The following is a 144,179-nucleotide window of genomic DNA, read 5'->3' on the forward strand; positions in this document are numbered from 1 at the left end:
TAGCTCTTCAAAATAAATATTGAACATGTATTCCCGGAGAATCAAGTCATACAGCCCATCATAGTAATTGACTTTACTGTCCCTTACCCAGCATCTTTGGTGCCTTGCTGGACTAGTCAAAGAAATCCATCCGAGTTTGGTTAGAGAGATGTTGGCTGTCCCTGAACTTCTAGTGATACTTCTCAGCTGTCAGCCCAAATTGAGCTAAAATTATGACTTTCATGGGGTGTACCTGGTTTGGTCCTCTACTTCTAAGGTCAGAAGAATATCTTTCCCCACTGGAGGCATATGCTTCCATACCCGCTCTGCAGTGCTCCACTGTGATCTTGTGTACCTTCAGAGCCACATCGCAAACTGAAAACCCTTTATCAATGTCATCCCCCAACATATAACTGGGTGTCAGATCTTTAGAGGTACAGACCTTCTTGTCTCTTTCTGACACATTTGCTGGAATGTGCCTGTGTTGCTTTCAGTCCCAGCTCCTTAAGGCTCCTGTCATGAGTCAGTTTTTACTCTTCCAGTGCTGACTTCCTTTCCTCCATCCTGAGTTGGGCCATCTGGAGTCTGAACTCCCTATCTGCCTTCCGTACGCCAGGTCCTCTGGGGCCAGGCTATTTGAGCACACACTGTTTTCTGCTCTGGCAGGGAGTGCTAATTCAGGAGTTGTTATCCTCCTCCACTAAAGGCTGCACTCCAGAGCTGATATCTAGCTCCTAATCCACATTATCCTCCTCATCCTGCTCCTCTGTGGCTGTCATCAACTGGTGGGCCTCGGTCCAGGTCTTCAGGACTTTTTGAAGCTCCACATTTTTAGTGCTATTTTGAACAACTAAGCGCTGCGAGTCGCCTATTGATTGTTGCTAATACTTTTTAAACGTTTTAGCTTTATTTTACTTGTTACTCCTTGCCCATGTAATATTGTACACTGTTGTAATTGAAGCGATGGTGAGCTTAAGGGAATGCTGACTCGATTGCTTCTTTAAATTCCGCCTTACCATGTGTTGCTGCTGGGGATTGTGCGGCATTACCTGTGGCCCCCCCCCCCGGTCCACCGCAGTCAAGAGCGGACTGTTTGAGTGGAGGGAGGTCACAGGGAAACCTGGCACTCGATCTTCCAACCCACTTCCGGGTTGTGTCATACGCGGCCGCCATTTTTGGACGAAGGACGCTCTAGTGTTTGCGTTCTCTACCCAAGGCGGGCCCTTTAAAGGGAGGCTTTGTGGCTCGCGCGCTTGAAACTACTTTGAACAACTAAGCGCTGCGAGTCGCCTATTGGTTGCTGCTAATACTTTAAAAACTTTTTAGCTTAATTTTACTTGTTACTCCTTGCCCGTGTAATATTGTACACTGTTGTAATTGAAGCGATGGTGAGCTTAAGGAATGCTGACTCAATTGCTTTTTTAAATTCCACCTTACCTTCTGTTGCTGCTGGGGATTGTGCGGTGTTACCTGTGCCCCCCCCCGGTCCACCGCAGTCAAGAGCGGACTGTTTGAGTGGAGAGAGGTCACAGGGAAACCCGGTACTCGATCTTCGAACCCACTTCCGGGTTGCGCCATACGCGGCCGCCATCTTTGGGCAAGGGATACTCTAATGTTTGCGTTCTCTTCCCACGGCGGGCTCAAAAGCAGCCTATGAGGCTAGAGCGCAGTGGACACGCGCAGCGGGTGCGCCGCCGGCACGCCGAAGGCATGCCAAAGGCAAGCCCATCTGCACCCACCGCGCCAGGCCGGGACCCGGGGCCCAAACCCCTGCCCCCTGCAATAGCGCTAGCTTAAAGTTCTCCTCCACACAGCTGCTCAATCTGCACCCTTACTTTCATCCCACGTGTGCCAGCCTCGAGACGGAAGTTAACTTCATTGCCTGTCGGGCTGTAATTTTACATGTAACGCCTACCTTGATGAACGAGGTAAGGCTATTAAGCCTGACACTACGGTCCACCAGTTTGTGCATCACGCCCTGACACAAAAGCCAAGACTTTCTAATAGTTTTTCCTTTTTTAGCTTCAACTGTTGCTCTCTCCCCAAACATCAGGCAGATATTTTTGATCTCTTATTGGACTCACAACCTGACACCATATTCCTAACGGAGACATGGCTTACCAGCTGTTGAGGGCCTGACCTGGCCAGAGCTCTGCCCCCGACCTACGCCATTGTGAGGAAGGACAGAGAAGTTAGGGTGGGAGGTGGGATCGCCATCATTTTTAAGAAGACGTTTTGTTGTAAATTCGAAGAACTATCGATTCCCGACTGTGAAGCTGCTGCTTTCAAACTCACTTTGACTCCGCACTTTACTTTTTCTGGGATACTGGTGTATCGCCCCCCAGGTTCGGCTGGCTCATGGGCAACAAAGTTTCCTGATTTTATTTCCCCTCTGCTGCTTTATGCGACTAATTTTTCTATTTTAGGTGACCTCAACCTCCATCTTGAGGATCCCAGCTGTAATATTGCCAGCACCCTGGTCTCTGATTTGGCAGCTATGAATATTCTTCTTCTAAATAGTGGGTCCACACACAAAGCAGGTCATCTTCTTGACCCCATTTTCTCCAACCTATCTTTTTTACAATGTATAACAGCCGTCCCTCTTTGCTGGACGGATCACTTCTTATTAGGATTCAGCCTGGAAACCCCCAGTCTTGCACATACTAATTGCAACATTACTGTTAAACCTTCTAGGAATTGGACAAAGCTTGACATTACCAAGTTTAACTCATTGCTGTCCATAAATGCTCCCACCTTCCATAATAATTAACCCTGGGCGAAGAACTACGCTCCGTTCGCGGAGCTTACGGAGTTTCGGCAGCTCCGCGTTCCGCGGAGAACGCGTAGCTGTCGATAACTCCGCGATCCGGTGCGTAGCGTAGTTCTCGCGCGCTGAATAACATTATCGCGTGCGCGGCAATGGCTTACCTTCGTTCTGCGTTCGTTTTTTCCTGGTCGCTTGTGCCACCATGTTTGGAAACACTCTCGCACAGTCCCGTGCGACTGTGCGAACGCGATAACGTCATTTTGATGCGAGATAGCGTCATAAGGATGCGCGAGGATGCTTTTTGGTAAGATCGAGTTGCCGAACACGCAGAAACTGCATTCTTGCACAGAATAACTCGCGAGCATGTTAAAACCATAATAAATTACCATTTTGGTTAGGAAAAAAAAGCAAAAAACCTTAAAGTTGTACCTTTGGCTTTATTTTTAGGGGGGAAGGACCCCTCTTTTTGTTTCTACTCTTGTTTTGCAGAGTAAGGAGGAAGGGCTCTTGAGTTTACAACTTCCTGTTCCTGTCCACCAGGCTCCTCCCAGTGCTTTGTCCATGTGGTGCTCACTTTCCTTTGGATTTTGAGCTGGAAGGATCACTTTCTGTCTGTGTTGGCTGCATTACTGATTTACCTTGGATTTAATGAGGACTTTTTGAATTGGAATTCTCTTTTTCAAGTAAGTTTGTGTAATGTATGAGTGATGTAGACTTGTGCTTGTTTGATTTGATTTTTTTTTTAACTACAGTATTCAATCCTGGAATGAAATTATTGATGGAGGCCTGTACTTTCATGAGGTCCCAAATTGTAATTTTTTTCTAACATTGCATTTTGTGGAATTTAAAATGTTTCTAATTTTTAAGCCAATATCTGACCCTAGTACCCCATGTAGTTAGTGTGTAGGCATGCATGAGTTCATTGTATTAACTTTCTGTGGTTGGCCTGGCCATGTGTTGGCGGCCATTTAATGTTTCCAGCCACTTTGCTCTTGCCATAGGCCTCCAACCTTGTGGCCTACTCTGGCAGTAGGCCATAGGTACTACTCATAGGGTCATGAAAGTTAATCAACTGTTTTTGTGGTGTACCCTTAATGTGAAAATCATGGATGGCTTGGATTGATATAGAAAATCTTATTTTTATGTGTGGGGTATTTCTGGTTTTGGGTGTGTTTAAACTTTAAATACTCTGTCAATTTCTGCCATTAGGTAACCCTAGGAATACAGCTTGGGTAGTTTTGGTAACTTCGCACAGTGTGAGCACGTGAACTTACATTTTTTGTCTTGTTCGCGCACTCAATGTACTTGCTCGGGAACGCGAACACGACTTTTTATTCCGTTCGCGCTGCCGAACATGCCGATTTAGCATTCTCGCGGACAATATGTCCCGAGTTGCATAAAAGTTTCTCAAAAATGTTGCAGGTGTTTCTTGTGCGCCTAAAAAGTCCTCATTTATGTTATGTTGTCATTTTGGTTGTAGTTTTCTCTTTTTGGAGCATGGACCACTTCCATTTTCTGTCCTCTATGTAATTTTTTTTTTTTTTTGGGGTGGGGTGACCAATTTGGGCGGTGGTGTGGTGTGTCCATTTTCTGAAGCAAAGCATTGTCCCTTTGCCATAGGCATTGTTGTCTGTCTTCTCTTTCTTGTCATGTTGTTGTTGGTGGCCAGGCCATGTGGTGGCGGCCATTTTGTGTATGCTTCCTTTGTGATTTATTTTGCCATGTTGTTGTTGGTGGCCAGGCCATGTGGTGGAGGCCATTTTGTAAAGTTGTCCATGTTGTTGTTGGTGGCCAGGCCCTATGGTGGTGATCTTTTTGTGTATGCTTCCTTTGTGATTTATTTTGCCATGTTGTTGTTGGTGGCCAGGCCATGTGGTGGAGGCCATTTTGTGTATACATCCTTTGTGATTTTGCCATGTTGTTGTTGGTGGCCAGGCCATGTGGTGGCGGCCATTTTGTGTATGCTTCCTTTGTGATTTATTTTGCCATGTTGTTGTTGGTGGCCAGGCCATGTGGTGGAGGCCATTTTGTAAAGTTGTCCATGTTGTTGTTGGCGGCCAGGCCCTATGGTGGTGATCTTTTTGTGTATGCTTCCTTTGTGATTTATTTTGCCATGTTGTTGTTGGTGGCCAGGCCATGTGGTGGAGGCCATTTTGTGTATACATCCTTTGTGATTTTGCCATGTTGTTGTTGGTGGCCAGGCCATGTGGTGGCGGCCATTTTGTGTATGCTTCCTTTGTGATTTATTTTGCCATGTTGTTGTTGGTGGCCAGGCCATGTGGTGGAGGCCATTTTGTAAAGTTGTCCATGTTGTTGTTGGTGGCCAGGCCCTATGGTGGTGATCTTTTTGTGTATGCTTCCTTTGTGATTTATTTTGCCATGTTGTTGTTGGTGGCCAGGCCATGTGGTGGAGGCCATTTTGTGTATACATCCTTTGTGATTTTGCCATGTTGTTGTTGGTGGCCAGGCCCTATGTCGGCGGCCATTTTGTGTGTCCTTCCTTTGTGCTTTTGCCATAGGCATAGGCCTCCAACCTTGTGGCCTACTCTGGCAGTAGGCCATAGGTACTACTCATAGTAGGGTCATGAAAGTTAATCAACTGTTTTTGTGGTGTACCCTTAATGTGAAAATCATGGATGTCTTGGATTGATATAGAAAATCTTATTTTTATGTGTGGGGTATTTCTGGTTTTGGGTGTGTTTAAACTTTAAATACTCTGTCAATTTCTGCCATTAGGTAACCCTAGGAATACAGCTTGGGTAGTTTTGGTAACTTCGCACAGTGTGAGCACGTGAACTTACATTTTTTGTCTTGTTCGCGCACTCAATGTACTTGCTCGGGAACGCGAACACGACTTTTTATTCCGTTCGCGCTGCCGAACATGCCGATTTAGCATTCTCGCGGACAATATGTCCCGAGTTGCATAAAAGTTTCTCAAAAATGTTGCAGGTCTTTCTTGTGCACCCAAAAAAACAGAATTTGTCATTTGGTTGTTGTTTTGGGAGCCTGGGCAGGGGTTTCTTTGTATGTGTTTTTGCGGTGTTAGGTTTACAACCTCTGTCTTAGCCATGGGCTATTTATTCCTTGCACATTAACCTGTCATGTGCAGCAGGCATCCTCGTTTTTCTGTCCATATTGGTATCTATAGGCCTGCTTGACTTTATTGGTTCTTTCTGGACTTCATGTGGCCTTTGAGCTGTGGTGCTGCTGGACTGGTATTATTAGTCTTCTGTTTTGTCTTTTATACATTGACCTGTGTGTCTTTCAATTGTTCATGTTGCCTTACTGCTTGTTTGACTGATGTTGTTCTGCCTTCTTTACTTGTAGGCGCACAAAAAAGACTGAGGAGGTGCTGGTTGTTTTTTCATCCATCGCTCGTTCTACTGCCAGACGGACGTCCTTCAGTTGTACGCCACGTGTGGTGTGTGACTCATCTGACCAGACATCTCTGCAATTTGTGCTGCTGTGAGCTGACTGAAGTCAGAAGAAGATGGGCCCTAAGAAAGCTACCAGGTCCTCCACCACAAAGAAAGTTGCTGCGAAGAAGGAACAGCAGAAGGAAGTGTCACTTAAGTCTGGTATGGCCCCCAAAACCTTTTTTGGCACCCCAAAAGGTACGCCTGCAGCAGCGGGGTCTGGGGTGCAAGCTGGGACCAGCACATCTGCATTAGTGGGGGCAAGCCAGCATCCCAGGGCCAAGCACATGATGAGGGTCGAAGAGGTAGCCAGCCTTCTGCTTGCGAGCAGTGATACTGAGCCAGAACTAAACTTATCGCTGTCTCAAAGTAGTACACAATCCACGCAAGATGGAAGTGCTCAACAACCACCGCCAGCAGTAGATGTTCAACAACCACAACCACCGCCCGCAATAGGAGTTGTTCACCCACAACCACAACCACTTCCCGCAACAGTTGTTGAACAACCACAACCACCGCCCGCAACAGTTGTTGTTGAAAAACCCCAGCCCGCAATAGTACTTCCTCAAGAACAACAACCACCATCTCCGCACCAAATAGTAGTAGTTGTTCCTCCCGAAGTCGGGGCAGTTCAGGAAGTAGAGCCTCCTTCCGAGCAAGAAGAAGAGGAAGCCACTTCTGTAGGTGATCTATTTCCTTTGAATTCACCAAGGGAAAGGAGGGTTAGTGCATCGAGTTCTTCGCAAAGCATCCCTTCCGATGACCTTGATACGGATTGGCAGCCACAACTATCTGCGCATTCAAAGGAGAGACATCCCAAGAAGACCATGCTAGGAAAAAGGAAGTTTCCAGGCAGGCTTGAACTTATGGAGGTCGATGTAGGTGAGCAGGATACTGCTGGTGATAAAGACGGGTCTGACACTGTCATCATCACAAGCGTTATTCCTGGTGCAGAGGATGTAGAGACCAACATTTTCACCCTATCCAGAAATGCTGCAATGACTGATGAGCAGGTACCACGCATAACTCCTACACACTCAACACCCACAGTAACACCAGCTCCAATTTTTTCAACAGCGAAGGCCCGGCAGCATCCGACATCCAGCAGAAGCGCCACTTCAACAGAAGGAGGTAGTGGCAGTACTAGGACTGAGCTGTCCCATAGTGAAATTCCACAATCCTCCAGTCCATCCGGCATTGGCAGTGGGTCCTCCTCTTCCTATGGCAGGAGACAAAAGTTTACCTCCCCAGTGTGGGACTTCTTTACGGTTCACCCAGTTCAGGAGAACATTGCTGTATGCACCATTTGTCATGTCAATGTTAGTCGTGGTAAGCTTGGTACAAACTATGGGACTGGAGGCCAAACGACCCATTTGAAAAAAACACACGTGATCAGGTGGGAGAACCACCTTGCAAGCTTAAAAAATGTTAGCACTCGTGTTGGTGGGGATACAGTGGTACAAGGTCCACTCATGGTTGACCAGGAGGTAGAAGAAGAGGGAGACGATGACCTTCTATCTAGGAGTGGTACACAATCGACCCCTGTCGCCAGCACTGGAGTGGTAAAGTCCACATCCTCCGCATCTGCAACTTCTCAGTGGCACCAGAGTCAGCTGGAAACACCAAGGAGTGCAAAGTCTGCGATGCAAGGTGGTCCGTCTAGCACAACTCAAAGACATGCAAAGCAGCTTACCATTCCTAGCATGTTAAGGCAGGAGGGAAAGTACGAGCGGAACCACCCAGTAGCACGTTTATACAATGCCAAACTTGCGAAAATGTTAGCACTGGACCTTCTCCCATTTTCATTTGTTGAGGCTGTTGGATTTCTGGAATTAGTGGCAACCCTCTGCCCAAAATGGAACGTTCCCAGTCGCTACTATTTTGCCCGAGTGGCTGTTCCAGCACTACACCACGATGTGCTGGAATTGATTGGGAAAGCCTTACAACAGAGTGTTGTCCATTGTATCCACCTGACAACAGACATGTGGAGCAGTTGCGATGCTACAGATTTCATGTGCATCACCGCACACTGGATCTCTTTTGCAGGTGTTAAAGACAAGTTAACTTCAGGCCTCCGTGACGTTGCTGGAATTTTTAATGATACGCGCAGACATGCAACTATAGCCATGTTTGGTATGGACAAAAGTCATACTGCTGAAAACATTTTGTCTGACTTTAACGACAAGGTCTTTGAATGGCTGAAACCAAGAGGCCTTAAGATTGGTTTTGTTTCCACCGACAATGGCAGTAATGTAGTGAAGGCAATGAGAGAAGGACATTATTTCAGGGTACCCTGTTTGGCACACTGCATAAACTTAGTCGTGCAAGACTTTCTGAAAAATGAAGCCAAAGTCAGCAACATAATGGCCATCTGCAGAAGAATATGCACGCACTTTAACCATTCTTTCAAAGGACGGAAGCTGCTACGGGTCATTCAGCAAGAGCATAGGTTGCCAGTCAAAGCACTGATCCAGGAGGTCCCAACACGTTGGAACTCAACTTATTTCATGCTTGAGCGTCTCTTTGAGCAGTACATCCCACTGAATGCTTATGTCATGTCAAGAAGATTAGGGGATCCTACTGTTAATCTTAAAGCCCTGACCATTGAGATGTGGCAGTGGGACCTCATTAAATGCATCACAGAGATGCTACAACCCTTTGAGGTCTTCACACGTGCAGTTAGCAGGGAGGACTGTACTATGGGCCAAGCCATCCCATTGTTGTACATGCTTGAGCAACAGGTGAAGGAGGTCTGTCAAACATACGAAGGTGACGAACAAAAAGTTGATGCATATACCTTAGCCAAGGGCTTAGTCAACCGCTTGTGTGAAAATGTAAGGCTCAACAATATTGTGTCAGGTGAACATTACATAACTGCAACAATCTTGGATCCACGGTACAAATTATTTGTCAGCAGTAACGAAGTAATTCCATTTTCAGATGAGGATGTTGACAAGTACAAAACTTCCATAGCTGCGGAAGCTAATGAGTTAGAAACTGAACGGCTGTTACTTAAAGGCCTGCCACTGCCAGCCCAGGCCAGTCCAAGTACTCCGGACGCAAGTTCTTCACAGCGTGAGAGCAGTGCGTCTGCTTTCCAGCAGGCACCAACAGTACCAAAAGCAGCACCTACACGATCTGATTCAGCAGACCCAACCAAAAGCATAACTGCTTTTTTTCTACAGAAAGGGATGGGTAAGTCCGTTGCTGTTGCAAAGGGAAAAGAGGACCAGCAAAGCCGAGCACCAATGAACATTGAGCGGATGGTTCAGGCCTATCTGGATGACACAACAGAGGTGTTCATGGAGCAAAGCCCATTGGTCTATTGGTATGAAAGAAGGAGACAGTGGCCAGTGCTGAGCAGGCTGGCGATAAAGTATCTGGCTTGTCCTGTAGCCAGTGTCTCCTCTGAGCGGGTTTTCAGTGCTGCTGGTGCCATTGTCACATCGAAAAGGACTAGTCTCTCCCCCAAAAGCGTGGAGCGGCTGACAATGATAAAAATGAATCAACGCTTCATACCACCAGACTATCAAGTACGTGAATCACCGCCGGATGAAGAAAGCGAGTGTGAAGAAGACGTCCTCACTACTGGGTTACATGACCTACTTCTGTCTGAACGCACAGAGTTTGAGGACGAGCTCCTCTTCCCTGACAACTAGGACAGGTATATTAAAGGAATGATGCAATGCATTGCATAGGATTGTTTAGCCGACTCTGAGCAAATGTGCATGGAATTAAAGTATACTAGTAGTAACTTCAGACTCACGTGATGGGCAATTTTCCCATGTTATTTAATAATATAAATTATTTATGCACTTGTGACCCTACTACTACAGGTGCAGTCAGTACTTAATTTATCGTTCGTAGTTCATGTTCATGTTGCACAACGTACATTATTTGGTGAAACAGTCCCCCCTCCACCCCCCCAACAAACACAAATGAACTTCAAATGTTTTCTTGTGAAAATATCTTTGTTTTATTTTTATATTTTCATAATGATAATAGAAAAATAAAATATATAACAAATGTAACCCCCTGACCCAGAGCTGTCCCTACCCTCCCCTAACCCCAACCAAATTTCAACCCAAATGTACACCCCAACTCCCACATCCCACCCACCAACAAAAGGATTAAAAAAGGGGCAAAAAACAGGGTCCATTTCAAAGCCGGCGGGCTTTCAGGTGTTTGTCCACCATTATCTTCACACGCTCCTCTAGACCGTCCTCCAGCTTCTTCCGCTCCTCCTCCAACTTCGCTACCCGGCGGAGAATCTTTGCTTTGAAATCACGGCACCTACACTTGCATGCATGTTGTTGTTGTTGTGGGGGGGCCGCCGAAGATGTAACAATGCGGCGGCGGGCGGCTGCCTGACCACGGCGACGTAGTCCTGCAGGCTTGGGGCCCGGGGCATTGGAAGAGGCAGCAGCTGCTGCCGCCGCCTCCTCCTCCTCCTCCTCGGCCTGATCCACCAGCCGGCGGTAGGCCTCTACAATTGCCTGCAGTTTCCGCTGCCGGGCCCGGACTGCCAACTCCTTCCTTGTTGGTTTTTGGGAAGGAGTAACTATAAAGAAAGAAACAGAATTGTTGTAATCCAAACTCCCCGCAAATCAAGAACACAACATTGATTCAACACATAGTGGGCGGCACAGTAGCACTAGCAAGCAAGCTGAGTACCAGAAATTGTGTTGCGTCTATCTTGAACATTCTACAGCCTCTATTAATTTTTTGGACTTTTTGGCACGGCATTATGCCTGCCCTATTAGCATGGGTGTACTTCAACGGTCACACACATTAGAACGAACACCTGTCTTTTTCATATCTCCTTTTGTATTATATACTCTGATTCCGGGAAGGCGGGAACACTCTCAAAGTAACATTAATTAACAGGGGGCAGCTAGTAGCACATGTCTAGTAAAGACTATAATACTTTATACCGCGCAACAAACCTTATTTGGTTTGTGTTTCACCAGCAACGACCCATGCACCCAGTCGTCCCCTCCTTCCCTTGCCTTTGGGTTTGCCCAAAACACCGCTGCTGCTGAGACTAGTATCCACTAACCACCGGTATTGGGTGTGTCTCCCAACCACGCTGGCAGCTGTGTTTTCCCCTTTACATGCTTTAACAACAACCCATGCATCCGACTGCTATCAGCCACTTGCATTACTGTAGTGGTAATGCTTAGCATGCTAATGACAAGTAAAGGTAACATCATATATTTTCCAGTAGAGTACAGTGAGAAAGTTTTCCCCTCCCACCAAGTAATGCAGATCACTATTGAATGTAACTTACCATCGCCCGCCGCTGTTGGCTCCCCCCCCACTGCTGCTGGTGTAGGTGCCTCTGTTCCTCCTGTCCCCGCCGGGATCGCTGAAGCTGCGCCGCTGTCCCCGTCGGCACTGGTCGATGGTAAGGGTTCTGCACCTATAAAAATAAGTACACCTTTTTAGATGGATGCACAGCCCCCTTTGTACTTGTTCACCAAGAATGGAGTTCTTCAAAACAGTTAAGTACAACGTACGTAATCAGTATGAGTCCACATTGCATAGTACAGCAGAGTCACTACACATATTAGCATTCATTGTTATGGTATGGTACCCAAGCTCATCTCATCTGTCCTGCTACTCTAGTCCTTGGAAATTGGAAGTGAACTATGTAACCTTTGTACATCAATGTATCCAGTTTTGCGCATGTTAACTCGCAGCTTGTTGCGCAGTACGAGAAGACGCTCTGGGGCAACACATCATTGTTCAATGCATACACCTGAAGAGGTGGGAAAGTAAAAGGGCCCGTATTTAAGTTTTCTATGTGGATTGTGGAATAGAGTTTGCTTACAGGTTACAACTTCTTTTTAGCATGGCTGCATAAAACTGGCATAAATGTATTTCATACTGTCTAACGTGCACCACTTTTGTCATTATTTTTCGACAGGTGAGAAGATTGCCTTCTACGAAGCGGACATTTCCATAGCTTACAAAAAAAGAGGAATATCTGACCAGTATATGTTGGTGAGAGGTCTCCGATAGTTGCCACATTTCCCTATTGTGCACTAGTAGCTGTACAAATGTTGATTACTTTATTATGCCTGTTTTAACTCTGGATTTTTTCTGGTGGGCCCTTCAACGTATTTGACGGAACAACTTAAAAACATTGATGTTACTTACTTACTTCTAACAAAATAAAGCTTTTGAATGACCACTTTGACTCTGAAGTTTATTTTCAGTGTCTGTTGTCTTAGAGACTCACACGAGTGAGTGAGCAAAAGGGGGTTTCTTAGGTAACGGTTTGTGTCCTAAAAGCATTCGGCATCTTGGTATTGGGGTTCAGGAGTGTGAATTGAATAATTGACCAATGACTCAGGCCATATAGGCTGACGTTCAGTGAATTGTGCGTTCCTCAGAGTTCTGTGACTGAGGTGTAAGTAAGGTCCAACCTGCCTATCAGTACCAACAACATCCAATTTTCGTGTGCATAGTTACATAGTTGTGTAATATGTATATAACTCCATAGGAGATAGAAGAATACCCACAAGACTAGTAGTGGTATACTAACGTTTACAAAAATACTAGACAAACATCATTCTGGATGCATACTTGGTTGCTGTCAATTGCCAAAGCACTGCAGACACATTACAGAGGAAAAAACAAGCACTGTTGGACTTACTGGGGACAGCAGCAGGATCCTCAGTAGAGGAGCTCTGTGTAACTGGTGGTTCACCCGCCGACTCGGTCCCTGTATTCTGCTTGCCCCTGGGTTCTGTGGTTCATGTAAAAATTAAAATAATAAACAAAGAGAAAAACATTGAGTGCTGTGAAACATAGACATCATTGCAAATAACACTGCTACAGTGGAACAGAGCCGGAGGCAACAAATCCATGCCAGGGGCCGCAACGCAAATATGTATCCATCCTTAGAGTATTATTAAATTAAGGATATCTATTGGTGCGGTGGCCCCTGAAGTTTGGTGCCCCTGTGCAGTTGCACAGCTTGCACATGCCCCCTAGAGCCGGCCCTGGCTGAGGTAAGAAGAACAAAGTAACGTTAGCATTCTTTGCAAGAAAAGGATTCGATTCATGCAGAAGAGAAGGCCGTGAAAAAAATGCTACAATATGCAAACAACGTACAATTATCCATCCACCGCTATTTCACTGACGGACAAAGGAAGGACAAGACTCTATTAATAGCATTAACTAACTTCAGTTCTCAACAATAAAGAAAATCTCACATCAATAAACAGCAACAGCTAGCGCCAAGTTGAAACAACACGCAAGAGCCAGTGAAGAAGAAGAACACTGTCATACAATGACAGTAGATATACCGGAATACATCGCAAATGTAACTAGGGGCAACAGTCATCGCGTTACTTATTCAGCCAATATTTACAAAGATACAATAACAATATTTATACAACTATATATATATATATATATATATATATATATATATATATATATATATATATATATATATATATATATATATATATATATATATATATATATATATAACTATATATATATATATATATATATATATATATATATATATATATATACACACTTTATTTTTGGGGTAGCCACTCACCAAGACCCACAACCTCCACACCAAGCAGGTCCAACAGGTCCTGCTCCCGGTCCAAAATGTCGGCCCAGCGGTGGGACAGCTGATGGTGGGTACGCCGGATACCGGAGCAGCGGAAGACTGCACGGCGCACCTTCGCCCACCGCCGGAGACGCTCTTCAATGCGCTGGTAGCCGGAGCCGGGCCTGCCGCCTGCTGCCAAAGTCAAGGGGAGGTGACGTTGGATAAAAAAGACCAGGGCGGCCACCTCCTCCTCCCCAAAAAGTTGGCGGGGCGTCACTCCTGCCGGGCGCATTCTGCCGCAAGGCAGCCGGGTTTTTTTAGGCACAGCCGCCTTGCCCTTTGAGCCGCCGATGCTGCTGGCACCCTTCACCATGGTTCTGGGTGGAGGGGAGAAGGAAAGTTGAAGACAAAAAGGTTAGGGGAAGAAAGAAGAAAGATAAAAGAAGGAAGTAATATAAAACAAGAGAAAAGTTGCAAAAAAAGTGGTAAAAGTAAAAATAAAATGAGAAATATAAACCTAGGCACAGACAGAAATAGGTAAGAAGTAAAGAAAGTTAGAAAAACTGAGGGAAAAGACCAGGATGGAAGAGATAGGAGTGAGATGCTAAAGTAGGCCCAAAACCATAGCCAGAGTGTGAAATCGAAGATGGCTCTGCCCGTCGCGACCGCCGCGGTAAGTTCGCGCGATATTTGACGCGATCACGCACTTTGGCAGTGCGAACGAGAAGATGAGTTCCCGAACATGTCTAACACAACGCGAACACGTTACTTGTGACCCGGAACCGGAAATAAGGGAACGCAAGCGGGCGGGACAAACCTCATTGAGTAACTTAGCGCGCTAGCTATTGCGAGCATGCAGGCAGCGCCCCGAACACGCGCACCGCGCTCCCGAAGACGAAAAACGGCGCGCAAACGGGTCTAGCAAGCTACTACGCATGTCCGCGGAGCTACGTGTAGCTCGCGGAGTGCAAGTGCGTCTTCGCGTAGCGTCGCGGAGTGCGGCTACGCGAACTACGCCCAGGGTTAATAATAATGTTACCTCAGATCTGGTAGCATTTCAAGGATGGATTCAATCGGCACTTGATATCTATCTCCCCACCTCTGTCAGAAAGTTTAACAACCACCGCCCCCCTCCCCTTTGTTTTCCGACGAACTAAAGAAGGAGAAAAACAAATGTAAAAACTTGGAGCGTTGGTGGTGCAAGAACTTTACTGCCGGAGCCAAACTTGCCTATATTACTAGCAAACGGGTCTATCACTCCCTTTGTCGGGCTGCACGTGTCAACTATGTTTCCGCATCTATTCTACAAGCTAACAACTGTCCCAAAACCTTGTTTAATATGATCAAGGATTTATCTGGCTCAACCACCATACAACCCCCTCCCAACCTTAATTCTGCACAATGTGAAGACCCTACACAATTCTTTGTAAATAAAGTGGAAACCATCTATTTCTCATTGGTCAGCACCACCCCTGCTTCCTCTCCTTTACCCACTGTGCCTGCCGATTGTCCTGTCGTGTCACCTGAAAATCACACTGACTTGATAAATGTGCCCACCCTTGAATCTTGGTCACTCTTAGACATGGTAGCACTCACACATCATCTTAGTCATATTAAATCGGGATCTCCCTGTGATCTACTGCCCATTGCAGTCTTGCGACAAATTGACAGACCCTCTCTCAAACACATTCCTTAATTGCTTAATACATCCCTAACGACTTCCATTGTTCCTTTAGGCTGGAAGCATGCAATGGTTGTCCCATTGTTAAAAAAAACTAACGCTGATCCTGCCCTTCTCTCCAACTTTCGTCCACTCTCTCTTCTACCTGCTCTCTCAAAGATCCTTGAGAGACACATTAATGAACATTTGTCCAAATTTATTGAGACAAATGGGCTGTTGCATCCCACCCAATCCGGCTTCAGGACTGGTTATTCTACCGAGTCCACTCTGCTTGGGGTTACAAAAGCGCTCCGACACAACATCGATGAGGGCAAGACTATGGCCTTGGTGCTGCTTGACCTGAGTGCGGCCTTTGATACGGTCTCTCATACCGTACTCATAAAGGCCCTCCAACTCTCTGCTGTTACTGGGACCGCCTTGAGCTGGCTTAGCTCTTTCCTCTCCGATCGCACCTTTCAGGTCTTTTCATCCACCTCTAAATCCAAACCTCATCCCTTGCCCCCAGGGTTCAACTCTCAGTCCCCTACTGTTCAACATTTATATCAGACTGCTGGCAGCTTTGGTGGAGGAATCAGGGCTGTCGCTTTTCTCATTCGCTGATGACACCCAGATCCTCTTCCCTCTTTCAGCTGACAAACCATCCGAGCCTTTCGGCACTTAGATCTGGCCTCAGCAAAGTTATGGCTTGGATGAACACCAACTTTCTAAAACTTAACCGTGATAAAACAGAGGTTCTGATCCTTGGCAAGGACCGAGGTCTCTGGGGCCCTCAACATTGGCCAACAGAAATGGGGACGCTACCATAGCCTTCCACTCAGGTGCGCAACCTTGGTTTCATTATGGATGATTCCCTTTCCTTGCGGCAGCAAGCTACCAAGGTAGCCGCCACCTGCTTCACCATTCTCAAATGGTTGAGGAAGATCGTGTGGATGCTTCCATCTCATGCCCAGCGTACCGTGGTCCAGGCCCTGGTGACTTCTAGACTGGACTATGGGAATATTCTCTATTTGGGTGTCAACAAAGAGATAACACGTAAACTGCAGCGAATACAAAACTCTGCCGCTAGACTGCTTTGCCGAGCACCCAAAACTGCCTCAACGTCCAGGTTGCTGGTCGATCTCCACTGGCTTTCATTGGAGAAACGGGTCAAGTACAAGGCCCTTAGATATATGTTCCGCATTAAGCATGCTAAGTCCCCTGGCTATGTGCAACAGCTGGCCTGCCCCTATATCCCCTCCCGTACTCTCAGATCCTCTACTCAACAGAAATTCCGAGTTCCGATAGTTAGACTTTCTCGTATGGGAGGGAGCTCCTTCTCTTACCTTGGCCCCACTCTGTGGAATGCTCTTCCACTGCCCCTCTGCCTACAACCTGACCTTCTGTCTTTCCGCAGATCCCTCAAAACATTTTCAGCCAATAGGCCTCTCCTCCCTCTGCTGTCCTCTGTCGGCACCGGGAAACCCTTGGGGGTAGCTGTGCGCTGCTATACAGATTTAAATAAATAAATACATTTCAAAAAAATAGTGCTCTTCTTCATCTCTAGTCCCCTTTCCTGGCTATACTGTTTAAGCTCAGTCACTGTGTACATTTCCAGGTTGGCCAGCTCAAACTTCATTGCTGCAGGTACAGATTCAGACAGTCCATCCAGTAGTAGAAATGAGTGTAGATTTGGAAAAACAAAAAGAGCCAATTAGAGATCATTTAAAAAAATCTAATTGTCCGTAGATTATCTGTGTGGGATGGTAGATAACACAACTTACTGTACGGTACTGCACAAACACAGACACCAAACATGACATGGTTACCTGCTCCTATTTGGAAATTACATCTTATTCAATGTAATTAGGTAACTCCAATGACAGTCTAGAAGTGAGGTAGGACTTGCAGTAGTGAAAAATGAATTTAAGATGTTATCACTACAAGGGCAGGTAAAACTTAAAAGTATGTGGCAACTTTTTAAACACACTGCTCTCTGCTATCTGAGCTGTCCAGGATCTACGTCAGGGGTGAACTTAGGTTTGAACCTATCAAAAAGTTTACTTTTGCAGTTTTAAAACTACACACACAGGCTGCAATGGCAGTGCTGAGGCACGTTTAAAAGGCTACTTAAGTGGTGGCACAATCAAAGCTGCAGGCCCATTTATAGCATTTAATTTACAGGCCCTGGACACATGTAGTGCCACTTTACCAGGGCCTTGCAAGAAAATTAAATATGCCAATTGGGTATAAGCCAATGTTACTATGTTTTAAGGAGTGAGCACATGTATTTTAGCACTGGTTTGCAGTGGTGAAGTGTGCAGAATGTAGGAGGAAGGCAAAACATTTGGGGGAAGACCACTCTAGGGCTGACAGGTGTAACAGTATTCCATCTACAAATGTTCAGGATAATCGATCAAATACAAATAGAACAGTGACAAATTGCCCTCCCATTGTTCTTTTCACACAAAGAAGACATTATATTTCAAACTTCTGGTGACTCTTTGCAACTGGTTTCATTTTGCATAACATATACAAATCTGCGCTACATGTACATGTACACTAAGTGTGATTTTCCATTAAGGTTTGCCATATTTAAAGTAGGGCATAGTTTAAATGATTCATGCTAATATGAAAATATGCTTTTGGCGCTGTGTACTTTCTCTCTTGTTAGGAACCAAGCTGCAGTAGTCTGTGTTAATAGAATGTTACAGATGTTTTCGTTTAACTGCTTGCATTTCATAGAGAGTGAATAGTGAATTCATGCACCTATGCCTGGTAAAAGCTTGCCGTTATATACCATCCTGGTACAAGATATCTCTTGAAGGTTGAGCAGCAGAAACCTTCCATTGTGTGATGGCTGGGAAGAAGGGTGAAACCATCTTGCTGTGACATGTTTAATTGCGATTGGTCCCATCTTCCTGGAAACCATGGGGAGTGTTGCATATTGTTGAGTCTTGTATGATTTAGTTGTGCATTGCTGGGCTAGCTAGATTCAGATGCCCCTTTCCACTCTCCTGAGATTTGATGTCTCTACTCCTTCTCAAAGAGATTATCACTGAGCAATCCCTTCTCATTCACCTGCCTGAATTTTTGTTGATTCTGCCTTTTTATAGGCTTTACTTGCTGACTCCTCCGGCTTCATTTCTCTCAAGAATTGTCCCGATTCTTTTATCTTTGCAAGTTTGGAAAATTTCCCTTTGAGGGAAACTGAATTTGCTTATCATAACCTTAAACAATCTGTCTTTGTATTTGCTATTTTAGGTCGCTTTGAATTATGCTGACCAATGCTTGTATATGATGGTCATCGATCTATGACTAATTGAATGATTTGAGTTTGTAATTTTGCTGATCTGCGTGTAAACCTTCATGGTTTGCAAATTTACTGGTCTCTGTCATACTTGTGCTTCCAAATGGGCTTTACTATTATTGATGCATTGTTGATTTGTTAATGTGACAACTCATCCTGGAGCTAAAGGCCCATCTGCTCAATTGAAACATGTACTAGAGTTTGTATCAACAATCTGCATAATAAAATCCCATCCCTGCCACAACACTTCTGGAAAGGTGAGGAGCTTCTTAGTCCTTTCAGGAGGATGGCCCCGATTTCCACTTAAACAGTAGCACAGTTATTTTGGTACCAGACATGCAGTTCATTGTGCAATTGCATTTTGCAACTGATAAACGAAATGAAAAAAGCAATTTTCCATCATATTCCTTTTATATTCCACAATGATTCATGCATGGAAAACAACTGACATGTTATTTTGTGGTTTTTTTTTTATCGGACTTTCTATGGTGCTTTTCCATCATTTATATTTCTTTAAAGTACTTTCACTGCAAGTCTATACAAATGATAATTAAGGAATCTGCCATTCTCTTTACCTTTGAGCTATTTTTCATACTGCAAGTCAACACAACAGTCAAGCATTTAACAAAGGACTTACTTACTTCAGGCAATTCACTCCTCCAAAAAGCCTCCTGTGAGGAGTTAACGACAGCCATGTTTAGCTTAGCATGCAAGGACAGCTATAACATTATTTAGATGACGCAAAACCAGGCAGTTAGAATTCTTTTCAATCTGTGAAAACGTGGCACATAGAAAACTGTCATCAAATCACTCCACTGGCTACTAGTGACCTCAAGAGTGAAGGCCTTTTTTAAGAGTTTGGTGGGTTACTCCATCACAACTGTAACAGATAGCTCATCCCCCTTACTACAAGTAAATTACATACTATGGCTTAGGACATCCCTAAAAAACTATTTTTTAAAACTTATTTTTCACTGGGTACTTCCAGGGTAGAGGGTAGGAGGCATGGCTAAAAAATGTTGATGATGCCCCCAGTCCAAAACTGAACAAAATCTAATCTACCCGCCTCCTTTTTGCAGACTTTTTGCCACACACTTAAAGCAGACCAGCAATGCACAACACTCTCTAAAAGTACAAAATAATAAATCAAATTTAAAAAAAAATCCATAGTGAGGTACATAAATGATAAATAAATAAATACATTGTGCCACATATGTTCAGTGTTCCTCGGCTACAAAAATAACGACACTTTTATGTTTAAGATTGAATCCTACTGAAAACAACTGAAATAACTTTATTAGTTTAAGGTAGACAGTTCAGCATCCATTAGATATGGATGTTAAAATAGAGGATTTCAAATGCAGACATTTGATAACTTCCAAGTAACATGTGAGTATTAAGAATATGCTTTGGGTGGAAGAGATCGCTGGCAGGTTTTCCCGTTTTAGAAATTGTAAACTGGCTGGCTGCTAACATTTAAATACCTTTGGATTTCACTGATATGAGCCTTTAAAGGAAAGTATATAAACGCCTGCGTCGTATCATCTGTAGCTAGGTTACCACTCTAAATAGCAGACACATCTATAGCTAAACATCCTTTGTAATTGTAACCACATGCAGGAGAATAAGCTGCAAGAAATGCTTTTTATGTCATAAAATAATTAGAAACTAGTATATACTTTATGAAATCATACATATAGGATGTATGCCTGCTTATGATATGCCCTTAGACTTAACAAGTTCAAGCAAATTCAAAATAGAATTGTGTGTAATATCTTCATGTTGGAAATGACCATCTTTTGCTTGGTATTCCCCAAGAATGTTTGCCTTGATCATTTTTGCTGGCTGTAGAAGTGTCCGTGCTCCCCCTTTGAATATGATGAAATTGCATACCTCTATTTGGTAAACTTGACTTACCTTTAAGTCCCTTGTATATGGTACCTAAAGTGTACTCAGGGCCTGTAAGTTAAATGTCCATAATGGGCTGCAGCACATATTGTTCCACCCACTGCAGAGACATGACAAACTTGACTGCAGGCCTGACATGCATGGTACAGTAGTGCACCTTTAAACTCAAATTCGGCCTGTCAAAATAATCCCTTAAAACAGGCCCCAATCTTCCTTTTAAATATTAATTAGTCGCCGCTAAGTAGGCCCTACTGCCCAGAAATACAGAGGTCCTAATATTTAAACATAGGACATGTAAAAAGTTAATGTTAAACATCTCCTTACAGTGAAAAGGCCCAGAAAGCTATTTTCACTGTAGCAGGGTATGCTGTTCCTTATGAAAGCATTAGGATACAATATTACATTTAAAATTGCTATTTCCACTTAGGAAATAGGCAGTGTTTAATTTTAGACCTTTAAAAATATGTATTACACTCATTTCAAAAGTAGGATTTGTAATAAATAGTTTTAGGACAGGTATTTTTAGAAGGTTACCTTTTAGCCTCCCTGATGTTTCTAAGGCCTGTCAGTCCCCTCCAGCTGTCACCTGGCAGCTAATGGCTCTCCTTTGGTGAGGTGTATACTGCTCCTAGTACAGAGACAAAGGGCCCTAAGTGTGGGGGAAATGTTGTCCTTCCCTTGACAGCATGGCCTAGGCAGTGGGGTCCCCCTGCAAAGTATATGGTGGGGGCCTCCTACGCTCCAGACCAATTCAAGAACTCTCGGTGCTGCCCGTGCACAATGACGTAGAGGCCCCCTGGAGCGCAATGCGGCGACTGAAGGGGCTATTGCTATGCCACTGGGCCTGGCGGCTGTGCCCAGACCCTGATTATCTTCAAGGAGGTCTTCACTGTCACAGGAAGATGTAGCTAGCACCTCAGCCGGCCCTCTTTCTATGTCCACCTCGCCAGTCAGGTACCAGGAACCTGGAATATAGGGAACAATTCGTCATGCTTTTTCTCCTTTTGAGGGAAATATCGGGACCAAATCCACAAACATTCACCCCCTGGGGGTTATATCATCTTAGCTGCGCTGGTTCAGTGCAGATTCAAGTGCCTATTTTATGCACCTGCAGTGTAGAAAGTGAATTTATTTATCCCAATATTTATTCGACTTTGTGCTTTACTTGAGACAGCACAGCTTAGAAAGAGAAAGGAGCAAATATGGCACACTGTTCTGAGCTCTACTGTCTTGAAATTAAGTTTCAGTTCATAGAAATATTAGGTTCTATGAATTCACTTTACATACTAAGTAACTATTTTGAGGGACCCCCTCTAGAGTTTGCTTTGAGGTCAGGGAGAAAGAGGGGAAAATCAATGAATACAGTAATCAACAGAGTTCCCTCGTGACCTTTAAAATATTGTTTCAGGGTATGACCTCTGATTTGCAGGGCAACAACACGTCACAATATTCTTACTATTTTTGCATTAGTTTTTTATTTAAATTATTTTTTCTTTCATTTAATTTCTTTTTTCTTATTCCAACATATAAAAACATATTATTTTCAATGCAGGTGTAAAACTATGACTGTAAGCATTATTCCAGGTAAAAATTGAGGGGCCTATTTATGAGAGCTTTTCATCACATTTGCACCACATAAAGTGGTAAATGCATTATAGAGGGCTCATAAAGATTTATAAAGCCACACAAAGCTACCCTGTGTGGCTTTGAGTGGCCTCATCAATGTATATAACAATTACACAATATTTACAAGTAAAAATATGTCATTCCAATCAACCATATGACAGATAATTAAAAACACATACCACAAAAATTAAATAGGACTGACATGTAGTCTTTTAAAAAAGCAAACCTCATTATGATTCTTTCCTTAGGATAAGCCATGTAAACCCTATAGAAGAAGTGACTGAGATAGCAATTGAGAATTTATCGGTCCTGTGGCACAATAATAGAGCACCATTGTTCTTAAAAAGAGGGAGAAGACATCTCCTTCTTGGATTATTAGTGTTAGAAAAGAAGAGCATAACATGTTGTATTGTTTCCTCTCAACGTACAATTACAGAACAGTGACAGTTGTGCATACGATTTTGAATGGTAGACTCTAGTTTGGAAATGCTTCTAATCTGAATTTTATACATAAGGAACCTTTAATTTAAGGGTGCAGCTGGTCGAGACTCACACCCTTGTGTTTGATAGGATAAATAATTAGAGTTCAACAAGACTATTTTTGAAGTATCAAAAGTGTGCATACTAAGCCAGTATGCCTCCTTAATAGATGTGATACTTTCATGATTGATTTAACCAGGGTCAGTCCAAAAATAACTTAGATTTAAATCCTTGAGCAAACTGTTTACATGCTTTCCCTACAGCTGGTACCTTTTGTGTCTTTACGAGACAACACTTCTAGAAGTGACCTTATATAGACTAGCAACATGGTTCCTGTTTAGTTGAATCCAGTACAAGGAGGGACGTAGAGCATTTTAATCTAAATACCTGAGACTAAGTGGTGTGCCTAGACCCAATTTTAGTAAGGTGTGCAGGAAGTTATTTTCTATTACTTGGACTTCCTTGGCTTATGTGTCTCCCCAAACCTTGGCTCCATAAAGTGCTGCTGTAACCGCTTTCTGTCCATAGACTTATAAAATAGTGTTTTTAGGGACCTTTAAATGTAAGTATGATCTTTTCCAAATACATGTGTGTGGCATATTAGCATAAGTACATTGTACTGTTTTGGAATGTTATGAGGTGATTGAACTGGAATGCAGGAGCTGTGGAGGTGACAGTAAGAGAGATGTGCTATTAGTTGAAGTGTCTGGAATAAAGGCTCATAATATCTTATCTATTCGTCTGTCATCCTACTGAGAGCACCACGTTTTCTAGTGATGAGGATGGGATGGACAATATTTCCAGGAACCCGCCACCTCAATAAGGCTGCGATGATTCTCAGCTGCTGAGTACCAACACCTGCAGTGAGCTAAAAAGTTTCTGGCACCAGTCTGGTGCATTCTGCCCACATGCAGGTGGCGGAGTGTGAGTTTGGATGAGGAGCAGCACTGTAGGATGGTTTGAGGTGCCAGGCGGCTTTGCAAAAGTCAAATTCCTGTGTCGGGTTGTTAGCGGGATAGAGGACATTGCTGAGATGTTAAATTGTGTTAACCCACTTTTTATTGGTTTTAATTGTTTCTTTCTCCTACTGCTGAGTCTGTAATAGGGTAGGGACGCCTCCTGCTCCTTATTAGGGGATACGCGCCCTGTCAGGAAGCCTTTTCCTTTCTTTCTCCACTCCAGGGTGATCCCAAGGCCAGTCGCCGGTCCGGATCATATGGAAAAGGGATTCAGTCGGGTGTCCACATATGTACAGTGCTCAAGGAAAGGGTGTGAGGAGTCACTCGGTGCAAAACCCAAAGCAGAAAAAGAAACAACTGGGTATTGCGTGCCGGTAGTGCTCAGGAGGGGGAGTGACGGGGTTTCTCGCTGGTAAGGTTACGGGGGCTTAAAAGACTTCCTCCCCGCCCAACCCGAGATACGCGAACGTACCTGTGTGAGCCACGCTTCCCCTGAAGCGTGGCTGGGCGATACGCCGTGTCGTTGGCCTCCTGGCTCCTCTCTTTCAGCTTCTTCCGGTCTCATCCTCTCGGTCGCCTCTGCTTTCTCGCCGTATTTGCTTTCTCCTCCGGGTGTAAGACACATCTTCCTTTCTTCACTTCCTGGTTTTACCGGGTCAGGCTCCACAACATCATCCAAGGGGGCGGGGCTCTCCGCAAACTCGGCCCAGTTAAAGAAGCAAGCTCCACTTTTGTCCGCAGGCAGGAAGAGCAGTGGTTCTGCCCGTTTCCAATTTTCAGGCTGCTGTGGGAAGAGAGGTGAGACAGGTCTATCCCTAATCTTTAGAGTCAGGGTTTTTCCCTCTCGGTTTCTGGCTGGCTCCCCGCGTCACACGGGTGTACATGAGTAACAGCGTGAAACCCATTGTGGCAGTTCTGTGTGCAGCGTGTGTTTGAAGTCAGCGCATGTTCCTTACAGGGCACAGACACACTTGACTCGAACGGCAGACCAGTGTGCAGTGTGAGCCTTCAGACGAAACCCAGCGAGTGTTACTCATTAGGTGCATGAGTGTTTTGTGTTAAGAGCTGCCTGTCCCTTTTGTCAACGGCAGAGAGCATTGGTCTTTTTCAGTTGGGACATCTGCAGACCCCAATTACGGCGCCATTACTTAGTTGATACGGGCTAAAGGGAAAAATAATGAAAAAAGAGAAGGAATAAATTAAATAAAGAAGGTGTAATCTACATTTAACAAATAAACATTACACAGTGGAGTAAGTTAAAACTACAGTTCTTTTCTCATCACATTGGTAGTTGTGAATTGTCCTGCGCAACTGTGTTTCGTTATAGACAATGCAAAATGTCACTACACCACTATTTTTTTACCTTCACCTGGGGAGCCCATAATCAAATTAAGCAATTGGAAAAAGGTTTTTAGTAGTTATGCACATTTGCGGTACAAATGTCAGTGCAGAAAGAATACATCATACATTCTCTTTGATTATATTGTGTGGGCGCAGAAGGGCAGGAAGTCCTTGAGAATTTGCCTGAACTTAGCCCTGATTGAGATGTGTGATCTTAGTGAATATGAAACATTTTTCACCAAGAGGGAAAACGATACTGGAAAGGAATCATTTTGGATAACAGAGTCAATGTTAAAATTAATTCATATAAGAGTTTGTCACAAGTTTGAGGAAGATGGCATCAAGCTGCAAATTTGTGGAGACTGTGGAAGAGAGGATCAGAGATCAGTTTGTGCTACATTGCAACAGAGTTAAAATCTGAGTAAAGTTGTGGATGAAAGATGAACCACCACTAGAAGAAGTACTCTAAATAGCAAAACGAGTGGAACACAAGCTGAAGTGCGTGGGGCAGCTCAGTGAGTAGAAGGGAGGAAACTCCAATGTTAGAGTGCACCAGAAGTGTGAGTAGTGAAAACAAACAACACATTTTGGTGTGGTATGGAAGGCCACATAGCTAATGCAAGTCACGCCCAGCATGGTTTCAGACATGTAATGCCTATGGGGAAAAAGGACCTTTTAGCAAATTATGCGGAAGTAAGAGAAACAAAATTGCCCCGGTAAGAACTGGGGTCGCCAATTCCACTGCGGTAGCTTGGCGCGAGCGGGAAGGCACCCGAAAGCTAGGTGTAAAGTAGAAGTGCAGCACACACTCGCACTGAGACAGGGAACGCATGCAATAAACTGACACCACACCAGCTAGTCGTTTTAAAACAAAATGCTTTTATCTAAATTTGTCTCATTGCAGGTAAGTAGTTCATTAGTATAAACCCAGCGTCAATTCATCAGGCAACATTTCATTGTATAAGCATAGATAAAACCATTCCTTTAAAACTCAGGTAACATTTCATTGCATAGGCATCCACAGCAATACTTGTCCTGTGGTTCCGTGAATTCTGAACCTGTTTTATAAATGGCATGGTTTCGTTACGAATTCGATATTAGCGAACCCTAACTAGTTAATGCGGTAAGTATGAGTGTTTTCGTCATGTTAGACCGATGGATTCACTACGTATTTAGGGATTTCGTTTTGAACCCTTGGGTACCATTTTGTGTGTGGCAGCCATTTTGTGGTTGCCCTCACATAGGCCGATGACTCTGGATGAACTAGTCTTTTTAAGTATACGTATACCTTAGCTCCAGTTCGTGCTGACTTCTGTTTGACCTGAGTGAACTGACCCTGTTGCCTGAAGCTGACCTTGTTGAACCAGTTCCTGCTCTTTAGCTGATCTAGATTAAGGATCAGAGCACAGGACGTCGTAAACTTTTACTGCACACAAACATGCCTTATCTTACTTCTATCTGTTTTCTGTTCCTACTTTATGGTCTATTTATGATATGGGTTGTGGTCCTTTTATTATAGGTTTGTCCGGCTTGTCTAAAGAAGAATGTTGGGTTTGTTCAGTGATTTATCATGGGCCGGACAACTGTAAAATGGGTTTGTCGTTATGCAATACTTATTGCTGTGGAAACACGTGATTGGTTGAACTGTAAACTAGGAATGTTTGCCTGAAGCACAATGTTTGGCATAAAAAGGGATGACTTGCTTTGTAAAATTGAGCAGTCTCCTGAGAATTCATACCGTGATGACTTCTAGGACTTCTGTTACTGGCTGCAGCCAATAAATTTGATCTCTGACGCCACCTAGAAGCATTCCGTGTCTCTGTTTGCCAGGACAGGTGAATCCGAAGACATCGGGCGTGTCCCTGACGCCGCCGGTTCTGATTGACCCGGTTCTTCAGTTGGCGCCCAACGTGGGGCGACTTCAGTGGTACCGGACCAAGCCCGAGGATCGTGAGGAGCTTCGTGAGGAAATTCTGGAGGAAGGCCGCCACTTCATCGACCCCTGTATGTCGACGTGGACCGAAGGTGTTTGCTGCGAGGCTTCCCGCTTTCCGACGGCTACGAAGGACTGCTGCCCTGACTGTCACCCTGTCTTGGACCCTCGATAAATGATTTGTAGAGCGAGACGATAGACGGTCTTCTGGTGGCGTGACAGATATTTTGGTTAAGTATAAGTGGGTCGCTCCCAAGAATTAGTTTGGGTCTTGGTTTGGTTCTTGGATTGGTTCTTGGTTCTTGGTTGATTCGGCTGCTGCAGCAATCGAAGCCGAGGGGCTCGTATATTTGCGAGAGTATCGATAGTCGATAACCCCTTGAAGTTGGAAGCTAGATTAGTGAGCTATAAGATGCTTGGTCTTAGCAAACTTAGAAAATGGTTTAGTTGTGGTTGCAACAAGGATTCCCGACTAGAGAACTCGTGTCCGATATCTCCGGTTGGAACTCCGACTTATGAGCTCTATTCAAAACACAGAGTGGGTCCTATTACTTATAATGAAGTATGGATCCGCTACACTAAAAAGGATGGTGTTTTACGATGGCCCCAACATGGTATTTTTGATACTGAGATTTTAGATAATCTAGAAGTTGCGTTATTCAAGAAGAAAGCCCGGCCGGCAATGTTTGACTCTTTGCGCCTTTGGCGTAAAGAAGCCAAACAGAGAGAAATCAAACAAGCTGAACGAGATAGGAAAGATAGGAATATGTCGGTACTACAAGCTGCTAGGCAGTATAGGGATGATGGAGAGGAGCGAGCGAGTGAAGTTTCAGATAGGCAGCGTTACATGGCCGTAGATAAATGTTATCCAGCCTTGCCGTCTCCTCCTCCAAAAGCGATTGAAGATCTTGAGAAAGATCCTTTGATTTCTCATTTGCTGAGATTGCCACCTCCTTATTTACAGGGTGCTACTGCGCCTCTCTTACCACCGGTTGTTCCACCCTTTGTTGTTCAACCTCCTGCTGTTGTTCAGCCACCCGGTGCTCCACAGATGGTTTTGCCTCCTCCTGTGCAACCCGCTCTAGGGTCGCCAGCTTTGCTACCAGATTTGCCTCAACTTCTTTGCCTTCCGCTTCTGCATCTGAGACTCCTACTGTTCTTGTTCCTACACCTTCTTTGCCTCAAAACACTTATTCTCCTGTTCTTATGTCTGCTTCTTCTCCTTCTGTTCGAAAACGAATGACAGAGACTGTTTCTACTCTGTTGTCTCCATTGTTTGGGTCACTGAATATGACCCCTGTTTCGGAACGTAATCATAGTCGTAGTCAGCTTCCTGGTTCCGAGGAACGGGCTGTGTTGGATTTGTTGGCTCGTAGATGGATTATAAATGCTTCAAGGTATGATTTGTCAGCAGTTATGGATGTTTTCTTTCAGTGGGAACGGCCTAAGCAAAGGTATGTTTTTAATGTGATGTGTATGTTTCTGCGTCAGGAATGGGAAGATAATGATTTGGGTTTGATCCCGCAGGAACTACTTGATGGTCAGTCGGATTTTGCTAAAGGGATGATAGTGGAATCTGATATTACAGACGCCGTAGAGACGATACTGGCTTTTAGGTCTAGACTTCCGCCTCAGACATTGTACGAACCTGATTCCTCTGTTAGGAGAAAAGCGAGACAGTATCCAATGAGAGAAGTTCCTCCTGTATGGAAGGAAGCAGTTAAGGCTGATGTAAATCGGGGTATTGTTGCCGCTCCGGCGCATTTTCAGCGAATATGGGAACATGTTCCTTGGAAGAGATCAGAGGTCTTGGCTCTTAAGCAGACCTTACCTTACCCTCGTAAGAATCCTGCTGGTTATTACAAGGAGTTGTCTCAGACAGTAGAAGCATGTATCATGAATCTAGCTGATATAGATATGTTGATGGGTAATGTAGTTCCGCAACCTTTGTGGGCTAAGATTCGTCATGAGACTCATGCAGCAGAATTAGGAGATACTTGGGTGAATATTATTGCTGCAGATGGTAGACAAGAGGGAGGTGCTAAACCTGAACCTTTGGTTTCAGAATTGCCAGGTAGAATTATTACTTTGATGAAAACGATGATGCCTGCGTTACGAGTGAACTGGGATAAGTTAGCAGTATGTAAGCAGAAGAAAGACGAGAGTGTGTCTGACTTCTTCACTAGGTTTGAAGAGACGTTTATTGATCACAGTGGTCAGGATATGAGTACGGAAGGTGGTCAAAGGTTGTTCGTGGATAAATTTGTCTTTAATTTGCTTCCCGAACTTTCCAATAAGTTGAAAGATTCTGAGAGTTCATGGGCCGTTTCTTTGTCGGCCCAGATATTGGCTACTGCCCAATATTACGAGAATAGGGATAAAGATGAGAAGGATAAAGCGGAGAAGAAAACGAAAGATTTAAAGACGAAAGTTCTTTTGCAGCAAGCTTATCCGCCTCGTCAGAATCAGCCTCAATTTCAGCAACCTCCGCAATTTCAGAGATTGTTACAGAAACCTGAGCCATATGTTCAGCGATTCTTTCCTGGTCCTAATCAGTGTGCTTATTGTAGAGAAGAAGGTCATTTCAAGAATAGTTGCCCGGCTCTGTTACAGCGTGCGAATGGTGCACCTGGTTTGAGTTTGAGTTTTAGAGTTTGAGTTTTAAAATATTTATAGAGCGCTCATACACCTGCGGTTTCTTGGCGCTAGAACTAACAGGGTCCAGGGCTAAAAAGACGGGGAGAGCTGATGAGGATTTAGTCAAAAGACTTAGCGAACAGATGGGTCTTGAGATGTTTACGAAATTGAGAGTAGAGGGTGATGGTGCGGAGTTCTAGGGGGAGGGAATTCCAGAGTGTAGGGGCAAGGGTGGCAAATTTCGAACCTCCCCACTTCTTTGTCCGGTAGCGAGGGATGGTGAGGAGGGACTGAGAGGACGAACGAAGTTCCCTGGTGGGTACATAGTGGGTGATCTCGGAGGAGATGAATGCTGGTGCCAGGCCCAATCGGGCCAAAAAGGTGATGGAGGCGAGCTTGAATTGGATCCGGGCTCGCACAGGGAGCCAGTGTAGGGTTTTCAGGAGGGGGGAGGAACGGTGAAATTTAGGAAGATTGAATACCAGGCGGGCCGCCTGGTTTTGTATCTGCTGCAAACGCCGTAAGCTGTATGCAGGGATACCTGCATAAAGGGCGTTGCCGTAGTCCAGGCGGGACACCACCATGGCTAAGATGATGAGTTTAAGGGCAGAAAAAGTGAAGAAACGGGACACCCTGCGTATAGTGCGCAGTGAAAGAAAAGAGGAAGATACCACAGAGCTAACCTGGGAGTGGAGGGTGAGTTGAGAGTTAAGTTTTATGCCAAGGGTTTTGACCGAGGAAGTGGGTTCAGGAGAGGGACCAAGAGAGGTGGGCCAGAAAAGGGAGGACCAGGGGCTGGATGAACCACCCGTCAACACCAGCTCAGTCTTATCGGGGTTGAGTTTAAGATGGTTGTGGCTCATCCAGTCCCGGATATGGAGCATGACAGTTTGGAAGTTGAGAACAGAAGAGGGAGAAGAGGAGATGTTGAAAACAAGCTGGAGGTCATCCGCATAATTAAATGCGGCGACCTCCATTTGTTGAAGAGAAAAAATAAGAGGGGCGACATAGAGATTAAACAGGAGGGGGGAAAGAGAGGAGCCTTGGGGGACCCCGCACTGAACTTTTCGGACGTCCGCTGTGAAATCACCCAGGCGGACGGCCTGGGTGCGGTCCCTCAGGAAGGAGGATAGCCAGACCAGAGCAGTCCCCCCGATCCCCGCCGCCCTGACACGGGAAAGCAAGATGGAATGATCCACCGTGTCAAAGGCGGCTGAGAGATCGAGGAGCACTAAGGCCTGGCGCTGGTTGGTATCCATACCCTCCCTGAGGTTGTCTAAGACCGAGAGGACAACGGACTCCGTGGAGTGTGCGGGGCGAAAACCGGCCTGGCGAGGAGCGAGAGCTCCATGAGTCTCTACAAAGGAGCTCAGAGCGCCGGTGACATGGCGCTCGAGCACCTTTGCCAGGAATGGTAGGAGCGAAATGGGGCGGAAATTGGCAGGGACAGAGGGGTCTGCCCCAGGTTTTTTCAGAATCGGTACAATAACCGCGGACTTCAACGGAGGTGGAACAACACCTTGAGTGAGTGAACTGTTGAGGAGATGAAGAGGGGGGTCTTGACAGGTAACAAAGATGTGGCGAAGAATGTGAGCGGGACAAGGGTCAAGTGGAGAGCCAGATTTAACCAGGGGTACTAGGGAGGACAGGGCTTCCCTAGATATGGGGGGGAGGGTAGTGAGTTGTCCTTTGGGAGGGGGACATTGGGGGTCTACAAAGGAAGGAGAGGAGGGCGGGATGTTAGCTTTAATGGTCGCAATTTTGTTGATGAAGTAGTTGTTGAGGGAATGGCAAAGTTCCTCGGAGGGGACGGGCTTAAGGGATGTCCTGTCCGAGAATGCCAGGTTATGGACAATCGTAAAGATCTCCTTAGGCTGGTTCTCTGCGGCAAGGATTTTGGAGGAGAAATAGGCGGTTTTGGCCTCCAAGATATCTTTTTTATACTGGGTAAGGATGTTAGTATACTCCAGTCTTAGAGTGGGGCAATAATTTCTCCTCCAAGCCCGCTCCGCGCGACGCACAGTAAGTTTGGTGGCTTTGAGCTCTACGTTAAACCACCGGTTGGCGTCTTTATCACGCTTAGAGGTAATACGTTTGAGCGGGGCAACAGAGTCGCTCCCAGCGGAGAGCCATTGGTCTATGGCCTCAACCTGGGAAAGGGTGGAAAGGCCCTGTAGGGAGGGGAGGGAAGTGTTGAGAAGGGAAGAAAAGTCTTCCGGAATGACCCGGCCCCATGCTCGGACCCAGGTGTTTTTGGGGCGAGGGGGCTTAGCTGGGGGGTGAATAGGGAGGGAGAAAGATATCAGGTGGTGGTCGGACCACGTACAGGGCAAAATAGAGAGGGGTTCCACCGGGCAATTCAGGGACCAGATCTGATCTAGTATGTGACCTTTGATGTGGGTAGGGGAGTGGACATGGGGGGTAAAGTTAAGGGATTGGAGAGTTTCAGAGAATTCCTTTGAGGACGAGCATTCGGCTGGGTCGGAGGGCCAGAAATTAAAGTCGCCGAGGAGTAGGATAGAGGAATTATTGATTGTGATGGTGGCCAGGACTTCCAAGAAGTCTGAGAGAAACTGTAAAGGGGATTGAGGAGGACGGTAAGTGAGAAAACAGGTCAGAGGAGGGGTGACGGAGGTAGTGCGGATGACCAGGTATTCGGAGGTCGCAATGTTAGGCAGGGACAAAGTTTGAAAAGGAAGGTCGGTACGTGCGATGACTGCCACGCCGCCCCCAGCTCTGCCAGAAGGGCGGTCAGCCCGAAGGGCATAGTAAGAGGTCGGTAAGGAGGCTAGCAGGGCGGGGAGGGAGTCTTCGCCAAACCAGGTCTCCGTTAGAAAAAGAAGATCTGGAGCATGGAGATCCAGCAAGACCGATAGTTCGTGCGCGTGAGCGACTGCTGATCGGGTGTTGAGATAGAAAGCAGTGAGGGTTTTAGGGTTAGTAGGAGGGGTAATGCTACAGGGTGAGAGACAGGGGCCAACCGTAGGGGGGGGAATAGGAGGGAAAGCTGCAGGGGAGAGACCTAGGGAGACAATGCGAGAGCAAGTGGAGGCTGAAATGGGCCAGGGTCCCTGGAGGATGCGTAGCTGGTCCGGGGTGTAGGTGATAAGTGGGGCAGAGTGGCGTGCCCCTAGCCCCGGACACCTGGTCAGAGAGGTCGTGGTGGTTTCAGCAAGCGCCTAGAGGAAGAGGTCGTGGTGTGATCCCCCAGAATGAGCATTCCTCTTCCCTACAGAATTCTGCGAATTATTTTGACAGGCAGAATGCTCCGAGTGGACAGTCTGCCCAGTATTATGTTGAGGATTACTGTGTCGAGGGTGAGAGTGTTGGCTATAATGATAGCTAGGACAGCCATGGGCAAAGAGAGGGGGTAGTGTCAGTTCCAGTGGATCAGAGTGGACCTTATGTTGCAGTGATTACATCAGGTGTAGTAGAGCCTTTTCTTTTGGATACTGATGCGACAAAGAGTTCTATTATGCATTCTAAACTCCCTGGCGCACCTTTGTCTGGCTTAACTAATGTTTCCGTAGGATTTTCGGGCGCCCCAGTTCGTAACCCAGTTTCTAGTCCTTTGTCCCTTTCCATTGGCCCTTGTGAATTGGAACCTCCACTTATTCTAACGACTGGTTGTAATGAGAATCTGTTGGGATTGGACTTGCTGAAAAGATTGTATGGGACATTGCATTGTTCTCCTTCGGGAGTACAGCTCACTCTTGGTAAGAAAGTGATTTGTCTAAAGATTGTTTGCCACTGGAATTGCGTTCGCTTCCTGATACGCTTTGGGCTACGGGTCCAAATGATGTTGGTCTTTTGCAGATTCCACCGTATGTTGTTACCCTTAAAACGAATGCTAAGCTACCTCGTATTCCCCAGTATAAAATATCGAGCGATGGTGAGAGAGCTCTTTTGGCGATTGTCTATGATTTGGTTGAGAAGGGTGTAGTTGAAGAAACGAGAGGAAATGTGTGTAACAGTCCTGTTTTGCCTGTTCTTAAGTGTACTGATGCTTCTAAGCCACCTGTGTATCGGTTTGTGATCGACCTTCGAGAGGTCAATAAGATCGTCGTGCCACAGTTTCCCGTGGTACCTGATATTACTGCATTGTTGACGTTGATTCCTGCTTCGGCAGCTTGGTTTTCTGTCATTGACTTGAAGAATGCTTTCTTTAGCATTCCGATCGCTGAGGAGAGTAGGGATATTTTCGGCTTCTCTTTAGGAGGACGAAGCTTCCGGTTTAAGAGAGCTCCCCCAGGTTATTGTGAAAGTCCTTCAATCTATAGTCTGGCGTTGAAAACTCAGCTTGATTGTTTTGTGTTGCCTGCTGGTGCTACTCTTATTCAGTACGTTGATGATTTGTTGATTGCTGCTGATGATGAAAAGATTTGTAAAGAGGCTAATCTTTCGTTGTTACGGTATTTGTCTGACCTTCACCATAAAGTGTCACCTTCAAAGTTGCAATATTGCCGACAAGAAGTAACCTACTTAGGTCATCTCATGTCGAAGGAGGGAAGGCGATTGACCCCAGAAAGAATTCAAGCGATTGCGCAAATGAGTGTGCCATCCACACAGAGAGAAGTTTGTGCTTTTTTGGGCATTACGTCGTATTGTAGGCAATGGATCCCCAACTTTTCACTGCTGGCGAAACCTCTGTTAGCATTGACAACGAAGGATACTCCGTATCCTCTTACCTGGTCTGATGAATGCCAGAAAAGTTTTTCTGAATTACGTGATGCATTGTGTTCGGCTCCTGTGTTGGGGACTCCAGACTATAGCAAGCCCTTTACGTTGTACGTGCACAAGAGAGAAGGATGTGCGTTGTCAGTGTTGACACAATCCTTTGGGGACAAGCAGCGTCCATGCGAGTATTTCTCAGCGACGTTAGACCCAGTTGCTAAAGCATTGCTGAGTTGTTTGAGAGCTACAGCCGCAGCTGCCGTTTCTATCCGACAGTCTGCTGGTCTGGTATTGGATAATACGTTGATTGTGATGGTTCCGCATGCAGTGGATACCTTATTAAACAGGACTAAGACACAGCACCTTACTAGTGCACGTCTTTCAGGTTACGAGTTGACACTGTTGGCTAGCGATGTTCATATTAAGAGATGTAACGTGTTGAATCCAGCTACGTTGTTGCAGATCTCTACAGAGACGGATGCTCAAGAACAGCATGATTGTTTTCTTCGTACAGAGGAAGAAACAAAAGCTAGAGTGGATCTTAGGGACACTCCTTTTGATAATGTTGATGGTACGCTGTGGGTTGATGGTTCGTGTTTTAAGCTTCCGAATGGTGAAACGACCGCAGCGTATGCTATCACAACTTTAAATACAGTTGTTGAGACAGCACGCATACCACAGAATTCTGCGCAAGCAGCAGAGCTGATTGCATTGACTAGTGCATGTGTGTTGTCGGAAGGAAAGCGAGTGAATGTATATACCGATAGTCAGTATGCGTTTGGTGTTGCTCACAGTTTTGGGCGTTTGTGGAGAGAGCGTGGGTTCCTTACTTCCCATTGAACGAAAATTCAGCATGGGCAGTTAGTGAATGAACTTTTGGAATCTCTCACTCTCTCAAAGCAGATTGCAATTGTGAAATGTAGTGCGCATAAGAAAGTTGTGGACGATGTTGGTCGAGGGAATGCATTTGCGGATGAAGTTGCAAAGGAAACAGCAAAGGATGTGATGAGCCGTATGTATGTTGCAGGCCCAGCTAATTGGGTTATGGCTGGTGGAATGTGTGAAGACACGATAGAAAGTGTGAAGATGATTCAGGCTGAAGCTACAGAAAAGGAAATGAATGTTTGGAGAGAGAGTACGGGTATGTTGGATTCTACAGGTTGTTGGATTGAGTTGTCGGAACACCAGCGATGGTTGTTGCCAGATGCGTATGTGCTCCCAGTGGTTACAATGGCTCATGGATTGGCTCATATAAGTTCGAAAGGGATATGCAAGTTGTTGGCTCCAGTTTGGCAGAATGCTGGAATCCCGAAATGTGCAGAGAACGTGGTGAAACATTGTATGATTTGTCTGCAATATAATCCTGGTAAGGGAATTCCAACTACAGCTGGTCATTTTGCTCCTCCGACGTATCCGTTTGAGGTGATACAGTTAGATTATATTCACATGGAGAGATGCAACAACCTAAAATACGTTCTTGTGGTTGTTTGCGCCTTTTCTAGATTGATAGAGGCTTACCCCCTAAAAGATAATACTGCCTTGTCTGCAGCCAAGGTTTTGTTGAGAGAGTATTTCCCTAGGTATGGATTTCCGAGAATTGTATGGTCGGACAATGGGAGTGAATTTGTGGGTCAGATCATGAAGAAAGTATGCTCTGGATTAGGAATTAACCAAAAGTTCCACGCAGCGAATCACCCCCAGTCTGCTGGACTTGTTGAATGTTACAATGGTACGCTTAAGCTAAAATTGGCTAAGGTACAAGCGAGCACTGGTCTTACATGGCCAGATGCCTTGCCGTTGGCTCTTTTGTCAACAAGGACGACTGTACATTCTAGAGTGGGACTTAGTCCGTATGAGGTTGTGTTTGGTCATCCAGCGAATGTTTGGGGAATGCCTCGTCCGAAAGAATACAGCAGTATTGAATACCCTATGTTGGTGGATTACTTACATGACTTGACTGCTAAATTACGTGTTCTCCACCAACAGGTCTAAGACACTCTGCCGACAGCCACTACAGATCCAGGCCACGTACTTGAACCTGGACAGTACGGTCTTGTGAAGAATTGTCAGCGTACTAAGAACGTATAGCCTAGATGGACCGGACCCAAAAAGAACTGGGTGAATGCCACCGAGAAAAAGAACTTGAAAATGAAACTGTGTAAACTAATGAGTAGCAAATGTTTTTTGATAACATGTCTTTTAATGTTACTTAGCATAACGATGTTCTTTGTGGGATATCTTGTTTTTTCTTCCCAATTGACTTCTGCACCCACCTCCCAATCTATGTCTTTTCCTACTACTACTTCTTTGCATTCTTTTCATACTTTACCTGAACACGAGCAGTTCAGACTGGCCTCAAACCAAAGGGTTGGGTTGCATATCCGCTTGGATTCGGGGGTGGGTTGTAAGATTGCTAGAGTATTGTTTTACTATATAGTAAATATGGGAACAGGTATCTTGCCTGCTGACTGTTTTTCAAGACTGGTGTATGCATGTTCTCCATTTGAAGAAGAAGTGGAAGACACAGTTGAAGAGGATGTTATCAGTCTTTGTGAAATTACTCAGGGGTGCATTGTAGAGAGTGAGCAGTTAGATGAATTAGAGAAAGATGAAGAATTACAACACATAATTCAGTTATTATCCACTGAAAGACCGAACGTGAAAGAATTGGGAAAAATCAAAGGCAGTTGGTAGAAACTAAGACATGAGCTTACGGTTGACAAAGAGTTTCTCTGAGAGGGATGAGATTGCTACCACCAAAGAGCATGTGGCAGAGAGTGTTGCAACTCCCACATGAAGGACACATTGGAATAGTAAAAACTATAGGGAAGCTTCAAAGAGATTTCTGGTGGCCAGTGTTGGATCATGATGTGAAATGCATGATTAGGGACTGTGTGGTGTGTGTGACATGTGACAAAGGCCTGACAACTAATAATGTCCCAGTGTGCAGGGAGTTACCAATGTATCCCTGTGAAGAGGTCACAATAGATACCCTAGGACTGGTAAAGGGAGAACATGCCCCCTCCATGTGTTGGTTCTCATGGATCTGTATTCCATATGGGTAGAGGTGTTGTGCTTAAATTACATTTCTGCTGTGATAATATTTTTAGAAAACATATTTAAGAGAGAGAGGTATCCACAGTTCCTATGTACAGTTCTATTCCAGAGAGATGGGAATTTACCTGAAATTATGGGGGATACCACAAAAAACATCAGCTTTGTATCACCCACAGATCAATGGTGCCATTGAGAGGGTAGCAAAAACATTGCAGGAGGGAATACAATTGGCTAGAGCGAATAGACTGGATTTGCAAGTGGAGTTGTCACAAGAATAAATGGATATCGCATGTTTCACACTCTACCACAGGTAAATCCCCATTTGAACTATTCAAAGGTAAAGATCCTTCCACACAGGTGTGTCCAGGTTGGATAAGGTAAAGGCTGTGTAAATAATGCCCAGATGCCTGGAGACAGAAAGAAATGTTGTGACAGAAGAAAAGGAAGGGGAGTTATGGCAAGCAGAAAAATGTGAAAAACATAGAAGTTAGAGTAGGAGACTTTGTTTACATAAGGGCATCCAATGGGTGGGCAGAGTGGTCCAGATTCACAAGAAAGTTGGAAGTAGTTAAAACTTTCAAAAATGCATTTAAAACACAACAGCAGAATCTGGAATAAAAATAGAGTGGCAGTTCTCCATTGTGAACCGGCAGCTCTTCATAATGAGCAAGAACAATAAGAGAAATGTCGTTCAGATGAGGGAAAAAGGGGTCAGGTTCAAACTAAAGAGCCTTCTGTGGAAACGCACAGCAGGAGGAAGAGTGACAGAAAATCAAAAAAACATTTTATCTGAAGGATTTACTAGTGAGGTAGACAAGTTTGTCCTTCTAGCATATTAACATTATTCATTATATGTGCACATTTTTTTGTGTGCAAAGTTTTAGAGTCGCCTTCTTCTTCACAATTTAGTTTGTGAGACTTAAAGATGAGAGAGATGTTGGAGGTCATTTAGGATACTTTATTTTTCGTCTGCATTATTCCCTTGTTGGATGTTTGCTGTGGGAGGGACACAAGTGTGGCGTATTAGCATAAGTACATTGTTCTGTTTTGGAATGTTATGAGGTAATAAAACTGGAGTGCAGCAGCTGTAGAAGTGACAGAGATATGTGCTGTTGGCTTAGGTGTCTAGAATAAAGGCTCGTGTTACCTTGTCTACTCGTCTGTCTTCCTTTTGAGAACACCACAATGTGCTGATGGAGATTACAATTAAAATGCATGCCAGCGTACGCAAAGTGATCTACCCTTGTGATACATCAGTTATTTTAAATGATCTTTTTAGAGGTAATGCGGTTTTCATCATCATGGTCTTGGTTTTATGTATATTAATGGATAGGTCTTTATTCTTGCAATAAGTAGAGAATTGTATTGAGTGTGCATAGATTTTTCTGACAGTGGTAGAAAAACTGCATCATCTGAATATATCAGAATTGTCACTTTGGTACCGAACAGCTTTGGGGCATCTAAACATATTAGCTCTAAGTAAACAGATAAGCTAACTAGATGAGGGGCCAATACACAGCATTGGCATATTTCTGATGGAGCTGAAAAAAGAGGCACTACGGGTCATATTATCAAGAAAGTGCGATACATTATCGCCGCGTTCATCGGCAGGAAACTGCTGCTAAAGCGGCGATAATGGGCTTGATAATATGCCCTTGTGAATTTCCATAGAAGCCCAGGTTCTGGTGTTAACCTGGGCTTCTATGGGAATTCACAAGGGCATATTATCAAGCCCATTATCGCCTCTTTAGTGGCAGTTTCCTGTTGATAAAAGCGGCGATAATCTGTCGCCCTTTCTTGATGATATGGCCCTACATTCCCCTTTACACCTACACTACATCTGCACAGTGTTTGTAGTATGGAGACCTCTTATTGCAGTTAGTAGGCGGACTATTACTTTTACACCATCACTCTAGCAAAACAGGAAGCATTCCAGCATACCGGTAGTTGCCAGTCAGAATTATCCGCAAACATACAGGAACAGGTTACGTGGCATGCACTCCCACTCACTCTGTTTTCCGGCCCATTTTCCACTAACACAGATGTGCTTTTGGGAGTACTAAACAAACAAGCATATGCAACCGTTTGGCTTTGTTGTACGACATTGTTGAAAGTTTAGAAAAAATGTGCCTTGACATGGTTGCCCTATGATAGTGCTATTTTTATGAGCTGGTGGGAGGTCGGGCAGGAGGCTGCTACACCCTCTATGTTGACACCCTCCCTCCCTCAGATATGCCCCCAGCTCTGGACTCGAGCCAGCAATTTTTTTTTTTAAGTGCAATGGTGCAGTCACCATGAAATAGCACTGTTAAAAAAAACTGTCAGCCATGCTGCACAGAAGTTGAACTGCTGTGCAACATAGCTAAAACAATGACAAAACTAATAACTCACATAGCCAAAACCTATTAACTTTGCAAATTATTTTTTTCTTCCCAGCCACTTCCATCCACTTCCATCCACTAGATGACGTCCTCTGGGCACAAATAAAATACATTTTCCTGTAAGTTGAATTAAATAAATACAAGTAACTGCCAGACACACTAAATATATTACAACGTACTACTATTCTCTTGACACCCAACTTTCCATTTCCATTTTCCATTGACTGGACATAGTTGTAATTTGACCGGAAGCACACTATTTGATCAAGTGAGGAAGTTGGGAATGGAATTCGGTTCTGCTCTTGCTCCGCACTACAACTTGGCCACTGTGCAGTAATCAGAGTCTAACCTTGCAACACAGATCAAGATGTTAATGACTGGTCCTCCTACACTGTTGGTCATCATAAGAACCCACTCCTTAAGTTCAGCCATGGTCAAAGCTAGAATAAAAAACACATGTTTTGAAAGAACACCCAGAGGCAAACATTTTCAACACAGGATACAGGGACTATTAAAGGGTACACACCCTTTTGTACAGAGAAATGAATTAATCTAAAAAAACAACAGTAGACTAAAAGAAGACCGATGCGTGCATGTTGTGCCAGCACGATACAACGCTATGTTTTGTGTACGCTGTAACTGAGGTTAACACAACATTGGAGTAAACGTAGGCTTACATTTTAGGTAGATGGACGGGGTGCCAATACAGAGCCTCTCAAAAACAGTGCTGGAGGCGCTCAGGCATCCATAATATTAGTGACTGACAGCTGATGCTTTAAGGAGCATTAATCATCCACTGAGCAACTTACCATCAAAAACAAACAATTGTTCAGTTTTCTCAGGTGCAGCTATCAACAGTGCAGCAGGTGCACTGGTGATGGGGCCTGAGGTGCAAGGGCCCAGTGTTCACCACGTGTCTTTTACTACCCAACAGGGGTCTAGTTTACTTACCTACTTTGCGGTGCATGGCAGACATGCTTCGCTGCTTCGTTAGTTGATTGTGGCACCTTGACACCAGTGATATCTCCTACTTCCACAGTTTCCTCACCTAAGCATGAGAAGTGTAAAACTAACTGCCACAAATGTGGACACAGCTCGCACCCTGTGGCCATCACTATCAAAGGTTCGGATGCCCAATACCAAAAATATGTAGGGGCAGATTTACAAGCCCCTTGCGCCACTTTTGCACCACTTTTCCCATGTTAAAATTGACGCAGAAGTGGCGCAAGGGCCTTGTAAATCTGCCCAGTAGATTTTATTCCACCGTACGACTCTTTCATCCACCACCACACACTCCCTTTACCTTATTGTTGCAGGTTAATTTTCAACCCTGCTTTCACCCTTTGTCCCTGTTTTCCGTCTTTCTCTTCATCATTCCTTCCCTCTTATATGTCTTTCTCTCTCTTCCACTGGATCAATGCCCATTGAGGAAAAAAAGTTCCTGTCCCCAAATATGAGTACCAGTGGGCCCCAACTGCAACTAGTGGTTCAAATTAATCACTGGTAACACCACACAAAGTAAATGCTGCATTGTGCTTAACAGGCCAGTGGAAATACAGGCATTTTAGTTCTTTTGTTGGGACGACCCATTCACATTCTTTGCTCACTAGTCATGCTGTGGATTTATATCTGTCTGCACAGTGATAAAAAAAGTGTTGGAGGGTCTGGCTGCACTACTGCAAATCATTTTAATAGCTTTATACTTTTTTAACATTCGAACCAAACATTTTTCCCGAATCGATCTTTGGCCTTGGATAAGCACCTTAAATTATGTAGTAAGCAGTGCTTTATTGTTCAGTTAATCACAACTTACAATATTAACAAAATAAAAACACAAGTTAAAACATCAACGAATAAATACCATAATTACATATAAAACGTACTGTCTTCATTCATTTATAATACAAGCTTTTGGCTCGGTTAAACACCCAACTTGATATCTAGGTGAGTGGAGAGGTATTACCACATGTTATGAATCGCGTGATAATTTTTTTTTTTAAATATTATAAAATGTTATTCGTTTTAAATCTCACACAATTGCATTGCAAAGATGAATGCCCTAAGAGGCCAAGTTGTACCTTGGCCTAATTTCATAACGTATTCTCAATAAAGTGTCTAGTGATTAGCTTATTTCCAGATCTTGAAACTACCAATTGTGTAATATAAGCATATTAGTTTTACCTGATGCTTTGTGCATTCAAGGTTTTGCAATGCATGAGAAATATAATACATGTAAGATATAGCACAGATACAGTTTCACAAGAAAACAACACAACAAAAACAGCGATGTTACACTAAAGTGACTAATTAGTGCACAATACACAGAAAAATGTGCTATGTGCTTATCCTGAATTTCGAAACTTCATACAAAACAAATCTTTAGACTACCAAACAATACAATATAAAACATGCTAGCTTTACGTGACGCACTTACTATATAGTAGTGCTTTCTACGTCCTTAAATGTAAAAGGAGTCAACCATTATACTTTGTTTGGTCATCAGGACAAACCCTTAAAAAAAAAACAGGATAAACTCTTATGGTCTAGGTTCAAATATCATCACTCTGATTAGACTAGAGACACACCTTTACTAAAACAATTAGTTAGTGCAAATTATTAAATGCTTGTCCTAGATTTCAATTTTACATACTAAAACCGCAACAATATAAAAAAAACTGCAAGAATAGTCTTGCCTGCAATCCTAATACATTTTTTTTAATTTTTTTATTTCAGTAGGATTTTATTGAAAATTATATTCACATGGTACAGAGGATATACAGGATATACATGGGAGATAACTGAGACAAGGGAGAGGGGGCCCCCGGGGGGGGGGATGGGTGTTGGGGCGGGCGCGTTTGGTAGTCTTTTGCCGCCGTTTGTACACTGTATTTCTTCAGTACCTTTGGCATAACTACTCCCTCCTTGCTTGATTGTTCAATTGTCCAATTGTCTTCCGTTCCCCCCGGTGACGTAGAGAGAGAGTGTAGAAAAAGAGAGTAGTGAGAGTAAAGAGTAGAGAGTAGAGCAGCCGTGCTAGTTAGCAGAGTAGGCGATCAAAGTAGTCTATTCAGTGTCTTCTCCTCTTGCTTCATCTTGCTTGGGGCTCGTTTCCCTTTTTGTCTGTCTGGCGTTCAGGGTGGCTTGTGTGAGGACAGGTAGTTGTCCAGCGAGAGCCACATTTCACTTTCCTTCCCTGCGTTTGGTGTCTTGTTGGATGTCATGTTGTCGGCCCCCCGCAGGAAGATGACCCAGTTAAACCATGCTTTGAAGGTGGCTTTCGCTGTGTCTTTCCAGTTTGTTAAGACCGTCTTGACCGCAGCTGTGAGCAGGAGGTCAGTCAGGTCTCTGTCCGTATTGGATCTTATGGATGGGTCAGTATATCCTAATACATTTGGTATAGGAAAATAATGCTTTGATGTTTAACTTTAGTTCTCCCATAAAATGAACCAGTGTAGATGAGTATTTATGAAGCATCTTCAACACACTGCAAATGCCAAAGGTAGAATATCCTTTATGACTGAAACTTTGCTAGCTTTGACTCTGCAATGCACATAAACTTAAGGAATTTCCCACAGAGCATTGTGTCTTCTCCTTGAAGACAGTCAATAACGGCTTGCCAACACGTACCTTCTGTGTTTCTAATAAAGTACTATCTCAACAGCCCTTTCCAGTCCACTATTAGTGCTGGGCAGGTACAGACAATATGGCAAATTTCTTCCTTTGGATAATTACAAAGCCGACATGAAGACTCAACAGTTGATCTTCTTCAGACAGGGGTATTAAAACGTGTTTGAAAGTCGCCCACTCAAAGACGCAGCAGCTTGAGTTTGGGATTTAGACCATACAAACCCCCTAAGTATGTTTGAAATTTGAGGGGGGCATATGAACCTAATACCATCTAGGCAACAGAACTTTTTGACAGTGCAGCTTTGTCCAGTAGCCCAGCGCTTCTCAGCCTTATAGGTGGTTAAGTCCGTTTTAAAATAATCGTGTGCGATTGATGTTTCTTCGATCACTTATGGCTTTTTACACAACAGAACTTAAGGTGGGTCTTGGGTTATTTCTTAATTTATAACAAATTTCCAAATAAGAACCCAGGCTGCTTATGCTCTGCCTCCGAAGGCTGAACTCCAGACCAATTTGGGCAAGTGAGACCGGGTGAGAAAGATTGAATAGGCGTCAATATGTCCCTACAATAGTATCATTCATTTTGTCTGCTCTTCCTCTCAAATCCTCTACACAGTACATAAGAGAGTGAGCATGTTTAGCAGCCATTACTTGCAAGAGTAGCTGGCATTTAAAAGAATTCTGTAGTGAGTATAAAGGGGCAGATTTACAAGCCTCTTGTGCCACTTTTGCGTCACTTTTCCCATGTTAAAAGTGATGCAAAAGTGGCGCAAGGGGCTAGTAAATCTGCCCCAATTTATTTTAATAGCATATATCAATATAACTATCCATGAAAAAAGGTAGAAATGAAAACATATCACTATAAGGAAAACACTGAACATATAAACCTCGAGAGAAGTGAGTAGAAGAAATACAGACTTTTAGGAGGGGATATTGATGGATTGAAAACTAGCAGTGAACTAGCGACTGCCTTCGCCAACAGAACTGTGAAAAACGTGAGGCGCAGCAGAAATGTAACAATGCCAAAATGAAAATCAATCCTCGTGCAGCTCAAATCCCTCACTCCTGTCTGGAAAAGACCATCAATACTAACTCGAGCCACAATTTATTTTAAACATGTCAATTCTGTCTGCGTTGATGCTATCCAAGCATAAATAGTTTTCGCCTGAGTCTTCTAAAAACATACACATGTAGCAGTCCAGACATGGCATGCTTGGGAGGCTGTTTTGAACTTTGCAGAGGCAGAGAACTTTATCATTCCTTTTCTCCTACTGGACATCAAACTCTCCAGAGAGCTGTAAAGACAAGTTAAAGGTAGGAGAAGAGAAATGCACGTTTCCCTTGTATTTGTTAAAGGTAGTAGATGCATGATCTGCTTTTTCCATTAAGAGATTTTTTTGCTTACTCTGAAGAATAAGCAGGGTTAGAGGTTTTTATTGCCATTTATAAACCAGATGTCCTGAGATTTAAAAAAACACATACACTTTTATAAGGCAGATAGTCAGATCTGTTTTTGGCTTTACATCACTTCTCTTGAGTATATGGACTCCTTACTTATATATCCCGATCATTTATCACGATAATCGCAGGAGCTCTGTCTCCTTGTTATTCATCTTATTTCCCATATGCGTTTATATTCACTCATGAGAAACAACCCAGAAAAATATGCATACACTTTGGGTTATAGATCTTTGTAAAAATGAATCAAATTGATGTTGCATTATTTTTAAGGAAGGCCAACAGAATAAGTAAAGTATGCTTGCTAGAGTTTCGTCTCTCGACTATTGCATGAAGGATAGAGAACACAGATGCTTCAATGATCTAGGGCTAACCAGTGCCTAATTTATGGACAAATCAGTACCAGGGCCCTCATCAGGAGGTCACTGCAGCATGCACCACCTATTGCTCCTGCCAGAGCTGCCAATGACAGTACCAACGCAACTGCTAACCATCACACTCCTACAATTGTGACAAATCAGACTATTCCATGCCCTCAATGCTATAAGAATGGCATGGACGGCAAGAGTTGGTAATGTTGTTGTTGTGGTCATCTCTATATTAGACAGTCAGTGTCATCACTTGGTAGACTGTCAAAAGTGCTGGTGTTGACAATTAAGCGCTGGTGTCGAGCCCTGGAAACCACCAGCTCAAATTAAGTGATGGAACTAACTAATGTGTTGAGAGCAAATGACGAGAAACACAGTCAACTTAAGAAAATGTTTTGTTGCGTGTTTAGCGTAGATTGCATCACAGGCTTCTATCCTGCACTCGAGAAAATCCTCAGTCACCCAACCAGTTGACTCACTGGTAAATTAATACCTAGCCAAATTTCCCATATAATAAGTCATCAACAATCTCCTCCAATCTCACACCAAAACGCTGAGTGGCTTATTTATGAGAGCTCTGCATCACTTTTTACACCACGTAACTTGGTGCACACGGGATGCAGGGCACTCAATCTGATTTATGAAGCCACACAAAGCCACCTTCCGTGCTTTCAGTGGCCTCATAAATCATAAGTAAGGTAGCACAGGTTAAATCGATGCATCGCCTTACTCTGGTCCCGGCAGGCGTTCCATGGGCATTGCATATGGCTTTCCTATAAAAACCCCATGGAATTTGATGCTGCCCCAGTTTGTCAAAAAAATGTAAACCTGGGGAAGCGCCAAAGCTGTACGCCTCCCAAGGTGAGGCGCAACGAAGAGAACTATATTATTTCTCCATGTTTTTTCCGCTTTCTATGTGTGCTGCATTCCTGCCTTTTCAATTTTGCATAGGGCAGTGAAGCAATGTGCCTCGCTGCGCTGCCCTATGCCGAAACACCATAAATAAGCTCCTGAACTCATTGTAGAGCATGGTCGGAAACCATAACATGAACAAACCAGCAGCATTCCTTAGACTAGAGTTGCTGTACAGCCATTCGTTACACTGGTGCACATGAGGGCTGAAACAATAAAAACTGTTTAAAAGTAAGGGTGCATTCAAGCAAAAATAATGGTTGCTCCAAATAAGTAGATGGCATTCACTGTTCTTAATTTTAAAAAAAAGAAAAAAATTCACTTGGTACAAACTAACACTCTTGCAAACAGTGGTAGATGATGTTCCTCTATGATTCATCATACTAATCCTTAAGACTCCAAAAACAACTAATTAATACAAAGGAAACCAAATCTTTCCATACTATACGGTAAGTAATGAAGTGAAACTGCACTCCTCAGAGGTGAACCGAGATTGGGACCCAAACCTGTTTTCCCCATTATAAAGTCACCACTGCTAGCCCTTAGGTCACATATCCACTGAATATGATTAGTAATACATTGTAGATGCCTTAGTGTTGGGGGAAAAATGAATATGCAAAATTTTACATAGGAGCTTGCAGGGTTGTTCATTGTGCTTAAACCCTAGAGGTAAAGATTGATGGGAATGGTGGTACTGGAGTAGTGCTCCATCAGGTCTGCTCTTTAAACCAGTGCACCACAGACGCCTCAGGAATGGGAGAATGCCAAAAATGCCTAATTAGTGGGAGCGCTATCCTTCGGCGTGGTGAGATGTGGATCAACTCCCAGCTCCTTACTGTCAGATGGGCGAGCTCCACTGCATTTGGACGGCCTGCTCTGAAGTAAACCTATGGAGGGGCATGGTAGGTGAGCACACCAGGACACCGGTCCCTCTTCGTCCTCTTTACACACCAGGGCTATCAATCCCTGCCAGTTCTATCAGAGTAGGGGCGCCACACTGCCCCATCAATACACAAGTTGATGGCACATATGTAGGCCCTTGTCAATGGCAATAGAAAGGGGTCTACTGATGAGCGACCACAGATAACACATTGGAGTGATCATTCAAGTTATGGCACCAGTATGTTAAGCTATCTCTCACTGGGGACCTACGACTCCCTAGTCAATCTCTGCCTTCCCAAGGCCCCATGGAGGGCAGACAGAGGCAAGGATGTAACTATCAGGCACGAAGCGGAACAGCAGCGATTCATTGAGAGCCTGATGTAATATCCACAGTGTGATACCTCCTGGGTGCAATGCCATAGAGCAGGGGTCTTCAAACTGTGGGGCACAAACCCCAGGGGGGCGTGGCGTCTTAGAAAGCGGGTCGCACAGTCCTGTCGCACTTTTGCCTGGAACTGCCTGAATGTGGAATCCAAAATGTTTGCTCTTCGTTTTGGATTCAGAATAGTGGCATCTCCAGGTGCTCTCAGATTGGAGGACATTGTGAAAGCATACAGCATCATAGGTGATTGTCCTCCAATGAGAGAAATTACAGATTGAACACCAGGAAATGCCGGGAACAGGGGCCATAAATATGCTCCTGGGAAGGGTCTGAAGTGCTTCAATATTTTTGTTGTTGCTGCTGCCTTGCACTCCTGCTCTATTTCCTGGACTATAGTGTTTCAAAGTGAAATGTGGAAGCGTATGAGAATCAAATTTATGAATAAAAATTAAGGGGATGGGTTTGCGAACAATAGTTGAACTGATTTTAATGACATGTAAGCATGATGTGATAGAGCTTCCCCCCTTGCCCGACCAATCATATTTTGTATTTTTGCAAGACTGAAACTTTAGTGGGTGGAACATGAGGAAACAAAGGTATAATTAAGATAGCTTTAATTAGTTAATTAGAGAAGGCGAGTGCATTATGCAGACGGAAGAAGAGACATAGATGCTGTGGGAGATGCTGTTTGCTGAGAGAGATGCTGTGAAATGCTGATGAAGAACCGAATGTAGAATCTGAAGCAGAACTTTCTATCCTAATTAAATTGGTTACATCAGAAGATCGCAGAAGAACCTTGACGATGAAGAGAGTGTCAGAGAGGGGTGCGGCGCAATCCTCGGTATTCGAGAGGTCAACTATCCTGTCCTGAATCCTGTCCTGTAGTCTTTGTCTCCTGACCTATCCCGGTGGGGCCCTTACCAGCTCTTTGGCCAGGGGGTTGGTCTTTCACACCATCCTTGGTAAATATAATTTCTTGTTATTTGCTGATGTTCTTTTCTCTCTGTCCTCTCCCTTTCTGAGCATTGATTATTGTATAAGTGCGAGGTAAATGTTTTGGAGTTAGTGAATTGAATTTTCTCTCCTATGAATGTTGGGGACTACACTGTATTTTTGATATGGTTCACATACATTTAATTTAGATAAATATTTAAACTTACCTGAGTCTGTGGTTATTTACTTTGATTAAAAGTAAGTACGTTTTAATTTATTCTCACATTCTAATTTATTCACTAGTACAACTAATGGTCCATTGACCAGAGGAAAAAATGTCTTGATCAGTGAAAGGTTTGCTAGGAGTATTGAATAACTAATCCTAAACATTGTGAAAATTACAAACTTGACCCCAGCGGTTTTACGCACTGTGAAGTGTATGGGCCCAGGTGAGTATATGATAGTGGAGTATATGTTGTTGTTGAACCTCTGGATCACACGCGCACACACACATTCTTATCTACAAAAATTCACGCCCACCCTTTCCCCACTGCTGTCTTTGGGATTCCTCTCCTAAAGTAAGTCACACAACCAATAGTACGAGGTTGGAATAATGAAAACAGGCTGGAGAGCATTTCTCATAGGTTCAGACAAGCACCTGCTGACTTGCTTTGGTTGTGCTTTCAGACCTTTTCTACTTTGCTTGATATCACCAAAACTCTGTACTGTGTTTTATGACTACTTAAACATTATCTAAATATGTTATTAGTACATGAGCTGATACTGTGTTTCTGTGCTAAATTAAAATTTTCACACATTCCCATTCTCTTCCATCCTCTGCTCGAAACCTCGTCACTCCTTCCACATATCTTTGTCTTTTTTTCTCATTTCTTTTCTTTAATTTTTGTCCTGCTGCTGACGTCACCCATATAATGTTGTCAAATGTGCAGCTTCCACCATAGAAAGTCCAGGTGGTTCCTTCATTGTATTTCTGTTAGGAAGATTGTCCATGGCAGGGGGTGGGAGTGTATTCCGCCCTCACCTCCTTGTCGAACTTTGTGTCTCTCTTACTGTCTCCTCTCCCTTAATTTCCTTCAGGTGGCTTCTTCACTCCTGATTTTGTTTTCTCTACACCTGTCCTCCCACTCCTCCCGCTGCCATCATGTCCAGGGCAGGTATAGTTCTCTGTTGCGCTGTATAAGTGCATTTCCCGCCATCAGGATCATGTGGGTCCTGTCCCCTCACCCCTCCAGTGGTCAAGACCTAGCTCTGTCTTAGACAAGGTCTATCCTTCTGTTCTGAGTAAGGAGTGTCTATCCCACACTGGGGCTTTCTCAGGTGAGTCCTACCCTCTGACCCCTCCGGTGGGTCTGCCAGGCTTGGCTCTCTATTCCACAAGGTCCCCCCCTGGCGTCTCCCACACTGGGGCTCTCTCAGTGGGTCCTGTCCTCTTACCCTCAATCTGGCATGGCAATCTAGCCTGACTCTGTGCCACAAGGCCTCCCTCTGTTGTGAATAAGGAGTGTTTCTCCCACACTGGGGCTATCTTGGGTGGGAGCTGCCCTCTCACCCCTCCAGTGGGTCTGCCAGGGCCAACTCTCCGTTGCACAAGGTCTCCCTCTAGTGTAAGGAGTGTCTCTCCCACACTGGGTGATCTCTTGGGTGGGTCCTGCCGTCTCACCCCTCCAGTGGCACTGCCATGTCCTGGCTCTGTTCCACAAGGTCTCCCCTTCTATTATTATCCAACATAGTAACCAGGGAAACTATGTTGAAGAGGTGGAATGGACAATTTTTTAATTTGCCTCAAACTTCGTGTAGAAGCGGGTCTCTCTTTAGAGAGGGACACTGCGTTTCCTGTTCTGCCTGTTTATTTGAACAAAGTATTGCTTTTTGAGAATTGTAGTCCTCCAAGTTTAAGATCAGTTGGATTGCTGTACCTGATAACAATAATTTGTAAAAATGAAAGAATGAGAATGGATGCATGGACCCTCCTTTACTAATGGCTTGTAAGGGTGCTTGCACGCTGAAAGGCTACAGAACAGTTAGTGTCAATCTACCTACTTTTTAAAGGTCTGTATGCTTTATTTGTTTTGTGTTTTGCACCCGCCAATGCATACTTTAGTAAATAAATGGCATGGTGTTTGGCCTTCATTCTGAGATCTAGATCCATAGTGACCTCGTAGCATAGTGTAATTTAGCGTCACTATGCAAACTAGGGTTGTTTGCGGCACTCTAAGTCTGGCTTCAGAGCCTGGCCTCTCAGTAAAGAGGGATGCAATGTGGTTTCTTGGAGAAGGTAAGTAAGGTGTGACCCTGAAGAGGCAGGAACTGGGTGGTCTGCTCCATAGCACCCCTGGTAGTATGGAGGTTGTCCATGTGGAGTAAGCAGGTGGTGGTTTGCGTCCAATTTTTATTGATAGGGCAGAATGAAACCTGGGGGAGGGCAAGAAGCAGTGGCGGTTGGCATGGACCCTGAGAAAAAGAGATGGGTAGGTGAGTCTGTGGCCCAGGTCCTGATCTCTGATGGTAGCAACCCTGAGACAGAGAAAGTAAGGACTAGGAGGCAGGTTTCAACTGCAGCAGTGAGGCTAAAGTAGGGTAGTAGGAGAGTGGGCCATGCTTAAAAAGAATTGCTGAGAAACATTTTCTACTCAAATCAGTCTCTTGCTGTCTGTATTTATCCATATTTATTTTTTGTCCATCCTATTGTTATTTATCCGTGTTTACTTTGTGTTTTGTGAACAGATGATGTGATAACTCTTATATTTCCACATTTACTTAACAGATAGATAAGCACTCATACTTTGATGTGTGTCATGCTTTAGCAAATTACACTGCCAAAATAATATAATACACACATCAAACAATTGGCATAATAGCACAAATGCCTGTTGAGAAATGCAACAATTAATTCAATCAAATCTCAGCGAGCTGTATAACTCCCTATGCTGGTAATATGTACAGCTACTGGCGTGAAAGTCAATAATCTCAGCATAGTCACCCAAAAGAAGCCAATTATCTGTATTTCCCAAAAATGGATACAGACAGGATATACAATGTTTTCTGTCTGTAGTTATCTGTAAAAATAAATAAAAGAGAGAGTACCCCACTGTCACCAGGGAACAGGGTACAATGACAACTTGGTCAAAGGGAAATCCCTGGGAATACACTATAGCACTCTAGCAACTATTTACTAAGTTGCTATATAGATTCTAAACAATCATACGGCCATTCATTCTAGAATACTGTCACGGGCAGAATTCTCCCACGGCGGGGAACAATGGGTAAAAAGTTCCACACTAAAAAGTGAACGTTCACAGTCTGTTTTATTTTTTATATAAAATAAAAACCACTGGTTACACAAAATTACACAGAAATTGATTAAAAATCCAAAGAAAGAACTCTTTGAACAAGTACAGTAAAATTTAAACAAATGAATAACAGTTCATTGCATAAGGAAAACAATATCACAACCAATACAAATTATGCAACACAGGAGAAGAAAAATCATCACAAATACAATACGAAGACAAATAAATCCTATTCACAGACCCCCTAACACTGTGGCCTAAGGATACTCCCGCCACTTTTCTAAATCCACTGGCCCTTTCTTAGATACTGGTGGGATAGTATACAGTATTAAAAAAATACATTAACATCTGTTACTCCCTTGGCCTTGTTTGGATTTGGTAACAAATGCGTCGACGCGTTTCGGTGTTATGCTACTCGATGTTGTAACACCTTCATCAGAACCCGCCGTCTCTTTGGGGTCACCGGCTTGTGGATGTATATTTAAAAGTCTCTGTGGGGATATACGGAGAAAGAAACAATATCAATCTTCTGGGGGCATATTACAGAATACATGTTTTTCAGCGTCTTAGTTTTTGTCCCCCATTTACACCAGACCCCCCTACTGCTTACTCTCATGAGGGGTGGGGTCTTTTTTTAAAACAGGCTCTATCCCCTGGTAGATCAATTTATAGTTTTAAACACACATTTTTCATCAGGTATAAAGCTGATCAGACAGTTGCATTCTAATTCCGTATAGAGTTCATATTGCAATCTTTTCATTGGCCCTTTGTTATTCACATAACTCTTGTGGTACTCGGTTGTGCCCTCCGTTTCTTTTTAGTGTGGAAACAGGCAGGGGCTGGAGGGTATATAGTTACCCTTCTGCTCATTCTATCATTCACACTACTACCCTCTTGTTGAGCTGTCATTCGTCATAGTGTCACTCTTACCCCATTCCTCTTGTGGACCAATCCCTAGGGAGAACACAGCCGTCCGTGCACCTTCTCTGGACTATAGCTGTGGGCTATTTTGATGTACCTGTAGGGTGAGAATTAAATTTCATTCATTTTTCTGGCTACTTTATTGCGATTCAGGGATCCTTCCTTCTTGCCTCTATTTACCTAAGGGGTGGTGCCACTTCCCACAGTACATGAGTCTTTCTTCTGTGTGGTGATCAGGTTGATTTAGATCCCCTTCATAAATCGGATTCCTTTTTAAAATATGGACGATATCTGTGTAGGCAAACAGTCTTTGATTAACCATTGTCCCTGTGTAATTCCCTGCCTGTTTTTATAGACAGGTCTCCTTTCTTCTTACCTTTATAAGAGTTAAAGAGTTCCTATGAACGGGCATATGAGGATTATTCTCTCTCGCTTAGGAACTAGATATGTCCTGTAAGCAAAGAAGGATACTGTGAGTCTATGACCCTTCTAGTTCTAGTCTCTTACTGTTTGATGTCCTAAAGGGGTACTAGTTTTTATTGTCTATTTGCCAGATATGAACCTCCCTGTCTTGTTTGCTCGTTATACGTCCCTCCTTAAAGTTGTAGACCTTATTATTCAACTAGTCCACACTAACTAAGGTCGATTCCCTTCCTCCGATTTGGGCAGCCTGTTTGAGTGAATCTTTCACAATTGTTGATGTTACATAGCCTGTCTTTCGGCGAGAAATATTTGTCTACACACTAGCATACTACAGTATCTTGTGTTACCGTTATATTGCCACTTCCCAGTTATAAGTTATACCCTTTAAGTTTGTAGCCTTTCTTAATTACATTAATAATACCCTGTACTTTCCGAGTCATCTTACAGGGTTTTTCTTGCCTCCAACCTAGGGCCCTCTCCTTCCTTCGAGCTTCGCTGACCCTTAATAAAAGCCCCCCGCCTCTGCTTACCTGTTCACGAGCAGTGTAGTGCCTCTGCCGCGTTCTTCTCCCTCTGTGGATACACGCTGTAGGCGTGTTGTTTATATAATGCAGGCAATTTCCTGATTGCGCTCAGCTGTGCTGCGCGCATGCCTCATTCTGTTTGTCATGGAGCTCTAATATCTGCGCCATCTTAGTATGGTGTGTAGTATTGTTTAACGACGTGGGGGACATTTATCATATACCCTTGTACATTCTACTGTGCACTCCTGTTTTTGTGTTATTGTTATATTTATATTTGTTGCTGCAAGAAGGTTATTATTTTACCTAGAATCTCTTTTCTGTGATTGTTGCTCACTATTTCATTTCCGAACGTGTCACATGCATATTGCGAACAATTTCGCAATAGCATTCCGCTATAGTTCACGCATGTCTATTTCTGTTTCTTGTATATCCCAAGGGCTGGCGCCCTCTTAGTATGGTATACATAATTGGAGTCAAGTGCGGTCTATCCTTTTGCTTTCTAGTGTACGGTCCTATTTTCCTTATTTTTATAATATTGTTCGCTGCTGTAGTGTGATTAATATTTCTAAAATAGCTTTTCGTTTACTTTTTTATTTCCTAATCATAGACAATATGCTTATTGGATCCCCAGTGTTCGATTTGTTTTCTATATCGTCTCATTACGGGTAGAATTTACCTAACCATATATGATTTAGTGTGGTTATTTTCCATATGTACTCTACTGTATGGTTCCATGTATAGGAGCTCCCATATTTTCAGGTCATACATCTTGGTGCTCCCGATGGGCTTAAACTGATCTTCACTATTCTAGCAGGGAATCCACAATAGGGGATATCCCCTTTTGATGTTTTAACCGTCTAATCCTCTTAGTCATCATCCTACAATGTAACCTTTTGTTTCGTAAAATATTTTGTGAATTATACAGATCCCCATATGGTCTTGACTCTTATCCATCTATTTTTGTCCTGCTCCTTTTATTGGTCTTAATGTATATTTCTTAGTCTCTTCTCCTTAAGATTTCTACACATGGTTGTAGCCTAAATTAAAATTTGCCACTCTTCCCTGGAATTCAGGCCATGTTTGATAGTATCAAATTTAATCATAAACCACTGCTCCTGTTGTTTTCTTCTTTTTGTGCTGTCTCCTAGTCTAGTTTGTTCTTTGATTCTTTCCACACTTTGATGTGTGTCATGCTTTAGCAAATTACACTGCCAAAATAATATAATACACACATCAAACAATTGGCATAATAGCACAAATGCCTGTTGAGAAATGCAACAATTAATTCAATCAAATCTCAGCGAGCTTTATAACTCCCTATGCTGGTAATATGTACAGCTACTGGCGTGAAAGTCAATAATCTCAGCATAGTCACCCAAAAGAAGCCAATTATCTGTATTTCCCAAAAATGGATACAGACAGGATATACAATGTTTTCTGTCTGTAGTTGTCTGTAAAAATCCATAAAAACGGTAAACAGGGAGCCCTAATTATGAGGAGTACTAGGTTCTAGAATTTTTTGTAAGGAGGGGTCCTCATGCCTGAAAACGTTTGAAAGGGGGGTCTCGGCATTGAAAGGTTTGAAGACCTCTGCCATAGAGAGACCCGACACTGCTAGGAAGCACTCAGCAAAACATCTGAGGGGGTGTATTCCGACTCCTCAGTACAAGCCATTGGCAGATTACATGGCCTTAGTGCATCTCTCACCCACAGTCACCGGCTACATTCCATTTGTCGTCAGGAGACAACAGCTGTTGGTGGGCAGACTCTCAATCTGAAGAAGAGGCTGGATCCATATTTCACCACTCCCTTTGAAGAAACTGACATGCCAGTACCTCTTTACCGAAGGTAGTGCTTCATTTGTAAAATAATAGGTGTCAATGCCTTACTCAGAAGGACACTGCAGCTTGTACCATCTATTGCCTCCCCAGCTCTGCCAGTGACAGTACCAACACAATACTAGCCGTCACACTCTTACAAGTGTGACGATTCATATTATTCCAGATCCCAAAGATATAAGAATGGCTTGGGTGGTAGGTATCAGTCAGTCATTTTTAATGTATATTGAATTAATAAACCACTGTTTTTGTGCTCATACATATATTAGGCAGGCAGCGCCACCATGTGGCATACTGTCAAAAGCCCTGGTGCTGACTATTAAGTACTGGTGCAGAGCCCTGGAAACCACCGGCTCAAATTAAGCACTGCTGATGCGGTCAACGGGATGGTGTTCAAAACGTTTAAGGGATATGATAAAGCCCAACAAGACTCCACCTCTGACGCCATCCTCAAAGAACTGGTGGGCCTCCACAATACTGTTACTTCTATCAATGATAGCACATCCAAGACCTAGAAAATCAGATAGAATAAATCGCAGCTGGCAACTTTCAATGCCAAACTTCTGGCTATGGAAGACAGGTTGCGCATCCTCTAACAGAAACTGACCTTGAATACAGACTAGGAACAAGATCACTGGTACATGATAGATACGATCGCAGATTTGGAGGATCGAAACAGGAGGGACAACCTCTGCTTTTCAGGTATCCCAGAGCAAATGGAAGGGGAAGATATGCTGCTCTGCATAATCACATTACTTCCTTCCTTTACTAAACTGAAGTTTTATCCCCACTGGAACTACAGAGGGCTCATAGAATGAAGTCCCGGATGGTCAAAGGCAGAACCACCCCATGTCAAGTGATAGTTAGCTTCCTGAAACATCCATAGGCAAGTGCAGTGATACAGATGGACAAATAACAGGGCTCCTTCTTATTGGACAAGCATGAGATGTGTATGAACCAAGACTTTCCCTACGAAACTATGCCCAAATGGAAACACTTCTTGTCTCAAAAACACCGATTGCAGTGGCTGAATATTAGCTTTGCCTTCCTTGACTTGGCATGAATGCCCATCACGAAGGATGGCTGCACAATGGAATTCAGAAATCCAGCCCAGCTGGAGGACTTTCTTGACACCCTATCCACGGAGTATGTGGTGACACAGAGGCCCTCAAACTGAGTATCCTCTCCCAAATCTGAAATCAGCAAGGTGAATGAGGACTCTTAACAGAGGGAGCACAAAATAAGAGAAGCAGTCAAAAAGCTTGGTCCTCCAGTCTGAAACATAAGCCTAAGGACTGGCCTCCACCCTCGAGAGATAAGTCTAGGTCTCCTTTGAAAAAAGCCTAATGTGTTGGTTGCATGTTTTGCCGATTTTGATTTGTTCATTCGGGGAGAGGAGTGGGACTGCATGCTTCCCCTTTCTGAACATCAATTTGAGGGACTAGAGCAATGACCTATGTCTAGAGGTCCAAAAATGGCACACTGTGAGTGGGGTGACCAGTGGAAGCATCCCACTGTATGGAGGGACAGAACCCACTAGCTTGACCCCATACACCGGGGCTAGTTGACCTGGTGCCACCTACCCTCTGAACAACTTTCCCCCACACTTTGAAAACCCTCTTTGGCACATGCCCTTACATATGTTTTACACAGCCCCAAGCCACTCTACTAACTCCCCTCCTGCTATTCGATACTAGGACATTATATGAGCAATCGGGCCGAGCTGCCGCCTTAGCCCCTGATGACTACTGCCCCACATAGGCCCATCTTACCCTTCCTTATCTTTCCCCACATGTTCCCACCCACATGCTTTCTCTTGACTCTTCCCAGCTTTCCTCTTCTCATTGCATGATACCAGTCTTGGGTCTGCTCCCTCCCCCTGCCCCCCAGGGATTCCACACACCTCCAAATATCCTCCCACTCAGAAGGTTGAAACATCTAGGTATTCTTCTGTAAGGGCCTTCTTCCACACACACCTGGACTGACGGCAGCATGCCTCTTCCCCGGGACATCTCCCTCTAACGTCCACATCCAACCATGGACTGACATGAAGTGTTGCCCACCAACCTTCCGACTCCACAACCTAATTTACAAGTGATTTCTCTGACTGACAATGGCCCCTGCCACTACATAAAGAGGAAGAAAATCCTTTATTTTATCCACATTGTTTGACCAAATGTCACACTCGTTCAAGAAACACACCTCTCACACACTGAAAGCATGACATTTTTCCACATCTGGATAGGGCATGAATATCATTCCTCTGGTAGCGGAATGCCGGTAGGCAATAACAACATTACCAGACCTCACCGTAAAGGAGGATTTGCCATACCGATTCATAAGAGACTTACATTGAAGATACATATGTCATGAGCCAACCCAGAGGGGCACTATATACTCATTAGAGCTAGCATACACGACCTCACTCTGACCACTGACTCTATTTGCTCTCCGACTGGGGATAAAACTGATTGCTCCAATATACTAATCCATGTTCTCCTTTCCTCTTCATATCCTAGTTCTTCCTAGGGGGTGACTGGAACCATGTTGCTAGAACCAGCATTAGCTAAATGGGACTACCATGCCAATACCTGTCACAGACATCATCTCCTTCTTACTAATCTAATAACCAATCACATTCTTATTGATCCCAGGAGATTGACTGACCCGTCTGCCCATGAGTACACATTCACCTCATGGCACCCACATCAGAATTGGTTTCTTCCTTCTGACACCAAGCCTCTTGTAGGGGTGACCATATTCCTGAATGGCATATCGGATCATGATGTAGTGCAACTTGACCTTACAGCACACACGTCCCCACCGCTTGCTCAATGGCGCTTTAATACCTCAAGATTTAAGACCTCTAAGGCGAAGGAGTTACTCACTCTCAGCCAGTATTTGAAAGACATACAGACCCAAGAAATTAGAACTTCATCATCTTTTCACCTCCCAGGCAGAAGATTCTCTCTTCAGCCTGAAGCAGAGACACTATGGCAGTGGGGAAAACTGGCCATCTCTTAGCCCATCAACTATGTCAGCATGAAGCTTCACGTATGATCCCTGCTATTCAGGATACCTCTGGTGAGACACTAACACACCCCACTAATGTTGTCCAAGTCTTCCAGTCATTTTACAAAACACTCTACATGTCAGCTGGGGCAGACATGCACAAGGATGAGGAATGCTTCCTTTCTCCTCTTACCATGCCTAAACTGTCAAGCCTATGCTCCAAAGATATAACAGAAGATGAGGTGAGTCAAATCATTGATAGCCTCCCCACTTCCAAGTTTAAAGGGATAGATGGCTACCCCGTGGAATTTTATAAGATCAACATAAAGTTACTAGCCCCCCTACTGTGAAAAATGTTTAATTTTATACAAGACAGGACTTACCCACTCGCTGAGGCAAATAAGGTCCAGAATTATGTTGTTATTAAAACAAGGTAAGGGGATCAACACAGGTCGTTAGATTCTAGTCGACTGGAAGCCCTCTTACTTTTATTGATACACTTAGACTAGGTGGGCTTCTTTCTGCACTAGTCTTCAGCTGCTCACCTTCGAACCCTGATGCATGACCTCTGTCAGAAATGGAATGAGACAGATGTTGTGAAGGGGTTTGATAAAGTGAAGTGGGGATATTTGTTCTAGCTTCTAGAGTCCATGGGTTTTGGCCCAGGATTCCTGACTAAGGTGAAATGGCTGTGTGTGAGCCACAATGCAGTGGTCTCTTGCAACAGACACAACTTCCAAACTTTTCTGATCTAGAGGGGAACAAGATAGGGCTGCTCACTTTCCCCCCACTCTTTGTATTTGCACTCAAGCCCCTGGATCTAGCCATCCATCAGCATTCGGGGATACAAGGCATAAACATCTCCGCCGGAGCACCTAAGGCACTCCTACAGGCTGACAATATTCTGTGGACACTATCAACTCCCCTCACCTCCCTGGCACATATTACTGCTTTAATCTCTGACTTTTCCATTTTTTCAGGCTACTGCATTAACTGGGGGAAGTGTGAAGAAATGCTCCTGACCCACACCACTGTCATGGCCGTATTAGGGCTACAGACTTTCCATCACCATTCTTCTAAACTCAAGTACATAGCCATTCCTTTAAACCCTGAACTATCTACTGTGGTGGTGGATAACCTGAACACATTGCTGATCATGATACGCAATGACCTGGAGAGATGGACTGCCTTGAATCTCTCCCAAGGTACATGTCAGTAAAATGAATGTTGCACCCTGAATCAACTATTTATTTGCCATGCTCTCCTTACTCCTAAATCAATTCTCAGAGACCTTACTCGCATGATCAAGCTGTTTCTTTGGGGGTTGGACCCCAAAAAAAGTTAGACAATAGGGTTTTGGGGGAGCGGCCGACCAGCGGGATGCCTGCTACCCCCGGGAGGTTTTGGGGCCAGGGGAAGGGGGGGAGATTGGCCAGCACCATATGAGGGCTGGTTTTGGGCTGGCAGTAGTTTTTGGGCTTTTGTTGGGCTAGCAGATTTAAAGCCGGACATTTTAGGTCACAAGCCACCATTTCGGTGGCAGTGACACAGCAGCCGGGCGGGGGATTTTTGGTGGGGCTCAAATTAATTTTAATTAATTTCCCAAATTAATTTCAGTTGGTTTGCACTGTGGGTAATTTGCGGCTGTGGTGTACCTTGTCCTAGAATTACGTTTGGTCTGTCGTGTCGGGTCGAGTGCGCGGTAGGTCGGGCTCTTGGGACCGGCCTTTGCGTGCTTTTGTGGTGTGTTGTCGCTCGGTGCGGAGTTGAGGAGCGGTGTGGAGCGAGCAGTGTGGGCGGTAGACTGACCTGGTGATGGCTCGCCTGGAGGATCCGCACGTATTGGAGGCACTGCGTTGTTGAAGGAGGCGGGCCACATGGACATAGTGCGGCCCGGCGTAAAGGTGAGACCGCTGCGGCATGCTGCCAGTGATGCCACGGCAGCTGTTTTGGCCCCAGAGCCGCCACGAGCACACCCGCGGCGGGTGGGGGGGTGGGGCCGGAAGGCCGGGGAGGGAGGGCAGCGCATGCACAAGGTAGGAGACAGAGGGCAGGAGGGAGGCGTGTCGTGGCTGTCAGGCCGCCACTGGAATTTACAGCAGGGCGGGCGGGGGAGCAAGGGGATGATGCCGCATTATGGGGTGGTGAAAGCAGGACGCGGGGGGTGGGGATGGGTAGCATCCGGGTCTGTGGCAGTTGGGGAGTCAGGGGGGAGGGGCCCGGCACGGGGGAGAAGGGAGAGGAGTCACGCTGCTCATCGAGGAATCGGACATGGAGGGGGAGAAGGGCATGGGGGACGAAGGGAGTGGTCTGGGGGAGAGGGCGTCATCGGAGGGAGAGGGGAGTATGGTAGGACCCAGCAGACCACCGTCCCCGAGGGTGGCGCGCAGGGAGATGGGGCAGGGGGGACGAAGGGGGTGGGAACCGGATGTGGGTATGCTGGGGGGTGGGGTGGGTGGGGTGGGGCGGGGGCCGGGGGAGAGGGGTTCAGCGGGGTTCAGGGGATGGTGAGCCAGATGGGGGCCAGATCGGGGCCGGGATGGGGTGCGGGGCTTGTGGGGGGGAGGGTCGGTTCAGGGGGAGTCATTGGAGTGGGGCATGGGTGTGAGAGGGGCCACGGGTGGGTAGATGGGAGTGGGGGTTGGTCGGGCCCGGGCAGGCGGGGGTTGGCTGAGGGGCCCGTCTGGCATGGAGGGGTGGTCATTCAGCGGGCTGGGGTAGGGGCGCGCATGGGCATTAGGAGGAGTGGGGGGGCGGGGGAAGTTTTTTCCCCAGCATGCTGGACTCCACCTCTTTTTCTCAGCAGGAACGTTTGGCTAGGTGCTCGGGAGAGCAGCATGCAGCTCCACTCCATCGAGGGGATGGGCCGGCTCTGCCTTGCATGGGCGGTCGTGCTCCACCGAGGGACCACTCAAGGGAGCACGTTGGGAGGCAGGGTGGTAGGTTCCCGCCAGCCCCACCCCGATGGGTCGAGACGGCCATCGGGGGACGGGGATGGAGGCCGGATTCTGTGGATCAGGCTGCGGAGTCATATACGGTGGAGGAGAGGAGGGAGAGTTTGGACCTGGGGGACTTGATGCGGGCATGTAGAGAGAAGGCGGGGTTGAGCCGGCTGGAGCCCCTAGGGGGCAGCCGGTAGGTAGGGTAGAAGGAAGTGCCCAGTGCTGACCAAGGGGAAATGGTGCAACTGGACTATGAGGAGGATTCTTCAGAGGAGGGGGAAATTCGGGACGGGGAGGGGGTGGGGTGGGTGGGGGGAGCGGAGTAACGATGTTGGTAGTGTGTTACAGGCACACCCACGGCAAGGAGTGCCTAGAGTGACAGCCCCCCCGGCTCCACTGGTTAGGCGGCGGGATCCAGCGCGGACGCCGGCCTTAACACCAGGTAAGGATGGTGGCAGAGCGGGGAGTGGTTTGGGCAATCCTCTTTGTGTGCATGTGTTGGTGGGTATGGATGCGCAAAGGGGGACTTGGGGGTGCGCCTTCTAAAGGGGCAATATGTGAAGGACACGGGAGTGGGCCCGGATAGGGCATTGGCGGAGGATGTCGGGGGGTCTGGGGGCATTGGGGCGAGCGGCGGTGTCTGGGGTCCTGGTACGGGGTGGGCAAAAGCGGGTGAGGGAGCCGTCGGAGACAAAGGGGGTAAGGAGAGTTGTGATGTCCCGGTGCACAAGCTTCCCTACATGGGCGCCGTCCCCCTTTTTGGCCCGCCCCAACCGAGGGCGTGTGGGGCAGGGAGAAAGCGCTGCACATGCCACCATCAGAGCATGTTGGGATTTCAATAAAGGTGCATGTGGCAGGCAAGTTTGTCGTTTTCGGCATGAATGCTCAAAGTGCGGGAAGAGACACCCAGTGGTGCCATGCTGGGGAGTCGGGGGGTACCCAGGGGCAGCAGCCCGCGGCAGCTCGGATGCAGGCAGTGGGGCGGGGAGGTGGTAAAGGGGGGTCAGGAACTATGGGCAAAGGCTCATACACCGGTTAGGCGGGATCGTCTCGAGTACCTCTTGGCATCTTATCCGCGGAAGGAGGATGCGGCAACGTTGCGACGGGGTTTCCGAGAGGGTTTTCGGCTGGGGTATGAGGGTCCGCAGATCGCCAGGTGGGCAGAGAATTTGAAGTCAGTCAATGCGCACAAGGGGGTAGTGCGGGAGACGGTGTTCAAGGAGGTGAGTGAGGGCCGGATGGTTGGCCCCTTTACGGAGCCGCCCCTGTGGGGTCTGAATATTTCCCCTATTGGTGTGGTGCCCAAGAAGGAGCCCTGTCAATTTCGCTTGATACAGCAATTGTCGTGGCCGGAAGGGGCGTCAGTAAACGACAATATTTCGGCGGAACTCACGTCGGTGTCGTACTCGTCCATGGATGTGGCACGGAGGCTCGTGGGGCAGTGGGAGCGGGCGACCTCATGGCAAAATGCGACGTTAAGTCGGCGTTCAGGCCACTTCCTGTTCATCCGGAGGATCACCAGTTGTTGGGGATCCAGTTTGATGGGGGCATTTTTGTGGACAATGCACTGCCCATGGGGTGCTCGATTTCGTGTGCTCTGTTTGAGCGGTTCAGTTCCTTTTTGCGGTGGGCTTTTTTCTGGCGCACAGGCTCAGAGGCGGTGACGCACTATCTGGACGACTTCTTCTTGGTGGGACGGCCGGGTTCGACGGACTGCCAGCAGCAGATGGCCGTTTTTACGGACCTCACGGGTTACTTGGGTGTGCCCCTGGTGCCAGACAAGACGCACGGTCCCAGTACGGTGCTGTCATTTCTTGGTGTAGAGCTCGACTCGGTGGCCATGGAAGCAGGCGTACCAGAGGACAAGAGGACGGTAATGTTGGCTTTGGTGGGCAGCATGTTGGACAAGGGGAAGGTGACCAACCGGGAGGTTCAGGTGTTGCTGGGGCATTTGAATTGTGCGTGCCGTGTAGTGAGGGCGGGCCGTACTTTCTGCCGGCGGCTAGGTCTGGCGCTGTCCGGTTTGACGCTGCCAAATCATCATCTGCTGTTGTCGGCGGGGACAAAGGAGGACTTGCGCCTGTGGCATGCTTTTTTGGGGCGCTTCAATGGTGAGCCCATGGTGCCCCCGGAGGATTGGGAATGGGATGTCACGTTATCGTCTGATGCGGCGGGGGTTGGCGGTTTCAGGCTCTACTGGGCAGGGAGATGGTGCGCGGACCAGTGGCCGCAGCATTGTTAAGGTGGAGGGCGGAGCATTGCCATCTTAGAATTGTTTCCACTGGTGGTGGCCGTTCCGGTGTGGGCGCGGGAGCTGGCACACAAACGGGTGCTGTCAAGGTAGACAACATGTCAGTAGTGCAGGTGGTCAATAGGCAGTCGGCCAGGGACCCTCAGGTGTTGAAATTGATGACAGTTTTCGTGCTGCGCTGCTTGGAGTTTGATATCTTATTTCAAACTCGACATGTGCCGGGGGTGGACAATTACATTGTGGATACTTTGTCTCGTTCACAGTGGCAGAGGTTCCATGGCCTAGCCATGGAGGCGGACAAGCACAAGACGCCGGTGCCAACAGACTTGTGGTCGTTGGAAGACGCCGAGTCGTTCAAGTGGTAAGAGCGTAGGTGGCAGAGTCTACATGGAAGGCCTATGAGCAGGCATGGGAGGAGTTTCGGTGGTGTAGAGCGGTAAGACAGGAGGACCGGCGTCGTCGGGAAGAGCAGGTGGTACAGTTCATGCTGAGTTTGATGGACAAAGGGTTGTCGAGGGTGACGATTGCGGGTAAGTTGTCGACGGTAGCCTCCATGGGGAAGTTGTGGTGGGGTTACTCACCATCGGCGTGGGAATTGGGAACGCTGCCGTTGATCTGTCGTGACCGGGGGAGACTATTTTGTTTGCCACGCTTATGTTGTGGATGTTTTTCGGAGCCTTTAGGGTTTTGGAATTGGAAGGACTGAAGGGTGGACCAGGAGTGCTCTGGGGGGAGCTGGACATGAGAGATCAGGAGGTGGCGGTGCGGCTCCGTCGTTCTAAGACCGACCAGAGGGGTGAGGGCACTTGGGTGGTGTTGAGTCCGGTGAGGTCCAAGGCGGTTTGCCCGGCAGTGTGGGGATGGTGGCTGGCGTCTGGACGGCAGGTGTTGGCGGGGGAGGTTTTTGGCCGGGGGGGGACAGGCAGGGTGACTGCTGCTCAGGTGTTGTGGGTCCTGCGGCCCGCCCTACGGGTTATTGGTGAGGACACTTAGGCTTTCGGGACACATTCGTTTCGGATCGGGGCTGCGACAGAGGCGGCGCGACAGGGATGGGGGAAGGAGGACATCAAGCATCTTGGGCTTTGGAAGTCGGACTGCTACAGGACGTATGTCAGGATGAGGGGGGTTGGGGTGGAGCACTGAAATGAAGGAGGTTTTTCCTGCTCTCTTACATGTGTGTCTTTGCAGGTGCAGTGGCGGGGCCAACTCGGCAGCACTGGAGATATACATTGTAGGACATTCCTTTGTAAAGCGAGCGGAGAGGGCAGAGTCGGAAAACCAGGGGAGTCTATACCTGGAATTTGACCCGAGGTTGTTTCACTCTCAGTGGCAAGGAAAGGGTGGCATGCGCTGGCATGAATTGTTGCCGGCTTTGAATAAAGTGGTCAAGGGGGAGTGTGTCCGGATGTAGTAGTCATCCACTTGGGAGAGAATGATTTGGTCTAGTGCAAAGGGTTAGCGTTGGTCAAACAGATGAAGAGGGACCCGTTGGAGATATGGCGCAGGTGGGCTGGGTGCCATGTGATCTGGTCAGAGTTCGTTCCCAGGCGGGTTTGGAGGGGGGTGGAGAGGCCGGCAGCCATAGATAAGACTCGGAGGAAAATTAACAGGGAGATGAAGGTCTTTTGTGAGAAGGAGGGATTAGGTAGGATGGAGCACCCAGAGCTCAGGTATGGGGCTGTGTATTTCTTTCGGGAAGATGGTGTCCACCTGTCTAGATATGGGATGGAGCTCTATATTGTTCAGTTGAAGGAGGCACTGGATCAGGCTATTGGGGTGCGCAGGTATCCGAAGGTTTAGGCGTCCTGGGGGGGGGTCGAAAGTCATTAGTACGTCTTTCGAGTGGCGGTTCTTTTTAAGTTATGGGGGAATTTTAGGAGTTCTGGGTTGATTATCGGGGGTAAGTACAACAAGTTATTTAGCTAGGTAGAGAGGCAAGTTGAAGTTTGCAAATTGTATTCATGTTTGTTCTCTGGGCGGAACCATTTTAGGAGAGGGGGTGGGGTGTTGTTAGGAAAATATATATTTAGTGAGGTTTAGTTTTGTACGGCACAGGCCAAGGGTTTTTGTATGTGTAAGGTGCACCTGCTTCCAATAAAGTGGCCTTTGACACACCATAAAACGAGTCTGTTGTCGGTGCTGCCTCCCCCTCCCCGTTGGGCCCCAATCTCCACACAGCTACAGACGGCAAAGGCCTCGGACTACCGAACCCCAAAATATAATGGTTGGCATATCAATTAACCGATCTTAAATATCTCTTTCATAGTGTTCTTGAGAAACAGAGATAAGCGTCTATTGAGTAATCCCTAAAGGGTAAAACAGGGCATTCCTTGTAGGTGTACCTCAGGACACATCAACTAAGCATGCCCACTTTCAGATCTGACAACTACCAAAAATCGACCGCTGTCCATTGATTTGACAAAGTGAATGGTGATTTTCAATGGGCCGTGCTGTGGTGATATGGATTTTCACTTTCAACAATGAATGCCATCTAAGTTCCAATTAATAGCCTAGTTAATGAACTAACTATTAAGCTATTCTGATGTGATTTAAAATAGGTCATTTGCGTTTTTGTAAATTAGCCAAATTCTAGAAACAGTTATTGAGAATCAATGGACAGGAGAAAGCCAAATTAGCCCAAACTCAACCAAGGTGTTCTCTGTAAGTCTATGAAGATAGGGATACAATTCTGTCTACATTCAGACTGAATTAATGCATATAATACATTTATTTTGTTACAATTGCATATATATTGTTATACATTCTTTCAATGCATTCATTTATTGGGACACACCTTCAATTTCAAAGGTTACCCATTGTAATAGTGTAAAAGAGCAAAATGTGCTATTTACGTTTTGTAGAAAAGAGTTGCCATGACAACTATAAATATTTGGCAACCAAATATGTTACCTTTCTAACTTTGGCTGATTTGCCTAGTCCTAGGGCAGTTTTCTTACTCTGAATGTAATAGGAGTTTGGAATTATCATATTTCATTTGGTATGTGGGTCAGTGTAAACTGAACTAAGAAAAATCTAACTGTCCCAAAGTCCAAGGACAAGATTCTTTGTTTATATCTTCAGATATACATCTTACTGAGCTACATTTCTGATCACAATAGCCCTAAATCAAAACCAAATCCTAAACAAAACATAGGTGAACCTTACATATGATGGATGCACCCAATCAGCTTTTAAGTCCACACAAGCTTTGGGCTTGGACTCCATGTGAGACATTGCATTCTCATTCATGCTCACAGAGATAGCAGAGGTTTTTTCAAAATAATTTCAGGAGCATTTTTTACTTTTCCAGCGATATCCTTATTTGCTGGGAAACCACCCAATTCAACCACCCCAAGACAGGCAAAGTTTACTTTATTTTCATGTCAAGCGCCATGCTTTTGCAGAGATCTAACAGGCGTGCCAGGTACACAGAGTTTCATAGCTATATGTTAAGCACCGAAGAAGGCCAGCTCTAAGTTCATCCTACACATCAAGATGGACTCTAACTCTCATGTACTCATAAATACCCTCCGTCATATTATTTTTGTTAACACTAAAAGGTCCCAGGTGCCTATAGTATTTCTAAATTTACATAGGCACATATTTCATCCAGAGCATCATAGAGATAACATCAGTCAACTGGTAAAGTCCGTTCATGTCAAATTCAGGAACAAGGTGCTCATTTTAGTTTAGAATGCAGAAGGCAAAAAAGAAATGTTTTCAGTGAAACTAAAGGCGCACATTGGAGTGTCACTACAGCTTGCAGTAAACAGTGATGATATCATAATTTTCCCAAAATCGACATTCATAAAATAATAATTATTGTTACAGCGTATATTTTAAAGACCTTCCGTAAGACAGTAAGTACGCTATGTGAGATTATTGAGATTGGTCACCAGCAAAGCAGGGAAAACTTGGATAATCAGCCTGACATTGAAGTATTTAGTGAACTAGGTAATTTATTACAGAGTATAAAAAGAGAAGGAGCAATTTTACATCCTTGACTTACTCCCTTGAGCCTAGGTAGTTTATTAGTTAGCTATCCATACATTTAAACAGTATCCCTGTCTCCAAGAACAGTCACTCATTACTTTGCAGTATCCATGGTCAATACTATTGTCTATCAATGGTGTTTCAGTATATTGATTACCAATACACACATTTTTACAACCGCGTCCTCCAGTTGTAGTCCTCCCTCTATAATGGTTACTTGTGTAAGCAGTCGTTGCTTGGATGGGAGGGTGGGTCTGGAACACCATAAATTATGATACATTAATTACACAAAAGAGAATCAATACTAGTACCAGGGCAGAGACATATTTTACAAAAAGAACAGTACTTTTTTACATGTAGGAAAGGTAGACTGTTAAATAATGGTCAGCAGCAGAAACCTGAAGGTTCTAGTGCATGCCCGGTCCAGGATACAACCCCAATATTCTCTAGCTCTTAGACATAACATATGTAAGCACTGTATTTTAAAGTAGAAATGGCAGCACCCTATAACCTTATGATGGGCAGTGATGACTTTCAGCAGAAACGCATAACTTATGCCTCAGCTAATGGGTGATAATAATGAATCCAAGATGATGTGATCTGTTGTTACTTTACCCTCATATTTTTTAGATCAGAGTCCTAACAAGAGACATCAATGGGTCTGATTCACTGCTGAGGCGGTCATGCCCAAGCAGCCATAAGTGAACTTTACCTGAAACTACTGATAGTGGAATCCAAAGGCTTAAAAATTATTGGGGTGGTCGGTGCATCAGGGACCCCACACAAGGATACAGGTAACACTGGTAACCTGACATAGTTCAGGAGACAAGTAGTGGCACCAGCCTTGTCCCACAGATGTCCAAGATGTCAAGGAGTGGTACAAATTTAAATGAACCTTGTTCTTCACAACTATAGGTGTTGTATCCCAGTATAAGTTGTCTATTGTTATAATTTTTCACTGATGAAGACCCACTAGTATTGGGGTGCTGCCAAAACGGGTTGGTACTCACCAGTAACAAACAAGCAGTGTCAAAGCCAATAGGTCATGCCTCTTCAAGAGATCTTGGCTTTGTCGATGTCTTTAAGACACTTTGTACAGTGGAACAACTACTCTGCAGCATGGCTGAAAGAAAAACAAGCATCGGCAAAGCTAATAGGTCTCGGCAATGTGAGAGCTATTGGCTTTGTCAATGTCAATGTGATTCAGCATTGCATGGCCAGATGGTAAGTATTCCCCGGGCAGATGCAGCACGCAAGCACTCACAGCTTATCCTCGGTTATTCCTTTTTGTAACCATGGACATAAACACCAGTGTTGGTACCACCCATGCTCTTGTGAGGGTTAAACACAGGAAGAGGCATGACACATACATGCCATGTACAAATAGGGAGTAAGAATAGAAGAGGATGATGGAGTCAGCAATTGGGAAGCCAATGGGTGGGCTGAAGCCCACAAAGAATGGATGTATGGAGGGGCAACAAAGACAACGAAGTGTGTGGAAATAAAGTGCTATGATGAGGTCTGCATTGTTAGTGTCATAGAGCTTTTTTTGTTTATTGCAGGGTGGGAGGAAACACTGGGGGGCAGTAGGCAACACAGATGAAGGGGTCAAGGCAATGCAACATTGACAATGGAGGTTGGGAGGGAGAAGGAGGGAGCAAGCTGATGGACAATGTAGGGTGGGAGGGCAAGTAGCAACAGTAGGAGTAGGAGCAGGTAGGGTCAAGCAGCAATGAAAGGCGGGAGGTCAGGATCAAGTACCAATAAAATAAAAGGAGGAGCCGGGAAGAGGAGGAAGGTGCAGCCAAGCAACAATGGATGGATGGAGGAACAAAGAGTGGGGGAAGTTTACAAGGGAGCCATCTGAAAAAGATGCTCTCCGCTAGAGTGTTAAATACAAATGAAAAAGTAACACCTAAATTAATGAGCAGTGGAGGGACATAGGAAATGTGCCCATACTCCAGGTGAGACAAAAACACAGGAAGAGGAAGAAAGCCTGCGTCGGCTGACCAATTAGAAGCAAACAAAGAAAAGTGGCAATGAAGTCAACCAATTAGAAAACAAAAGGTCTCGAAGAGACAGCACATGCGTCATGTAGGCGAGACTTAGAAAGCACCAAAGTTTGATGTGAATACTACAGGACCTTTGAACCATGATAACATTGGAACCTAACTCCTACTGCCACTTTATCGAGTGGTTATCTGGGTCAAATTGAGGGGTTACAGGATGCTCACCAGCAGCACATCCTTAAACCTCTTTGGAAGCAAATGTTGTATTGATATTGTTTTACATTTCTGTAATTCTTATCTACCCAAACACTTGTAAACTGTCTAGTAAAATATTTTTCAGAATGATTACAACAAAATCAGAATACATCAAGTAATTTATTGTTCATTGAGACCCAGAGTACGAAAATGTCATATATGGATCAATGAATTCATATCAGGTTTTTAATACATACGCATTTGAAGACACAATTCACAAAAGAGATTGAGTACACAAACAAAGTGCGAAAGATACGTCTTTCATTAAAAAGTTGGAAGATATTCATAAAAGATGATGTAGAAGGTGCTGGGTTGCTGACAGTCTTTGGGTGTTTTCAGCTTTGTTAATTACACTATATCTGAAGTGCAGAGAATGCATCTAACTTTTTGCAGTTCTATTTAGCTCAAACTCGACACAAAGGTATTAGAGCGCTTTACAAGAGCACCAGTTACATTACATAAGGACACCTTCATATTTTGGTAGGCACAGAAAGATTATGTGATTTGCCCAATATCACAGGATGTTGAGCCAACGCCAAGACTCAAACCTGGTTCCCAGCTCCAAAGTCGGTATCTCTGGCGGTTGGGCCACATTCTCTCAAAACTTAAAACACCAATGATAGGGAATTCATCTAATGTATAGTGAACAGCTTAAAACACTGCTGACGTTCAGTTCTCGAATACAGCTAATATGTTCAAAGGAAGAATATCATGGTATGTGCTAACCATTTTGAATCGCAGGAATGAAACACAGAGAAAATACATGGGAATATAGTGCTGTGGATGCTTATGGACTGGACATCACAAAGTTCTGCCCAAACTGACATTTATTAGCTCATAGTATTTAAGACTTTTTTCAAAATGCCTTTTTTTATAAGCTTGGTTAGGATGGTGTTGAAGTTTATTATACTAGTGTGAGATGACATCTGACCTTACTTTCTTTTTGTATGCATCAACCTCTTGACTAGACATGGCCGAAATGTAAATTTCACCGGCGTAATTTAAGTAATGTTGTGAATTTTGGGTTACATTTTTTAGGTGAAATTCCCCAAATTATGCCACTTAGTGTATTTACACACCGGTCGTGGTAAACATTTGCCAGAAATAGAAATAAATCCTCTATTGTCAAGAGTCAAAATGAATGAATCAACTTTAGAATGGCAATATAAAGTGCACCATTTAAAGAAATCTCCCTGGTGTCTCAAGGAGCAGGGGTGTAGTATTGTTGTTAGCAGATGTACCATTTCATTTCAACTGGATCATGTGTGATAATGTATTTCCATTTACATTTCGCATTATATTTGTTTGTATATAAATATCTGTCAGTCCAGAGGCCAACGACCCATTAGGTACTTTGCATCTGGTGTTTGAAAACGGTGCCCATGACTTTTGCCCTATTAAAACTTTTCTTTAAAAAATCATTAAAAAATCAGGTTTTTCTTGGAGTTGTGGGTTTCATTTGTTCCACGTGATTCAATTGGACTACTTTATGTAATAACAGTGATATGCAAAAAGAAAGGACTTAGTTGAGAGAGAATTGCAGGATTATGGATCGTTTTGCAGTTCTGAAAAGTGTTAGAGTGGATAAAGCCTCTGTTTCTTCTCTTCTTCTCAAACAGGAGTTCTCAGATTGTTTGCTGTCCAGACCTTTTTTTTACTATTTGCAATCTGGGACTTTCAGTTCTAGATTTTCAAGGTACTTTTGGCTAATATGGAAGCCATCTTGTTGTTGGAACCCAACAGCCGCGGTCGGCAGTAGGAGTTCCTGCAGGGCGGTGATGTGGGGAGGGGGAGGGGCAGGGTGAGAGGTAGTAATGTATGGATTACGGAGTTTAACAGGTAAGTAAAAATATAAATAAATAAAATGAATTTTGTTGCGTGCACTGCATCGCATTTGGTGATACAGTGCGCGCAACGAAATTTGTTTTATTTATTTATATGTTTACTTACCTGTTAAACTCCCTAATCCATACATTACTACCTCCCACCCTGCTCCTCCCCCTCCCCACATCACCGCCCTGCAGGAACTCCTACTGCCGACCGCGGCTGGAACCCAAGTCATGCGATTAGGGCAACCGCAGCATTTTGCTTTTCGGAAATCACTGGGAATCTGCAGTAGGTGCACCTGACACCCCAAGGGACTGACTGCACACACTGATCCCCTATGCCAACCAGCCAGCACTGTTGGTTTCCCTTAAACAAGTTAAAAAATTGAGCTTCCACTGGTAAAATAAAGAGACTCGGCTGGCTCAGCTCAGAATCGCCTTTTAGAACTCTTTTTAGCTCTTCTAGATTTCAGGGAAGGCTTGTCAGGATAAAGGCAGTGTGACACCTATGACCTTGAGCCAATCAACATAATATATTGTTGGGACTTAAGCATGAACACGACATACAACGGCGTGCCCATGACCACAGATAATGCTTCTATCACTTACCTGTAATTGCATTACTCTGAGACCTACTCCCGCTTATTTCCATTACACAGCGAGGCCCCTGTGCCTCGTAGACACACCACCTACTCAAATAAAATTACTCAAACATTTTATTTGAGTAGGACGGTGTCTCTGAGGCACCGGGTCCTCATTTTTTAATGGAAATAAGCAAGAGAGACAAGGAGGTAATGAACCACTTGAGAGTTCCTCTTTGCTATGCCTGCTACAATACTATCTGGCCTCCAAGAGCTTGTTCCGCAAAGTGCGTTCCCAGTAGACTCCCACTTGACACTGATGTTGGCTCTGAAGTCTGGGCCCAGTGTTGTGTTTTTATGACTGTCTGTTAATGAACTCCAGCTTTAACAGGGATGATGCAATGGTCGCATGTGAAGTCAGTGTTTACAACCCTATGTCCATTATGCAACTTTCTCAACTGACAGATGGGGAGTGGTGTTAGGAACTGCCTGTTTTGTGACTGAGCCAACTCTGCTAAAGGTTGATTGTCCCATTGAAATCTTGGCTACTATTTAACTTCACTTGAGGACATTTCTGCAAGGGCATGTTTCGTTTCCCACCTCGTTCCCAGTTGATAAACTGGATTGATGAGAGAGATTATAAGGTTACATTGTCTTATAACAGAAGCCAAAGTGGTCGATGGAATTGTGAAACAGGCCCCTGCTTCACCTATTTACTTGATGCTATGTTAACGATTCTTAAAAAATACTGATCATGCAGTTGTCTTAATTTGCAATGTGGATCCACTGTCTTATATTTAATGCAGCTGCACTAGAAACAATTTAAATCCGAATTTCTCTATTTCAAACATTTTTTGCAATGTTGAATATCCAAAAGTAAGTTGCCTGTGCGTTTGCCAGACCTTTGTTTGTAATCATTAAAACATATGCTCGTTTGACCCAATATATCACATGGGATTGATTCACAACGGCAATAGCAAGTCTGCACACTTCCACGAGAGTGTAAATGTATTACATCTTAGTTTCACAATTTCACAGAATTCTGCATGAACAGCTGCACCATGTGTAAGATTCCATGCAGATTCTTGGCTGGTCCTACAATACTCCCATTGGGATTCCAGCCTAGTATGCAGCATTATTCATAGCTGGGAGTTCAGCACAGGGGATATCGTATCCTCTGAGCAAACGCACACTTTCTATTTCTCAGCAGGGAAACATTTTTCCAAATGGAGAAACCAATTCCCAAACCCCCATCAAATCTGGTAGTGATTCATGCCTCCTCTCACCCTGTAAAGTTATATAATCAATCATTGTACTGGAATAACCATCTAACCTGGCTGGAAAGGGGAATGTGAGGTATTTGTGAATATCCATTAATTGTTTGTGGCTGTTCCCAAACCTCCAAGGTTAAATACACCTAGAAACACCTAGGAACATCCATATTTCCAGCTCTTGAGTCAGATATATGGGTGCTGACAGAGTTCTGCATGGAGGAGATCTGTGTAAACATAAACGGACACACATCTGCCAGGAAGCCTGTTGTGAATTCCTGGCACAAGTAAGTAAGGAAAAGTAGGTCTGCTTGTGTAGTTTTGCTCTCCCCTAGTGCTGGCACATTTCTTACTGCTTAGCACCAATGCAGGCACCCTGTGCTATGACACAAGGGTATTTGCTTTGTGGTCAGAATAGTTTTTGTGCAGAAAGGGATCATCAAGAGACATCTTCTGCCCAAACCAATCTCCTGCCTTTATCTTGCATTATATTTTTATGCAAATAATGTCACCACATGAAAAATGCCATGGGAGATGCTGTGCAATCATATTTTACACTAAAAGTGTAATTTCACATAGGGGAAAGATAAAGGAGGGATGGCAAAAGCGATGGATGAATGAAAGGTTGGATTTAGAGCAGTAGTGGTTGGTGAATTTTCAAAGTTGTGGGATGCAAATTTCTTACTCAGACCCTGTGAGAGGGAACATTGAGCGAGTTTGACCTCCTTTATGGATTGGGGGTGGGTGGGCTAGGATGAGAATAATGTATGTCAGTGATCAGTGGCTGTGAAGCCTTGATGGCATATAGTCAAGAATGCCCAGAAATATATGCATGTTTGCAAGAATGCCTGGAAAAAGACATGGATAGCCCATTGTGGGTTACGCTGCACTTGCCCAATGATGCCATATTAGACACTGATGGGATGACCCCCTCTGCTCTGACCATACACAAACATAAACATAAAGACAGTTAAAGGGACCTTTATGCACACACACAGTTTTGGTGATTGCTGAAACAGTGAGTGAGTCTTAAGGGAGCTGACCTAGCATATGCTCCCTGTTACTGGAATGACTGAGTTTCATTAAAGTCAGGGGTGGTGTGTGCCCAAACACTTATCAAGGGGTTCCTCTGCCCACCTTGGGGCTTACCTCTCCTCACCTTAGAAGATGACTCCAACACCTTGTGCACAGAGCATTTTATCAGTACATTCAACACTATGCCTTACCAGGTCAGCAGTACCCTCACACACCTGGGCACTGTAGCAACAACACCAGCTTTACTTTTCCTAACTATAGCTGTGGCTCCTTCAGTTGAAGCATCTAACATGAATCTAAAGATAGCTGCACAGAGCAAACTGAACGAACCCAAGAGGCAGGTCTATATTTCACCCACAAGGGTTGCACACAGTTAGCCACAACACTTGACATGAGCAGTGCATGGCGCTCATGGACAAGTAGTGAAGTATAAATGGTTCTCCTGGGGTATGCTCGGTGTTCTGGGTAGAGAGTATAGGGTGTTCATGAGAACTTGATGATGGGGTGAATGGTGCTACACAGGGGGCAAGTGGTGAGGGGGCACTGGCAGGATGCTCAAGTCGAAAGCGATCATGGACAATAGTGCAGGCTACTGAGAAGGAGATGATGCACTCTACTCATGGTAGGGGAGAGTGTGAGCTTAGTGGAGGTGGTGCAGTATTTTCAGTTGGTGCATTAGGTTCAGGGTTAGTCGCGCCCGGCAGGACTCATGGGTGGGGAGGTGGGTGGTGAGGGGGTCGCACGGGGGGCCACGCCGGGTTTCGCGGAGGGGTGTGGCTTAATTTTAAACAATTACCTTCCCGGGACCCGCGCCATCGCAGCTCCTGGCCGGGTCCCACCGTAAGGAACAGGAAGCAAGCAGCCTCATCCCTTCCCCATAGCCAATCACAATGCTGCAATGGCAGCTTTTGAAGTGCGAGAAGCAGAAACATAAAATGGTAGTTTTACCACTTTATGTTTCTGCTTCTCGCTCTGAGAGAAAGCAGTGGGCCGACGCTCCTCCGCCCTAATGGAGAAGCCGCCCCTCTTCAGGGATCTCAAAGTGAGGAAGGGTAATCTGCACTGCCTACGGTATTCCTGGGTTACAATGAGTTGTACTGTGAGCTGCAATTGATAGCGCCAGGTTGCCTTTATGTGCCTTGGACTGAGAAGCCCACTCTTAGCTTGCCTGTACCACCTGATTCCGAATCTTCCTCTAGCCACTCTGGACTCATCTTTCCATGCTTTACCGACCTCTGAGCTGACTGAGTCTAAGTCTAATGCCAGTCCCTCACAGTGCATGATGTACTGACTGCAGCCTTTGATTTTTTTTTTTTAAGTATTATAAAGCGTGAACTTGACCGAAGAGCATTGGGGTGCTTTACATGAGCGCCAGATTACATGATACAGAGTTATATTAGTTGTTTTATTTTAGGAAAGGGACATTAAGTGATTTTCCCAGTCACAGGATGTTGAGCATATGCCAGAACTCGAACCTGTACGCCGGGGCTAGGAATCTAACATAGTTCTCCAGTTCCAAAGTCGGCAGCTCCATTAGGTGCCTGTGGTCCAGAGGCAGCCTGCAACAGCACAGGATGGCATAGTGGGAGGAATAAGATCAGTCTAAAAAAATTCTGGTCACTAGTGGTAGGGAGTGAGACCGAGGAACCAAACGACTTCTGGAGCCTTGCTCTTTAAAGCTCTGACGGGTTCTGGACCCCAGCGTCTACAGCAGACAAAACAAAGAAGGCCCCAGCAGCACTCCAGCACATGAGCACAGGCAAGCATCTGGAGGAGGGACAGCTCTCTCCAGCTAAGCTGTCACACTTGCATTGCACTCCTTGAGTTGAGGCTTCACAGAAGTAGCTGCTGGGCATCTTCCACGACCCAAACTGCAAGCATCTAAAAAGTAAGGCGAGTAGAGCACGGTTTCGACCTAGCTGTACCTGGTTGCCACTCACTCACATTTTGGCTGCACTGGCCCATACTGCACCTTTCCATTTAGAAGCTTCTAATACTCTGACTCAGATCACAGAAGCACCCAGCCCTGAGTCGAGCTGCTGCTGAGTGAGTCCCTTCTCCTCCTCCTGCTCCTGCCCCTAGACTGGTAGAGCAATGTCCCTCATGCCTATTAATACCAGTGAGCCCTAATTTAGAGAAGGATCGAGAGAGGATGGAAGGGGAGATGAATGTATGGATGCAGAAATGGATGCATGGAAGAATGATGGATTTAGGGAAGGGTGGAGAGGGGATGGGCAGCAAGATGGATGAATGGAACTGTAGGTGGATAGATGAAGAGGAGACCAAATAGATGAATGGACAGGCACCAAGAAGAAAAGCTAAATAAAGAAAAGTGTGGATCTAAAAAATGAAGGGTGAAGGAAGGGAAAGAGAAAGGAGATCTGGTAGGGTGGACAAAAACGACAGCAATAAGGATGTAAAGAAGGAAGAAAGCAAATGAAGATGGTTAAATGACATAAGAATGGAGAGAAGCGGAAGAAAGTAGAGAAGTCTGAAAGAAGGATGAAATTCTCAATTCCAACAGGGAGAACAGTCTGCTAAGAGTCTGCTGAGCTCACTTGCCCAGAGCCATTTCCGATGTGATTGACTGGGGATGGGGGATATTTTATTTCTCAGACTACTCCCTTGAATGACGCCCCTTCAAAAATTAAGGGAAACATTTCGATTTGAGATGTTTTTCATTACTATTGTATTATACTATATATCAATTACCTGGGATTTACACAAATTCGAATTTTTCCATTATGATGCAATAGTTTGTGTGGGGAGGGTGGATAACAGAGGGGCTCTCCATTTATATAAACAGACTTGCCTTTCACTGCAAATAACACGTGGCAGTAAATTGTTATCCTCCAGTAAAATATGCAAGCAACACCAGCCTTCAATTAATAGCAACAAATCCTTCCAATGTCGCATTGAAAATCCCTCTATTTAGTGATCTGTTGGCACCCGGGCATTAGGAGGACTCGCATCTTTTTCCAAAGAAACCTTCAAGCATTGATTGCATAAATAGAGGTATTGTGAAGCATGAAACATTTTAAATGTATCTCATGGAAAGATAATATGTTGTGCACAAGAATGCAGTTTCTGGACACTCTTCACCCTGTACTTTGCAACACAGTGTTCTAAAGGAAGAGCAACATTTAAATACCGTGATTAAGGGTGAGATGGAGTTTACGCAGGTTACAGCATGTACAGCCTGTACTGAGTTCATTGTGCTTCCAGTAAAAACAACTTAAGGCCTAAACCAATCTCAGGCAGTCACTTGTTTCTCGTCAGAGATGCTCCCTCAGGAATGAGAGTTCAGGAATCGTTCACCTGCAGAAGGTCTTGTGAAGGATAATAACACCAGTAATGAACTGTGTTTTTCTGTTTCTGTCTTTTCCTGTTCTTTCGTTCACAGTACCTTAATTCTATAAAAAAAAAAAAAAAAAAAAAACATACAAGGTCATCACGAGAATTAGTTTCATACATTATTTTTTCACTGGTATTGCATTATTTGTATTCATTTTATTTAGGCCGCCGTCCCGGTTCGTCTGTTAATCTCCATTGTGGGAGCAAACCAAAAAGTAATTACACTGTGGACGCAAATCACGGGTGTTTGCTCTCATGTTCATCTGCCGCTAACCCTGAGAGCAAATGGCGCTCCCTCACTACTTGCGCACCTTGCAATGACGGCTAACATGCACTCTCGCTGTGTTATTCCTCATTTCAATTAATCAAATGCAACCTGAACAATCGCTAATTTGGGCCCAACGTGCTGACTGGAATTAGCTAATACCCAATATGCACCTGCACTTTGTGGCACCTTTGTCATTGAGGACTGTTTTAGAGTTTGGCAGAAGGGCTACTATGTCATAACATGGCGGGGACCTCATCCACCTTCAGACCTCCAGAGAACTGCAGCAACCACTAGGGATCCACAATTATGATTTTCTTCACCAGCCTCCTTTTCATGGCAGTGAGTCCACCTTGAAAAGGGTGGCGGTGAGGAAACATAAGGGGATCTACAGGGCCCCCTGGTGCCGCGGCACATGGGAGTGCATGCAGGGGGCACATGGTGTGCCCCCTGTCTTTCTGCACCTTCAGTTCCTGCACGACATGTCTTTTACAGTCCATGCAGTGCTGGAGCACACGGTGGCTGTCCTATGGCGCTGCCTTTCTAAGGCTCTCCTGTGAGCCTTTGAAAGGTAGCACCGTGAGCCAGCCGCCGCAGGACTGCCTGCCCGTATTAGAACTTCAAATCTGGTGGGCAGTCAGCAGTGGGGTTTTATGGTGTGGGAGAGGGGCGGTGGCATGCCGCCCCGCTCGCACAACGACAAACTCATAATCAGGCCCTTAGTGTTTCGTTTTGCTCCAGCACTGAGTGACTTCAAGTCTCATTTCCATTCAATTATATCAATGTGTACATGCTGTATAGTGCAGCATTAGCGTGATCAGCTCTTATATCATTTTGTGAAGAACAGTCCGATTATCCATTAGCTACGTGCAGCACTGCTACCCTGCCACCCTTTTATCACAGACTTTGCCCAGGAATACCTGCACAAAGAGAAGCCCCAGTAAGGTTAATTTGGACCAAAAAAGAAAAATCTTTTTTTTAACGTTTAATGTTATTAACTAAAATCTCAAGACATTTTCATAATGTAAAAGAGGAAACACTTGAATTGTGAGTGATAGCTAAAGGAGGATACTACTCAAAGATCTTACCAATCATAGATATGCTCATCCTTGGCGTACAAGACCTGTTTGCCTCAAGAATCTAACATAAAGAAACTACAGGACCATTTTATACATTCTTCAAAATCCATAAATCTACTAATCTGTGCCACCCAAATATTGGTGTGGTAAAATGCTCGCTGAAAATAGATAAAAATGATTTAAATCGGTTTGGGAGCAGCTGGTAGTACCTGCGTGCAGGTGTATCACTGGCTTTGCATTAAACTACAACTTCTTAGAATAGGAAAACTTCGTCCTAATTCCCATCTGAAGACAAAGATGGTACAGTAGCTATGGTCATGCAAAGGTACATTTCTGACAGCAATGTTTTATGTAATGGCCACTGACTCTTTTACCTTCCAGACACCACCATCTGTTTGAAGAGAGAAATATTAGCCTACGGTGTTGCCTGTATCTAGATTCTTGAGTTCCAACCTCTCCAAAACGTCATGTAATGCATTGTAAATTACAAGGAGATGTTCTTTCAGGGAATAGCATTACTCAATTTCCATGTTAATTTCATAGCATAGGTTTGTTCTGTCGATCCATATCTTTCTCTATAAAAGTCTATGCTTTAATTCAGGAAGCGGGTGGGCCCCAGATCTTGCCACTTTAAAACCTATTGTGGACAACACTGCCTGCCAGCAAAGTTGTGCAAAGTACACACATGAGTAAAGTCACAAAGTGCGTATGTAGTGAATGTTTCCACTCAGTTACAATACATTTTGGATTCCACTGTCCAGCCGGGGTCGTGCAGGTCAGAGCAGTGGGGCCGGGTGGAGGGTGTTGGATTTTGATAGGCGACGAGGAGAGAAAATTCATTATTTATTTAATTCTCCCTTGTGGTCTTCTGTGGAACCAGCCCCCGAACCCTGCTCCACCACCCCATCGCTCTTACCTGCACGTGCCGTGGCTGCCACTGTCACCAGGCAACATTACATCACTTCCTCCACCGAAGACCTGCAAGCTAGAATTGGAGACTTTCTTGCTTGCATATGACAGCAGAATGGGAAATAAAGCTTAATCCCAGGTTCCTCATATCAGAGTTTCTGGAAGCACCTCCACCTACCTGTAGATCTGTCCGGCTGGATGGGATTTCAGGAACAGGGAGGTTCTTCAGGTAGAGACTGGTGGCACAACGCTGTCTGCTAAAGTACTGAAAAAAAGTCATATTAGCTAGAAGTCTTCTTCTCTATGCCCATTAAAGAAACAATAAGGCAGAGTACATAACATTCCAACCCAAGTGAATTTTTTCTTCTGCAGAAAACTCGCATGTTACAAAAGAAACAGCCTAGTTAACCTCTAGTTTTTTTTAAAGTTCCAAATACACTGTGTAGAATGTTTTGGATAAAAAAAATACAAACTTTTTTGAAATATGTTAAATTTAAACTTCAATTAGAAACATAACAACATACCTGCAGATGTATTGACATTTTTGGTTTATAAAGATTCTTGTGCATATTCTGTTCTAATATCCCAATTCGCCAAGGGAGCAGCCTAAAGGGAGAGTGTCATTCGAGCTCTGGTGATGAAGGCTTCCAAAGTCACAAGCCCAGGCCATATGTGGGCATAGAGTGTATGTGACTACCATAGGTGGGCAGGCAATCATGGGAAGAGGATGGTAACCATTAAGTACAAGATATACAGTAACAATCTATTTTTAAATGTGTTCACGCCTTGTATCTGGTATGGCTGGTCCTTTTGAGTTTCACTCCTATCATTTGATATGTAAATGCAAGGCATTCACAAACCTGCTGACAGTTTCTAAACAGATAGACTCTCACAAAAGGAATGTAATTAATGATATTCATTCAACTCCCAGATATCAGGGATATATCTAATGATATTTCTGCACCTCCCAGGTATTAGGTACATAACTAATGGTATTATTTCAGCTCACAGATACAAAATGCACTATGAAATCATGAGCTTACTATCATGCTTTTATTGCATCTATAATAAAAATCAATTCCACATTTCTCAAATTTGTTTAATTGACTTTTAACAGTAGACAGCATGCTGGTAACTTAGTGGTGACTTTTATCAAACTTAAAGTGTGCCAGCGCAATTCACTGTTAGCTTTAAGGACATGACATCAGAGGCAGCTCCTCCCTGAGTGGAGGAGCATCGCCCCACTCGTCAGAGTCAGTCACAGAAAAATAAAATGATAATGAATCAATATAATTTTAAATTTCTTTGACTGATTCTGAAATGCGTGCAGGGCTGGGCCGGACCATGACAGGCAGGTGGTGGCACTTAGAAGTGCGTATGTATGTTTGGCCAGCCATCCTAGACTGGCCAAACATACATGCGCACTTCTTTTTCTTCAACCCAGCGGTGTTCACAGCCGAATTGGAGAAATGCCGCTGGCTCACAGGCAGTGTTTGTGCGGCAGAGCAGGCCGCTCAGACCAATCCTGGCACTGCTCTCCTGGCAGCAATTGTGCCAAGTGTTCTAAATATTGATATGCGTTTGCCCACTGGCTATACACCATGGAAGGAGTAAAAAAATGAAAGAGTCTATCACACATTCAAACAGTATTAACAACATTCCCACCTGGAGGGCTATCAGGACTCATTAGACTTACTCTGCATTGTGGTGTTTGCTTATAACGATGCCATCGATGTTTCCTTAGTTGTAACAACCTTCAATGAAAAATAAATAAGAGCCATCTTATTGAGGTTTATATCAAAGATCCCAAAGACCAGTGTCACTGTTTCGGCCATGATGTAACACACACAAATTTGAGGCTACCAAGCCTAAATGTTATACTACTCGTGAGCTCTTTAAACAAAAAAAGTAGTAAAGCAGAAAGAAAACAGGCACCTCAGCATGGAGATGGGGGCAGAACGCATTTATCAACTGAGACCGTATAACTCAAGGTACGAAGAAATTTCTTTCTTGCATTGTGGGCCTATAGTTGATATTACCTAGATTTTCATCTTTGGTGATGAGCACGTGTAAAGTGTAATTAAGTGACAAAAATTGGCACTTATATGGAACATTGCCTTCAACAAGTGAGTCGGAATACTAGAAGAAGCCATATGTATCACCCATTGCTTGCTAATAATGTATACAAACATGAATAATAGTGCAATGGGCTCAAAGACAAACCAAGGGTCCATTAATGTATGGTAGAACATATACATGTGAATGTTGGAAAGCTCTAGCCCAGAAGGCACATGTGATAGCTTTGCATTTGTGAGCTCAGCCTAAGACAAATCCCCATTCGCATTGGTTATGCAGCAAGGAGAATGTTTGAGGTTCCAAATGTGAAGGAGCTGAGAGATTAGATGAAATTAGCTTCCTGATTCCTCCCATGCAAATCACATCCAGTGTGCAACAGACTGGAAAAATCATGTAACTTTAGATCCAGAAGCATGAACCCTAAAAGGATTGTCTTGGACAGTTTGGCCAATACTTTAGCAGATGTGCAGAAAGGCACCATAGTTTCACGGCCTACAAATGAATACCCAAAGAAAGAAATGGCAGACCCTTGATACTGCATTTTGTGCAAGGTGGGAAGTGTAAGCAACACAACTGCTGAATAATTCACCACTGCCCCATTTTATGTGCAACTGCATACCTTGGCTAGCTTCTTCTGGTGATACCTCTGAAATCATATTGCACCATTAAATCACAAGCATTTTACGCACAAGCGTTCCTTGTGAGCAACTGAACAGTTTCCAAAAATCCAGAGTGACGTGGAATTTTGTGCTATTTGCATATTTGTCATCGTTTTTTCGAAATTCTCAGTTTGACTAAAAAGAAAATCTTGCACTTTTGCACATACCTAGTTTCTATCAAGTGAAAACTACTTAAGAGTACATTAAAAAAATGTTGAGAATCTGGAAAACAATTTTCAAAGTACAAACAGAGTTGAATGACATAACATGGCAGTTTCATGATGCACTCGGTGGGAGCTGGGAATGTATTTCCCTGTAAGGAGAAGTTAAAGGAATGGCTTCCGAAAGCATTATTACCCACATGCTACAGAGACTACATGGCTTATAATAGCAATTGTCCTTTTTTATAGGCCCTCGCGTCTAGCTTTGGAATATAATTCAGTTTATCACCACATAATCATATACAGAGGTACTTGAGCTTGCTGATCTATTGCCACAGAGAAGATTGACTTCCAGAGGTACATCCGTAACATCCAGATGCACCAGAGATGGAAGATGGTCTCATGATTAGGTCAAATTCCCAGTTACCTGACACATTTCCAGGCTTGACTATACTGGAACAAACTCTTGCCTTATTAGATCCAACAAGCGTACAGAAACTCTAAATAAAATAAGCGATTTAACTTTTCCATTTTTTATAGTTGAATGGGGACAATTGTTAAATATTTACTATCATACGAGGTAATGTCTTGGAGAATGAAGCAAATATTATGGGCGAGAGCTATTATCATTTCCTTGATCTATGGTCATTCTTGCTTCCTCTGTTAATGTTCCATTGATCACCATCAAGGCTATGGCATTGATGGAGATTGTTTTAATCTCTATTATGTATTTTGTACCAAGGTTTTCCGTCTTTAAATCGTTAAATTAAAAGATCCATTGTACTTTACTGTACTTTGTAGAATGCCTCTCAGCGTGGATAGCTATTATTGAATTGTGGAGTTAATTTTTAACAGCTTTGTCTATTGTCTCAATAAAAGCACAAGTTAAGCATGATAATGAACTTCCAGATAAAACAAACACCTATAAATCCGGTTCCCTTTTGCAATATTAAGTCAAACAGCTAACAGAAATGAAACTGTACACGTATTATTGTTCTGGAAAATATATCTATCAATAATTTTCCTCCTTGTTTTTTCCATTTTTCGAGAATTGTGGAGATTATTCCCTGGACCATGAAGCAGGAGATGTATGAGCAGTCAGGATGTATTTTATTTTTTCCGTCAAATATTTTGTACATTTACCACGGTTCAATACCTGTCCCTTACACCCTCCAATCATCCTGCTCCCTTTGACCGCTTAAGTCTGTTAAATGCATATGTTATTTTACACGGTCTGCTTTTTCTTCTTTCTCTAATCTGTTGAGATTAACCCTCCATTCGTTACCAAGAATGCCCAATCATTTTGTTGTGTTCAGAGGTAGACACTCCTCTGTTTAAGTCATCTAACCATCTCTTTGTGAGTAGGTAAGCAGAAACATCAACATGATCAGATGGTAGGTTGAGTAATGCTGGTCTTCAGTAATGTGGGCACTCAGGTGTGTGTTGTGTGTAAGTGACAGTGGTAGCTAAGCATGGGCGTATTTGCGGATTCGCAATCCGCGAATTTGCGTATTTGCGTATTTGCGGATTGCGAAAATCCGCAAATTCCGCGAATTCTCGCGGATTTGTGTATTTTTGGGGGGGGGTGTTCGCATGGGTTTCTGCAAGTTCGCGAGGGTTTTGTACAATTTCGCAAATTGCAAACTTACTTGTCGGGTCGCCAGTTTTGCAAACTTGTTGTTTCTACGTCCCCTGCCTGTTTGCAAGGCTTTCTTCATCACTGCCACCCTCTGTTACCACTGGCACTCTCTTTGGTCACCCATGCCACCCTCTGGCTCACCCATGTTACCCTCTGTGTCATCACAGCACCCTCTGGTTCACCAGTGTACATTATTGAGGCAAAGCAAAGCACTGCCATCCTGTCAACACTGGCACTCTGGTTCACCCAAGCCACCCTCTGGCTGGCACACCCATGCCACCCTCGGTGTCATCACAGCACCCTCTGATTGACCAGTGAGTGTACATTATTGAGGCAAAGCAAAGCACACCTGCTAAGGGCTTTAAGTTTTGCAAACAACAACACCTGCCCTGCCCCAACTGACATTAATGAAGGCTGGCACCTGCTTGTCTGCTCCCTTTCCTTTTTGTTGCAATGTAAATTTTTTTTAACAGGATGCAATGGCATACTTGTAACTATTCTGTGACTGTCAGAGCAGGGTCACACAATAGTTGCAAGTAGGCAACCGGATTCTGGAGGGCCCCTTCAGGAAGCACTACAGGGAAATGGTTACAAATGATGAGCTCGAACTTTTGCACCTGCTCGTTGGTTTTGCTTTTGCAAAACTCGTTTTTCGGTAATTTCGCCCTATTCGCGAGGCGCGGCGTCGTGCGAAATCGACCGTGGAAGCCGCGAACTCGTGCGAGTTACCCCAAGGTTGAGTATGGGCGCCGCCATTTTGTTTGCGTGACGTATTTCCATTTCCGCCCGCTATGTGTAATCTCGCGCGATGAGCGCCTTGCGAATACAAGTTCGCACGAGTTCGCGAGAGAAATCGCGTGCGAACTTACTTACACGCACGTGTTCGGGCGGCCATCTTGTTTTTCATTCATTCCTATGTGTCTGGGCATGGTGTTTCTATCCTCTGTATATCTCTGCCATCCTTTGCTTGTTTTATTTTTTTTTTTGATCTATTAAACTTTTTTTCTATCCCTCTTGTTTTCTAGGTCTATATTTTTGTGTATTAGTCTACTTTTGTTTACTTTTCAACTACTTTTTTAAACTTTTATTTCCTTCTTTTCTACTCTTATTCTTTTTCATTTTATCTCCTTACCTGCCCAGAACATGGTGAAGACAGCAGTCAAGCTGCCCAAGATGGCCGCCGCAGCCCGTGCCCGGCTCCCGTGTGGCCGCTTGAGGGCGGAAATGGTGGTGCCCCGGGAGATCTTCAGTCCTGAGGAGGTGGGCTCACTTGTTTATTATGTGCAGCGCCGTCTCCCCAGGACCATCGCGGCAGGCGGCAGGATCGCTGCCGGTTACACCAACAGCCAGGAGCGACGGAAGCGGTGGGGGCAGGTGTGCCGGGCCCTTTTTAACATCACGGGGGTCCAGCGCACCTATAATCAGGTGACCCACCGCTGGACCGATATCCTGGACCGGGAGCACGACCTGCTCGACCTGCTGGGAGTGGAGGTCCCCGGGCTTGGTGAGTAGTAGTAGCAATTTTTTCATCACTCGTCACTACTCTGTTTTTTCTCCTGCTCTGTGTGTTATATAATATTGCAAATGTTTGCTTTAACTTTTTTACAAAGAGCAATAATGCTGCTGATTACATTGATAGGAGAGGTAAATTAATATTTCAAATCTTCTGTGCATTTCAGGTGCACTGCTCTCCTTCTCTGTGGCGGTGCCACTGCTTATTTGTTTTCTATTATGTGTTCATTTATTTGGGCTGACTAATGTATGAGTGTACTTTACAGAACTGCGTAATGCTAGACACAAAGGGGCAGATTTACAAGCCCCTTGCGCCACGTTTACGCTGCCTTACCTGACGCACAGCGACGTAAATGTGGCGCATCCCTGCGAGTCATGTACGACGTGATGCATCTAGGGAGATGCGCCACGTTAAGACCTGGGCCTGCGCCACAATGGGAGCGTTCCCACGCAGGGGGAGGGGGGCGGGTGGCGGTCAGGCAGATGTGTGCCTCGCAAAAGTGCCTGTGTGAAATCTACAAGATTTAACGCAGGCACTTCCGCGACGCTGCTACGTCAATTCTTTATGCCTGCTTGTTTGAAGCAGGCGTAAGGACTGATGCGGTATGTTGAGTATTGGGCAGCCCTGAGCATTGCTAGAGTTGCATCGCGCCTGCGACGCGACTCTAGAGATGCACCCCTCTTTCGTCACGAGATGCGTCACGCATCTGCCTACCCTTGCGCCAGGGTTTGCCGCATTGTAATTGCGGCGCATCTGCCGTGACGCAAGGTTAGTTTTGCGTTACGCATTTGTTCTGGTGCACATCTGGAGGTGTCCAGCTCAGAACTCGTAAGTATGCCCCTAAGTGTCAGATTAGCAATTACCTGCACATCCCTGCAAAGTGTGAGGCACGCCAGCACCACCCATGGTGCGCCGTATTTTCAATGCGGCACGCCATGGTGCCAAAACGTCACCGAAGCGTTACGCATCGGTGCCGTAAAGGCGGCTCATTGATGGAGTTGCGTTGCAACGATGGCGCAGCTCCAGCAATGCTGCGTCAAGCCGTAAGTCTGCTTCATGCAGGCGCAGGGTTTCAGTGATGGATCATTGTCCTAAATGACTGATTGAAATTTTATCTATTCCCCATAGCCACTTTTAGCATGCGTTCCTGCGCAGGAACGCCCTCCCTTGCGCTGGAACGCTCCCTTATGGCGCAGGGCTTTAGAATGGGATGCATCTCCCATATGCGTCACGTTGTTAATATACGCCACACCATGGCGCCTCTCTTGTTGTGGTGCTGCGTCACAAAAGTGACGCAAGAACGGAGCAAAAGAGCTGCAAGGGGCTTGTAAATCTGCCCCTAGAGTAGAGGCTCAGGTGCAGTCCATCCTTTGTAGCCCTCTTTTTGGCTGAAATAGTTGGTTCTTGTTCTTTCTAAATGTTTGATTTGGTTGACAAGGACATCGACACGCAGCAATCATCAATTTTTTCTGTTCTTTCTTTCATGTTGTACGTCAGGTCCGCCCAGGGGCAAGCGGACAGAAACAGTGGATGCAGTGGTTCCAAAGGAGGAGGATGCAGGCCAGGGTGGCGAGTGCTCCTTTGCTGGCCCCAGTAAGTTTTCATTTAAATATAGAGGACCTATTGTTGTCCAAGCGTTCCTAGTTTAATTTTTTCGAAACAGTGTTTAGATAGGAGCAAAATCAATAATACTACTGTTGCAGGGACAAATCTCCACAAACCAAACTATGGACACGAAAGACCAGAGTCATAATATTTCAGAGTGGTGTGTTTGGCACACTGTATAAACCTGGTAGTGTCAGCGGCACGGACTCCTCCTTGCAAAAATTACAAAACCTTTCGCTCAGTCACTCTAGTCTGGAGGACCAAAAAACCACAGAGTCTATTCAAGTTTAAAAGCTTCATTAAAAGTAAAAGTAAACACATATATTAAAATAAAGTTAGCTGGAAAAGGAAAAGTGCTTGCTGCTGAGTTGATGAGTAATGGAAGTTGGAACACATTTCTTGTGGTCGAGCCGAGCTTTCACCTGGTTTAGTTGATGTTGCTCTTGTCCGTAGAAGTCCAGCGTCTGTCTGTTCAGAGAAAAATGGTGTGTGTTAAAATTAAGCAAGCATTCATCAATTGTGACAAAGAAAAGCAGCAAGACAACAGCCTTCCCTGGAAGGAGGGACATTTTTACTTTAGGCTAGAGTAGACAGTCAATTAATTTTTCTGTTGTTTTCAAATTTCTTCCTTCCTAAACCAAATACTAGTGAGTGGTGTAATCTAACAGTCTTAAATATATTTTTTAGGTGGAACATCTGGTGGCGGGGCCAGCTCGGACGTGATCGTGATCGACTCCGAGTCTGAGGACTACTCTGTGGAGGATGCGGCGCCAGAGGACAATCAGACTGTGAGGAAGCAGGCAGTGGTGGTGGCGAGTACAGGTAAGCTGGATCATGGTACTATCTGACTCTTAGATAGCATATGATGTGTATCCAGTGCTGGCCCAGTGACAAATTACAATATGGTAATTACAGCAGGCTGGGACCGACAGACAGATAGAGGCAGAGAGAGAAGAAGACAGAAGGAGAGAGAGAGAGAGGGAGGGAGCCAGACGGGGGGTGAGTGAGGGAGACAGAGAGAGAGAGACAGCGAGGTAGAGGGAGACTCAGGGAGACAGAAAGAGGGAGACAGAGAGAGAGAGAGAGAGGGAGGGAAACAGACATATCGCCTGGGCCTGGTGCAGATGATACGGTTGCTGGTGTGGTTAACAGCTCAGAGGAAAAGTCACTCACTTCTGCCAGATCTCTTTCATATGAAAGAGCGCCAAACCATAAGCGCCCCACCTTGCCCCTCCATGCAGACGCCCATGATACTGGCCTGAATAGATTTGTACTGCGCTGGCTAGTTGCTAGTTGTACTGTGACACAACTTCCTGCTGAATCATTTTGTGTTAATCATATTTTTAAAGAGCATTCGTTACAGATTATGTCTTTCTTTCTTCTATAGTTGGTAATACTAAAACTGCAAAACCGAGCAGGAGTATGCTGGCTGTACTGGCCCGGCAACGGAGGCTGGATGCCACTGTTGCGCAATATCGCCGGCTGGTGGAAATGGAGGGGGACGACACACACTCAAGTGCATCAAATGTTACATCTACTGCATCCTCCTCCATGACCCCACGTTCTGCCGGTAAGCGCAGTGCTCCAGCCAACCAGAGCCGTGCTGGAAGACGCCACCGCCGAGCAGCAAAGGCTGCACCTCCTCACAGTACTGTAAAGGCACGCTTGCGCCATGCACTCCGCAGAGTGTCCAACCTGGAGGCGGAGGTCAAGAAATGGGAGGAGTACAAAAAGGTGATGGAGGGCCTCCGCTTAGATCACGCCATGCTCCGGGAGGAGTACGATGCCCTGGCCCTAAGGCATGATGCCCTGGAGGCCAAAGTGAACAACCTGCATCCGTAGAGTGTCCCTTGCCCCTTTTTTAGAGACTTTTGGGGGGTGGGAATTGGGAGTTGGGTTTTTTGGGGACTTTTGATGGACTATTTATTTGGGGTTAGGGAGGGTCTTGCGGGAGATTATTTTGTTAGGGATATAAATATACTTTTTCAAACTTTATCTGAGCATACCTGTTTTTTACTACTTTTGAGCCTGGTGGGTGGTGGTTTTGCAGTAAGTTCGTTTTACTGAACACTGTCATCGTGTTGGTTCACGTGTAATAGGCCAAATGTTTTCCAAAGTAAATGCCTGTCACAGAGTTTGTTAATTCAAGAGCCCTAGGACTTTACTGCTAGTACCACTGTCACTCTCTCGCCTCTCCGAACACTCCATTATACTACCTCCCATCCAAACGCTTATCTTACCTGTAATTTGTGTTTGAGGGCTGGCTCCACCTGGAATTCACAGTGTCCTAAGGCGTTCTGCAGCAGGGCCCCAACTGGAGTTTCCCGGCGTGGATTTTCTGCAAAACAAAAGCAATCAACATTAGAAATGTGGCAGCGGTGCTCACACAACCCAAAAACCTAGAAGCCCCACAGACAGCACCCCTGAGACAGGCAAGCGAGCAATAATAACGCCTAAACGTTCACGTGTAATAGGCCAAATGTTTTCCAAAGTAAATGCCTGTCACAGAGTTTGTTAATCCAAGAGCCCTAGGACTTTACTGCTAGTACCACTGTCACTCTCTCGCCTCTCCGAACACTCCATTATACTACCTCCCAACCAAACGCTTATCTTACCTGTAATTTGTGTTTGAGGGCTGGCTCCACCTGGAATTCACAGTGTCCTAAGGCGTTCTGCAGCAGGGCCCCAACTGGAGTTTCCCGGCGTGGATTTTCTGCAAAACAAAAGCAATCAACATTAGAAATGTGGCAGCGGTGCTCACACAACCCAAAAACCTAGAAGCCCCACAGACAGCACCCCTGAGACAGGCAAGCGAGCAATAATAACGCCTAAACGTTCACGTGTAATAGGCCAAATGTTTTCCAAAGTAAATGCCTGTCACAGAGTTTGTTAATCCAAGAGCCCTAGGACTTTACTGCTAGTACCACTGTCACTCTCTCGCCTCTCCGAACACTCCATTATACTACCTCCCAACCAAACGCTTATCTTACCTGTAATTTGTGTTTGAGGGCTGGCTCCACCTGGAATTCACAGTGTCCTAAGGCGTTAGGGGACTCGTCAACGTAAGTTTCTTCATTGTGCAGAATCCAGGCATCAGCATTATGGGTAATGGATAGGGTGAGTCTGGAGGAGGAGGACTCAGGATAGACGACCAGGACTGAGTTCTTGTCAACTAACTGTTGTGAACCTGAGGAATGCTGCGGCATCAAAATCAAGACAGTTCTGTTGATGGGCTTGTTGTTTTATTGGTTGATTACAGTTTTGTTGGGAATGTGATGAAGCACTTGCTAAAGAAAGACAGACACACAGGAATAAAAGTGAATAAGGAGGACTAAATTTACAATTAATGAATGATTGACTCATTTTCAGAACTCGCTGTCAGGGAAGCAGAACTCGTCCTCATACTCTGCTAAATCATCAGTCGGGGTTACTTCTAGTAACTGAGGAGAACTTTCCTCAGGTAGGTCGGTGTCCTCTTCTTCCTGCGTGGATTCTCGTACTCTGTAATCTGGTGGTATGAAGTGCTGGTTCATCTTTATCAAGGTGAGCCGCTCCACATTTGCGGGCAAGAGGCGGGACCTTTTGGAAGTCACAATGCCACCAGCAGAACTAAAAACACGTTCTGAGGACATGCTTGCGAGTGGGCAAGACAAGTAATTGATAGCCAGGTTGGTGAGCTCTCGCCATATTTTTCTTTTCCCATGCCAATACGCCAATGGGTCCTCAGTAATATTGACCTCTGTTGAGTCATCCAGATAGGCCTGCACCATTGAAAGAATGTCCTCCCGGATTCCTGTACTTTGCACTTCTGTGTCCTTTCTAGGACAAGGAAACCCTAGCTGAGTTAGCCAACCCGCTTCAGACATATCGCCTGGGCCTGGTGCAGATGATACGGTTGCTGGTGTGGTTAACGGCTCAGAGGAAAAGACACTCACTTCTGCCACAGGCACAGATGCAGAAGTGCTTTTTTGGGATGCCTGATGGCCTGCTGATTCACTAGTAGTACTGTCTTCTCCTACAGTTTCCTTCCGCTCTCTTTCAAAACGAATGGCTGACTGAGCTAGCCAACCTTTGTACTCTGTAACATCCGATGTTTCAAAAGGAATTATTACTTTGCCAAACAATGGCTTTTTGTAACGTGGATCCAGAATAGTAGCACAAATGTAGTGCTGTTGTTTCTTGATTTTTACAAGCCGTTCATTGCTAACTAGGCGTTGTAATAATCTCTGCGCCAACTCATGTGCTTCGTTCTTTCCAACGTCCTTTAATTGTGAAGACACCACCTTGACTTGGTGCTCGAGCTTCAGCAACAATGGGATAGCTTTGCTCAAAGAACAGTCCTCCCTGCTGACGTCACGCGTGAAGACCTCAAAAGGACGAAGCATGTCTGTCAGGCTTTTAACTAGCTGCCATTGCTCCACCGCTAGCATCATTTCTGTTGTATCACCACCCAGGTTGTAGAAATACTCATTGACTACTGGAAACAGCTCATGCAGACGCTCAAGCATGTAGAAGGTTGAGTTCCAACGTGTTGCCACCTCCTGGATAAGTGCTTTCACTGGCATTCTACGTTCATTTTGCTTGCGCCTCAGCTCCTTCCGGGCCTTAAAAGAATGGTTGAAATGTGTGCATATTCTTCTGCAGATGGTCAGTGTTTTGTCGACTGCAAGTTCTTTTGTCAAAAAATTTTGCACAACAAGGTTGATACAGTGCGCCAAACACGGCACTCTGAAATAGAAACCGTCCTCCATGGCCCTAACTACATTGCTGCCATTATCTGTAGAAACATAACCAACCTTGCATTTTCTTGGGGGCAGCCATTGCGAGACCTTTTTGTTAAAGTCAGCCAAAATGTTGACTGCAGTATGACTTTTCTCCATGCCAAACATGGCTAATGTTGCATGTTTACGAGCACCCTTAAAAATCTCGACCAAGTCACCACCTGCATTTATCTGTTTTATGACTCCTGAAAAAGAGACCCAGTGTGCAGTGATGCACATGTAATCAAGGGCTTGGCAACTGGTCCACATGTCTGTTGTCAGGTGTATAGTGTGAACAGCACTCTTCTGCAAAGCTGCCCCCACCAACTCAAGCACCTCTTTATGTAGTGCTGGAACAGCAACCCTGGCAAAATAGAACCGGCTAGGAACCTTCCATTTAGGGGCCAGTGTTGCCACGAGTTCAAGGAAACCCACACCTTCGACAAACGAAAAAGGGAGAAGGTCCACCGCTAGCATTTTAGCCAGCTTAGTGTTATACAGGCGTACAGTTGGGTGGTTGCGTTGAAATTGCACATCTGAGGAGAACATGGCTGAAATGGTGCGCTGGACAAATTTACGGGATGATGCTGATGCCTTCTTCGACCCACTTCTGATCAGTGTTGACATTTTCCGCATTGGTGTGCCTCCCAGACTCTCAGTGTGCCTCCTATGTGTTCCGGAGGGTGTGGTGCTGCCAGGGGTACTGGGTGCAACCGGACACATGTCTGACGCTTCTTCTACCTCCCCGTCATCTTCAGATGAAACACCTAGTATGGGTATATTTTGGCCACTTGCCCTTTGGGATTGCTTTCCCTTGACGTTTGCTTGGTGCGGGAACCATTCGACAGCGTGCTTTCTTTCAAGATGACCTATCTGGCCTCCGGTTCCATAGTTGGTACCAGTCTTACCACGGCTAACGCTAGTCTTACAAATGCAACAAACGGCTATGTTATCATACTTTTCATGGACACTAAAAAAGTTCCAAACTGGGGACTGGAAACTTCTGGTTTTGCCGCACGAGGTGATACTGCTGCCAATGCCAGATGAAGCAGTGGTGGATGAGCCTTGCAGACATCTACTGGGTTGTGCAATTATTGCAGCAACCTTACTTGAGGGAGTCGAGCTGGATGGAGTCCCCCTCTGGGGAGAAAATATGGGAGCTGTAGGTTTTGTTGAACTTGTTGTACTACTTGACTGCGTTGGTGGTGCTACCAGTGCCACGTCGCCAGGGTCACGCTCAGCATGACGTCGGGATAGGGTATAAATGTCTGTCTGCTGCATGGCCGGTGTGGCTAGAATGACGTGTGTGATGACTAGGTCATTGCTGTCATCCTGTTCATCAACATCAGAATGAACCACTTCATCAAGTCCGACGTTCGGATCCATAAGTATGAGCTTTCCGGGGCCCTTCCTTTTAACATTTGATACCTTTCGCAGCTCATGGTGTGCCTCCCTCTCAGATGTCGGAGATGGTTGCCAATCTAGATCCAGATCATCATCTGATGGAGCGGGGCTTGAAGAGGAACTTCTACACACCCTCCTTGATCTTTTCCTTGCTGGGGAGCTGGGAGAAAATGAATCATCAGGAGGAGTGGCTTCGTCTTCCTGACATGATACCCCGGCTCCAAAGTCAATTTCCTCCGGTGCCCCTACTTCTGGAAGAACAACCATTGTGGGCACTTGCACCGCTCCATGCGCCGCTACATGGGCATCTTCACTGACCTCTACTTGCAAGTCTCCATGGACCTCTCCTTCTCGGTCTTCTCCTTCTCGGCCTTCTCCTTCTCGGCCTTCTCCTTCTCGGCCTTCTCCTTCTCGGCCTTCTCCTTCTCGGCCTTCTCCTTCTCGGCCTTCTCCTTCTCGGCCTTCTCCTTCTCGGCCTTCTCCTTCTCGGCCATCTCCTTCTCGGCCAGCTCCTTCTCGGCCAGCTCCTTCTCGGCCAGCTCCTTCACAGCCAGCTCCTTCTCCGACAGCTCCTTCTCGGACAGCTCCTTCTCGGACAGCTCCTTCTCGGACAGCTCCTTCTCAGACAGCTCCTTGCGCATGTACTTCTGCTTGTACTAGTAGCCCATGCAGTTGTTGTTGCGGCTTTGGTTGTTGAATAGTACTTGTGAGATGAGTTACAACCTGTGTTGATGGTGTGCTGCTACTTTCTTGCGATGAACCAACATCACTGGTCGTTGGTGATTCAACAACTAAACAGGCTACCTGTGCAGCACTCATGGTGGGCCTTTGTTTTTTTTGTTGTTTTTCCCCAAAAAATTTATTGGTTGAGCCACCAGTCTCCTTGGTAAGTGGTGCCACTTGCTTCTTCTCCTTAGTAGAGACATCTTTCTTGCAAGAGGACCTACGGGCACCTCTTTTTGGAGCCATCTTCTTCAGATGTCGGAACAACAGGCCGCAGCAGGACTTCTTCCTGGCACTGATGCTCAACGATGATGCAGAGTTTTGTGCACCTAAAAGCAAACGAAGACAGAGGAACATCAGTAAATATATGTTGCTTATGTAGCGCTTCAATAAACAGTTTGCAAGTAGGCATTTATGAATACACACGTGCACAGTGCACACCACACAATATGGAAATTTCAAAATTAGGATTTGCTAAATTTTTGGGAAACAGGAATTTAACATTGATCCAAGAGAGCACACACAGAGAGGGTTGTACTTTCATGTACCCCTGACTCCGCCTGGGCACAATGGGTGAAAGCAAGGCACAATGGGTGCAGGCCTATGTCTCAAAGCTCACTGCCTGCCTTCAAAATGGCCGCTTGACCCCCCCATCCACATGGCCAGGACCATGCCTCAAAATGGCCACCACCAACATAGCCAGCCCCCAACCCCTACTCCAAAAAGTGACAAAACACAACACTAATCAAATCACCACAATCCAATGCCATCCATCAAGTTTCAGAAGGCTTATGCTGCCTGCTGGTGGTTTTCCGGTGCAAAATTGCAATTTTTACAATTTCGCGAGTGCGAGATTGTTGCCTCACGGCGCGAACGTGGCGAAAAACCAGCAAAATCCACGAACAGACCGATTCTGAGCCCCCTGGGCATAATGGATGACATCAGAGCACACTGGGTGCAGGCCTATGGCACAAAGCACACAAACTGGCTTAAAAATGGCCCCTAGACCCCCACCCACACGGGACCAGGCAATAAAATGGCCCCCACCCACATAGCAAGCCCCCAACACCACCCCAAAAAGTCGTAAAACACACAAAGATCACCACAATCCAATGCCATCCATGCCCTGGCCAGAATCATGTTAAAAAAAAATTCAAGAAAACAGTTGTATCATGCATGCACCCATAACTAAGCCTGGTGGTTTTCAATTCATGTGCAGAATTGTAATTTTTACAATTTCGCGAGTGCGAGATTGTTGCTGCGCGGGACACGAGCAGTGCGAACACAAGCAAAAACATCCTCAGCTCGCGAACTTGCAGATTTTCCCCCCAAAAAAGTCGAAAAAAAAGCAACACACACAAAAATCACCACAAACAAACAACATCAACTTACTTGTTTGTGAAATCAAATTTCGAATCCAAAAGTAATCCAAAAGGCCTCAAATGCAAATATCCAGCAGCAACCACAAAAAGTAATCCTTCCCAGTCAAGATCGAAATCAAAGTGGCCAGGAAATGGAGGAGCTTGCTGGACAGGAACAGGAAGTTGGAGACTGGGGCACTTCCTTCACCCCACCCCTATGGGAGGAGCTTGCTGGACAGGAACAGGAAGTTGGAGACTGGGCCACTTCCTTTACCCCTCCCCTTGTAATTTTTGTACTTTCGCGAGTGCGAGATTGTTGCGAGATTGACCGCGAGCAGTGCGAACACAAACAAAAAATCCGCTTCGCGCGGATTTGCGTATTCTCGCATTCTCGCCACATCCGCGAGAGTTCGCGGATTGCGGATTCTCCGAAAATACGAAAAATCCGCGAGCGTAACGGATTTTACGCCCATGCTTAGTGGTAGCACATCACAGTAGCAGAGTGCTGCTGGAAAGTTGTGCTGCCTTCCATGATGCTCATGGGCATGCACGGTGAGTCCGCATATTCTTTTTAATTTTATTCAGGAAGGCTGCTCTCTGGTGCAAGTAACATGGAGTGGTGCGGCTCACTGGTTAGAGGCGGCAGACCCAGAAGCAGGAGTCGGCCCAGGGCCAGGGTTCAATTCCCAACGCGGCAGGGTCGTGGACCAGGGTCAGTGGACTCGATAATTCTCGTCTTGGTGCCTACTCTAACCAGGGGTCCCACTCGGCAACTCTGGGCATTAGCTTGCCTAATCTCCACAACGGCCCCATCAACGCCGGGGATGCTTGGCTTCACCTTGAGGACTCCCAGTAGGGACCATCCCACAGGGAAAGCCAGGACGGGTTCCCCAGCGGTATACCGCGCCAGGATACTCCGGTAGTAATTGAGTGTGTTACAAAACAGCTTATAACATAACATATAACATAACATGCTACTCACAGGAATGACAGGTCACCACATACTCACAGGGTTGCATACTGGCCTCATGTCTCTACAGTTCAGGAACTCACCAGGGTGAAGAAACGCTCACAGGGTGTTTGTTGCCAAGTCACATGTCGGCCTCTCAATAGCAGATTATAGGAGCGCACTGTGGTGATGAGCGACTGCACAGTGTGCTTTTTGATTGGTCAATTCCGGTTGTATACCTGGAGTGCTTAATTGAACAGACAAGTCCAGTGTCAGAGTGGGCATTTGCTAAGTACCTTGCAGCAGCGCAAGCACATGACATTTTGTGCTCTGGAGGAGCAGGGCAGGTTCTCAGCAGGAAAGACACGCTATCTCCTTTTCACCGGTTCTCATCAGTACGTAGTTTCCCCTTAAGTTCTAGTGTTTTAGGGCCAGATGTACAAACATTCATTTTTATGATTCATAATTTTCAACGTTGACTGAATTGCAAATTGCAAAAGAGTATGAACGTACACCGATGAGTCTAAAGTTGTGATTTAGCAACATTTGCAATTGTAAAATAGAGATTCAATCATAGGGATTCAGAAAAGTAGCACATTTTTACCAGCACCTCTGTCCCTTCTGATGATTTCACCAACATTGACCACTGTCATACCCAAAGATAGGTGCGCAAGACAACACTCCTACAGTAAGAGGCCAGTGGTTGGAACTGGAAAGTCCTCTGCATGGATTGCAGTTGTACCCCCAGCCATGCATGTCCAATTGAGAACATCAGGCAGCCCAGTTTTGGGATTTTTGGTGCAACATCATGCCAAGCTATCATGTGTCCAAAGCCTAGGCCAGCTTTTGACATGAAAGTAGTAATTGATTTGTCCTGACCCTGGAAGGGTGAACAAAATAACCATCGGGGACTACTATCACTGTCACAGGTTCATGCATATAGCACGGTCATGGCAGCATGCAGTGTTTTATAGTAGCCTAAGCATGATCAGGCCTTTTTTACCTGTCAGCGGGGTGGAAGCCTACTGGCCAACTTGTGTTAATTTCTGCTGCGAAAGGGAAACCCAGAATCCTAGTGATGAGATCAAAGCATGTGGATGAATGCGTATTGTGTATTAAGACGCGGGATAAACACTGCAAGAGTGTATGAGTGGCTCAGAGTGGCACAGTCCTGTGTGGAAAACCCTGGCATATTTATGTGCACAATATGGAGATGAGCTTGCTCTCCCTGACAGTGGAAGTGTATTACTGACATTCCTGAGAGAGGAGACCTAGATAATGAAGTGTGGAGGAAGATACCCTTTAGAAATTTGAGTACGTCCTTTTGGCACAGAGGGCTGCTGATTGTATTCCCGAAAAATGCCATTTGTGCCATCTGATGGCCGGTAGGAGTAACTGGTGGGGCTATAGTTTATATTGTCTGGGTGCAAAGGCTCCTTTAGAAGGGGTCCAACCCTTTGTCTCGCTTCCGAATTACTGTGTGGTATGGATGTTGATAGTCAGGTGCAAACTGGTCACGCCTCTTTGTATCTCCATTGTGGGTGTTTAAGTTGGAGACCAGTGCTTAGTTTGCGCCGGTGGTTTCTGGTGCTTGGCACCAGTACTTAATTGTCAGCACCAGTGCTTATGGCAGTCTGCCACACAGTCGCGCTGTCTGCCTAATTTAAGTACGAGCACAATACAGCTGTTTATTAATTCAATGTACATTAACAATTACTGATATCTGCCACCCAACCCTTTCTTATAGCTTTGGAGTGGCGACTGCCTCCAAGCGGGGGTGGTGAGGCGAGGGGGTTGGTGGAATTGTTTAAAAAAACATAAACAAACGTACCTTCTTTTCACCGCACACCTCTGCTGCGTCCTCTTTGTTCTGCACTGGTTGCAGCCACCGGAAGCATACTCTCCCAGCCACTCACGAAGCTGCATGGGGAGGCTGTGCATGTTCTGCACAGGACTGTGTAACACAGCCCAATGGAGAACATGCCAAGTGTGCATGACAGTTTGACCTGCCCTGGAGGGCCAGCCAGTCATGTGCACTTAAGGAGTGCAAAAATCACTCGTTACTCAGCCAAGATCCGCCCAGCTCTGACCTGACTCAGTCCCTCTCAGAATAATAAAATGGTAATAACGGTACGCTATTACCATTTTATTTTTCTTTCTTGTACTGCTCAAATAGCAGTGGGGCGACACTCCTTGGCCTTAGCGGAGGAGCTGTCACTGGTGACAGTTAATAGTTGTGTTGGTACTGTCCCTGGCAGAGCTGGCAGAGGAATTAGATGTTGCAAGCTGCAATGTCCTCCTGACTAGGGCCTTGACACTTATTCTTTTATAAATTAAGCACTGCTGGAGTCAATGCTGCTTTGAAGAGACTCAAGACAAAGCCTTAGTCTGGAGACAGCCTGGGAGGGAAGCTTGTTAAGAGATTCAGACCACACCAGTTCTGGAAGGGTAGACAAAGGTCCATATCCCAGCCTGCTTTCCATGTTTATAGTGGGATCTGCTGACCCACTTGTTATTCCAGCTCCAAGTTCTGTCTGACATGGAAAGGTTGCTCCACAGGGTACCCAGAGGACTACTGCACAACCAGAAATGGTGCAGCAGCAAATTGTAACTAACTTCTACCTCTTACATTTACATAAGAAATATCTTTTAAGAGGGCTGTCCATCACCAGTACTGCACAGCCAAAAACAAGAGCTCGCCAAATGATCAGGCATTGAATAACTGAAGAGATCTGTAATACACTGCTGGATAATTCTGCAGACTTTAATGTAGTTCACCACATCAGGTCCCAAAAATGTATATACTCAGCTCACAATGACACTTGGATATGGGATGATAGAAAATTCCCATTCCAACAGATCTCTCCGCTTCTCTCTCTGCTGCCTACAATGCCAGCTCAGGAACACAACTATAAACAAAATCTCAGATTGGACAGCCCAGTGAGAAACCAGCTAATCAGACTCAATTCAAACAAAATACTGAAAGGGGACCTGCAGGGGTGTTCAAAGCTGCCAGCACCTGAAATCCATGAAACTGCACATCTCACACAGTTCATCATCTACCACACTGATACACGCTATGTCCCATAACATGATGACGCCATCTCGGTGGTCATCATGTACGACATGCGAAAACTTCTCTCTCACACTGGATTAGAAAAAAGACACCATCCTTACAACCAAACAACCCCCACAGTGTAGAGTGCTAGCCATTTAGGAAAGCCCTTCAGTGCCTCACATAAGGATAGTAAGCACTATATAAGTGCTGTAATACAAAACATACTTCCCATAAGGGGAAGCACTGGGATAATCATACGGTTTTGTGTTGAGTGTTAAGCCTGCCGTACACCCAAGCTAACCTTCCCGAGAAGTCAGTGACTTCTTGCCATCTCTACCACTGAGAGTCAAATGCTCTACCTGGCTCAGTTTTTCAGAGCCATAGTGGGACAGACCCTTGGATAGTACAGGCTAACAACCCCAGCCCCCGTTGGCGTATTAGAAAGAAGTCAGAAAACAATCACCTGAACAACACAAGTGATGGTGCAACTCACTCTACAGATTCAGGAAGCCAGACAACTGCCTCTAACAATACAGAAAGTAATAGATATAGGTCCCTCAACAGGTAAGTATTCTCTCACATCCAACACACAGATTGGTTGAATGTCAAACTCCACACACAACATGGGTGCCTTCAAGGTATACTTACAGTCTCACACAGACACATGTACCACTATCCGTGAAAGTGAAGTAAGTGTACAACAAAATGCAGGTGCCTACAGTGATATATTGTACAATTCAAAAAGAGATCTCAGCTCTCTAGTTTGCTGCGAGTGCCGCGAACTAGAGAGCTGAGATCTCTTTTCGAATCTGACTTACTGATCCTTGTGCATTTTATCTCTGTAACCTGGAGATATCGGGAAGGACCACACTTGGCTTCCCCTTCATTAATCCACAACTTGCCCATATCCGCAACCGGGACAGAATTTTCACCGGCCTTGCGATATCCTTGTTCTTTCACGACTACACAGCCCTGAAGAGTCACAATTGTATGACGTTGTGACGAAAAGCGTGTCGGCTGGTTTTCATTTTCTGGATTGATCTGGATTGATATACAAATCCCATTAATACTTTTCCTCATGTCGACCTGCATTATTTGTACAAAATAGCATCTGTTGAATTGGCTTTACACTGAAACCCTCACACCTATACTTGTGCACAGGACTTGGTTCTATGGTTGTTTACCTACACATAAATAATCATTGAAAGGCGATTTGCTCATTTTATGTGTGCTGCAGCAGAATGCAACACACATAAAAAGAGCAAAAACATGGAGAAATTAAAGTATTTCTCCTTGTTGCGCCAATCTAACGCCGGCATTTCAGTGGTGTTAGTTTTTGGCTCTGCTTCAGATTCACACATCCTTGTAAATCTGAGGCAGCCTCAAAAAGCAATGGATGTTGCGGTGGAACTCACATAGCAACACACGTGGCACACAACTTTCATGCAGAAAATTGCAGGAAATTGTATACTATTTGCAAAATGCCATTAAGCCACACAAAGTGGCTTAACGCCTCGTTATAAATATGGAGCAGGGCATTACACCACTGGAGCATCCTAAAAAGTGTTGGGCCGGTGGTGCAATGCCGTTTTAAAAATGCCCCATAATTGTAAATAACACCATTGTCATTTACCTCAATTAATTCCCTAGACCTCTTGAACTCAACGTTATTGGTACTCAGTATTAAGGAACAATACTTAATTACATTCAATTGTAACTATGTGGTGGAACTTGTGAATAATCGTACTATAATGCTAATTTAGTATTCCATGGAACAAAACCAATTGTAACATGAAAATAAATGAAGGAATGGTTGAATACTTACTTGGTACCTATTAGAAATTCGGGCAATCTATCTTTAACTATATTGACGTTTTCGGGATGCATTTGTGGTCAACTGCATTTGGTACTTTCTTGAATGGGTGTGGTCATATAAATAGGCCACTGATTGTAGGGCTTTTTCTACTATTAGTTTTAGGGACAATAGTGCAATTAGCATGTTTCTTTGATATGTCCATCTCTTTCTTTAGGCAATTACAGGACGACAATAGGGATTGTATCACAATGCCCAGCATGGAATCTACATTTTCTTATCGCAATCACAAATATTGGAATTGTGGCTAAGTGGGCTACCAAGTATTAATCCAGTTCAATAAAGCTCGCCAACCACACACCACACTATAATGTTAAATTCTAAACACTAAAGGCCTGATTACGACTTTGGTGATGCAATGCCAGGTCCATTCCGCTGCTGCATCACCAAAGTCGGGGTTAGCCCATCTGGCAGATTAGGCGTTTCCTCCTGTCTGGCGGTTTTGTTTGGGCATTCCCGCAGTGGTGCCTCTAAAAACAGGTACCGCAGTAGGAACGCCAAAGGCAGTTACTGCGCAGCATGGACTAAATATGTTGTGCCCACCCCTGTGTGCATTTACAGGGTGCAGAACCACCAGGGGGCCCTATTGGGCCCTTTAGGGTACTTTGTTTCCGCTCTGCCAGGGTTTTCATGGAGGAGAAACTGCCATGAAAACCCTAGCCAAGAGGAAACGCCTAAAATGCTTGGTGGGACCAGGGCGGTCCCGCTAAGCATATGGATGCCTCTACACCGCTGCAACACTGCCAGTGAACAGCGGTTCCCTGGCAGCTGAGGCTGAGCTGTGGCTGTCCCACCGCCCATCTCATAATAGGGCGGAGGGTGGAGTTGAGACCGCCACTGCCGTGCCCCAGCGAGCCTGGCTGTCTATGGACCGCCATACTCGTAGCTGGGGCCTTATCGTTGCACCATCCAAAATAAAAAAACATGATTTTTGTCAAGTGCTACAAATGTTCCTTGGACCTAGGTCTGAGCTATTCTAACTGCCTAAAAACAAAGCACCACAATATTTTTAGGTTACGGAGCCCTTATCTTGAAAAAAACGCAAATATATTCCTTCTATCCGTCATACTTGTTAGAATATTAAAAAGATGTTTCAACAAGAGGAACAGGGCTACCAAATATAAACTCAAGATTTACCTGGAAATAGCAGTGTCAGAGCCAAAAACGCCAAAGGCAACGCGGGTGAGTGACAGAAACATTATTGCAGGGGCTTCATTATTCTAGTGAAAAGTTGCAAATGTCTTGAAGAGGATAGCTTGACCTTTGGCCAATCAATCACCTGTCTTTTCTCTTACATCAGCTTAAGGCGCAACACTTTCACACCAAGGCTTCCTGAAAAGTGTTCAGATCACACATGTTCCAAGCTGCACAGCTGAAACACCACCACACCGCCCAAGGCTTAAGGAAATAACCACGCAAATAATTAGACCCTCATTTCAGGAAGTCTTGTGCCAGGAATAACAAAAGCAGTGAGAAACACAAACCGAAATACGTAGCTTCACGTGCCCGGACATACCGACACATGATCCCAGCAGATATTTGCATGAGGTATCCGAACGGCTTGACAAGAAGAATGGCGTCGATATTGTCAGCTTGGCTTCACTAGATATGAGGTACTTTACATGCCAAATACCAACCACTGTTGATCCTCGGAGTTCTGGCAGAGATGCACACTGTTCAGTGTTTATTTCTCTTTGCCCCTGCATGTTTGACATTTCTGGCGGACTCGGATAAATATTTGACCCTCTTACACGCGCTAGTCTTGATTTGGAGTCCACGCACCGGACTGGGAACCGAAACCAGCCCTGGCAAAGAGCTCCTCCGACCAGCGGTCGGTGGGTGGGGGTAGCGGAAAGTTTTGTGCCGTGTTTTTTGCTGGTAAACGATTTTGCAGCCAAGCTGCAAAACTGCCCCCCCAACAAAAAAGTCCCCTTCTAAAACCAGCCCCACCGTGGCGGCCCACTGAGGAAACGCCCGGTGCCAGCCATGGCCAGTCCAGTCCACAGTTGTGCGTATGCCTTTCCGACTTTTCCGCGTAAAAAACCTGGCAGAAACCATGGGGCAGATTTACAAGCGCCTTGCGGCTCTTTTACGCCGCCGTTGCGTCACTTTTGTGACGCAGCGGCGGCGCAAAAGATGTGCCATGCTGCGGTGTATTTACAACGTGACGCATCTGGAAGATGCGTCACGTTGTAAAGCCCTGCGCCAGAAGGAGGCGTTCCTGCGCGGGGGGGGGGCCTTCCTGCACAGGAACGCCTCCTAAAAGTGACTGAGTGAAATCTACAAGATTTCACTCAGTCACTTTTGGGCCCATGCTGCGTCAAAACCCTGCGCCTGCTTGAGGCAGGCGGAAGGTTTTATGCAACATTGTAAAAATAGGACCCCCCAGAGCATTGCTGGAGCTGCGTCGCGCTTGTGACGCAACTCCAGCAATGCTACGCCTTTACGGCACAGATGCGTGACGCATCCGTGCCATTTTTGCTCCATGGTGCGCCGCATTGTAAATGCGCCGCATCCATGGTGGCGGAGGCGTGGCACACAATAAATGGCGCATCCCTGCAAATAAGCAGGGATGCGCCAGTTATTGTAAATCTGCCCCCATGAGGGCAAGCAACTCTGCACATTATTAGTTCGTGCACCTCAGAACGGAGGAAAATGTGTGCTATTACCAAAGGCCAAACCTTGGAATGGCGCGGTAATTGCGTACCCAATAAATATTGCCCCCAGTGGTGTCGGTATCTGGGTGGCGATTACCACCTGGGACTGTGTGGCTTGTTCTGTGAGCCCCTTGAGTGGTAAAGCAAAAAGTCCAATTATTCGATGACCTCCAGGCGAAGATGTTAATATGTGCATCTCCCAAACAAAGGCAGACACTGCAAAGCTGTACTTACCTGTCGAGAAAGCCGTGTGATCTCACCCCTTTGAGTTGCACAGAGCTTCATGCGGCAATGCCGGGACTTGCTTTTTCGCGTGGACACGCGAGAACGATGCTCGTTGCGCAACATTTCCGATCGTTTCAGTAGTGAGCCTCAAACTAGTTTTCCTTACCTTTCTGACCTTTCCAGCTATGGTTGGCATAGCGAGTGCCGGCAAGCCCACCGGGGGAATTAAATTAACGCGGGTTTGCTTGCTCCATAATCATGCGAGTTTTCACAGCGCTATAAATACGTTGTTAACGCACATGCGTTTCCTAAGGTGACCCATAAAGGTAATGGAATATCATTTAAAATTAGTGATTCTTATTTCTTTTTAATGGGCTAAACCACTTTTTGAAATTGGAGGTTTATGTCTATTGGATTTTTCCCCGTCTTTAGCATCAACAAGATTCTGACCTGGGTGTGGGAGTGAGTGGGATTTCCTTAGAAACTAGCCTTAACCGTGCGAATAGTTATATAACTTATTTTAAAGCTCTCCACTTCAGCCATGGTTTTAATTTGCGCTACATAAGTTGCACAAACAATTAAAATATTAAATACATTGAACACATTTATATATAAATATACAGCTGAGCAGAAATATTGTTTTAAGGTATCCAATCTGGCTTTATTTTTAATAAGCCTGACTCACTTTCTGTTCGAGTGCCAGCGTCAAAAATGCCTTATCAAAACAGAATTGAGCACGCACCAACAATATGAGGATTTGCCATCTGTCAGGTAGGGCCTCATGCATAATAAACATAACCAGTATTTAATCAGGACACTACCAGTTGGCAAGTCTATCACAGGTCTTATTGGTTATAATGTACTATGTAGTCATAAGAGGCATACCGCCATGACGACATAAGAAGTTACACCCCACAGCGTTAAATAGCATGGAAATCCTATACCACAGTGGCCAAGCGTGGAACACAGCTGCCATCTCGTAATACACACCAGGGGCCTCATTTATGAGGCTGTGCGTCACTTTTACGCCGGTGCGTCACTTTTTGTGACGCACCAGTGGCGTAAAAAATGCACCTTGTTGCGCCACATTATACCTGCGCCAGGTATAATGTATGCAAGAGGGGCATATTGACACAAGAAAGTGTCGTAGAAGTGACGCAGTGAAATCTATGAGGTTTCACTGCGTCACTTCTAGGACGCTATTGCATCAAAATCTTGCGCCTACCTCACAGCAGGCGTAAGACTGACGCAGGCCCTTTCACAAGGGGCCCCATGTGAAAGGACGCATTGCTGAAGTTGTGTCACTTTTGTGACACATTCCAGCAATGCGCCACTTTTGCGCTTACAGATACGTCAGAAATACTGACGTATCTGTAACTCCTTGCGACATGATGCGTCATACTGTAAATATGACGCATCATTAGTGTCGCAAGGAGGGCGCAGTGAAAAGTGACGCATCACTGTTTTCACGCAGCGATGCTTCACTTTTCATAAAGGAGGGCCCAGGAATATAGGATCAGCCCATGTAGAAACACTACGTAAACTTGAGGTCAAGAAGACACGGAACAACACCAATCACACTCAGAAGCACCATGTTCAACTCATAAATGAGGCAGAGAAGGATATCTCTCTTCTGTGGTCCACTCCTTGATATTGCAATGTGCTTTTCGTCCACTCTAGATACAGCTGCCATTAGAAAAAAAACTTCCTGATCCACCCACCCTCCTGCTTCCAAATCGAGACAGCATTTAAGGGCCAAGATGATATACATAAGCATAAGTGTCCTCTTGCTTAGTATCAGTTAAGCTGCAATGGGCACCAGCAGAATTTTAAAGACCAGTAGCTCTTCTTAAGTTCTATTAGGTGATACTCATAAGTACAGAGATTGGGAAGTGTGCTGGCCGCAATGTGCAAGTGATATCCCTGTTAAAATAAAAATAAAAAATAAAAAATACCTTCTGATCTCTCTCCACACAGGCAGCAGAGAAAGAGGCTTAAGAACATGAAATCACTTCCATTCTTCAGAGAAAATGATAGTAAGATCTTGTAGGGGGGGTAACTCACAAATTACATGGCAAAAAGTGAAAATTAATGAATAGGACCATCTTCTTCTATCTTGTAATCTACAAAGGGTCAAGATGGTATATTGTAATTGTAATTGCATTTTTATAGCGCTTACTATCCCTGATGAGGCGTCGTATATAATACCACAGTTGAAAACGAATTTTGTGGTACGATCGGAGTCCAATTTGGGTAATCTTATGGAATATAAGGAGTTTCTAGAATCAGATCAGAAAAAGTTAGGCCTATGGATGGTGGTGGTCCTGTGGCAGAATACTTCACAGTAAAGGCATACAAGCATATAAATCAGTTTGAGAATCTTGATGGACCTACAAAAGATTTTAATCACTGAGCTATGTCAATGCTTTATTTCACAAAAGGTGAAAAGTGTGTTATCCCAGAAAATTTTGAGATTGATCCTCTGGTATTGAGTATCATGGAAAACACATGTAATCAAGGTAAGTCTCCATACCCAGAGATCCAGGAGAGAGGAAAGTAAAGGTATACATTAGAACAGTTATTGGAGGAATTAAATCATCAATTTCAGCAAGTAAAGTGTCCACGCTGCACATTCACTTACATTAATTTCCATGTCTTTCTAACAGTTATAGAAGAAAGCAGAAACTATTTGTTGATGTTAGATAACATGAAAAAGCAGGTTAAATTACTGTTTGGATATTTTTTTCTGGGGTGCGATTATCTCCTCTGGCTGCAAGGTCCCGTATTGTGGCTAGATACAAACACACTATCGGAGAATGGTACACCAATTCAGCACATAGAAACACATCCTTATGGATTCCTATTCAGATGTGAAGCTTTTTAGAAGACAGATTATTAGATTTCAAATAATACTTAAATGAATGAAATAACAAAAGAATCAGTGCTGTAATTAGTTGAACAAAAGCACAACACAGTAATTGAAAAGGCTCCTGACAAATAGCTGACATCGTATTTTTATTATAGAGAAAAAGGTAGTGATGGACTAGCAATCGCACCTCGTATTGATGTACAAATTATAATGGGAGTACAGTAATAGAGTTCAGGAAATATTGGGGTGGTGCTTTTGAGGTCATCCCACAACCTACTACCGAGTGTGTGAGTTACAATAGGACCAAAGATCCAATGTAATACAAGGAAAACCAAAGCACTTGATTGCGTATTAGTGAAAAACGGAGCCCAGACAGTCAGGACTTATGACGAGATGCTTATTTATTGTGAAAATGCGCAGAATCAATGATCTTCAGTACAGTTATGTTTCACAAGATTCACGTTCTTGAGTTCTTGATATTGAATAACAGCCGACACCTGTTTCGCTTTTTCAAGGCTTGTAGGTATATAAGGTTATAGCATAAGCAATTTGTAGCTGGTATATTGTTCTGTTTTCAAAAAGTAGCATATAAGGTACTAGTTATGTGTTGCCAGCGATTCCTAAAGAAGTAAACTGCAAAGAACTATGGAGCAAAGCAGGAAATGCACAAACTAGTTTGGGCAGCAAAATATATTGCAAGCGTAGGTTGCAGTTCCAAGGTGTACGAACAGCGTGTAGAAGAGTTTATAGTCTCACCTCGATGTGTACCATAAATGGGGACCTTGATAAGTCCCTGTGCCTGGCGGAGTCACTTCTAACTCATCTCAACATAAGTCCTGACTGTCTGGACTTTATACGTTTTTCGCTAATACTGTTTTTCCTGAGTGCAGAGAGATCCGCTGAGATGGCCAAGAACAGCCACTAAAAGACCAAATACAGTTTTTCAGGGAGACGAGGCTTTGATGAATTTTACTTTAATGGATGAATAATGAATTCATACATGGTGCAATTTTGGGTTTTTCTCCTTTTCTTTGTGCCTGATAGGGAGAGTATCTCATTTTCTGGGCAGTAAACATGGAACAAGTATTTCCTTCAAGGGATGCTAAAGCTCTGATTCACAAAAGTAATTGTGAAGGTCTAAAAAAATTCATGAAATTGAAAACAATCTGTGTCTTCTAATTGTAGAGTACGATATAAAGTCAACTGCTGGGTCATCATAATGCATTTCAAAATGGAAACTTTATTACCCTATTATCAAAATGGCTAGTTTGATATTCTGATCAATATGAAGTATGGGAAATCAAACAAGTTTTTGTGAAGAATTATCTCTAGGGCCTTCATTACAAGTGGCCAGAAAATGGGCTGGTATTTCCCTACCTCTGGATTTACTGATGCTGGGGGTATCAAATTCTCAGATATGGGCAATATCCAGTCCATAACAAGTTGGACCCTGAGGGGAATTTAGTAATTCCATGTCCAGTTTCCCCAGTAATTTCTTATTTTTTCCTGAACGTTCTCCCAGAGATGTTGGCTGCTTTATGCAATTCAAACATCTGAAATCTCCAGGTGAAAATAATCACATCTGTACTGTTTCCAAAAAACTCATAATCTACATCTACTGTTAGTAGTCCCGTGAGAATTAAGCGGCCACTTCTAATGACTTTAACTGTGTTTAAATGAGGATGTACAGTTTGAATTAATCATCTAGTGTTCTTGATGCTGTTGACCGTGCTTAAAGTCTTGCTACATCATTAGTGGTTCTTCCCTTATTTAGGTATGGTACCAGAATATCACAACCAAAATACAGCCTTACATAAATAATGTGTACTAAATATCATTTACAAAAATATTGTCCCAACTGAGTTAATATTAGTAAATATAAACTCAATGACATGAAATTCCTGTCAGATAATATCTTTGCCAAATATATTTTGACATACAGCTTTTATCAAGGGGACTGCCTCATGGTTATTCCATGTCCACAGGATGTCCTCTACCAGATGGAGGCGATCTGAAGGATGTTGCTGGAGCATGGGTTACTAGTCAGCTAACCAAGACCCATTGGACTTCCTCACACTCAATCACATTGTGACAAATATAGCTGCCAGGGTCAGAATTCAGCAAGGGCAGTTGCCTCCAGTAAACCACAGGGCGCACACACATAGCTGACTCATGGCTCTGCAAAGTACATTAGTGAGACAACAGCTGAGATTACATTGGCAGGTGGCAACGTCTTGGTTGCCCTGAGCAAAGTTGATCCTTTATCCAATATTATTGCATATTAATTCTTTCAGGAGACTGAGTTCACAGCAGTTCAACATACCCATCTCTGTTTTCAATTCAAAGAAAATAATAATTGATGGTAGCTGGTACCAATCAACATGGATGAATTAGTTACACCAGAGTCTCCCAATCAAGTATTGTAACCATATATGCCAGTTGTATAAGGTGGGGGTGGTATTAGGTCCAATGAGGTCCATAACAGATGGTCCATGGACAAGGGCAGATGCTCAAGGGTAGAATGTTTGAAGGTCACCAATTTGTGATAGTTGACAGCAACGCTGTGCCTTTCTTCCCTTGGTGTGCAAGACAACAGTGATGGTTTTGAGAGGCAACAAAGTTGCAGATGTTTGCAGAAACAGATAGGATGCACCTTAGTCACGGTGCTGGCAGAGATGAATTTCCAAGATGCTGTTTACGTAGAGGAATACATATTATCTGCAGCGGCATTTGACTTCAGCTGTATGAATAAATTCCTGGTAGCCAGCTGAGATCTTTCTCCTTCTGAGAAACAGGCTCGCATATCAGAGTGTTTCTAGAGCTTTAGCAAAGGTCCACAGGGCCATGGCTAGAACGTTTCTGTCCCGTGGAATGACACTCCTGAATAATTGCACGAGGTTCCGACATGCTAGGCATGTGTTAGGATCCATGGCCCATGCTCACCTCCGATGTCGGGCAAGTGCGTGTCACAGGCATGCAAGTTCTTCATTTCAGAAAATACCAAAGATGGATGCAGAGTGTAGTTACTTATCAGCAGTAACTACACTTTGCACCCATTTTTGGTCTTTTCTGAAATGAAGAACTTGCATACCAGTGAGGCTGCTTTGTGGTTGTGAGGCTACTCAACACGAAGTACAAAAAAGAACTCAAGTGAACTACAGTTCTTCAGATGTCGCTGAACTCTCTTGAGACTTGCATTGATAGCGGATACCTTGATCCCTTAGATATAAGTTCCCAGTGTTATAGGGCATTTATTACAAGGCAATTCATCTTCATGTTGCTGCAGCTAGGACCCTTATTACCAGCAGTCAGATTTCTTTGCATCATCACATCCAAGTGATTCAGGATTAGGTACACAGAGAAGTATACTGGATAACACAGTGTGTATTTATGCCATGAACTCCATTTTTGAGTGATTTCTTTTTTGCTATGAACCATATGCTGCAGTCATCTGGTTATATTCTGTGAGTTTCGTACTGGCGCCATCTGATTTTGTATTATGAACTTTACACTGAAGTTGTCATATTGAATTCTATGAATAAAGTGCTGCAGTCATTACATATCTAAAAGCTCTATTGTACACACTTTTTTGCTGCGCTTGATTTATGTGCTGTAATGAAGTACTACAAGTTATGGCAAGGTGATTGCATTTGATCAGAAGTGAAACACATAATGGACTAGGTCAATTTAGTATTATGCAAATTATAGATTTAACTTCCAGTCTGCTGAAGGTAGTTATAGAGACAAGAACAGATATTATCGTCTATAGGCTCTATTATGTAGTGTTTCTAAAACGTGTTCCTTTCTTTCCGCTATAGGACATCAGCAACCTCAGGGAGTTGGTAATGCAGAAATTATTACAAGGTATGTTGTATGACATAGTATAATCAATGAATTGTAATCTTGCTAACTAGGTCTTAAAAGAGTATTCTCTTGTTGATATCCATGCCTCCACAGAGCAGTTTGAGACGGACAGGAAGTTCAGGCAAAGAGAAAGTATCAGATCCTCAGTTCATCTCTCATGTCCCACTCCCCTTTCCCCCAATCTCCTGCTAACTGCACTACTTTGGAGGGTTACTAATGGGTCCAGGGAAGTCTAGATATTATCATTGTTCCAGTTGAAGCTAAATTGCCACGTTACTGAAATGATGATAGCATGGTGCTGGGAAGCATTAGGGCTGTGGTTGTTTAAAAAGTTGCTTTCTGCCTTTCCTCCAGTTTCACCATTTCTTCATGTTTCAATAAAAATTGGTGGGGGGGAGGGTGAAGACTTTTGTGGAAAAAGCTATATACTTTTTCAGAGATGTGTGTGCTTTCCTCTCCCTTTGCAAGTGAAGATAGCAATGGTATGAAGAATAGCAGCACATCACTCAGCAGTCCTTGCAAGAAAATAGAAACCTGCATTTTTAGCATTGTTCACATTTGTTCAGAATGGTATTGAATTGCATAATACACAAATAAATAGTTTTTCAGGGACTTAGCAATAGCAGGGCATATGCCCAGGGTGCTAAACATAAGGGGCCTTTGAAAAGCATTTAATAATTTTCAAAAGTGATGGGCTGGCGACTGTAAAGTTAATGGTTACACATTTAGACCAGAGAGGAAGCCTTTTGGATCCGCTTACTATATCTGATGACCAGATTGTGAAGGGGAACCAATTCCCCATCAGTCGCAATATCCAGGAGCTGCCACTGCCACGTGGACTAAGATGTTTGTGGCTTCTACGATGCCCGGTGGTGCTGCTTTCTTTCTCTCAAGATGGCACTGGCAGCCGCGCTCAGCCAGGAGGAGTCGGCCTGAGACACAGCACACACTGCGCTTCCTTTTTGATGAACAGGGCAGTGACCGCTAGTAATGGACCTCCATCTCTGCCCTCTGATTTTGAACATTGCCAGCGAGTGTGGGCCCACCTGGGGCTACATATTCCGATACTGCTCGGCAGGCCAATGCCCAAGCGCATTGAGCTTGTGGCTCCCTCCCCCTTTCTTGTTCTTTGCGGGTGGAGCCATTTACGGTCTGACCCAGAGTCCTAAGGACATCCCTTAGAAATCCACACTGCAGCAGCGTAATGCCATACCCCAGTCCGGGGTTGCGACGAGTTATTGACTGTAGAGGGAAGCCCGCCCGTCGGCCTGACTTCAATATGGCGGCTGCAATGTAAATTTCAAGGATGGCAGTGTGGCCAGAGACAAGCATGTCATCAGCAAACCGGTGCAGCACTCATTAGTGGGACAATGATCCATCCTGGGCCCCGGGGGTCAGTGACATCCTGAGCTCACCCCTTATTTCGATCGCCAGCTTCATGAGGTCTCCAGCTTACTCTGCTCATTCCAGCAACACCATGCCCCCAAAGTCAATTATAAGCTAATGTAACGTGCTAGTGTGGAGGGGGCATATTCCTAACCCTATTGGCTAGAGTCCTCCAAAACAATATTGAGTTCTGGAAGGAGGAAGTCACTTCAGCTCAGGGCACCTCTCTTGCTTACTAATGTATCTGCCTCCAAAAATAGGGCTTGGTCAGGGGGAGGGCGTCTCCACTAGCTTGAGAGAGCCCTGGTCAGCATAACAAAGGACAGAAAGCCTTTGAAGCTCATCACCTTTCTATGATGTTCCTGCTTGGGGTAGGTGTGAAGCACCTCCACCTAGAGCAGGCCTTCTTTCTGGCCCACGAGAGCTATGACCTCAGGAGATCAGAAACAGGTAGCAGGTAGAGGTAGAAGGCTGGTGGTGACCAGTCAGGCACACACTGGCTATTTGGTAGGATTCAGGGAGCACCTCTGAGGTGCGCCCTGGGTGCATTTCTTAATACATCCAACACTGTCATCAATGTGGGTTTATTAAGCCAAGATGTTTGGCACCAAACATCTTGGAATTTAGTGAAGCCAACATGGAGCTGTAGAAATCATGGTGTCAAGTTCCAAGCCCATGTAACCAGTGTGGCTTCACTATGCACTGATAATGTCTAAGAATGGACTTAGACACTATAGGGGCATAACTACTCACTCAGTTATGCCCTCACATGAGGTATAGTACACCCTGCCTTACGGATGTAAGTCCTGCTGTAGGGGTGACTTACTTACACTTCTTACAGTGATGGTAGGACTGGCACACAGTGATGAGTGCCAGCCTGACTCTTCTCTTTTATGTGCACCAAAACACACAAGCTGCTGTGGCAATATGCCTGTGTTTAGTGAGGGGTCTCATAGGGTGGCATAATATATGCTGCAGCCCTTAGATACCCCTTCTAGTCACAAGGCCCTTGGCGCCAGTGATACATTTGACAAGACAATTATATGTGAGCCAGAGGTGTACCAATTGTGGAAACAAAGGTACAGTTTTGGGAAATAATACAGGCACTTGGAACCTGGTTAGCAGGGACCCAGTGCACACTCAGTCAAAGATGCATCAGAGTCAGGCAAAAAGTGGGGGGGTAACTATGCCAAGAAGTCATGGTGACCTACCTAAGAGTTTTGCAGCCTCAAATACCACTGCCCCTACTCTTATCTTCCCACAGGAGGCTGCCAGATCTCTACCATTAACTCTGATTGAACTCAAACTCACCCCCCCCAGGGCATGCTCATCCTCTCTTAATATGATACACATCCCAACTGCCCTTCAGGAACAGCCAAGTCAAAAAGGCAACATATTCTCCCTTAGCTGCATGCTACAAAATTGTCAGTCTTCAGGCAAACACCTTCTACAGAGAGCAGACTTGATCCAGACTCATAATCTTGACATCATGATCATCACAGAAACATGGCGCATTGTCTCGTCTAACCATGCTCTAGACCTCGTCCTCACAACTACTTCATTTTGCATTGCGACTGGGAAGAGAGACACGGTGGAGATCTGGCAATCATTTACCGAAACTCCCTGAGATGTCCAACCCTCCCAAAAACTCAATTTCAGTCTTTCGGATGCATGTTGGTGGAACTGTCTGCTTTTTCTACCTCCAACCTTAGATTGAATGTGATTAACCACCCACTGGGTCGAAACAACACCTTTATCTAGAAATGCGTGGATTCTTTAACTTCGCAACTCATCAGCTTAGGCAACAATATCTTCCTTCGTGACATCAGCATTCACTGGAGAGGCCGGGCAACAACTATGTGGGTACTTTCACCTTCTCTCTCAATGCCAATGATCTCAAACAACACTGCCATAAACCCACAGATCTCAAAGACGCCATTCTGGATCTGATAATATCTAACTCCCCTTATCTAAAGAGATATGACCCCATCTCAGTCGACTGGTCTGATCGATGCAGATTCTATTTTCCCTAACCGGCTCGCATGCCAAAACATACAGGCAACCCTAGAAAGAGAAAATATGGTTACAGGACACATTCAACCTTGACACAGAAGCCATGGCTGTGATGGCCCTTAACACCGTAATATCAAATGCTCATTATATGGATATTAACAAGGCCACTGATTTGTACAACTCTTGCATGGAATCCCTTATCGACAAATGTGCACCCCTGAAATGGAAATTATCCAGGCCTAAATCGTCCAGGCCCTGGTTCTCTAAAGAGCTTTATGAAGAAAGAAAGCTGATCAGAAAATGTGAGACAGAATGGAGAAGAGCGCCATCTCACCTGAGTTTGACTAAGATCCGCAATGCAAGAAAACTTGACACAGATCGACTCTTCATAGCCTAATCCCCCCATCTCAGAGCCCTCATGAATTTGACAAAGAATAGACCAAAGTGTCTGTTTGAGGTAATTTCACAGACTACCGTACCCTCCACCACTTCAGCTCCTAAATAATCGGAAGCCTCTTGCAAAAAAGTTGTGGATTTCATTGATAAAATAGTTCGAGACATCCATATCTTGCTGCCCATCTATGACGCCCTTGAAATGGTTCAGATTCTACCATGCAAGTCACTACAATCATGGCCATCCTTCTGTCCAGGTTCTGAACAGGACCTACAACAAAAAATCTCCAAAGTAAAACCCTCAAACTAGCATCAGGAAGCCATCCTAGGTTCTATCAGCAAATCTCGTGTCACACACTTTTTCCTCATATGGACCACATTGGTGAACTCCTTTCTCAGACAGAGCCTCTTTGCAGAACAACTAAAATGGGTCAAATCACCCCTCTTTTGAAAAAACAACTTCTCAATCCAGAAAACCTGAACAACTACCGCCCAGTCTCCACACTTCCATTTTTAGGCAAAGTCATCAAAAGTTGTGTAGTGCCCTAAGTACCCTCAAACATTTTTAACAAACAACATCCTAGACTCTCTCCAATCAGGTTTCTGCCAGATTCACAGTACAGAGACTGCGATCCTCAAAATAGTTGACGACTCCCTCAGAAACCTCGACTCCGTCAACTTCTGCCTCCTGGTCATCCTGGATTAATCTGCTGCATTTGACACTGTCAACCATCAGGACCTCCTTTATACACTTGAACTTTGCATAGAATGTGGAGGCACTGTCCTCAACTGGTTCTCTTCATACTTATCCAAATGTTTCCCAGCTTTGAAAATAGGTGACTCACTCTTAAGAGCAGTCAGCATTCACCATGGAGTCGCCCAAGGTTTGATCCTCTCCCAAACCCTTCTTGACCACTACTTAGAATCTCCATGTGTGATTCTCAGAAACTCTGGGATTCTCTTCCAACTCTATGCTGATGACAGTCAAATATACTTGAAAATCTCTTCTCTGGAAGATGTTGCCCGGATTTCAAACACTCTCTTAAAGATTCAAAACTAGATGTCCAACCAACATTTAAAACTCAACCAGTTAAAACAGAATTTCTTTTGATCTCACCTCCAAAAGCAAAAATGCCAGTGTAAGAATGGATGGCCAGCTTTCCCACCCTGGATGGCTGCCCTGCAATTGTCCAAAGTGCCAGATCCAGCCGCGGCATGTTCAGGTAAGAGCGGGGGCAGATTTTGACAGGCGATAACGTGAGAAAATTCATTATTTATTTTAATTTTCCCTCGTGGTCCCGGTCGAATACCCCCCAACCGCCCTCATCTGCACTGTCCGTGGCTAGCTAGATTACTGGGCATCACCTCTGATAATCAACTCTGTCTTCACAGCAACATCACAGCCATGGCTAATAGTGCACCACTCCAACATAGACAACTTTGGAGCATCGGACAATTAAATCTGGAACCGACCTTAAGATATTGGGGCAGTCGCTCGTTCTCTCTAGATTAAACTATGGAACTGCCCTTCTCTCAGGCATTCCCAAAGTTCACCTAGGCCCAATTAGAGCTACTCTGCCTGCTGCAGCACAATTTGTGTTAGGTCTCAAGAGATTTGACCACTTTTGCCTGGCCCTGCTAACCTTCTACTGGCTCCCCACTGAAGTGTGTGCCCAATTCAAAATTGCTTGCATTACCCACAGAGATTTGCATCTCACCCTCCTATCTAAATGAGAGTCTGAAAATTTCCGGAGCAAATATGGGTCCCAGAAATGCCCATTCCTTGCTACTGGAACCCCCCCACCTTCAGTTGAGAATACATGAACCAGTCTTTCTCTGGAAGTGCCACTAGAATCTGAAACTCTTTGCCTCACTCCATCCATCTAACCACCCACCCAGTAACCTTCAAAAAGGATCTAGAGCTTCTCCTTTTTGACAGACATCTTGGTTAATTTGTCCTCGATCAGACTTATACACTCGTTCCACGGCGCTCTGACCTGCCTGCGTTATTTGACCCCACCACCTAAAGTGATGCTGTAACTGTGTATTCCCTCTACCCAATTGCTGTGGCTGTTTCTTCTGGTTGCCCCTGCACACATCCACTGAAGTAATCATTTGAGTTTAAGTACTAGTAATGTAACGCGCTGTAAACCTTATATCCTGTAAAGTAATCTGATGCCTTCAGGCCATGTCCACGCTATATAAAATTGCAGTAATGAACACATAAATCTTCTTTGAATATCAATCCTTAATCTTTTAAGGTGCCACCTGTTCTGTCAGTGGCTTCTTTCTGCCTGAAACGAGTAGTAATAAAGAGGCCCAGAGAACCATGAAAGGATATTCCAGGAATCTGAGCTACTAGGAGGAAGACTTCTGCACTTGTCTTAACTCCCAGTTCTTACATAAATAATTTTGGTGTAGGAGGGCACAGTATATGTGGGCCTATTTTTAGTTACGTGTAGTGTAAATGAATAAGGAATAAAACTATCATACTTGAGGTACTCACTCTATATTTGATGTCTCACTATCCTTCCTCTTTTCCCTGTGCTAACCTACTCAACCTAAGGCTATGAGTCCTAGTTTCTCTAGTATCCCAAAATTGTGCTTGACAAGCAACATTGGTGCATATACCAGAGTTGAAGGATGTACACTGGTGTGCTAGCATATACTGTACATTTATACACAAGTACTAGAAACTTACAGGTAGATGCATCAAGCATTTTTGCGAGCGCAAACGGTGCGAATCACAAAATTCGGCTGTTTGCGCCCGCAAAAATGGCATTTGAGATGCATCAAGGGTTCATGCACTCGCAATTTAAGAATTCGCAAATAATTGTGAGTTCTCAAATTGCGAATGCATTTAAGGAATCGCAATTTGCTATTCCTTAAATGAAATGCATGAACAATTCCAAGTTTGCGAATTCGCAATCTGGGGCCGCTATTTACCGCAAAGTCAAACTACGTGGTAAACAGCAAAAACATAGAAATATGTTGTATATTACGCACACACATGTCCTTGGGACATGTGTGTGCACAACAGCAGTGAACATTACCATTTATGGGGTGTAAGAGGGTGTCCTTTTGACATCCTGGCACCCTTGAAATTGCGGTACATTTGCGATTCGCTAAATGCTAATCGCAAATAAGGAATGACTCCCCATTCATAAGCCATTCCTTATTTGCGATTAGCAAATAAGGAATCAGTAGGAATCGCAAATAACATTGCGATTCCTACATGCATCCCGTTTTGCGAGTCTTTAACAGCGAATCCTTAAAATTCGCTATTGAGGACTCGCAAAACATAACTTTGATGAATCTGGGGGTTAGTTCAGCCTATAAACTCTCTACCCACCTAACAGTATACTAGGATCATCCCTATGATGAAACTTGGGAGTGTGGCCCTAATAGAAAGCCTCTTGTGACGTGAGAACTCTTTTACACCAAGATATTTCCAGGCATTAGTGTGCATGATTGTGAGCATTCCATAACAGGACTTCACGAGCTTTTACATAGGCCCAGACATCTCCTGATGCACTAGTCACTAATTGGGACTATTTGGTGGTTTTTCTACTCAACTGGACCTTTGAATTGGTTATTGAAAGATATCAGAAACAGGACTAAGGTATGTGACACTCCTCAAACTAACTAAAACACTGTTCTGCAGTAGGCAAGACTTTCTCCAGAACAACTTTGGTTGTTCTTGTGATGTTTCAGCAGTTGATCAATCTTCTTTTGTGCATCACAAAATCTTAACACACATATTAATATTGCATATCTATATACATCTATGAATAATTTGTCCATTCTTTGGAAATGGAATTGGTCCTACTGTCTAAGAGACAGGAACAGTTAAATATCATTTACAAATATGTGCAACAATCAGAAGCTCAAAGGTTCTAAGACATGTTATCTTTTTTTTCCACTGTAACTCAAAAGACTAATACATACATTTGTCATAACTTCATATATGCACATGATCAGAGAACAATCCCCAAATGCCCAGGCCAGTTTTACGTGTCTTCACCCCTTAAACTGAATACAAACTTAACTCTAAATTAAATAAATTATACATCTTTGCCCTCCATCGTTCAAAGGAAGGAGGGTCAACTTGTAGCCATTCAGCCGCAATACAAAGCAGAGCGACAGTCATAGCTATAACAATCAAATGTTGGTGTTTATACAGGGGAGTAACATTCACAAGTTCGGGTCCTATACCCAAAACATAATTGGAGATGTTATAACAATCGGAATCCCAATAATATGGGACAAAAATTGCTTTAACTAACAATATAATTTGTGAAATGACCACAACTAAAGAAGATATGCAAAATATCTGCATTATCCCCCCCACACCGAAAACATTTACCATCTTGTCCTGTCCCCCATTTAAGCATGCGTGCCGGCGTATAGTACAAATTAAAAAACGTTGTAAAACATTGCACAGTTGGCGGAGGACAAGACTTCCCTGGATCTTATGATGACATCTTTTAGGAATATATTATCTACTCCCAAAATCATAGACCATTTGACATTATGTTTGTCTAAATCATCCTTTCTATACGACAGTAATAACTTATAGACCTCCCCAATTTTGGCATGGCGCTGAATGGCAGCAACTACTGTGTTGGAAACCGGTGCAATTTTTTTCTGAGTAATAAAATCTCGAACTTGAAGAAACTTTTAAAAATTAGATTTAGACAGATTATGTTGTCTAGACAGCTCTTCAAAAGACATAAGGGAACCACCAGTGTCAAAAAAATCCCCCACTTGAGCAATACCTTTTGCCCTCCAACCCAGAGCAATGCTATCCCAAACAATAGGGGGAAGAAGCCTTATGGCATTTGTAGGGGAGTACCGAGACAATTTCTCAACTAGACATAACTTATCAACACCTTAAACCTTGTCCGTTTAAAATAACTGCCATCTATTTCTTTGAATAAACATTGTCGTGTCTCTGGTCCCAACAGAATCTGAAAAATTGAGGGGGCCTCTGCTGCATTGCCTATGTCTTCCCCAGTCAGTAAGATCTGCATCTTTAACAAAAAACATGCATAAAAATAAAAAGCTAAATCTGGGATAGCTAATCCCCCACGTTCAATTGGTAGAGTCAAAAATCTCATAGCCCGTCTAGGTTTGCCTGGTGCCCACAGAAACTTAGAACAGATAGACTGAAAATGTTGAAGTTGGGACACTGTGATTTCTAGCGGTACAGCTCTAAACACATATAAAACCTTGGGCAAAACATTAATCTTGATAATATTACTTCTACCAATCAATGTGAGGTGAAGTTGTGTCCACTTACCTAGTGATTCCTGAATGTTGTGTAGTAACATAGTCCAATTAGCATCAACTAATTCATGCAAAGACGATCTAATTTTGGTGCCCAGGTAAGTTACTTCTTTTATGACTCGAGCATCATCCAGAGTCACCTTTTCAGTGATTAAAACTTGCGTTTTTGCAACATTTAATTTATAGCTGGATACCTGGCTAAATAATATAGCTGTACAAACAAAGTGGTCCCAGTTTATAGAGAACAAATAAAGACAATCAATAACCAATAAAAATGGATGTACAAATAATTATAACAACATTGTTTTTTAATCACAATGTGTTTCATATAACAATTATTCATTCAATAAATGTACAATAAATCACTTTATAAAATGCCCCTATGAGAGTGAGAAAGGGAAGGGTAGTGTTGGGATGGTGAAAGAATAAGATCTTCAAGGAAGGTCTGCAAAACCACAATATAAATAATTAGTTGTATAAAGAGTTAAATCATCTTCTATTTGAAAACATCATGCCTCAATGGAAAACAATACTAATAAATGATAATAGAGGCTGAACATAGAAGGCGTGTCGACGTTTCGACCCAGTTGGAATGCAGGCGTGGATAAACCTTGCTAGCGGGTCTTCATCAGGACGGGGGTGTTGGAGGGTGGGGCAATAGATCTGCATAAAAGTTGAATTTTAAAACAATTAGTTCACGGGTCATATGAGATCCCAAACAATTTTCATAAAAGCTCATCGAGAGGAACTACTGCTAGGTTGGAAAGGGGGGGGGGGAGGAATGCATCGAAGGTGTATCGACAATCATAGAGTCATTAAGACTGAGACTGGTGTTGGTAGGTAAGAGGTACTCTGTGGAAGGGAGACCATCGTCAAGAAACAGCAAATGGGGATCTAAGTAAATACCGACCGATGTATAAGGCGGTACTCACAATCCCATTGGAGATGGTGGGTTCATGAATCCACTGAAGGTATTCATAAAAACCGAAAGTATCAGATGACAGAAAAGCAGTCTATGCAAAAACATGTAACAAAGGAGCTATTCTCAGAGCCTCGAGTCTAGCAGAAAATAGACGTCGGCTGCCAGACGGAACTTCGCGCTCTGAAATTCTCGGTATGTGATTCTTTTATGCCTATTCGGTGTTTTGACGCGCTACGAGCAGATAGTTTTTATATGTCAGTTCACTGACGGGCCTCTCTGTGTTTCCCACAGACTGCGGATCACGAAGCCAACAACCCGGGCATTCGGGAAGCTGATCACACAATCACCCCAAGGTCGGCAATTATCCCGTCCTTTCTGGTATGTTGACGGCACCTTTATCGTTTTGCTTGAATCATTTGACCGGCTGCTCTAGGGCGTACTTATGGGAGTCTAACCCTTCACCTGACATACTTTTACAGATTTTGGCTCACGGTACATGAAGACGACCGCCCAAGTTAGAACGAGCCTTTTTTGCTACATGCAGGTATGTCAGATGCAGAATATATATTGACAGTAAAACCTTTTTATATTGCTGGAGAACTACAGAATGTATATATTTGCTTATCTATTTAGAGCCATCTCCCAGCTGTTGGAGAAGCCACTCTACGACTAGAAGCGGCACTTCAGGGGTGGCAACGACATCGCCCTCCTGCTAAGTATGCACATTAACATTTATTTCGAATAGTCACCAACCTATAGGGTTAGCGCAAGTACTGAAGTTAACATCCACCCATTTTTATAGATTTGGCCCCTGGTGCGTGTTGATGACCACTTTTGAATGAATTCTGAGCGAGTTTTTCCTACAAGCAGGTATGCCATTTGTGGAACATGAAGCGGTTTCACATCTGTTTTCTACTACCACTTCTGAATATTAGAATCTTTTTGTCCCCCCACATTTGTACAATGCCTATTTTCTGCCAGACTCGAAGCTCTGAGCATAGCTCCTCCACATTTTTACAATGCCTATTTTCTGCTAGACTCGAGGCTCTGAGAATAGCTCCTTTGTTACATGTTTTTGCATAGACTGCTTTTCTGTCATCTGATACTTTCGGTTTTTATGAATACCTTCAGTGGATTCATGAACCCACCATCTCCAATGGGATTGTGAGTACCGCCTTATACATCGGTCGGTATTTACTTAGATCCCCATTTGCTGTTTCTTGACGATGGTCTCCCTTCCACAGAGTACCTCTTACCTACCAACACCAGTCTCAGTCTTCATGACTCTATGATTGTCGATACACCTTCGATGCATTCCTCCCCCCCCCCTTTTCCAACCTAGCAGTAGTTCCTCTCGATGAGCTTTTATGAAAATTGTTTGGGATCTCATATGACCCGTGAACTAATTGTTTTAAAATTCAACTTTTATGCAGATCTATTGCCCCACCCTCCAACACCCCCGTCCTGATGAAGACCCGCTAGCAAGGTTTATCCACGCCTGCATTCCAACTGGGTCGAAACGTCGACACGTCCTTCTATGTTCAGCCTCTATTATCATTTATTAGTATTGTTTTCCATTGAGGCATGATGTTTTCAAATAGAAGATGATTTAACTCTTTATACAACTAATTATTTATAATGTGGTTTTGCAGACCTTCCTTGAAGATCTTATTTTTTCACCATCCCAACACTACCCTTCCCTTTCTCACTCTCATAGGGGCATTTTGTAAAGTGATTTATTGTACATTTATTGAATGAATAATTGTTATATGAAACACATTGTGATTAAAAAACAATGTTGTTATAATTAATTGTACATCCATTTTTATTGGTTATTGATTGTCTTTATTTGTTCTCTATAAACTGGGACCACTTTGTTTGTACTGCTATACTGCCCAGGTCCCAGCGACTTCTTGGGTTGACCCGTGTTTTTATAACATAAATAATATAGCTAGCCGCTCAATCTCTTGGAGCGCTGAATAAGAATCCGTAGTGGTTACTGCAATGTCGTATGCATATGCAAACATAGAGGAAGAGATATTATGCACCCTGAAGGGCTTAATCAAGGAGTTGTTGCCTAACTGTTCAAGGAACGGATTTATGTATAATGCAAAAAGCAGTGGTGAACAAGGGCAACCCTGCCTTGTGCCCCTGGTGTTATTCACTGTCTCTGATAACAGGCCCACTGAGGCGATCTTAGCAACCGGTGAAGTGTACAGAACCTATAGGGCAGTGACAAACCGTTTACCAAAACCCAAACAAAATAACAATTCCCACAGGTACGCCCACTCCACATGGTCGAACGCCTTTTCTGCGTCCAATAAAATTAAGCCTAATTCCCGCTTTTCCGTCTGAGCAACATCAAAAAGCGTTACCACCTTATTAACATTCATAACTGTGCTACGCTCAGGAATAAAGCTGTGTTGAGTCTGCGAAACTAAGGAACTAATAATTTTAGACAAGCGGGTGGTCAAAATCTTTGAATACATTTTACCATCGCAGTTCAATAATGAAATCGGCCTATAGGACCCCACCAATTCCGGTTCTTTACCCTTTTTACTAAAAACCACAATAGTGGATTCTGCCCAAGATTTAGGGGCAAGTCCCTCCTGTGCAGCCCTGAATGTGCTCAGCATGTCTTCTTTTATTAAGCTAAAAAAAACGTATAAATCTCAGCCGGAAGTTTGTCTGGTCCAGCCGCCTTCCCTAAAGCTAATCCATTGACCGCTGCTTCTAGCTCTTCCATCATAATTGGACCATCCAACATTGCTATCTCGCTATAATCTAACTGTGCTGTAACCCCATCCAAAAAATTATAGATATTCATACCGTGAATAGCCTGTTGAGTATATAACTCCGAATAAAACTGATGGAAAATTGATAGTATCCCTTTGGGATCCTGACAAACTGTCCCTGCATTATCTTTCAGAGCACTAATATGGCTCATGGATTCTTTCATACGTAGCCCCAGTGCCAAACATCGGCCCACAGCTTCCCCAAATTCAAAAATTTGCTTTTTGTGAGCCAGATATTTTCTGGCGTTTTCCATGTTCCATTCTCCTTGGATTTTAGCCCTTGCTTGCTCGGTGGCCTCTTCTAACTCTTGAATATTACCCTCCTGTGACATAGCTCCCTGGATTAGTTTGCCCTCAGCGTCTCTAAGCAACGAATACAGCTCCTGCATCTCCAATTTTCTCTTCCGATTCTGCTGAAAAACAAAACTTAAAACCTCACCTCTGAAACATGCCTTATACGAGTCCCATATTATTGCATAGTGGGCAGAGTGTCTATTGATAGAAAAAACTCATTAATCCACCTAGACATATAATGAGCAGAAGCAGTAACTAAATATGGGCGCAAAATCAGTTCCGCTCGTGGAATTTGCGGATTTTCAGCAATTTCGCGATCCGCGGTTCTCGCGAAATTGCCGAAAAATCCGCAAATCCGCTCGCGGGTGGATTTAAAAAAAAAAATGTTGCAGTAAATATCAACACGGTGGCATCTTCGTGGATGAATATGCAGGCAGGATTAATTCTGGCACGATGCTTCTGTCACAAAAATTAAACCTCAACAGGAAGCACTTACAGATTATAAAGGTGCCCAAGTTGAAGCTCAAATTCAGTAACGCATTATAATCAGCCCCAACAACTATTGAGCACGGTCGAGGCAGGTGTGCTTCCTCACCCATATCTACCGCGTACAATTAGATGTAATCCTTGATGGAGGTATTTGCATCCACGAGTTTCTCGAGCACAATTCCCGTGTACTTCCTGTGACCAGGAGGCTGCTTCCTTCTCATCTGCTGCTCTGATCGGTCTCTGACCCTTTATAAACAAGAGGCATGTGAACTCGCATGGAAGCCACGACCGTTTGGCCCGGCCCACACACACTAGGGCATGCAATGTCTTCCTGCCCTTTCCTCACTATGATGGACAGCTCACTCGAGGGACCTCGGCGCCTATGGGCGCGGTGGCAATGTTACAGACACACGTGGTCACTGGAGACAACTCTTCTGGCCCTTTACGCAGCTGTAGTGTAGCAAAAGTACTATACATTTACCCAACGAGGTAGCACTCACTGATTAGCCAGTAGAAAGTACTCCAGTTGAGTAGAGGTATGGCACAACACGGTGGCATCTTCGTGGATAAATATGAAGGCAGGATTCATTCTGGCATGATGCTCCTGTCACAAAAATTAAACCTCAACAGGAAGCACTTACAGATTATAAAGGTGCCCGAGTTGAATCTCAAATTCAGTAGCGCATTATAATCAGCCCCAACAACTAGTGAGCACGGTCGAGACTAGGCAGGTGTGCTTCCTCCCCATATCTACCGCCTACAATTAGATGTAATCCTTGATGGGGGTATTTGCATCCACGAGTTTCTCGAGCGAAATCCCCGTGTACTTCCTGTGACCAGGAGGCTGTTTCTTCTCATCTGCTGCTCTGATCGGTCTCTGACCCTTTATTAACAAGGCATGTGAACTCGCATGGAAGCCCTGCCCGTTTGGCCTGCCCCACACACACTAGGGTATGCAACGTCTTTGCGCCCTTTCCTCACTATGATGGACAGCTCACTCGATGGACCTCAGCGCCTTTCGGCACGGTGGCAATGTTACAGACACACGTGGTCACAAAGCCGTGAGTTCGCTGATTTACCTATAGATGCCTTAGGGAGGGTAAGGAAGTTTATATGAATGGTGAAGATTGCACTGAAACACCAGATCACTCATTGATGTGTAGACATGGTGATGGTAGAGCTGGTTACATGGATCTTGTAACCAGAATGAGCCGAATTTAGCCTGTATTTTGAAAGGTACACCAGTGCCTGCTATCGTGCCCACATTCACATTACTGGCAAACGGGAGTTATTCACTTTTAAACAATGAAGACTGCTGTGGGCTAATTAAAGGAATTGCTTATGTAGTTACCGTCAGTGAACGTGTGGTTTGCTGTAAGAATGTAATGTATCCACCCCCGCATGGGAAGCTTGATGTTTCCATCTGGCCCACAATTCCGACCTTGAAGGCAGAGTTCAACAAGATGAGTTGCATAAGAGCTCTATTGTCCCAGAAAAAAGTTGCCCTCACGTCTGCTCGTGAGACATTTGTCCTTCACGTGGCTAACACCGACACAGACTTGCATGCTTTATTAAATACTGACTTGCCTTTGCATTTCGGTGAATTAATTCACACTATCTTTAATGCATCCTCCACAACGGGGCTGGACACTTTTTTAAAGTTATAAGTAGTGGCCTTGTGACTTCGTTTCAAACTATATTTGGTGTCTTCCCTGCTTTCTTTCATTTGATTTTTTCAGCCTATTTGGTGGATTTCCCTTACTGCTGGCTCTAGCTGCAGGCGTACTTTTACTTTTTTGTGTAATTCAAAATGGATGCACGTCCTGTGTTGCAAGAAGAGCTGTCACGTCTGGCGCTGTTTCGCAACCGAATGCTTGAGTATTATGAAGCGATGCCTCTTGCTACTTTGAGTGCGGCTTATGGATTATCGGTTAGATTTTCCTACTTTGCATGTGTCCAGCCTGTCTTTCATTGCCTGAGTTGCGATTTCGACTGGGCCCTGGATTTGTGTCTCTGCAATACGGTGTCTCCCGATGTGGATTATAATCAGCTTATGAGCCCCTTAGTTGCTCATGAATTGCTTTGTTCTGACGGAGGGATTATGGCCTTTGCAGCGATGCATGGAATACTGGGTCGTTGGAATGTGTTTGCAGCGGCGCAAGATTTCTTGGCACACAGCTTAATTGAGAACCCACTGAGTTGTCCTCTGATGGTACTAGAGGCTCCGGTAATTGAAGAACATGTATGTTCTTTCCCATTGTTGAATTGGATGGCTGAATTATTTTCAGATGAGAACAGTGACTTCCTGTTGAAGGCTGTTGCTGCATATTTTGCACATTTATTGTTAGGATGAAATATGTCATCGCTTCTCTCTCCCATAACCAAGGTCATTTATTGGACATCGAACATTTTTTTAAATTATTTTTTTCAAGCCTCTGCAAAAAAATGTCTCTGCCCCAGGCCTATTGACTTTGCTACGGCCAATGACTAAATTTATTGGATTCGCATTCACCTTTTTCTATGTGGATTTTTAGAGACGTCATTTTTTCTTTGAATTTTTACCTTGTGTAAATTTGAGCTGACTGTCGTTCTTGAACTCTGCATTCCACAAAATTAGCCCCTTATCTTATCTTATCTTATCCGTGCTCGGATCAAGGGAGGGTGTCATGTAGATAGGCTTTGCCTTCACACTGTGTTAAGTTAGCATGAGCTTATTAGAAGTTTAAACGCCATTTTTCCTTTCTGCTGCTTCTGCACACGGCACATATTGTTATTAATGCTTGGAGCGTAGTAGAATAATTTGCTTCAAACGAGAATAATATGTTTTCCTATAGTATCAGCTTTGCTTGGTAAGCTATGCCTGAACAGTGAGTGCCGAGGCCTTCAAGGTTATTTCAACACAGTGGTTGTTGTTCGGTTTGATCAGCGCACGTCCTAGACATAACACTTATGCAGCTGTGGCCAACTCTGGCTTTTGGCGCGTTTAATAATGCACTGTGCAGAGCATGCACACACACTTGATGAATATTCGCATGAAGAGAGCTGGGGTAGAAGATGATGTGATCCCTTTCTACTAAGACCAGAGGTATGGGGCCACCCTTCTAAAACCCAAAGAGACCTTATTTAGATATAATATAATTAGGGCTTCCGCTTTTATGGTATTTATTTTTTGGCCATTTCCATCTGTATTTATCCATATTTATTTTTTGGTCATTTTATCTGTATTTATCCATATTTATTTAGTGTTTGCGTATAAATAAAGTTGTAAAACTGTACATTTCCATATCTATTTAACTGACAGAAGCGCACTCATACTGTGATGTCTGTCGTGTTTTAGCTATTTAAGCTGCTAAATATTACACAATACATACACTGGTAGATATTAGCACTAGGCCATGAATATATGTTAACATATTCCGTTATTTAAAGACCTTTTATCCTGTTTTTTAATTTCCTATGCTGTCCATCTGCTCAGCTGCTGGCCTATAATTCATGAAAGAAAGCACGGAGAGTCACTTGAAAGAAGCACAATTTTCTGTATTTATCCACGTTTAAAGATAAATGCAGACAGAAAACACGTTGTTTTCTGTCTGTATTTATCTGTAAAAATCGTAAAAACTGAAAACCAGGAGCCTTAAATATAATATACGAGCAAGGGAGGGTAAGACTGAGGTGACATTTAGTCTTCTTCCCTTTAGCATTTTACCATGCTTTCTCCCTTTGTATTTTATGGACTCGTAACTATGCTGAATACCTTGTTGCATATAGTATGTTTGGTTGTATTAGCTAAGATACTGCGCCTGAGAACACGGCATTAGAAATAACTATTTCAAACTTGCACGTGTCTTCATTTACTCCTCGTTCTGGATTGATATGTTAGTATAACAAAAGTGTGTTCATGTGTTCCACGTTACCTGAGGTGTTCTAAGTCCATGTTCTGGGTTGTCTAATAATTGGGGGTATGGAAGAACCAATGAGACACTGATTGCTAGTCTGGTAGGGGATTTTGGATACTGAGGTTCTAAGTCTCTATGCACAGGTCTGTGTAGGAGCAGAATCCCTGCGACAGTATCTCTGGCTATGGCTTCCAATAGTTTTGTTTGTTTTCTACCTTTTGATTACATTGGATAGTCCTTGTTCTGACTAGTATCACGTGACAGGAAAGGCACAATTGAGTATTCTGTTGGTCTTTTGGTATATTTCAAATCTAGTCCAGGGCAAAGACTGTTCTTAGCTCCTTGGCGCATTGATAGCTGCAGCCGGCTGACACAAAGGCTGCACACATATGGCCTGATTATGATGTCTGGTGGACTCATGTCTCCCTGACATCGCCTTGGTCTCGTGACCGACTGACCTCCCGTCGACAGTCCCAACACTGCCATTACAATGCAACCGCTCATGCTGCGGTCGCATACTCCCATTTCCGGTTAACCGTCCGTAGCACAAACTCCCATGGAGAAAGGGGAGCCTGTGTAAATCCCTGCACCACGGTGCTTGCCACATGGTGCAGAGACTTACAGGGGGGCATCATAGGTGCCCACTAGGCCCCCAACCAGAGCCTGCGGAGACATGGGGTCCCTGCTAGGGGGCCCTCTAAATCACTTTCTGAAGCCTGTCAGAAACTACATCATAATCCCCACGGCGTAAACGCTGTACATAGGGGATAATGAGTGGCCTCCGATTGGTCGACGGGCTCCTTGAGCCCCTCGGAAGCCAGTCGGCCTGATCGCCCGGTTTCAAATCCGACAGCCTTTATCATAATAAGGCTGTCGGATTTGAAACCTACGATGTGAGTCGGAAAGCCTCTGACGGGCTTTCCGACTCACATCAAAATAGGCCCTGGATTGTTAGAAGTGTAGGGTCGTACAGGGACAGAAAAGAGTGCCCACCATTAGCTAATCAGATAGCTGACAGAAGTGACCCATATTTGCAAATCAGGGCAGTTTTGAACAAGCTGTATATGTGTTTTGCAAGACATGAGCAGCTGCATGCATTTGTGCTTGTTTCAGGCAATGTTAGTGATAATGTCAGAGCAAAAAATCGACCCACCCAACCATACAATAGGCCCAAAACCAGCCCAAAAAACACAGCCCAAAACTGAGTTACCATACAAGCCCTTCAGACACTGCTTGATTGCCCTATAGGGAGGACACTGGAAGTATGCGATTGTGCAGCCATGGCAATTTTTGCATAAATGTAGATTTGCAGTAAGTGTTTCTAGCTCAGGTTCAAAAGTTAGTAAAAATGCCCAACACATGTTGCCACGCAGTGGAAGGCTCTTTGTAAACATTGACGGTTCACCATTGTGTGGTTTATTGCTATTTTTGGGTGTCAAACTGGTACTAAAGAGGTGCAACTAATGCCCAGGCAGTGTTAACAAGCTTAACAAGCATTAGAAATGCAATTGGGCTCGGATTTATTTGAGTTTGAGCTAATGGCATTGTAAATGCCAATGTATTGTTGCTATGTGTTATGGAGTGTGTTCATGTGGTGTGTACTGCCAGTGATCTCCTTGTGAGTGTGAGAATATTGCACCGTTACTGCCTGTGTTGTCCTTCTTGTGAGTGTGAGAAACTTGCACCTCTGCTGCCTGTGGTCTCCTTGTGAGTGTAAGAAGCTTGCACTGCTGCTGCCTGTGATGTCCTTCTTGTGAGTGTAAGAAGCTTGCACTGCTGCTGCCTGTGATGTCGTTCTTGTGAGTGTAACAAGCTTGCACAGCTGCTGCCTGTGATGTCCTTCGTGTGAGTGTGAGAAGCTTGCAACGCTGCTGCCTGTGAGTATGAGAAGATTGCATTGTGCATCTCTGTGCTGTGCCTGTTCTTTGTAAGGGACTCTTGCTCTGTTGCTGCTGCTGCCTTGGAACAGTACCTGCTGTGAGTGTGTAAGGGAAGCTTGCACCACTGCTGCTTGTGATGTCGTTCTTGCGAGTGTGAGAAGCTTGCACCTCTGCTGCCTGTCGTCTCCTTGTGAGTGTAAGTAGCTTGCACTGCTGCTGCCTGTGATGTCGTTCTTGTGAGTGTGAGAAGCTTGCACCGCTGCTGCTTGTGATGTCCTTCTTGTGAGTGGGAGAAGCTTGCACCTCAGCTGCCTGTGGTCTCCTTGTGAGTGTGAGAAGCTTGCACCGCTGCTGTTTGTGATGTCCTTCTTGTGAGTGTGAGAAGCTTGCACCGCTGCTGTTTGTGATGTCCTACTCACTACTCTACTCTACTCACTACTCTGCACTCACTACTCACTACTCTGCTCACTACTCACTACTCTACTCACTACTCTCCACTCACTACTCTGCACTCACTACTCTACTCACTACTCACTTCTCTACTCACTACTCTGCACTCACTACTTTACTCTCTACTCACTACTCACTACTCTACTCACTACTCACTACTCTACTCACTACTCACTACTCTACTCACTACTCTACTCACTACTCTACTCATTACTCACTTCTCTACTCACTACTCTGCACTCACTACTTTACTCACTTCTCTACTCACCTCACTACTCTACTCACTACTCTACTCACTACTCTACTCACTACTCTACTCACTACTCTACTCACTACTCTACTCACTACTCTGCACTCACTACTCACCTCACTACTCTACTCACTACTCACTACTCTACTCACTACTCACTTCTCTACTCACTACTCACTTCTCTGCACTCACTACTTTACTCACTACTCTACTCTACTCACCTCACTACTCTACTCACTACTCTACTCACTACTCTACTCACTACTCTGCACTCACTACTCACTACTCTACTCACTACTCTACTCACTACTCACTACTCTACTCACTACCTCTACTCACTACTCTACTCACTACTCTACTCACTACTCTACTCACTACTCTACCCACTACTCTACCCACTACTCTACCCACTACTCTACTCACTACTCTACTCACTACTCACTACTCTACTCACTACTCTACTCACTACTCTACTCACTACTTTCTACTCACTACTCTACTCACTACTCTGCACTCACTACTCACTACTCTGCTCACTACTCACTACTCTACTCACTACTCACCTCACTACTCACCTCACTACTCTACTCACTACTCTACTCACTACTCTACTCACTACTCTACTCACTACTCACTACTCTGCTCGCTACTCACTACTCTGCTCACTACTCACTACTCTGCTCACTACTCACTACTCTCCACTCACTACTCTACTCACTACTCACTACTCTACTCACTACTCTACTCACTACTCTACTCACTACTTTCTACTCACTACTCTACTCACTACTCTGCACTCACTACTCTGCACTCACTACTCACTACTCTACTCACTACTCACTACTCTACTCACTACTCACCTCACTACTCTACTCACTACTCTACTCACTACTTTCTACTCACTACTCACTACTCTACTCACTACTCACTACTCTACTCACTACTCACTTCTCTACTCACTACTCTGCACTCACTACTCTACTCACTACTCTACTCACCTCACTACTCTACTCACTACTCTACTCACTAATGACTACTCTACTCACTACTCTGCACTCACTACTCACTACTCACCTCACTACTCTACTCACTACTTCTCTCACTACTCTACTCACTACTCTGCACTCACTACTCTGCACTCACTACTCACTACTCTGCACTCACTACTCTACTCACTACTCTACTCACTACTCACTACTCTGCACTCACTACTCACTACTCTGCACACTACTCTACTCACTACTCTACTCACTACTCTACTCACTACTCACATCACTATACTCACTACTCACTACTCTTCTCACTACTCTACTCACTATACTTACTACTCACTACTCACCTCACTACTCTACTCACTACTCTACTCACTACTCTACTCACTACTCTACTCACTACTCACTACTCACTACTCTACTCACTACTCTGCACTCACTACTCACTACTCTACTCTACTCACTACTCTACTCACTACTCAGTACTCTGCACTCCATACTCACTACTCTACTCACTACTCTACTCACTACTCTACTCACTACTCTACTCACTACTCTACTCACTACTCTACTCACTACTCTACTCACTACTCTGCACTCACTACTCACTACTCTACTCACTACTGTACTCACTACTCTACTCACTACTCACTACTCTACTCACTACTCACTACTCTACTCACTACTCTGCACTCACAACTCACTACTCTACTCACTACTCACTACTCTGCACTCACTACTCTACTCACTACTCTACTCACTATTCTACTCACTACTCTGCACTCACTACTCTGCACTCACTACTCACTACTCTACTCACTACTCTACTCACTACTCTGCACTCACTACTCTGCACTCACTACTCACTACTCTACTCACTACTCTACTCACTACTCTGCACTCACTACTCTACTCACTACTCACTACTCTACTCACTACTCACTACTCTACTCACTACTCACTACTCACTACTCTGCACTCACTACTCACTACTCTGCACTCACTACTCACTACTCTGCACACTACTCTGCACACTACTCTACTCACTACTCTACTCACTACTCTACTCACTACTCTACTCACTACTCACTACTCTACTCACTACTCACTACTCTACTCACTACTCTACTCACTACTCACTACTCTACTCACTACTCACTACTCTGCACTCACTACTCTACTCACTACTCACTACTCTACTCACTATTCTACTCACTACTCTGCACTCACTACTCTGCACTCACTACTCACTACTCTACTCACTACTCTACTCACTACTCTGCACTCACTACTCTACTCACTACTCTACTCACTACTCTGCACTCACTACTCTACTCACTACTCACTACTCTGCACTCACTACTCACTACTCTACTCACTACTCTACTCACTACTCTACTCACTACTCTACTCACTACTCACTACTCTACTCACTACTCTACTCACTACTTTCTACTCACTACTCTACTCACTACTCTACTCACTACTCTACTCACTACTCTACTCACTACTCTGCACTCACTACTCACTACTCTACTCACTACTCTACTCACTACTCTGCACTCACTACTCTACTCACTACTCTACTCACTACTCACTACTCTACTCACTATTCACTACTCTACTCACTACTCACTACTCACTACTCTGCACTCACTACTCACTACTCTACGCACTACTCTACTCACTACTCTACTCACTACTCTACTCACTACTCACTACTCTACTCACTACTCTACTCACTACTCTACTCACTACTCTACTCACTACTCACCTCACTACTCTACTCACTACTCTACTCACTACTCACCTCACTACTCTACTCACTACTCTACTCACTACTCACTACTCTACTCACTACTCACTACTCTACTCACTACTCTACTCACTACTCTACTCACTACTCACTACTCTGCACTCACTACTCACTACTCTACTCACTACTCTACTCACTACTCTGCACTCACTACTCTACTCACTACTCTACTCACTACTCTACTCACTACTCACTACTCTACTCACTACTCTGCACTAACTACTCACTACTCTACTCACTACTCACTACTCTGCACTCACTACTCACTACTCTGCACTCACTACTCTACTCACTACTCTACTCACTACTCTACTCACTACTCTACTCACTACTCACTACTCTACTCACTACTCTACTCACTACTCTACTCACTACTCACTACTCTACTCACTACTCTACTCACTACTCACTACTCTACTCACTACTCACTACTCTACTCACTACTCACTACTCACTACTCTACTCACTACTCTACTCACTACTCTACTCACTACTCACTACTCTACTACTCTACTCACTACTCACTACTCACTACTCTACTCACTACTCTACTCACTACTCTACTCACTACTCACTACTCTACTACTCTACTCACTACTCACTTCTCCTCTCCCTACTCTGCCCTCCCTACTCTGCCCTCCCTACTCTGCACCCCCTACTCTGCACTCCCTACTCTGCACTCCCTACTCTGCCCTCCCTACTCTGCCCTCCCTACTCTGCCCTCCCTACTCTGCCTGAAGCAAGTCTCTAATGATAGGACACTGAATGATAGTACAATGAGTGATCTGGTACAACGGCAGTAGGAATCTGGTAACCGGACTGTGAGAGTAAATGTGAGGCTCCCAGTGAGAGGAAAGCGAGGTGGAGTGTTTTTTTTATGAAAGGGTGGAGAGAGTGAGTCATGGTGACGAGACAGGGAGCGAGTGAGGAATCTGGCAATAGCTGGGAAGATGCAAGGGATCTGGTAAGAGGACAACGAGAGCTACTGCAAGGGGTCTGTTATGAGGGCAGTAAATTAAAGTGATCTTCTATTTTGACATTAAAAGTTTGAGTTCGGGTGAGTGGGCACGAGTGCTTATCAAAGCACTTTGTTTGTTTTTTTACTTTCAGCTGTGCTGCATAGCAGCCAGGCTGCTGTACAACATGGCTAAACATATCCCTGACAAAACCAACAGATTTTGTATAGGAGAGTCCTATTTGCTTTGCCAATGCTTGTTTAGCCTACCTCAGTCAAAGAGCAGGCGCGGGTTTGCCGGCGCGCACACAGAGCTCAAGGGAAAAAAACACATCAGTGCACACGCTCCCAGCACCATCTGCCTTCAATTACCGGCACCTCGGACAGCTGGTAATTGAGGATTTATGTATTCTTCTGCGCGTGTCCAAACACTTTATGCAGGAAGTGGACATTGCAAAAATTCCAAAGCCCCATGGCGTGCTGCCTTACTTAAACACAGCCTTGCCTGCACCAATTACCATTCACATGGCAGAATACCACACGCAAAAACCACGCGCTTTCTGGAATGCGGCAGCCCACAGCCCTTTCTGAACTTTTTTTTTTTATAACATTAGAGCTCGGAAGCCCCGCCCCACTTCGTGTGACGTAGGCCCGAGCCCTAAAAATGACAAAATAATGAAGTAATACTATCACAAAATATGCCGCAGAATGCTGCATAATTTGCCATTTCTTGCCTGCATAATTTATTCAATCCTGCCACGTAATTTGGCCTTCTCCTGACGCATAATTCCAATGGCCCTGCCTATAGCCTATTCCAACCCTGTATCAGTACACATCTGTTTGCATCTATTGTACCTTCATCTAAATCCGGACCGGTCTGTGGCTTGGTGTAATGTCCATGTAACAAGGTTTTGCACACTTGGACCTGATTCAAAATGGCCCTTTGTTTGGAACCTATTTTTTTTTATTCAGAAGGCACCACGTTTTCTCTCCCGTCAGCACGAACCTTCTCATGTGTCACAGTGTGCAAAGAAGGACACCGCAGCAGTTGAGCAGAACATTCTGAATTTGCATGGTAATTTACCTTGCAAAATGGATGCAAATGCCGGGGGCTATGACACAGTTTACCATCAGGAGACTGACCGCTCAAAAACCAGCCCAAAGGAGGAAACAAGGGAGGTCACTCACTCTTCCATTATGGCCGCTCGCTGAGACAGAACAGAGGGGGCGCTCCCGCCCCCGGGTCATGCTCGGCTACCCTCCCCCTTTTCTGCAGCTGTCCATCTCAGGCGCACCGACAGGCCTGGGGGCTTTCCCGAACAAAAACTGTATTTCTCATTGTCAACACTGGCGAACGGGCTGTGGTTGGATTTTAGAGGGGATTTTGGCGGTTTGCCCAAGTTTCCAAAATTAAACACATTGCTTGCCTCATAAAGATTTTTTGCATTGGCTTCTAAGACTGAACTGCTTTCAATAGTAGTTCTGGGACCTCTGCTCGTAGCACACAAGCATTACGATATTTCTCGATTGTCTTGGCAATGCTCTGAGAGTTTAGCCCTGCGGGGTGTAAAAGGCAGTCACTGTCACTTAAATTTTGCGAGACAACAATCCGGTGGATATGACAATGCTCTTTGCTCTTGGCATGGGCCTCTCCAGGTTTGGTTTGTCAAATAGCCCCAGGTCACAGTGATAGATAGCGCTTTCTCCTTTTGGTTTGCAAATTGACAAGCTGCGGGTGTAAAAGGCCCGTGCGCATGATAACAAAATTAGTCAGCAGTTCCCGTCGTGCCTTTGGTATGAAATACTTCAAGATGACAGCACTCCACCTTCTCTGTTGGCAGCAGGTAGTCCGCTTAAAGTGAAAGCAATGGGGGTAGTGGGGTGGAGGGGTCAATGTTCATTCTGTATGTCACTTTTCCAGTTTGTAAATGCTATAAATGACGTGTATTAGGATTAGCCATTTTACAGACTATTTAATGATTGAACACTAAGGGCCCCATTAGGATGGCGGGCGGATCGCCCTGCCGGCGGCAGTCATCGCCGGCCCGGCGGGGGCGATCCGCCCGCCATCCTTGCAGCAAAGACCCCCACCATATTACAATGGCTGGGGGGTCTGCGGAGCCGCGGAAAGACCGTCCGCCGCTTTTCCGCCTGGTCGTCAAGTCGACCGGGCGGAAAAGGGTTCAATATGGTGGCGGTGTCTGTTAGACACCGCCAGCCATATTAGAATGTCGGCAGGAACATGCCTTTCTGTGGCAGCATTGCTCAGAGACTCTGGGGATGGGGGTGCACATGGGGGTACCTATGGTACACCCCTGCATTTCAATGAAAAACATGCCTGGCACCGCACGGTACCTGCCACATTGGGCATGGAAAGGCACAACCTGCCTTTGTGGCATTGCGGCGGGTGGTGCCACAATGTTGCAAATGCGCCATGTGCCCGCCAATGTGGCGGGCGCATCCTAATTAGGAGTGCGGGACTGCTGCACCCTCGGCGGGCGGTCCCGCTTCCCGTGGGTATGGCGGGCGGACAAAGTCCGCCTGCCATACTAATGGACCCCTAAGTCTGCCTTGCAGGATTCAACTTTATGACCTCCAGAGTATCACGTTTGTCAGGGAGGAGAAATCAGCTCACTGAGCCATCTTATATAAGACGTGAAATATCTTTAAACACAATTATCAATTTTAATTTTTTTTTACACATTTTTATTACTTTTTTCAGTTTCCAAGAGTGGTACATAACATTAAAACAGAGAGGCATGGGAGACGGCAACACTGTTACAGTATAGCAGCTGAATATCAAAGCAACAAGGTTCAACCATGGGGGCATATTTACAATAAAGTGGCCAAGAAGGCTAATGACACGCTTCGTTACTTAAGAAACGCAGGGCTGGCGCAGATTTTAGCTTCCTAGTGACAACGCAGGCACCCTTGCTCCATAGTGCAATGATGCCTGTGTTGAGGGAAGATTGCGTGCAGAAAGGTGTCCCTCAAAGGGTGTTGAGGTAAAACGCCCACCACAATACCCATTGCCCTCCCCTTTCATGCTAAATACAGCGTGAAAGGGTGCCTTATTTACAAGGCAGCGTTAAGCCACATTAAGTGGCATAATGCTGCCTTGTAAATAAGGCGAGGCCCCTATCGCCATCACGTCACTGAAAAGTGACTTTTTGGTGGTGATAGGGCCTTGTAAATATGCCCCATAGAAGTTGCAAAATGCCATTTTTAAAAAATGATCGTTTATGTGCAGGAAGGGGGATCTTTCTGCACATAAACAATCATAGGCAATTTGCTGTTTCTATGTGTGCTGCACAAGCACACACAAGGAAACAGCAAAAAGAGGAGAAATAAAGCATGTCTCCTCGTTTCGCCTGTTTAAAACCAGGTTTTCCATGGTCTTAATTTTCGCCATGCCTCCTATTTACGCAGCCCTTGTAAATAGGGGGCACGTCCACTGCAATACCCATTTCCCTCTCCTTATACACTAAACACAGCATGAAAGCGTGCCTTATTTACAAGGCTGCGTTAAGTCACTTTAAGTGACTTAAAGCTCCCTTGTAAATAAGGCAAGGCCCCTATCGCCCTCACAGCGTCACTGAAAGTGATGTTTCTGTGTTGATAGGGGCTTGTAAATATGCCCCATAGTGTAACAACACATGCCTGTATGGCGAACTACGAGTCCCTGACCCCATGTCTAAGTTGTGTAATTCAGAGTTATGTGAACACATATCTCCAAAAATTGACCATGGTCTAGTTGGGCATGGCTCCAATTATATACCCCTGTACCCAGCCCATTCTTCCCATATCTACTGGTGTTTCTGGGGGCACCCTCTTGCCAGGTTAATTGGGCGTCCCACTCCCATACAAAAATCCATGCCATTGTCCCATTGCTCGACGGAAGGAAGGAGCCACAGTATCTTTCCAGGCTCACGCAATATTTCGATCATATCTAACCAAGCGATGCCCTCTGATACCTGTTATCCCCTAAGCCATCCTTTTGGGGTGTCTGGGTATTCACCAGCCCAGCATTCTATCCAGGCATCCCAGTATCCTGTTCCAAAAGGGTGAAGGTGTCGGGCATTGGCAGAATAAATGGGGTAAATCCTCATATGGGCGATCATACCGCAGACAATTCCCTGTAGCTATCAGTCCCATGCGGAGCAATCTTGCTCTAGTGAGATATGTGTGGTGAAGCAGCTTAAGTTGTATTTATCAAATTGGGAGGCTATTACTACATCTCTAGGGGCCTCTACCACCCCCTGCCAACCCTCATCATGCATCGGTCCCCCCTCCTGTGCAGTCCTCCCCCAGGCCATCGGGGATGGTAAATTTCACAGAAGCATTTTATATATATCAAATAGTTTGTGGTATTTGATATTTGTGAGGAGAAATTTCGCTTCAAGTGCGGAGTATTTGGGGATGTCTTCCTTAGACTGTATAGTCGGTAAGGGTGCATGACAGAGCTGGAGGTATCGGAAGAACTGTGTGTGGTGCATGCCATATTCTGTTTGTACTTTTTGAAAGGATTTCAGTGCCCCATTGTGCATCACATTACCTAGTGTAGGGATGCAGATGGTATCCTGTTGGACTTGGCCCTTTTTGCAGGGTCATCCCAGAACTTTTTACCTTCCTCTTGTATTTCTTTCTGACCTGTTGTTGGTGGTTTTATGACTCTGGGCACTTTACCAGTGCTAAAGTGCATATTGTCTCTTTTGTGAATTGTGTTATACATTAGTCTCCTCCATGATTGGCTATTTGGTGCACTATGTGTGCCCAGGGCCTGTTAATCAAATGCTGCTGGAGGGCTCGCAGGACTGATTGTGCCACTTACAGAAGCAGCTTGTAAAATATGGCTCAGGCCTGCCATTGCAGAGCCTGTGCACAGTCTGGGACTGCCATGTCGACTTGGCAAGTGCACACACTTGCCATTCCCTAAACCTTCCCTTTTCTACATATTAGTCACCCTAAGGTAGGTCCAAGGTACCCATGTGGGCAGGGTGCATTGTAAGTGAAAGGTAGGACATGTCCTGATGTGTGTGGCATGTCCTGATAGTGAAATACTTCCAGTTTCATTTTTCACTATTGCAAGGCTATCTGTTACCATAGGACAGAATGTAAAGTTTGTTTATAACATCTTATAAACATAACTGACCCTGGGAACAAGGTAGAAAAATAAAGTTTAGTATGCCTGAACTCAGAATGTTAAAATGCATCTTTTAGTAAGGGTGATTTTACATTCTGTGTTTGAAAATACCACTTTTAGAAAGTAGATATTTTCTTGCCTAACCATTCAGTGTGCCTCTGCTAGGTTTGTGTATTGCATGTCTGGCTTTTGGATGACAGGGGCTGGAGAAGGGCAGTGGCTCCAGAAGTCTGATGAGTCAGGGCTGGGCTGAATAAGCCTGGTCTGCATTTGAAGTGGTGGGAGGAGTAGTACCTTCACCTGAATAGGGCTGTGACTGCCTTCAACAATGAGGTGTGTCTGGAGCCAGGGCTCGCACTGACAAAGGAGGTTGTTGTGCACTTTCAAAGGGCCCCACAGAACTGGTTTTGTCTAGGTACAGATACTCTCTGCCTTCAGAGATCAAAGGATGTTGGTGTATAAAAAGAGGGTCCAGAACCCAGACTTTTATATCACTTCTGGAAAATTAAGAGAAACCTTTTGCAAGGAGAAAAGCCGGATAAGCTGAGGAGGAATACTGCCCCTGTGCTGTTTGCTTACTGGGGTTGGCCTGCAGTGGCTGCTTGCTGCCAAAGAAATGAGAAAAGGACTTTGCTGTTTGCTTTGTCATCTTGAGGAAGATCTCCAAGGGCTTGAAACTGAGCTTGCCTGCTGCTCTGAAGTCTCAGTGACACAAAGACATCACCCCCAGCTCCCCTGAATTTCCTTGCTGGGAGTTCCAACCCGCAAAGTGCTGCCTGCTGCTGTTTAGGACCTCTGGAGGCAGTTTGTCGCTGGAGCTGGGAAATCGATGCAACATTGCATGGAGGCACCAAGACTGTTGCATCGTTGGGTGCTGCAGTAAGGAGCAGACGCATCAACTACCCACGCAGTAAGCAATCGATGCGTCACCTCCCCTGCACTACAGTAAGGAACCGACGCATCACCTTCCCCGCGGCAATTTTGTTTGTTTTGCTTGACGCATCTAAGGTACTTTTGAGAAAAGTGTAGCATTTACAACTTGCATTGAACTCAACTATTTCTACCATTTCAAAGCCTTATTTTTAATACTGTATTGTGGATTTTTGTTGTTGGTCTTGTTTTGATTTAGATAAAGATTACTTATTTTTCTAAACTGGTGTGGTGTCCATTTGTAGTGTTTTTACTATATTACTGTGTGTGTTCACAAATGCTTTACACAATGCCTCTGAGATAAGCCTGTGTGCTCATGCCAAGCTACCAAAGGGGTGAGCAGGGGATATTTTAGGAGTGTATCCCCCTTACCCTGACCAGAAGCAAGAGTCCCTGTTTGGACAAAGGTACCTACTTCTGCCAACTAGAAAGACCCACTAACATGCAGAGAAACCTAGGAGGGCAACGTCTTGTGGGAGTATGTTACCTCACCACAATCGAGTCCCCAATGTCAACCTACCGACCCAACCCATGGACTTCGCAACAGCAGTCCAGACCACTAAGTGCCACTCACGGGGCTGAAGGTAGGCTCAAAGGGGGATTACCACTGTACAGCAAATGTGGGAGGTTGCAGCGATCATTTGCCCATTCCTCCATCACGTACGCTGGGTCATCAAAGCCCTCAAACCACCATTTGTTTGCTATGAGTGAGTGTGCTACCCTGTAATAGAAAAAAAAGTCAGAAATAGCTATCCCTCCATCAAAGACGGCTCTCCCCATATTAGTGTCCTAATCAATGCATTCACTTTAGTAAAAAAGGCCTTATCCACTGGGAAAGGGTAATTTTGTAGCCGGTATAGGAGGCACTGAAGAGAAACCATTTTAAGAATGGCAGAGTACTCTAGGAAGGACAAAGGGAAAGCAGACCAGAATTTCATGTCCTTTGCAAGAACCCTGTAGTAGGAGATTAAAGTCATACAACTGCTGGCAGTTATCAGTTACAAAGACCCTTAGGGACTTAAACCCCAAGGGGAGCACCCATATCCCTGGCGCCCATAACATAATCAGTGGGCCTGGAGCAATAGGGTAGATCAAGAACTTGTGGATGTTCATGTGTAAACCAGAGTACGGACCAAAGATCTGAAGGATCCGAAGCGTATGAGGTCCTATTGCTTCTGAATCAGCCAGGAACATCAAATTGTCATCGGCATACAGCACAATTCTTTCACTTATCTCAGAAGACCACTGGAAGCCCCGGAATAGTGTGTCCACTCGCACCCTTGCTGCCAAGGGCTTGATTGCTAAAGCAAAGAGCAAATGGGACAATGGGCAACCTTAGCCGTTGCTTCTCTTTATTGGGAACCAATCCGAGGTTGTCCCTCAGACATGCACCCAGGTGCTCAGCTTAGTGTATAGCAATTGTACGTACTAATAAACTTGGACTCGTTCCCAAGACAAGGCAGAAGGGCAAATAATTACTTCCAGTCTAATGAATCAAAGGCTTCCCTGAAGTCAATTGAGAGTAAAGCTCTCTTTTTGGGATTACCTCTGCACAGCTCAATGACATTGTGGACCACCTGTATATTGTGGTGCGACAGGGCATACATCTGGCCTCATCTGGATGAACTAGGTGAGTGATGAATTTTGTGAGTTGAATGGCCAACAACTTGGCCCAGATTTTCACTTCTGAGTTGAAGGAATGTAGGATCTGACTGCATAGTTACCCCCACTTTTTGCTTGTTGGCTTGCTGGTTTTTGACTAGTCTGACTGGGATCCTGCTAATCAGGACCCCAGTCTATATGCATTTTCCCTAAATTGGTTATATTATGTACTTAGGTACACTCCAGATTGGGGTACCTAAGTAACTGGTGTGGGAGGTATGATTCCAACCCTCAGAAGCGAGCTTTGTTGGGTCCCTGGTGTTACCGGTCCCAGCCTTCTAGTCCCGGACAGTACAAAATGGTTTCCAAGTGCCTCGAGGTCCAAGTTGCCCTCTCACCAAGTTTGAGGACAGAATCCCTTGTGAGGTCTGCAAAACCCTTACCCCTGTGCACCGCACACTTTTGTAAGTGCATATGCTTGCTGGTGTTCCCAAAACAAGTGCACTGGGCTCCTAGTAACCCCAACCTTTGGCACCATTTCCACCAAAGAACTTTGGCCCCCTCACACTCAGTGTTTCGTGGGCTGTTACTTTGTAATTCCACTCGAGGTCCCCTCATGACTCCTGTGCCTCCCACCTGTGGGTCCTCCTGAGGGCCAACATTGCTTTTCTTAGGCTCCCCTGGTTGCCCCAGACCTGCCCTGACTCCCCTGTGTTTGGTAGTCTCCTGGGCCTTGCTGGTCCAAACCGTAACCTTTCTTGACCATCTTCGTGGGTTGCCACTGCCAAGGCTTGTTGGTGCTCCAGCCAGACACCGACCCCTCAGCTATCGACATCCGTCCGGGGACAGCTTGTGTCCGGCTCCTGGTCATCCTCAACATCTCCTGATCCCGGTGGCTGCAGAGTCAAGAACCCCCTCAAGGCACCTGAAGCACCCGACATCAGTGAGCATTCATCTACCGAGCCCCAGGTCACTCCTGAGTGACCCAGACTCTGTCCCCTCTGCTTTCAGGTACTCTTCATCCTGAATCCACCTTTGGATTCCAACAGAGACTCTTCTTCTACCCAACAGTGGCTATTCCTTGAAGTTCTCCATTGAGATCGTCGGCGGTTTCCGACACCACTTCATCCCTATGCACCGGGCTTCCCTGGGATAGGTAACTCTGGCACTACAGAATCCACGGGTGTGGTGGCTCTTCAACTTCCTGTGAACCAAAGGGC

General features: G+C 44.8%; 1 protein-coding gene across 1 annotated transcript; it reads right to left on the reverse strand.

Moving 5' to 3' along the window:
* Nucleotides 1-10,083: 10,083 nt before the first annotated feature.
* LOC144762555 (uncharacterized) lies at nucleotides 10,084-101,056 on the reverse strand. Its single transcript, XM_078647781.1, has 4 exons — nucleotides 100,795-101,056; nucleotides 12,824-12,916; nucleotides 11,453-11,584; nucleotides 10,084-10,723 (listed from the first exon to the last, which is right to left on the reverse strand). The coding sequence occupies exons 1-4, from the start codon at nucleotides 101,054-101,056 to the stop codon at nucleotides 10,323-10,325; spliced, it is 888 nt and encodes a 295-aa protein (XP_078503907.1). The 3' UTR covers nucleotides 10,084-10,322.
* Between the last annotated feature and the right edge of the window lie 43,123 nt (nucleotides 101,057-144,179).

This window comes from Lissotriton helveticus, chromosome 6, assembly GCF_964261635.1.
Source record: "Lissotriton helveticus chromosome 6, aLisHel1.1, whole genome shotgun sequence".
NCBI lineage: Eukaryota > Metazoa > Chordata > Amphibia > Caudata > Salamandridae > Lissotriton > Lissotriton helveticus.

What these genes read in the sequence shown, in the direction of transcription:
- LOC144762555 (XM_078647781.1), bottom strand. Translation starts at nt 101,056, where the DNA reads ATGAGGAAAAGTATTAATGGGATTTGTATATCAATCCAGATCAATCCA. An exon ending in GATAAAATGCACAAGGATCA is followed by an intron (nt 12,917 to 100,794) that starts GTAAGTCAGATT and finishes CATGAACCACAG; the next exon opens with AACCCAGGGGCAAGCAGAAT. An exon ending in GCCAACAGCGGCGGGCGATG is followed by an intron (nt 10,724 to 11,452) that starts GTAAGTTACATT and finishes CTTTCTTTATAG; the next exon opens with TTACTCCTTCCCAAAAACCA.